General features: G+C 40.2%; 1 long non-coding RNA gene across 3 annotated transcripts; it reads left to right on the top strand.

The window, feature by feature from the left end:
- The first annotated feature begins 32,256 nt into the window (after positions 1 to 32,256).
- On the top strand, positions 32,257 to 85,706 carry LOC130456228 (uncharacterized). 3 transcript variants are annotated; one of them, XR_008914822.1, is made up of 3 exons: positions 32,257 to 32,295; positions 82,098 to 82,190; positions 85,496 to 85,706. It is a non-coding gene; the product is annotated as an uncharacterized LOC130456228 (long non-coding RNA). The 3 variants fall into 3 exon arrangements; XR_008914821.1 differs by lacking the exon at positions 32,257 to 32,295 and adding an exon at positions 79,828 to 80,445; XR_008914820.1 differs by lacking the exon at positions 32,257 to 32,295 and having other exon boundaries at positions 81,703 to 82,190.
- The last annotated feature ends 58,473 nt before the right edge of the window (positions 85,707 to 144,179 follow it).

A 144,179-nucleotide genomic window follows, 5' to 3' on the forward strand; every position in this document is an offset into this window, starting at 1 on the left:
ATCCACTCCTCTTCCCCCTCCCTCTATTGCTCTTTCCCTTCTTTTTGTGTCTTCCTCTTCCTCTCTATCCCCTCTCTACCTTACTTCTAGTCCCCATCTCCTTCTCTTTTGCTCTCCCCATGGACCCAGAGCCCAGAATGAGGGAAACTTCAAATACCTTCCCCATCAGCTTTTCCCTCTTCCCCCACCCCCTCCCCTTCCCCTTTCTCTCCCACTCATTCCCTTTCCCTCCCTTCTCTCTAGCCATATTTCTCTCTTCCTTCCCCCTCTCTACTTCTTCCTTCTCTACCCTTCCCAACTTTCATCCCCACTCTCTTCTCCACTTCTATCTCCGCCTTTCCTGGATATCTGGTCTAGGTTTCTTTTTACCTCTAGTCTTTTCCTCCCAGCTTGCTCACTCTCTCTCTCTCTGTCTCTCTCTCTCTGTCTCTCTCTCTGTCTCTCTCTCTCTCTGTCTCTCTCTCTGTCTCTCTCTCTGTCTCTCTCTCTCTCTCTCTCTCTCTCTCTCTCTCTAAGTATCTTTCCATGATTTTTTCTCCCTCTCCCTTCTCCATCCCTTTCTCATTGTCTCCTCTTTCTCCCCTCCTGTCCCCTCCCTGTCCTTGCTCCATCCTCTTGCCATCCCCTGACTCTTCCCCTGGCCTCTTCACCTTTCCCGCTTTTCCCCAACTCCATCCTCCCCTGAGACTCTTCCCCCCGCCCCCACTTTCCTGACTTTTCCATTACCTACTCTCTCATACCTTCCCCTCTTTCGTTGCCACACCCACTCCCCTCCCCTTCCCTTCCTTCTTTCCCTCTGCATCCCCCCTCTCTTCTCCCCTCCCCTCTTTATCTTCTTTCCCAGGTCTATCTCTTTTTTTATTCACGCTTCTCAACCTGTTTTTCTACTTCCCTTTTTACTGGGGCGTCTACGGAGGACTCCGGCACTGCATTTACACTCTTGGAGGGCAACAGCAATCGCACATCCAGGATCAGCCAAAGGAAAGAAATCCCTGGCTTCTCCTTGGACAGGGAAATGCGGGAAACAGCCTCGCAATGGACAGGCTTGCTTGAAACAACAAAGGACCTCCGCCTTCACCCTGGAGTTTGCTCACCGGAGCAAACACGAGTCCATACAGAGACATTCTCCAGAACACAAAAGGGTCTTCCAACCTCACTTACCAAAGGGATCAGGCAGAAATTAGGGCAAAAGCCATGAAAGGGTTCAAGTCAACAAAATCGAGTGCGTGCCGCGCAAGAAAAGCAGCACAGGAGGCGCCGGAGGCTCAGAGCTCACAAAAGACCGATAGTGAAAAAAGACAGGGTCCTTTTCCAAGGGGCTGAAAGGTTTACCACGGAAGTTGGAGCAAAAGCAGGTCAACTTTTCTCCCAGGAAAACCCGGAGAAACTGAAAGGAACCGCCCACCCAGCAATGGCCAAGCAAAGATTCTGATTGGACGACGGACAGGTGAGTAAGATTCCAACTTCCCTAGCCGCAGAGGGGCGTGTGTGGGAGGGACCACAAGCCGAGGGGGGGGGGGGGCTGCTGGTCCCAGATACCAACACCACACTTGCACCCGGGGAAACGCAGGACCAAATGGAGAAACTTGCTGGCCCTTAGCGAGTGCCCAGGTGGCGGGCAACCTCGCATGCCTTCCTGACACGTTTTCCCCCTCGCCAGACTCCCCTGCCCAGTAAATACTTTGTTCTTTTCTTAATACAATGCCTCTCTGAAAGGGCTCATCCCATGGAACTTATGGCAAAATTTAATCGACATACTATTTTCCCTTGAGTTTTTGATTATTGTAATTATAATATTATATTTCCTTGAAGAATTCATTTCTCAGTCAAAACAATAAATTGCTCCCTCTAATATCCAACAAATTTTAGAACAAAATACTCAGCAGGAGCTTATAGAGGAACTTATGGAGGGACGTCATGGGGAGATTGTAACTTTTATGAGAAGTATTAAATGAGAGTTAAGAACATTATCAGAAACTCTGGACACAGCTCCCCTGCCCCCTTTGCCTCAGAAAATCCTAATTCTAACCAACCAACTCTAAGTTCACACCCCACCCACACTTCCAACCCTACATAATTGACTCGAAGTTCATACCCTAACCATACTTCTGATCTTAATCCCTCTACTTCACACCTGATTCCTCCAATCCAAATACCTCTGTATCCTTTCATACTTCTTCCTTGGCTCCTCCTTCCCACCCTACACAATCCACTTTAAGTTCACATTCCAACTTAAATTCACACCCTACCTCTGATTTTTCTGGCACTATGGGACAACAACAAACCCTTTCTCTCAGTGTGCCCAACTCTTCTATTTCTCATACTTACTCCACTGAGAATGGAGCAACAATCCTAGAAACAGGAATACCAAATAATTCAGATAGCTTATTTCCTTTAAGGGAAGTACCCACTTTTAATAAAAATGGAAACTTGGTATCTGTAAGACATCATACACCTTTTAGCCCTGAGGATTTAAAAAAATTGAAGGAAGATATGCCATCATTTGAGGACGAACCAATATTAATTATAAAAAATTAGAGAACATATTCAGAACATTTGACCCCACTTGGTTGGATGTTGAGAATTTATTAGAATCATTATTAACAAAGAGAGAGAAAAATAACATCGTCTCTCTGGCTAATGAAAAGCGAGGTAGAAGAGGACATTATTGGCCAACTGAAGATCCACATTGGAACCCAAATGTTGAACTAGATCACACAAAACTAAACCAGGCCAGAGAAGCATTATTGACAGCCATGAGAGCTTGCTCTGATAGACCTGAAAAATGGTCAAAATTTGAAAATGCCCGACAACATATTGATGAAACACCCTCCCAGTTTATGGACAGACTTATTGATGTAGGGAATACACATATGGACCTTGATTTATCCAGAGAAAGAGACATTAGACAAATACGTAGGCAATTTGTTAAGAATTGTTGTTCAGTGGTAAAAGACTACTTTAGAACTAGCTGTCCTAATTGGGACTCTATGGACCTCGAAGAAATGAGGAGAGTAGCAACCTATGTTTATAAAGGTCGTGTAAAAAGACCTGAGGAAGACGATACATCAGTGGAAGATTTAAAGAAAGAAATTGAAATGTTAAAGAGAAAATTGAAAAATAAAGGAGAGACTATAGCCCCTTTGTGGGAATTCACAAATAAATCAGTAACTTGCCATTTCTGTGAGAAGAAGGGCCACAAAATGAAGGAATGTAGAACCTTTCTTAAGATGATCGGAAGAAATACACAGTTCAATAACAGCTTTAGAAATAATAACTATAGAAATGATGATAATGGTCATAGAAACCAGAACAATTATAGAAATGATAATGGTCATAGAAACCAGAATTTTAGAAATTTAGAAATTATTATAATGATTATGGAAATAACTATAATGAATATAGAAAGAAGAACTTTAGAAACCAGAATTATAGAAATAGGAATTTGAAAAATAATGACAATGCTCCAAATGAAGAAAATTATAATGACCAACAATAATATATGAGAAATGGAGCTCATCCAATGCTAATACTCGAGGTGCTAATGACCCTCAGAGAGGTGCCCTTCAGGAGGGTGCCCAAGGAGCTTCCCAAATATATTGAAGGTGGTTCTTCTTGGACTCTATTGATTTTGTTGATATTAATTAACCATTTTCCGTTTTTCTCCACTCCAAATAGTAGGAAAGGATGAACCAGAACTTAAAACTATGATTGGAACATTATGCACTGAGACACATTTAAAATGGCCTGAAATTCTACCTCTGGCCCTATTTTATCTTAGAAGCAAGCCTAGAGGAGACTTACACATCTCACCATTTGAGATGCTTTTTGGACATTCTCCTATACAGGCTAAACCTTTTCCCCCTGCATATACCTCACTATTAGGGGGAGATACTACTATTGCTTCCTATATACAGGAGTTACAGCACAAACTATGTGAACTTCATGAATCCGGAGCTGCAGTACAAGCCAGACCACTAGATTTTTCTCTGCATGACCTGAACCCAGGAGACAAAGTTTATATTAAGAATTTCAAGGAACTGGAGCAACTCAGCCTTCCTGGGAAGGACCATTCCAAATATTGTTAACTACTCCAACATCTATAAAGGTTGGAGAGAAGGACTCTTGGATTCATTGCTTACATGTGAAGAAAGCATCTTCTGCCGAGACCAATTGACTGACTGTACCCTATCATATGCATTGGAGATAATAATCCATAGACAAATGGATGATGTTTTTTGAGAACACATTGAATTACTGATTTTTTCCTTATTTTTAATTATTGCTTTTCTTTTTTTGATTAGAATATTTGATTTTTTCTCATTTCTTGTACTAAAGGTACATATAATTAATATTAATATTTTTTCTGCAGTAATACAAGTTAATACATATTCCTGCTATAATTTCAATGCATAACCAAAAGCTTTAAACTATGGGAACCTGCCATTTATTGATAAAATATTATGGGATGGTGATTAATGTATCTGATTCCAGAAAAAGGGATGAAAAACAAGGAGCACAGACTTAACCTGAAAAGTTCCAAAAAGAGGAGGAAATACTAATGTGAGACTCAAGGTTGCGACGCTTGACATATGTTAAGTCGTAGGACTTCCTTGTATCTACACTCTTTGTGAAGTACTCATACAAGTACAAAATTTGACTATCATGTTGGCTCCCTATATCCCTGAGATTGACAAAAAATTAGTTGTAGATAAGAGAGTGGGAGCCATAAAATGTGATAATTAAAATGTTTGGGAGCAAGGGAAATATATAACAATTATGACCGCTGAAATATGTTTTCTACTGTGTCTTGGTTTTATATAAATATAAGATGGTTGCCAGGGAATATATTCCCAATTTATGAATATGCCCAAGCCAACTGGGTTTTATAGAGAAATTTAATTTATAATATACTGATTAATCAATAGGAAAAGAGAGAAAGGAAGAAAGGAATAAGAATGAAGGGCCTGAAGCCAATAAGGCCTAGACCTCAGTCCTAAGAGATAAATCAGTCAGTTAGTTTTATCACTCACCCAAGATCTCTCTAGGTAAGGCTTCTCATGCCAACCTCAGGCTCCAACTTCAAGAGAGCCTCCTTTTCAAGAAATGTTTCCAGAGAATTCTCCTCCTGAGTTCTCCTTCCACAGCCTCCTTCAAGACTTCTCCAGGAGCTCTCCCTCCAGGACCTCTCTCCTCTCAGACCTCCTCCAGAGCATCAACTTCCTTCAGTCCTCAGACCCCACTATCTTTGAGCAAAAAATCTAAGTTCCCTCCCCTCAGTTCTCATATCTACCAATCACTGTTGATCTCTCCCCTGTGCCAATGGTGGCTCTAGCTTAACCCAGCACCACCCAGAGGTCTGCCCCTTTGCACATGTCTGTTGAAGGTCATATTCTCAAATAATTAAATCTTGATCTTTGCTGCAGCCCTTCCTAAATCCTGTTCCTCTGAGTAGGGTGGAGATTGTAGTTTCCAAGACCTGATTCTGTCATTCCAAGTGTCTCTATTGTATCAATTCTAAAATCAATCATGACTCAAAGAACTTCCTGTTCTATGCTTAATCATAGGTCAAATAATCTTAAGTAGGGAGGAAAAGGATCCTCCCCTGCCAAGGAGTTTCATATTCCAATAGAGTTCTTACTATCAGTAGGAGATTTTTTCAAGTATGAAATTTCCCAATAGGGGAAATTTCCAACATACATAAGTCTAAGAAATTTTAAGGTTTACAATACCCATCAAAACTGACTATATTCTTACAGGGGAAAGTATGGTCATTTAACACAACAGAAGAGTTCCAAGCATTCATAAATAAAAGACCAGACCTGAACAGAAAATTTGAAGTCCAACCACAGAACTCAAGAGAATCATCAAAAGGTAATTTAAAAAAAGGAGAAAAACAACAACAACAAAAATTTTTTTATGAGACTCAATAAGTTAAAATGATATGTATCCCTATAAAAAAAGAGGTCATTGGCAACTCTAAAAAACTGTTGCTATCACCTAAGCAGCTAGAAGAACTACACTCAGAGGATACAGTGACAAACTGTATAGGAAGAAAGGATAAGAAATAAATAGGTATATAGATATATGCATGCATAAATACATATACATGTGTATGTATATATATATATATATACACATGACTAAAGCTAAAAAAAGAAAAGAAGTTATGACTAAAAGAAATGGGAAAAGAAACAAATGGGGGTAAATTTATATGTCACAAAGAAGCTCATGGTGGGAGTGGGGAGAACATCGACACACTGGAATGGTAAAGAGGTGGGAGATAGGAAATACTCACCTCTTATGTACTTTGAAACTGACCCAAAGAGGGAAGAACATCCAATCCATTGGGGAAGAGAATAGATTTGTACCCTATAGTGGAGTAGAAGGGTAAAAAAAAAGACAGAGCAGGAAAAGTTAGAGAGGGAGAAAGAGGAGAGGAGTATGACTAGAGGACTCTGTTAAGAGAGTATGGATAGCCCCTGGTATAACTACCATAGCCTCTAAAGTGTGTTCATCCTGCCCTACCTGCCAGGCATATAACCAACATGCCTTTCGTGGTAAAGCCTTTGGTGGACGTCCTCTGGCTTACACACCTTTTGAGCACCTGCAGATAGATTTTATAACGATGCCAAAGGCTGGACAATATAAATTTTGTTTGGTCATAGTAGACCAACTGACCAGATGGCCAGAAGCATTTCCTACAGCCCGAGCCACAGCAGCTTTTGTTGCTAAGGTGCTTTTAAAAGAAATTATTCCTCGCTTTGGCCTACCAGCACGTATTGATTCCGATAGGGGGAGTCATTTTACTGATTCTGTTTTAAACCAGATATATTCTTGCTTGGGGATAACTCCAAAATTCCATGTTCCATATCATCCCCAGAGCTCAGGCCAAGTTGAGAGGATGAACAAAGAACTTAAAACTATGATTGGAAAATTATGCACTGAGACACATTTAAAATGGCCTGAAATTCTCCCTCTGGCCCTATTTTATCTTAGAAGCAGGCCTAGAGGAGACACATATTTCACCATTTGAGATGCTTTTTGGACATCCGCCTATACAGGCTAAGCCTTTCTCCCCGGCTTATACATCGCTATTAGGGGGAGATATTACTATTGCTTCCTATATACAGGAATTACAGCATAAACTGCGTGAGCTACATGAATCCGGAGCTGCAGTACAAGCTGGACCATTAGACTTTTCTCTGCATGACCTGAACCCAGGAGATAAAGTTTATATTAAGAATTTCAAGCGTACAGGAGCAACCCAGCCTTCCTGGGAAGGACCATTCCAAATATTGTTAACTACTCCAACATCTATAAAGGTTGGAGAAAAGGACTCTTGGATTCACTGTTCTCATGTAAAGAGAGCATCTTCTGTTGAGACTCATTGACTGTATCTTATACATGCATTGGAGAAAACTACCCATTGACAAGTGAAACTGTTTTATTCTGCTTTTGACACATTGAATTCCTAAATTTAATTTTTTTCCTTTTTTCCTTTTTTCCTTCTTTTATTATTATTATTTTTACATTATTTTATTTTTTCCCTTTTTCTCATTTCTATGTACTTAAGGTACATATGATCAATATTAATTTTATTCTACAATATTAGTTTAAATATATATACTTGCTGTTATTATTAACACGCACCCAAACAGCTTTAGACTATGGGAACCTGCCATTTATTGATAATTGTTGTGGGACTATGATTAATGTTTGTGTCTGATTCTAGGAACGAGATCAAACAAGGAGCACAGAGATAACCTGGATAATGCCAAAAGAGCTCACAGGTCTAAAAATCAAAAGACCAATCCAGGTAGGATTAATGCATTTCTAAGCCAATACTAAGGACTTGAACCTAGTGTGAGACTCAGGGTTGCGACACTTGACAGACGTTAAGATGTAGGCCTTCCCTGTATCCACACTCTTCGTGAAAATACCTACAGACAAGTACCTAAGGTTGGCTACCATCCTGGCTCCATCCATCCCTGAGAACGAAGGTAAAATCAGACGAGGGAATAACACTTCCCTAGATATAAAATAAAAATCTGGTCCTCTTTTTTCTCTCCTATAGTATGGCAACTTCCTGTAGCCTTGGCTGCAAATGGGGAAGTAAAATATACTGCATTCTGTCCTACAGACTTGTGGGATTAGAAATTACTTAACTGGACCCTAATACAGGGGCCTGTGGAAAAATTAAAAAAAAAAATTTTTTTTATTCTTGCTTTCTCAAATTTTGTATACATAGATTTTTTGATTTTGATACTGATTTTGAATTCTTCATTAATATAAATATGCATATATAAAGGGTCTATATTTTTCCCTTAATTTTTTCCCTTTTTCTTCTTTTAATTTTGAATTTTTATTTTATTTTCATTTTGTTTTGTTTTCTTTTGGATTAACTCACACACTCCCACAACAAAAACTTGAATCCTCAGCTGGACTCAGTGTTTATTCAACACTTTCTTCAGGAGGGATTGTATTTCATCAAATCCAAAATTTAAATTTTGTTCGAGAGAGAAATCTTCAGAGAAGAAGCTTGCTAACTAACTGAATCCAGAGAATGAACTGTTTGCAGAAAGATATCTAAAGCTTTTCACTACAGGAAGATCCAGAATGAACCTTGGGGTGTGGTTGATTGAACATTTTTGAATGTACACTCTTATGCCAAAGGGGACTGCCCCCTAATTGGCTTTTGTCAATGCGCCCAGCAAAACATTGGTTTGCTGTCCTTCTCTCTCCTCTATTTCCCCATATTTACAACTATTACAATTTTCCTCTTAGTGGAAAAAATTTTTGTATACACTTATAGTTAGAAATTTTTGGGGTGCAGTATGCTTATGTTTAGTGATCAATTGGGGAGACTAGTCTCCCAATCATCATCAGGGGGGATTGTGAATTTTAAAAGTCTCCATCTTGGTCTAGCACCGAAAAATTGTGCACACCCACACTACACGGGCATGCGCTAGTCAATGACAAATCAGAAATAACTAACTGCCCACCTGGGCTGTCCTAAGCCAAGCTAAAACCAACCATTGGATTTTGTGAGACACAGGAAGTGAGGTAGGGAACAGCCTCTGGAATTCGCGGACTTCCTGTGGAGAGAGCTAGACGGGGTTGGTGTTAGGAGCTTGGAGAGAGAGGACGCCCGCAGACAGCTTTCCTTCAGATCGGTCACGTGAGTTAAGGACTGATTCTTTCCACCTGGGCCTTTAGGCCTAAAACTCCCTCTGCCTTGGTCAGAGGTTGAGTAGCCTCTTTTCCCTTTTCTCTTTTCTCCTTCTCTCCCTCTCCTTTTCCCTACTCCCGTTGTGATTAAACCTCCATAAACTCCATTCTAACTTGAGTGTTCATTTTAGGAATTTCATAAGTAAATTCCTTGGCGGCCATTGTTCAATATTACAGAAATCTTGTAGCCACATTTTAGCCATTACAATATTATAACCCTCTCCCAGAGGCCTAAAATTTCCACCATTCCACCACTAAACGTAAATAGGTTTTTAAACCATAAATACGTTTCTGACATTAAATCTAACTATAACCCTAACTCTAATGCTAACCCTAACATTAACCCTAACTCTAACATTAACCCAAACCATAAATACGTTTCTAACCCTTACCAGAATTGTGTTTCTATCCCTAATCCTAATATTAAATACTTTTCTAACCCTAACCCTAACCCTAAATCTACCCCTAACACTAACCCTAACCGTAACCCTAATCCTACACCTAAAACTAAATATGGTTTTAACCCTAACGCTAACCCTAACCTTAACCATAACCATAAATATGTGCCGATTTATCCCGATTTCTGTCCTTCCTAACATTAACCCTAAGCCAAACTCTAACCCTAACTCTAAATATGTTTGTGAACCTAACTATAACCCTAACCATAACTATAACCCTATCCCTAAGCCCTAAACCTAAACCTAAATACATTTCTAACCGTACCCGTAACCCTAACCTTATCCCTAACCCAAACCGTAAATACTGCAAACCCTAAACTTATCCCTAACCCTATATACGTTTTTAAAATGTAAATATGTTTCTAACCCTAACTCTAACCATAAACCTAACTCTAACACTAAACTTAACCCTAACCCTAACCCTAACCCTAACCCTAAACCCTAATGCTGACCCTAACCCTAACCCTAAATACTCTCAAACCCTAAACTTATCCCTAACCCTAAATAGATTTTTAAAATATAAATATGTTTCTAACCCTAACTCTAACCATAAACCTAACTCTAACACTAACCTTAACCCTAACCCTAACCCTAAATACATTTTAACCCTACCCCTACCCCTAACTCTAACACTAACCCCTAACCCTAACCCGAAACCAAACCCTAACCCTTACCTTACCCAAACCCTAACTCTAACCCTAACCCTAAATATGTGCCAATTTCTGTCCTACCCTAACCCTAACCCTAACTCGAACCCTAACCATAACCATGAACCTAACCCTAACCATAACCCTAACCCTAACCGTAAATTCGTTACTAACCCTAACCCTCACTTTAACTCTAACCCTAACCATAACCATAACCCTAATCCCTAACTCTAATCCTAACCCTAACCCTAAATACCCTAACCCTAACACTAACACTAAAGCTAATCCTAACCCTAACCATGAACATAAACCTAACCCTAAATCTAACCCTAACCCTAACCCTAACCCTAAATATGTGCTGATTTCTGTCCTACCCTAACCCTAACCCTAACCCTAATGATAACCCTAACACTAACCCTAACCCTAAATACTGTCAAACCCTAAACTTATCCCTAACCCTAAATACGTTTTTAAAACATAAATGTTTCTAACCCTAACTCTAACCATAAACCTAACTCTAACACTAACCTTAACCCTAACCCTAACTCTAACCCAAACCCTAACCCTAAACCTAACCCTAACCCTTAATACCCTAACCCTTACCCTAACCCTAACCCTAACACTAAACCTAAACATGTGCAGATTTCTGCCAATTTCTGTCCTACCGATTCCTGCCGATTTTTGCCAATTTCTGTCCTGTACTGTCAAACCATAAACCTACCACTAAACCTAAATAGGTTTTTAAACCATAAATACGTTTCTAACCCTAAATCTAACCATAACCCTAACTCTAACGCTAACCCTAACACTAACCCTTGTGACATGGAAATCACTTTAAAAGACTGATATATATTAATTTAAGGTCGCCAAGGAATTCAGCTATGTAATTCCTAAATGAAAACTCAAGTCAGCCGTCAACCTTTTATAGAGTTTAATTACAAACAGGAAGAAGAAAGGAATTGAGAGACAGAGACAGAGACAGAGAGAGACAGAGAGAGAGAGAGAGACAGAGACAGAGAGAGACAGAGAGAGAGAGAGAGAGACAGAGACAGAGAGAGACAGAGAGAGAGAGAGAGAGAGAGGGGAGAGAAGTGAATAGGGCTTAAATACCTCCTCTGTTTAGGCTGGGCCAAAAGGCCCAAGCCCTTATATAGCTTGGGCAAAGAAAGGAGATCAGTCCCTATTACTCACGTGACCAAAATGGAGAAACAGTCTCCCGGGCCTCCACCTCCAGCTTCCTTCAGAGCAAGCTTCTCAGAGCACCTCTCCAACCACTCAGAGCCAAAACTCTCCAACCAACCCCCTCAGTCCTCAGACCCCTCTATCTTTAAGGAAACTATCCAAGTTCCCTCCCCTCTGTTCTCACATCTACCAATCACTGTCCATTTTCCCTGTGCCAATGGTGGCTCTAGGTCAACCCAGGACCGCCCAGAGGTCTGTGGCTTTGTACATGTCTGTTGGAGGTCATATTCTCAAATAATTAAATTTTGAACAATTAACTCGATATTATTATACAGGAGATTATAAAAGAAAATTGCCCTCACGTTTTGGAGCAAGGGGGCAAAATAGAAATAGAAAGGATTCATAGAACACCTTCTATACTAAATCCCCAAAAGACAACCCCTAGGAATGTAATTGCCAAATTCAAGAGCTTCCAACTAAAGGAGAAAATCCTACAAGAAGCCAAGAAGAAGAGCTTCAGCTATAAGGGGGCTCCCATAAGGATCACACACGACTTAGCGGCTAACACACTAAGAGACCGCAAAGCATGGAACACGATATTTAGAAAGGCAAGAGAGCTGGGTCTCCAACCAAGAATCAACTACCCAGCAAAACTGACTATATACTTCCAGGGGAAAGTATGGGCATTCAACAAAATAGAAGATTTCCAACCATATGCTAAGAAAAGACCAGAGCTCTGTGGAAACTTCGATACCCAAGCACAGAAAGCAAGAGAAATATGAAAAGGTAAATATTCAAGAAAGGGAAAAGGAGATAAATCTTATCTTTTTCTTTAAGTCAAACTCTATTCTATAAGGACTACATTTACATCAAATTATATATATTAATATGTGGGGAAAATGTTTTGTGTAACTCTCATAAATTGTATCATCATAAGGGTAGTTAGAAGAAACATGCATAGGGAAAGATTGGGGCATTAAGAAGATTTGGGGAAAGTTGGGACAAAGAAAGGAAAAGGGAGGGGGGAACCGCGATAATACTAAGATTAACTTCAAGAAATACGGGGGGGGGATCAATAGAATAATCTTTCCCATATAAAGATCAGGGGGGGAAGCGGTACACAGAGGGGAGAAAGCAAAGGAAGGAAAAGGCCGTGAGAGAGTATCAAAAAAAGTGCATTGAAAGAGGAGAACCATCAGGAAATGGGGGGCGCTGTAGTGTGGAGTTGGGAAAGAGAGTTCAGGACAGGGTAGGCTAAGGGGAAGGAGTGAGGAGGGTGACAAAGTGATGGATCAGGGGACAAGAGTGGAGAAAGAAGAGAGAATCAGAAGAGGGTGAAATGAAAGAATGGAAAGACAGTTGAAGAAAAGAGAGACGGGGAGGAGAAGAGTAGAGGGATGAAGAGGTCGAGACAGCACACAGAGTAGGAAAAGGATAGGAGTTGTAGTCAAAAGGGGAGAGGGGTAGGATGGATCAGAGAAAGGTTGGATGTAGAAGAAGAGGAGAGGGGATAAACCTTGGAAAGGACAGAGCAGGGAAAGGTAGAGGGGGAAAGAGGTATTGAAGATGGCTAGAGGGAAGAAAAGAGAGTGGGAGAGAAAAGGGCATAAAATATGTGGGATAGTGAACCAAATATGTTCTCTTACCAGTCACCAGAATGTTGAAAATATATAAGTACTCAAAGATCTTTTTGCCTCTGGTCTGAGCAATATAACAACTGAAATCTCTGCCACACTTTGACCTGGACTCTAAAACAGAAATAGCTTTGGAGAAGTACACAGAAAATTCTATTTCAGAACTTTGAACACTGAGTATTCCACTACATAATAGCTGCAATTGTTCAACAAAGTAGATTCTCTCTGTAGTCAGTAGTTACCCAAGAAGTACAGTTTTAATACAGGGCTAGAAATCGACTAGAAATTGAATATAGAAGTCAGAGAAAATGTCCCCATAAAACTAAGGTAAATTCACCAATTTCTCCTGCGTTGTCAAATATAGTAGTTGTTGGCTCTGGGTAACCGAGGATGACGATTTTCTCTGTGCGTTTTCGTTTATGGTGTGAGATTTAAAATGGTTGAGGTCTTAAACTGTAGTGATTAAAATCGTGGAAGATATAAATGATGATAGATATAAGAGAGGGTGAGTAAAATTTGACCTCAGAAATATGTTTCACTACAGTATCTTGGGTACAAAATCAAATATAAGGTGGTCCGCAGGGAAATATTCCCAATTATTCAAATACCCATGTCAATTGGGTTTTATAGAGATTTTAATTAACAATACAATGAGTAATCAAAGAAAGAGATAGAGAGTAAGAAAGGAATAAGTATGAAGGGCTTCAAAGCCAATATGGCCTAGACCTGAGTCTTAAAAGAGAAATCAGACAGTTTTTTATAACTCATCATAATATCTGTTTAAGTAAGGATTTTTTTTTAAACCCTTACCTTCTGTCTTGGAGTCAATAGTGTGTATTGGCTCCAAGGCAGAAGAGTGGTAAGGGCTAGGCAATGGGGGTCAAGTGACTTGCCCAGGGTCACAAAGCTAGGAAGTGGCTGAGGCCAGATTTGAACCTAGGACCTCCCATCTCTAGGCCTGGCTCTCAATCCACTGAGCTACCCAGCTGCCCCCTAAGTAAGGATTTCTAATGACACCAGGCCAGCAGCATCTCAGCTGCTTTCACCAGCTCCCTCCTCCATCTGAATGTTTCAGAAGCAGCCTCCTCAGAATGAGTCTCTCCAATCTGAATGTTTCAGAATGACTTTCCAGCTCTTCCCTGAGCTCTTCTTTTTAAGGGCAAAATCTTCTCTGTCACCTCCCCTAAGTCCTTACATCTACCAATCACTATAGATGTTTTCTAAAGGACCGTCCATTTTGAATTCACAGCTGAGTAGTTTTAATCTCTTTAGTAAGTCAGGGAAAAAATGCTGCTGTGTCGACAAATTTCATTAGAAAGAACCTCTGAATAAGTTATCACCCTTGTAGTTTTAAGTAGTTTACACGTTGCCCCACCTTTATAGGTAATGTTCAAGCCCCACGTACCTTTGCCTCCGTGGGGTACTGGGGAGTCCTTCTGTTCCTCCAAAGGTGATTTTATGCTCCTTTGATGTAGTCTATTTCATTTGGGGCCGGGGAGAGGAAGCGTGTGGCGTCTAGATTGTAACCATGATTACCCAGAAGTCCGGGGGCATACCTTTTGATTTGAGTCCAGAAGGAGGGTTCCCCACCTGTGTCCTATTGTGAAGTCTGAATTCCAGTCCCCTAGCAGCATTCAGTTTGTGATCAGTAAGGAAGGGTTTTCAGAGGTCTGAACTTCGGCTGCTTCTAAACCCCCATCTTGACTCCAACTCCTTCCAATAAGAATTTTTCATAGAATAAGAGCAAGGTGTAGATACAGAAGGGGAGAGGGAATGTACAGAAAAAACATACAAATTCCAAAAGAAAAATATGCAATGGACACAGTGTCCAGAACAGCTGAAAATAACTTCAAAAACAAATTGAGAGAGGTAGTGGAAAAGTTAGGAACAAAAAAAGAAAAGAATGCAAGAAGAAATGGGCCAATTGGGAAAGGGGAATCAAAAACTGACAGAAGGAAATAAGGCCTTAAAATGAGAACTGACTATCGAGAAACTAATATCATCTTGAGAAGTCAAGAAAAAATGAAGGAAATTCAAAGGAATGATAATGAAAAACTTCAAATATCTTATTTTTAAAATTAATTTATTTAGCCAATTTAGAACATTATTCCTTGATTACGGGGGTTTGTGGGGTGCTCAGGGACGAGTAGTATCTCTGGTATGGAGGGCTTGTCATGCCCTCTTAGGGCAGCTATCCAACCTCTGACCCTCACCTGACACCCAGCTCTCACTTGTAGCTCCTAGTAGCTGCTAGCATGCGGCAGCAGCCACACCCTGGCCAAAGGCTTCGACAGGCCGGCTAAACCTTGTGAGGGTAGCCATCGGGTCGTAGACCCCTGGTGAACTAAGGGTTTGCTCCCCCAGCATGTGAAGACTGCTTTGTCCAACCAGACGGAAGAAACCAATAAGAAGGTTCAGTGTCTGAGAGGGCGACGCAGCAAAGCACTGTGGAGTGTTTAGGGCATGTTGGAGCACAAAAGACAACCAGACCATTCAATCCCGCTGAGGAAGTCTCCAGGTATAACGATTTTTCATGCCAATGGACCCAGGCTTCCAACACTGAGACAGCGGGACTGTCTCTCTGCATCGACTTTTCCTCTTAAATCTCCTTCACGCACAAGTGTTTTTGTGCACACCTCTACAACACAGATGAAAGGGCACAAAGACATTCCTCATTCTCACTTACCGAGAGACTACTACTACACTGGTTACAATAATCACAATATTTCCCGCCCTCGCCTCCACCCACCCTTCACGAAGCCAACACAAAATTTCATTGGGTATTACTTGTGTCCTTGACCAGAACCTATTTCTATGCTATTTATGTTTGCACTACGATGTTCATTTAGAGTCTACATCACCAACCATATCCCTTCAACGCATGCAATCAAGGAGTTGGTTTTTTTCAGTGTTATTACTCCCACAATGTTTCCTCTGAATGCGGAGAGTTGTTTTTCTCGTGGATTCCCCCATGTTCTTCAGGATCCCTTCATTGCCAATAGTGAAGCAGGCCATTATGATCGATTTTACCACAGAGTATCAGTCTCTATGGACAATGTTCATATCCCTTCCCCATTTATCAAGTGGAGAATGGCTTGAATTTTTGTACAATCGTAGCTCTTTATTAATTGGAGTAAAGACCTTTGTCAGAGGTTTTTGTAATGAAGATTGTTTCCCAAGTTGTTGCTTCCCTTCTAATTTTGGATGAATGAGTTTTGTTTGTACAAAACCTTTTTAATTTTATGTAATCAAAATTGTTGATTATACATTTTGTGATTTTTTCTACCTCTTGCTTTGTTTTAAAGTCTTTCGCAAAGATCTGACAGGTATACTATTCTGTGTTCACCTAATTTGCTTATAGTTTCCTTCTTTTTAAAAAAATTTTATAATATTTTATTTGATCATATCCAAGCATTATGCATTAAAGACAAAGTCCATTTTTTCCTCCCCTCCAACCCCCCCTAGCCGACGCGTGACTCCATTGGGTATCACATGTGTTCTTGACTCGAACCCATTGTCATATTGTTAATGTTTCCTTTAGAGTGTTCGTTTAGAGTCTCTTCTCTGTCATGTCCCCTCAACCGCTATAGTCAGGCAGTTGCTTTTCCTCGGTGTTTCTACTCCCACAGCTTGTCCTCTGCTTATGAATAGTGTTTTTTCTCCCAGAAAATTATTCCTTTTAGCACAATAGTATTCCATCACCAACATATACCACAATTTGTTCAGCCATTCCCCAATTGATGGGCATCCACTCGTTTTCTAATTTTTGGCCACCACAAAGATTCAACTAGAGATTCAACCAAAAACTAATCTAAAAAATTAACAACTTTAACTAAGTTTCAGGATACAAAATAATCCCTCATAAGTAATCAGCATTTCTCTATATTTCTAACAAAGCTCAGCAGCAAGAACTACAAAGAGAAATCCCATTCAAAATTACCCTAGACAAAATAAAATACTTAGGAATCTATCTCGCGAGACAAACACAGGAACTATATGAACACAGCTACAAAACACTCTCCACACAACTAAAACTAAACTTGAGCAATTCAAAAAACATTAACTGCTCATGGATAGGACGAGCCAATATAATAAAAATGACCATCCCACCCAAACTTATTTGTCTATTTAGTGCCATACTCATTGAACTCCCAAAAAATTTCTTTACTGATTTAGTAAAAACCATAAGAAAGTTCATTTGGAATAATAAAAGATCAAGGATATCCAGGGAAATAATGAAAAAAAACCCACAAATAATGGTGGCCTTGCAGTCCCAGACCTTAAACTATATTACAAAGCAGCTGTCATCGAAACAATTTGCTACTGGCTAAGAGACAGAAAGGAGGATCAATGGAATACACTGGGGGCAAGCGACCTCAGCAAGACAGTATTCTATAAACCCAAAAATCCCAGCTTTTGGGACAGAAATCCACTATTCGATAAAAACTACTGGGAAATTTGGAAGACAGTGTGGGAGAGATTAGGAATTGATCAACACCTCACACCCTACACCAAGATAAATTCAAAATGGGTGAATGACTTAAACATAAAGAAGGAAACCATAAGTAAATTGGGTAAACACAGAATAGTATACATGTCAGACCTTTGGGAGGGGAAAGACTTTAAAACCAAGCAAGACATAGAAAGAATCACAAAACTTAAAATAAATAATGTTGACTACATCAAATTAAAAAGCTTTTAACAAACAAAACCAATGTAACTAAAATCAGAAGGGAAACAACAAATTGGGAAATAAATCTTCATAGAAACCTCTGACAAATGTATAATTACTCCAATTTATAAAGAACTAAATCAATTGTACAGAAAAATCAAGCCATTCTCTAATTGATAAATGGGCAAGGGACATGGATAGGCAGTTTTCAGATAATGAAATCAAAACTATTAATAAGCACAGGAAGAAGTGTTCTAAAACTCTTATAGTCAGTGAGATGCAAATCAAAATAACTCTGAGGGATCACCTCATGCCAAGCAGATTGGCTAACATGACAGCAAAGGAAAGTAATGAATGCTGGAGGGGAATGTGACAAAGTAGGGACATTAATTCATTGCTGGTGGAGTTGTGAACTGATTCAACCATTCTGGAGGGCAATTTGGATGCCCAAATGCCCAAAAGGCGACAAAAGAATGTCTACCCTTTAATCCAGTCATAGCATGGCTGGGTCTGTACCCCAAAGAGATAATGGAGATAAAGACTTGTACGAGAATATTCATAGCTGCGCTCTTTGTGGTGGCCAAAAATTAGAAAATGAGGGGATGCCCATCAATTGGGGTTAGCTCAAGAAATTGTGGTATATGTTGGTAATGGAATACTATTGTGCTATTGTACTATTGGCTCCCTCTCTTTCTCTTCAGCTCCTTTTAGAGGTATTTCTCAGCCTTCTGCCCACCCCACCCCAACACACCCCTCTTTCTATTCTGTCCTTCCCAACTTTCATCTCCTCTTTCTTCTCCTTTCCTATCCACCCTCTTTCTCTGCTCCTCCCTTCCTGCTCCCTTACCTCAGCCTCCTATAGTTTTTCGACTCTGTATCCAGTGTGGGTCTCTTCATCCCACTGCTCTCATCCTCTCCCCTCTCCGTCTCTTCCTTTAACTCTCTTTGCATTATTTTTTCCCCTCTCCCTTCTCTATCCCTTTTTCTCATTTCCTCTTTTCCCTCTCGCCTGCCTCTTTGGCGGACTCCCAACTTTCTCCCTGGTCTCGCCTGCTTCTGCTGCTCTCTCCTTCTTCTGCCTCCAGCCCCTGCCCTCCCATTTCTCTCCCTCTCTCTCTCTTCTTTCCATTTTCGACCCCTCATGTCCCCTCCCCCCTTCCTCTAGCCATACTCCTCTCCTCTTTCCCCCTCTCTACCTTTTCCTGCTCTGTCTTTCCCAACGTCCATCCCCTCGGCTCTTCTTTCCATCCAACCTTTCTCTGATCCACACTCCCCCTTCCCCCCTTCTTACCTCCACAATAATCCTCATCGTCTTTCTACTCGGTATGCTGTCCAGATCTCCTCAGTCCTCTAGTCTTCTCCTCCCGTTTTTTCTTTTCCTTTTCTGTTTTCTCCTCTCTCTTACCTTCCTCTTTCATTGCCAAACCCACCCCGCACCATTTCCCTTCTTTACGTCTGCATGCGCCTGTTCTCCCCTGCCCTCCTTAGCTTCTTTCCTCTGCCTGTCTCTTTTTTATTCACCCCTCTCAACCTCGTTTTCCAAAAGTCATGAGAGGATTCAAGTCAAATAAATCAAGTACATTACCGCTCAGGAAAAGAAACACAAGAGGCACTGAGGCTCAGAGATACAGCCTTCCACTAAGGAAGGCCCTCCCAGCTGGTAGATAATTCATTCTTTCTTATATAATAAATAATGGTTCCAGAATTGAATGTCTGGGTTTCTATACTAGCTTTATGAACTATTTTACATCACTGTTGATCATCAATTTTTCTGGAAGTCTCTTGACCAATTCCTATATAAAGTTGGTTCTTCTGAGAAGAGAAAAATGTAATTAAATAAGAGTAATTATATTCTGAAATCTGAACTCTTCGATCAGTTATTTTTCCCCCACCAAAAAAAGATCAAACCAAGAATCAAAAAATATAGATTCAGTTTTTTATCTCCATCTTCAACTTATATCAACCATGTACTGTGCCTATATTTATCCATGATAATTTATCCTTGCTTGATGAACACATTTTAGATATTTTGGTAGGAAAATTCCCTGTATCACTATAGTATTATATCTATGTATTTTATCTTATTTTGTCATCAATGGAACTTTTCCCACTTTTGTCGATTCTAAGCAAATAAATGAATGTATAATCTGTTCTTTCTAGTACGAGAACGGTGCACAGAACTTCATTTTATGTTCAAAAGGTGTCATAACAATTGTCTTTCCGCTGCAAATCTTAACACATACCAAACTAATTTATCTAAAATGAGAGGTAATAGCAGGATTTGCTAAAAGGTTTGCTGATAGTGGAATTATAAGAACTAAGTGGAGGAAAAATTAGAGTTTTAATTCATAGAAAGACTCCTAAATGTATTAGGAATGATCAAAATCATAAAAATTATTTTTAATTGCAAAATTAGATTTAGTACCTTAGTTTCTGTTTTGAAAATGATACATTTTTTAAAACCAATATTAAGCTTTGTTTGTAGACATAGCAACATGATTTATTTGACAACTCAGGAGAAACTGTTCAATTTACCTTAGTTATATGTGGACATTTTCTCTGTCTCCTATAATTATAGTCAATTTCCAGCCCATTATTAAAATTCTACTTCTTGTGTAATTTCTGACTGCATACAGAATCTTCGTTGCTTGAAAATTGCAGGTATTATAGAGTGGAATGCTCCGAGTTCAAAGTTCAGAAACAGAATTTTCTGGAAGCTTTCCCAAAGCTACTTCTGTTTCTGAGTCCAGATCCAAGTGTGGCAGATATTTCAGTTATGGTTTTTCTCAGAGCATACGCAAAAGTGAACACATTTGATTTACTATCCCACATATTTTATTTTCGATGGAGATATTATATCTAAATAGATTATATAGATTTTATTCATTGAATATTACATATGCAATATAGAAATTGTATTATGATGAAATTATGTTTCCTAGATTACATAGAAATATTTCAAAGAAGTCATATGATTCTGTAGAAAGTAAATTAATCTTTTAGGGTTATTACAGATTTAAGTCACTTAAATAGATTTTCATTTTCCAAAGTTTCATCAAGTAATTTGCTTCCTGTTTATCTTCACTTCAGTCATCCAGCAGTCACTTTATCTTTAATAAATGTCTTAGGCGGTTTTCAAAGTTCTAATTAAGTTGAAAGTGCTTTGTAATTTGCTTTTCCCTCTGGTGTTTGGAAAAAGGAAATCTGGGGATGACAAGTCTTTCCAATTGAAGCATACTTCCTGATACTGTATTTAATAATTCTTAGTTTAAACTACTTAAAGATGGCAGGATAGATAAAATCTTGATGAAATATCTGGGTCAGAATGTGACTGAAGAAATTACAGGTTTTCCGACTGACTCGAGGCACGATACTTAAACTCTGCCTTAATGTTCTCCTCCATAAGATGGACCTGAGGCTATAGAGCATGTCATGTAATTTCTAACCCTAGGAACACAAAACATAAACACAGATGTAAGCTTGGAAGAATGATAGTTATATTGTATATTGGATGGGAGGCCAGTCCAACAACAAAACCCTTCTCCTGTTCAAGACCAAGAGACCCTGAAAAGTATGAGAGACCTTATTTTCTACCCCTCAAATTAGAATTTTTAAAAATAATTCTTTCAACATCATTTTATTTTGTCATTTTCACACATTAGTCATTGGAAACAAAGATACTTTTCTATTCCTCCCCGCTGACGCAAGATTCCACTGGATATCACATGTCCTTGATTCGAACCTATTTTCATGTGGTTGGTATTTGCATTAGGTTGTTCATTTAGAGTCTCTCCTCATTCATGTCCCCTCAACCCCTGTAGTCAAGCAGTTGTTTTTCTCAATTTGTCCTCTGCTTGTGGCTACTGTTTTTTCTTCTAGTTCCCTCCAGAAAGTTCAGGGACTATGTATTGACACTAATTGAGAAGTCCATTTCGCTCGGTTGTACCACAGTGTTTCAGTCTCTGTGTACGATGTTTCCCTAGTTCTAATTCCTTTCACTCTGCATCACTTCCTGGAGGTTGTTCCAGAGTCCCATGGAATTCCTCCGCTTTATTATTCCTTTTAGTACAGTAGTATTCCATCACCAACATATACCAGAATTTGTTCAGCCATTCCCCAATTGAAGGGCATCCCCTCATTTTCCAATTTTTGGCCACCACAAAGAGTGCAGCTATAAACATTCTTGTACAAGTCTTTTTCCTAGATCAAAGAACACACTGTCTTGCCCTCCAGAATGGTTGGATCAATTTACAACTCCACCAGCAATGAATTAATGTCCCTACTTTGCCACATCCCCTCTAGCATTCATTACTTTCCTTTGCTGTTATCTTAGTCAATCTGCTAGGTGTGAGGTGATACCTCAGAGTTGTTGTATTTGCATCTCTCTGATTATTTTCCCCTTGAAACATTTTATTTGGTCATTTCCAAACATTATTCATTGGAAACAAAGATCGTGTTCTTTTCCGCCCCCCAAACCCCACCACCTCTCCCATAGCCGACGCACGATTCCACTGGGTATCACATGTGTTTTGGGTTTGAACCCATTTCCATGTTGTTGGTATTTGCATTAGAGTGTTCATATAGAGTCTCTCCTCAGACGTATCCCCTGCCCCCCCCCCCCCCCCCCGTAGTCAAGCAGTTGCTTTTCCTCGGTGTTTCTCCTCCCATAGTTTATCCTCTGCTCATAGATAGTTTTTTAGATCCCTGCAAATTGTTCAGGGACATTGCATTGATACTAAAGGAGAAGTCCATGGCCTTCGATTATACCACAAGGTATTAGTCTCTGTGTACAATGTTCTCCTGGTTCTGCTCCTCTCGTTCTGCATCGCTTCCTGGAGGTCTTTCCAGTCTCCATGGCAGTGCTATAGCTGGAGCAAAGGGCAGACAGTCTTTCATCACCCTTTGGGCATAGTTACAAATTGCCCTCCAGAATGGTTGGATCAATTCACAACTCCACCAGCAATGAATTAATGTCCCTACATTGCCACATCCCCTCCAGCATTCATTACTTTCCTTTGCTGTCATGTTAGCCGATCTGCTAGGTGTGAAGTGATACCTCAGGGTTATTTTGATTTGCACCTCTCTGATCATAAGAGATGTAGAGCACTTTTTCATGTGCTTATTAAGAATTTTGATTTCTTTGGCTGAGAACTGCCTGTTCCTGTCCCTTGCCCATTTACCAATTGGAGAATGTCTTGATTTTTGGTACAATTGATTTAGCTCTTTGTAAATGTGAGTAATTAAACCTTTGTCAGAGGTTTTTATGAAGACTGTTTCCCAATGTGTTGCTTCCCCTCTGATATTAGTTACATTGGTTTTGTTGGTACAAAAACTTTTTAATTTGCTGTAGTCCAGATTATTTATTTTGCATTTTGTGACTCTTTCTAATTCTTGCTTGGTTTTAAAACCTCTCCCTTCCCAAAGGACTGACGTGTATACTATTCTGTGTTTGCCTCATTTTCTTATAGTTTCCTTCTTTATGTTCAAGTCATTCACACATTTTGAATTTATCTTGATGTAGGGTCTGAGGTGTTGATCTAAATCCAATCTTTCCCACACTGTCCTCCAACTTTCCCAGCAGTATTTATGAAATAGTGGATTTTTGTCCCCAAAGCTGGGGTCTTTGGGTTTGTCATATACTGTCTTGCTGAGGTCACTTACCCCGAGTCTATTCCACTGATCCTCCTTTCTGTCTCTTAGCCAGTACCAAATTATTTTGATGACCACATATCATTTATTAGCTCAATGGTTCTATCACTTTCGATTTTATTAATTTCTCCCTTAATTTTTAGGATCTCTAGATTTGTTTTCTTCTGACAAGTGTCAGTAGAAGTAGGGAAATATGGGGTCTGAACCTGAGAAATAGCTCAACTCTCCACATTTTGTACAGTATTCTGCCCAGATTCCATGTGATCTGAATTGCTGGTAATATTCTGTTTTCTTTTTTACTTTGTTTCATAGCTTGCCCTATGAAATGCCATTCTTCTTTAGTAAATACTCCTCGTTCTGAAATGTTAGGACGACATTTCAATATAACTTTAAGTAAGGCCTTGAGCTAACCTTCTGAAATCTTAATTCCTACTTTTAAGGACTTAACAGTCCTTAAGCCAGCAGGAATCCTCCTTTGGGGCAGCCCTAGCACCTAGCACTGCAGTCAGTAAATGGGGATCCTTTGCTTGCTTGCATTGTCTCGGGGTCTCCATTCTTGGCGGATTTTCCTGAACCCCACACCCTTCGTTTATTGTGTCTCTCTCCCTCTCCATTTCTCTCTCCCTCCCTCCCATCTGTGTCTTTTTCTCACTGTCACTTGTCCTCTCTGCCTCATCATCTCTGTGTCTATCTTCTATCTCCATTTTTAATACATCTCATTCTGTTTCAGTCTCTCCCAATCACTGTCTGTCTCTGTTTCTCTGTATCTCACCCTCTGTTTTTTCTGATTCTTTTCCCTTCTATCCACTCCTCTCTCCTCTCCCTTTATTGCTCTTTCCTTGCTTTTGGTATCTTCCTCTTCCTCTCTAAGCCCTCCCTGCCTTACTTCTAATCTCTGTCTCCGTCTCTTTTGCTCTCCCTAAGGACCCTGGGCCCAGAATGGGATCTTGAAGTCTATCTTGTCCTACAGGGTAAGGAAGAAGTGCAAACTAAGGGGGGTAGGGAGGAGGGAGTGAAAAAAGGGAGGGAAGGAGAGGGGGGAGGGAACTTAGCAGACCCTAAAGAAACAAGAAGGGAACAAAAAAAGAGGGCCAGAAAGGGAAGCATGTGAACGGAGGGGAATAGGGGGCTTGACTAAAAGTAAATGACGAGGTTAAAAGGATAAAGCAAAAGATAAAGGACAGAAGTAGGGAAGGATTTCGAAATGCTAGGAAATTCAAAAGTGACAATCATAACTTTGAACGAGAATGGGATGAACTCACCCATAAAATGTAGAAGAAGAAGAGAGTGGATTAGAATTCAGAATCCTACCATATGTTATCTACGAGAAACACACCTGAGGGGGATATAGACTCACAAGTGTCAGAATTAATGGTTGGGGTAAGACCTATTGGGCCTCACCTGATAGAAAGAAGGCAGGAGTTGCAGTCACGGTATTTGACAAAGGCAAAATAGACCTGGTTAAAAGGGACAGGGAAGGTAAATACATCCTGAGGAAAGGGATGATCGATAATGAGGAAAAAACACTCATCAACCAGTATGCTCTGTGAATCTTAAAATTTCTCAGAGTCTACCTTAGAACATTTGCTTAGGGCTATTCCCCATTTTAAACAATGAAGGTACTTAAGCAGGAATGTATTGGGAACTTTAAAATTACTTCACCCATACTTAGGCATACTTTAGGGGAAGGTAAAGTTGTAAAACTCCTTACTGAACAATGAAAAATTACTTAACTCATACTTCGAGTGAGGCAAAAGCCCTTAAGTTTGCTATATTTTTAGATCTAATACAAAAGGGTAAATAAAGTGGAACAGGAAGTACATAAAGGAGATTAATTTATTTCTTCATGCTTTAGGGCACTGACAGAGTCCCTCCAGGATCCCAAGCTGCTCATGCAGGAGGTAGGATAGAATCCAATTAAACTAAGCCTGAGAAAGGAAGATCAGGGAACAAAGGAAGATCAGGACAAACAAAGAGATCACAATGGAATGCAAAGTAACACATTACTAACTATGGATAACTAATTAGGTATCTGTAAAAGTCAATAACCCCTGAGTTTTATCCACTTATCCCTGACCACACACAACTGTGCATGACCTATGTGTTATCCACTTATCACTTACCACAGACATGTATTTATGATAAGCTTGCTTGGTTGAAAAATAAGGACCTGTATGGGAAAGGAAATAACCTGGATGCTCGTAACTTATATAAACTGTCTCGTAATGCCAGTTGGATACCATTTCCTCTAGGGTAGACTGTTCCGGTTTGTAGGTATTTTATTCTCTCTCAAACAATAAATAACAATTACAAGAAATGAATTTCTGGTTGTCTGACTTAGCTTTAGGGTGTATCCCACATCACTCTGATGATCAGCAATTTTTCTGGAAGTCTCATGATCAATTGCTATATAAAGTCAGCTATTCTGAGGAGAGAAAAATAATCATCAGTAAGAGTAATTATATTCTGAAATCTGAACTCTTTTATTCCCACAAAAAATTAAACCAAGAAACCCCCAAAAATGCACATTCAGCTTTTTCTCCCTAGCTTCAATTTATATCAACCTTGTCCTGTGTCTACATTCATCTGTGATAACTTGCCTTTCCTTATGAACTGATTTCAGATATTTTGGTAGGAAAATTGCCTGTATAACTATAGCTATGTGGTTTCTCTGGCTGGCAATTAGGGAGTGCCCTGGTGGAGGGCAACCTGACATGCCTTCAGGACTCCTTTCCTCCCCTGGCAAAACTCCCCCGCCAGCTCCAACAATCTCAGTGGGCTGGCCCAATTACCCTCCAACATTTCCCTTTTGGCTCCCTCTCATTCTCTTCACCTCCTTTTAGTGGTATTTCTCTGCCTTCCGCCCACCCCACCCCCCCACACACCCCTCTTTCTATTCTGTCCTTCGCAACTTTCATCTCCTCTCTCTTCTCCTTTTCTATCCACCCTCTTTCTCTGCTCCTCCCTTCCTGCTCTTTTCCTTCAGCCTCCTATACTTGTTCGACTAGGTATCCAGTGTGGGTCTCTTCATCCCACTGCTCTCATCCTCTCCCCTCTCTGCTGTGTCGACAAATTTCATTAGAAAAAACCTCTGAATAAGTTATCACCCTTTTAGGTTTAAGTAGTTTACACGTTGCCCCACCTTTATAGGTACTCAGAATCTCGTTGTATCAATTCTAAAACAGTCATGACTCAAAAAACTTCCTGTCCCTTCCATAAGCATGGATCAAAGTACTTTTCATTGTTCTCAAGGAGCTCTCTGTCCTAAAGCAGGCCTAAGTAGGGTGTTGTAGGGATATTCCCAAGGCAAGGAGCCCCCACACTCAAGTAGAGTTCTCACCATCTGCTAGGGAATTTTTTTTAAGTAGAAGATTCCCCAATGGGGGAAACCCCTAGCATTCATAAGTCTGAGAAATTTTGAGGTTTACAATGGTGTTTAGATGAGTGTGCACAAAGACACTTGTGTGTGAAGGAGATTGAAGTGGAAAAGTCGATGCACAGAGACAGTCCCACTCTCTCGGCATTGGAACCGTGGGTCAAATATATCATGTTGCTCTATCTACAAACAAAGCTTAATATTGTTTTCCAAATTTTGTGTGATCTTCAAAACAGAAACTAAGGAATTAAATCTACTTTTACAATAAAAATAATTCCTATGATTTTGATCTTTAACATTTAGGATTCTTCCTATAAATTAAAATTTTATTTTTTCCTCCACTTAGTTCTTTCAATTCCACTATCAGCAAACAGAAAACTTTTTCATTCCTGCGTTTACCCCTCATTTTAGACAAATTAGTTCAGTATATGTTAATGTTTTCATAGTAAAGACAATTGTTATGACACCCATTGAGCATAAAATGATTTTTGTTCATTCTTCTGGTACGAGAAAGAACAGATGATGCATTCATTGATTTTCTTAGCATCAAACAAATGAAAACATTTCATTGCTGAGAAAATAAAAAGAGAAACCACATAGCTATAGTTATACAGGCAATTTTCCTACCAAAATATCTGAAATCAGTTCATAAGGAAAGGCAAGTTATCACAGATAAATGTAGACACAGGACAAGGTTGAAATAAATTGAAGCTAGGGATAAAAAGCTGAATGTGCATTTTTTGGGGTTTCTTGGTGTAATTTTTTACCTAATTAGTTATCCATAGTTAGCAATGTGTTACTTTGCATTCCATTGTGATCTCTTTGTTTGTCCTGATCTTCCTTTGTTTCCTGATCTTCCTTTCTCAGGCTTAGTTTAATTGGATTCTATCCTACCTCCTTCATGAGCAGTGTCACGGACCCCACAACTGTATCTGGGCGGGACCCGGATAGGGGGGAACCTCGATAATACTAAGATTAACTTCAAGAAATAGGGGGGGGATCAATAGAATAATCTTTCCCATATAAAGATACACATGGGAAGGGGAGGGGAAGAACTCTCATATGAGAAGGAGAGGAAGAGAGTGTGAAGTGGAATTACTTAAACCTTACTCTCAGTGAAATCAAATCTGAGAGGGAAGAACATCTAGATCCAGTGGGATCCTGAATTCTATCTTATCCATTAGGGCAAGAAAGAAAGGAAAATCAGGGAGGGGGAGAGAGGAGGGAGTAGAAAAAGGGAGGGAAGGAGGGGGGGAGAAGGGAAAATAAAGAGGGTGGGGCTACAAAGGGAAGCATCTCAAAGGAGGGGACTAGAGGGTCTGACCTAAAGTAAATCACTGGTTCAAAGGGAGAAAGCTAAAGAAGAAAGGTCAGAACTAGGGGAAGATATCAAAATGCCAGCGAATCCACAAATAACAATCATAACTTTGAACGTGAATGGGATGAACTCGCCCATAAAACGTAGACAAAGAGCAGATTGGATTAGAACCCAAAACCCTACCATATGTTGTATTCAAGAAACACATATGAGACGGGTTGACACTCACAAGGTTAGAATTAAAGGTTGGAGTAAAACCTTTTGGGCCTCAACTGATAGAAAGAAGGCAGGAGTTGCAATCATGATATCTGACAAAGCCAAAGCACAAATAGACCTGATCAAAAGAGATAGGGAAGGTAAATATATTCCGCTAAAAGGGAGTATAGACAATGAGGAAATATCACTAATCAACATGTATGCACCAAATGGTATAGCATCCAAATTTTTCATGGAGAAACTAGGAGAATTGAAGGAGGAAATAGACAGTAAAACCATATTAGTGGGAGACTTGAACCAACCACTATCAAATTTAGATAAATCAAACCAAAAAATAAACAAGAAAGAGGTAAAAGAGGTGAATGAAATCTTAGAAAAATTAGAGTAAATAGACATATGGAGAAAAATAAATAGGGACAAAAAAGAATACACCTTCTTTTCAGCGCCACATGGCACATTCACAAAAATAGATCATACACTAGGTCATAGAAACATGGCACCCAAATGCAGAAAAGCAGAAATATGAACTGCAGCCTTTTCAGATCACAAGGCAATTAAAATATTGATTGGCAAGGGTACATGGAGACCCAAATCAAAAATTAATTGGAAATTAAATAACATGATACTCCAAAATCGGATAGTTAGAGAAGAAATCATAGAAACAATTAACAATTTCGTTGAAGAAAATGACAATGGCGAAACATCCTTTCAAACCTTATGGGATGCAGCCAAGGCAGTACTTAGAGGAAAATTCATATCCCTGAGTGCATATATTAACAAATTAGGGAGGACAGAGACCAAGGAATTGGAAATGCAAATCAAAAAACTTGAGAATGAACAAATTAAAAACCCCCAGAAGAAAACCATACTAGAGATCCTAAAAATTAAGGGAGAAATTAATAAAACAGAAAGTGACAGAACTATTAAGCTAATAAACAAGACTAGAAGCTGGTACTTTGAAAAAACAGACAAAATAGACAAAGTACTTGTTAATTTAATTAAAAAAAGGAAAGAAGAAAGGCAAATTAACAGCATCAAGGATGAAAAGGGGGATCTCACCTGCACTGAAGAGGAAATTAAGGCAATCATTAAAAACTACTTTGCCCAACTATATGGCAATAAATATACCAACCTAGGTGATATGGATGAATATTTACAAAAATATGAATTGCCTAGACTAACAGAAGAAGAAATAGTTTTCTTAAATCATCCCATATCAGAAAAAGAAATCCAACAGGCCATCAAAGAACTTCCTAAGAAAAAATCCCCAGGGCCTGATGGATTCACCAGCGAATTCTATCAAACATTCAGAGAACAGTTAATCCCAATACTATACAAACTATTTGACATAATAAGCAAAGAGGGAGTTCTACCAAACTCCTTTTATGACACAAGCATGGTACTGATTCCAAAACCAGGCAGGCCAAAAACAGAGAAAGAAAATTCTACACCAATCTCCCTAATGAATATAGATGCAAAAATCTTAAATAGGATGCTAGCAAAAATACTCCAGCAAGTGATTAGAAGGGTCATCCACCATGATCAAGTAGGATTTATACCAGGGATGCAGGGCTGGTACAACATTAGGAAAACTATCCACATAATTGACCACGTCAACAAGCAAACCAACAAGAACCACATGATTATCTCAATAGATACAGAAAAAGCCTTTGATAAAATACAACACCCATTCCTACTAAAAACACTAGAAAGCATAGGAACAGAAGGGTCATTCCTAAAAATAATAAACAGTATATATCTAAAACCATCAGCTAATATCATCTGCAATGGGGATAAACTAAATCCATTCCCATTAAGATCAGGAGTGAAACAAGGATGCCCATTATCACCTCTATTATTTGACATTGTATTAGAAACACTAGCAGTAGCAATTAGAGAAGAAAAAGAAATTGAAGGCATCAAAATAGGCAAGGAGGAGACCAAATTATCACTCTTTGCAGATGACATGATGGTCTACTTAAATCAACAACTTTAGCAAAGTTGCCGGATACAGAATAAACCGGCATAAGTCATCAGCATTTCTATATATTCCAAACACAGCTCAGCAGCAAGAACTAGAAAGAGAAATCCCATTCAAAATAACCTTAGACAAAATAAAATACTTAGGAATCTATCTCCGGAGACAAACACAGGAACTTTAAGAACACGACTACAAAGCACTCTCCACACAACTAAAACTAGACTCGAACACTTTGAAAAAACATTAACTGCTCATGGGTAGGACGAGCCAATATAATAAAAATGACCATCCTACCCAAACTTTCATCTAACTATTTAGTGACATACCCATGGAAGTTCCAAAAAATTTTTGTTACTGATCTAGAAAAAACCATCACAAATTTCTTTTGGAAGAACAAAGGATCAAGGATATCCAGGGAAATAATGAAAAAAAAATACAAAGGAAGGGAGCCTGGCAGTCCCAGATCTCAGACTATATTATAAAGCAGTGGTCCAGAGGAGATGAAAGTTGCGAAGGACAGAATAGAAAGAGGGGTGTGGGGGGTGGGGGTGGGGGTGGGGCTGAAGGCAGAGAAATACGGCTAAAAGGAGGTGAAGAGATAGAGAACCAAAAGGGAAATGTTGGAGGGTAATTGGGCCAGCCCATGGAGGTTGTTGGAGCGGGCGGGGGGAGTTTGGCGAGGGGAGGAAAAGAGTCCGGAAGACATGTCAGGTTGCCCTCCACCAGGGCACTCGCTAATTGCCAGCACGTTCCTCCTTTTGCTCCTCGGTTTCCCCGGGTAGAGGTGGGGTGTTGGGTATCTCTGGCCTGCAGCCAACCCAGGCTCGTGGCGCCTCTCACCTCCCCATTCCCCCGCCACCCCCGCTGCTTACGACGTTGGAATTGTCCACTCTAGGGTCACTGACGTGTCCCTTTTACAATCAGAATCTTCGCTTGGCATTGCTAGGTGGGCGGTTCCTTTCAGTTCTTTTCTCCCCATACTCCTGGGAGAAAATTGAACTCCCTCTGATCCAACTTCCGAGTTAAGCCTTTCAGTCCCTTGGAAAGCAACTCTGGCTTTGACACTATCGGTCTTTTGTGAGCTCGTCTCTCTGAGCCTCAACTGCCTTCCGAGGTTCTTTTCCTGAGCATCACATACTTGATTTTGCAGACCCGAACGCTTTCATGACTTTTGCGCTCATTAGCCCGGAATCCCTTTTGTAGAAGAGGCTTGAAGACCCTTTTCCCTTCTGGGGAATGTCTCTGCATGAAGTCGTGTTTGCTTCGGTGAGCAAAATCCTGGGTGAAGGCGGAGGTACTCAGCAGGGGGCCCACGGTGGTAGACTCGAGCGATGAAGAGAGCTAGACTGGATGAAGAGTATAAAAAGTATAAGAGTGAGGTCAGGCAGGAGATGAGAAAGAGGGTGGTTAGAAAAGGAGAGGAAGTTGGGAGGGACAGAATGGAAAGGGGGGGGGGGGGCGAAGGGCAGAGAAATCCGGCTAGAAGGAGGTGAAGAGAATGAGACGGAGCGAAAAGGAATTGTTGGAGGGTAATTGGGCCAGCCCACGGAGGCTGTTGGAGCGGGCTGGGGAGGTTGGCGAGGGGGAAAACGAGTCTGGAAGTCATGTCAGGTTGCCCGCCACCAGGGCACTCGCTAATTGCCAGCCCGTTTCTCCTGTTAAAACTCGGTTTCCCGGGGTGGAGGTGTAACGTTTTACATCTGGGGCCTGCAGCCACCATCTCCACCCCCGCCCCTTTGTGGCCCCTCCCAGGAACTCCGCCTTCCCTGCCCCCCACGGCTTTCGCCTTTGGAACAGTCCACTGTGCAGTTCACTGGCTTGTCCGTTGTCCAATCGGAATCTTTGTTTGGCGTTGCTACGGGGGCGGTTCCTTTTAGAGTCTCTGGGTTTTCCGAGGAGGAAATTTAACTCCCTTTGATACAACTTCTGAGGTAAGTCCTTCAGCCCCTTAGAAAATGATTCCGTCTTCTTCACTATGGGTCTTTTTTGAGCCTGTATCTCTGAGCCTCAGTGCCTCCTGTGGTTCTTTTCCTGAGCAGTAATGTACTTGATTTTGTTGACTTGAACCCTTTCATGACTTTTGCCCTAACTCCCCCCCTCATCCTTCCTGTAAATGAGGCTGGAAGACCCCTTTCTCTTCCGGAGAATGGGTCTGGATGGATTCGTGTTTGCTCCGGTGAGAAAATTCTGGGTGGAGTCGGTCGTCCTGTGCTGTTTCGAGCAACCCTGTCCATTGCGAGGCTGTTTCCCGCATTTCCCCTATCTACGGAGAAGCCATTGATTTCTGTCCCTTTGCTGATCATGGAGGTGTGATTGGTGTTGACCCCTGAGAGTGTCAATAAAATACCGGTTTCCCCCTTGGAATCTCCGGTCAAACGGGAAGTGGAAAAATAGGTTGAGAGGGGTGAATAGAAAAGACAGAGGAAGGAAGGTAAGGAGGGAGGGGGGAGCGGTACACAGAGGGGAGAAAGCAAAGGAAGGAAAAGGCCCTGAGAGAGTATCAAAAAAAAGTGCATTGAAAGAGGAGAACCATCAGGAAATGGGGGGGGGGCGATGTAGTGTGGAGTTGGGAAGGAAAGGTCAGGACAGGGTAGGCTTAGCCGAAGGAGTGAGAAGGGTGACAAAGTGACGGATCAGGGGACAAGAGTGGAGAAAGAAGAGAGAATCAGAAGAGGGTGAAATGAAAGAATGGAAAGACAGTTGAAGAAAAGAGAGAAGGGGAGGAGAAGAGTAGAGGGATGAAGAGATCGAGAAAGCACACAGAGTAGGAAAAGGATAGGAGTTGTAGTCAAAAGGGGAGAGGGGTAGGATGGATCAGAGAAAGGTTGGATGTAGAAGAAGAGGAGAGGGTCTGAACCTTGGAAAGGACAGAGCAGGGAAAGGTAGAGGGGGAAAGAGGAATTGAAGATGGCTAGAGGGAAGAAAAGAGAGTGGGAGAGAAAAGGGCATAAAATATGTGGGATAGTGAACCAAATATGTTCTCTTACCAGTCACCAGAATGTTGAAAATATATAAGTACTCAAAGATCTTTTTGCCTCTGGTCTCAGCAATATAATAACTGAAATCTCTGCCACACTTTGACCTGGCTCTGACACAGAAATAGCTTTGGAGAAGTACACAGAAAATTCTCTTTCAGAACTTTGAACACTGAGCATTCCACTTCATAATAGCTGCAATTGTTCAACAAAGTAGATTCTCTCTGTAGTCAGTAGTTACCCAAGAAGTACAGTTTTAATACAGGGCTAGAAATCGACAAGAAATTGAATATAGAAGTCAGAGAAAATGTCCCCATAAAACTAAGGTAAATTCACCAATTTCTCCTGCGTTGTCAAATATAGTAGTAGTCGTCTCTCGGTAACCGAGGATGACGATTTTCTCTGTGCGTTTTCGTTTATGGTGTGAGATTTAAAATGGTTGAGGTCTTAAACTGTAGTGATTAAAATCGTGGAAGATATAAATGATGATAGATAAAAGAGAGGGTGAGTAAAATTTGACCTCAGAAATATGTTTCACTACAGTATCTTGGGTACAAAATCAAATATAAGGTGGTCGGCAGGGAAATATTCCCAATTATTCAAATACCCATGTCTATTGGGTTTTATAGAGATTTTAATTAACAATACAATGAGTAATCAAAGAAAGAGATAGAGAGTAAGAAAGGAATAAGTATGAAGGGCCTCAAAGCCAGTATGGCCTAGACCTGAGTCTTAAAAGAGAAATCAGACAGTTTTTTATAACTCATCATAAGATCTGTCTAAGTAAGGATTTTTTTTTAAACCCTTACCTTCTGTCTTGGAGTCAATACTGTGTATTAGCTCCAAGGCAGAAGAGTGGTAAGGGCTAGGCAATGGGGTTCAAGTGACTTGCCCAGGGTCACAAGGCTAGGAAGTGGTTGAGGCCAGATTTGAACCTAGGACCTCCCATCTCTAGGCCTGGCTCTCAATCCACTGAGCTACCCAGCTGCCCCCTAAGTAAGGATTCCTAATGACACCAGGCCAAAAGCATCTCAGCTACTTTCACCAGCTCCCTCCTCCATCTGAATGTTTCAGAAGCAGTCTCCTCAGAATGAGTCTCAGGCTTAGTTTAATTGGATTCTATCCTACCTCCTGCATGAGCCTTGGTGTCCTGGAGGGATTCTGTCAGTGCCCTAAAGCATGAAGAAATGAATTAATCTCCTTTATGTACTTCCCATTCCACTTTATTTACCCTTTTGTATTAGATCTAAAAATAGAGCTAACTTAAGGGCTTTTACCACACTCGATGTATGAGTTAAGTAATTTTTCATCGTTCAGTAAGGAGTTTTACAACTTTACCTTCCCCTAAAGTATGTCTACGTATGGGTGAAGTAATTTTAAAGTTTCCAATACATTCCTGCTTAAGTACCTTCATTGTTTAAAATGGGGAATAGCCCTAACCAAATGTCCTAAGGTAGACTCTGAGAAATTTTAAGATTCACAGTGCATACCGGTTGATGAGTGTTTTTTCCTCATTATCGATCATCCCTTTCCTCAGGATGTATTTACCTTCCCTGTCCCTTCTAACCAGGTCTATTTTGACTTTGTCAAATACCGTGACTGCAACTCCTGCCTTCTTTCTATCAGTTGAGGCCCAATAGGTCTTACCCCAACCTTTAATTCTGACACTTGTGAGTCTCTATCCCCCTCAGGTGTGTTTCTCGTAGATACCATATGGTAGGATTCTGAATTCTAATCCACTCTCTTCTTCTTCTACGTTTTATGGGTGAGTTCATCCCATGTACGTTCAAAGTTATGATTGTCACTTTTGAATTTCCTAGCATTTCGAAATCCTTCCCTACTTCTGTCCTTTATCTTTTGCTTTATCCTTTTAATCTCGTGATTTACTTTTAGTCAAGCTCCCTATTCCCCTCCCTTCATATGCTTCCCTTTCTGGCCCTCTTTTTTAATTCCCTTCTTGTTTCTTTAGGGTCTGCTAAGTTCCCTCCCCCCTCTCCTTCCCTCCCTTTTTCACTCCCTCCTCCCTATCTCCCTTAGTTTGCACTTCTTCCTTACCCTGTAGGAGAAGATAGACTTCAAGATCCCATTCTGGGCCCAGGGTCCTTAGGGAGAGCAAAAGAGACGGAGACAGAGACTAGAAATAAGGCAGGGAGGTCATAGAGAGGAAGAGGAAGGCACCAAAAGCAGGGAAAGAGCAATCAAGGGAGAGGAGAGAGGAGTGGATAGAAGGAAAAAGAATCAGAAAGAACAGAGGGTGAGATACAGAGAAAAGCTCACAGAGACAGACAGTGATTGGGAGGGACAGAAACAGAATGAGATGTATTAAAAATGGAGATAGAGGATAGACACAGAGATGATGAGGCAGAGAGGACAAGTGACAGTGAGAAAAAGACACAGATGGGAGGGAGGGAGAGAGAAATGGAGAGGGAGAGAGACACAGTAAACGAAGGGTGTAGGGTTCAGGAAAATCCGCCAAGAATCGAGACCCAGAGACAATGTAAGTAAGCAAAGTATCACCATTTACTGACTGCAGTACTAGGCGCTAGGGCTGCCCCAAAGGAGGATTCCTGCTGGCTTAAGGACTGTAAAATCCATAAAAGTAGGAATTAAGATTTCAGAAGGTTAGCTCAAGGCCTTACTTAAAGTTATATTGAAATGTCGTCCTAACATTTCAGAACGAGGTGTATTTACTAAAGAAGAATGGCATTGCATAGGGCAAGCTATGAAACAAAGTAAAAAGAAAACAGAATATTACCAGCAATTCGGATCACATGGAATCTGGGCAGAATACTGCACAAAATGTGGAGAGTTGAGCTGTTTCTCAGGTTTTGACCCCATATTTCCCTACTTCTACTGACACTTGTATATTACGATTACTCTTTCAACTTTTATGGCTTTAACTGATTCTATCAATTCTTTTCCTAACTTCTCACTGGAGACTGCTACAGAAGCTGTGAGGAAGTCTGACCCTCCCTCACCTTAGAAGGATTCTCTCCATCCTCTCTTCCTCCCACTCCTCCTAAATTACAACCTCCACCTCCACTAAAAACCTCATGCAGGATTGCAATCATCCTAAATCTAGAGAAGAAAGTAGGTACATCAGCTTCTCCAATAGAAATTAGGGATCAATCTGAGAATGCAGAAGAAATTTAGAACAGCACAATAATGTTGCCAGTGCCTAGTTCTGCAATTCATCAATTCATGTCAGAGGATAGTCCTGGAGAAGACCATATTTCAGGATATAGCATTAATTTAAAAGACACCCATTATATCTATCCTCTTTAGATCCTGCTCTAATTCCTGTCATTCTGTTCCTCCTCACCACTATTTCAAAAACTAGTGACCATTTTTTCCCTGAAAGAAGATACTCATTTTACTGGCTGCTGACTCTAGATTACAAACCAGTGCAAAGGAGCAGGAATAATCAGTGTAACCTTCTCAGATCACAATGCAATGAAAACAACAATGAGTAAGGTTACATGGAGAGGCCACTCCAAAATTTACTGGAAATTAAAGAATCTGATTCTCCAAAATTGGTTAAAGTACAAATCACAGAAACAATAATTTCTTTGAAGAAAATGACAATGATCAGACATCCTTTCAAAATCTATGGAATGCAGCCAAAGCAGTTCTCAGGGGGAAATTTATATCCTTGAGTTCATATATTCCCAAGGTAAAGAGGGAAGAGGTCAAGGAATTGGGCTTGCAAATTAAAAAAAAAAACAATACAAAATGAACAAATTAAAAATCCTCAGATGAAAAGTAAATTAGAGATCCTAAAAATCAAAAGAGAAATTAATAAAATTGAAAGTGAAAGTAATATTGATTTAAGAAACAAGACAAAATACTGCTCAACCTCATTAATAAAAGGAAAGAAGGAATCCAATTTGACAATATCCAAGATGAAAAGTGAGACCTCCCCTCTAATGAAGAGGAAAGTAAGGCAATCATTAAAAACCATAATGCCCAATTATATACCAATAAATATGGCAGTCTAGGTGATATGGATGAATATTTATAAAAATAGAACTTGCCTTGAATAACAGACGAAGAAATAGAATATCTAAACAACCCCATCTCAGAAAAATAAATTGAACAAGCCATCAAAGAACTCCCTAAGAAAAAATCCCCATGATCCGATGCATTGACAAATGAATTCTATCAAATATTCAAAGAACAATGAATCCCAATTTTATATAAACTATGTGACAGAATGAGCAAAGGACTTCTACCAAATTCCTATTATGACACAAATATGGTACTGATTCCAAAGTCAGGCAGGAAAAAACTGAAAAAAAAACCCCAACAACTATAGATCAATCTCCTTAATGAACATAGATGCAAAAATCTTAACAAGAATACTAGAGGAGACTTCCGGTTAAGATGGCGGCTTAGAGAAAACTAAAGTTCAGATCTCCGGAAAACCCTTCTCGACCGATCTCAAACTATAAGCTCCTAAGGCGCCGAAATTCAAAACGATCAACAGCACAGACCCTGGGAACCCTCTTCCTGGACCTGGACCCGGATCGAAAGGTACGGCTCCCCTCAAAAGCCAGAACCCGAGATCACTCGGACCTAAGGGGTAGGAGCGCAGAGTCCAAGGCTCCCGGAAGCCGCAGCCCGGCCTGACTCAGAGAGCAGGGTCCTCGGAACAACAACCCTCAGGGCCTTCTATCCAAGTCCCAGTGAAAGTCACTGCCTGGAGCAAGACAGCCTCAAGGGCTGGATCCTGCTATCCAAGTCTCAGTGAAAGTCCCTGCCCTCGGAGCTTGGGGAAGCTGCAGCCCATCCCCCCGCATGCCGACGAAACAGCCTCACGGCCAGCGATTCTGAAGGCAACTTCCGGAAAGCAACGTGGTCCGACCCTTCCATTCCAGTTCCAGTGAGGCATATTCAATTTAACCCAGGGAAAGCTTACAGAACCGACAATCTGCCCAGGACTAAAGCCTCTGAACACCAGACAGAGATAAGAAAAGCTAATCCTCCACTTTCAGAGATGGCAAACTCCACAGAAGCACAGAAGCCCCCAAATACCAAGAAAAATAAGAAGAAAGGGGCGACTTTGGACACATTCTATGGAGCCAAAATACAAAATACAGAGCAGATAGAAGATAATATACAAGAAAATGCTCCAAAACCTTCCAAAGGAAATGGAAACTCTCCACAAACCTATGAAGAATTTGAATCAGAAATGACCAAAAAGATGGAAGCCTTCTGGGAGGAAAAGTTGGAAATAATGCAAAAGAAATTCACGCATCTACAAAACCGGTATGATGAAACTGAAAAGGAAAACCAGGCTTTAAAGGCTAGAATCAGACAGCTGGAAGACAACGATCGTGTAAAAGAGCAAGAATTAATAAAGCAAAGCCAAAATACCAAGAAATTAGAAGAGAACATAAAATATCACACCGACAAGGTGATAGATCTGGAAAATAGAGGGAGAAGGGATAATTTAAGAATAATTGGACTCCCAGAAAAGCCAGAAATAAACACCAAACTGGACATGGTGATACAAGATATAATCAAAGAAAATTGCCCAGAGATTCTAGAACAAGGGGGCAATACAGCCACTGACAGAGTTCACAGAACACCTTCTACACTAAAACCCCAAAAGACAACTCCCAGGAATGTAATTGCCAAATTCCAAAGCTATCAAACAAAAGGAAAATCCTACAGGAAGCCAGAAAAAGACAATTTAGATATAAAGGAATGCCAATCAGGGTCACACAAGACCTTGCAAGTTCTACTCTGAATGATCGTAAGGCATGGAACATGATCTTCAGAAAGGCAAGAGAGCTGGGTCTCCAACCAAGAATCAGCTACCCAGCAAAACTGACTATATACTTCCAAGGGAAAGTATGGGCATTCAACAAAATAGAAGACTTCCAACTTTTTGCAAAGAAAAGACCAGAGCTCAGTGGAAAGTTCGATACTGAAAATCAAAGAGCAAGGAATACCTGAAAAGATAAATATTAAGGTAAGGGGAAAAATGTTATCTTCTTCTTTTACTCAAACTCTCTTCTATAAGGACTACATTTATATCAATCTATGTATACTAATATGTGGGGAAAATGTAATGTATAAATAGGGGGTAAAGAAAGACCAAATAGAATAATCTTTCTCACACAAAGATTCACATGGGAAGGGGAGGGGAAGAAAACTCCTATAAGGAGAGGAAGGGGGGGGTTACTTAAACCTCAATCTCAGGGAAATCAACTCTGAGAGGGAAAAACATCCAGATCCATTGGGATCCTGAATTCTATCTTACCCAACAAGGGTAAGGAGAAGGGAAAACCAAGGGGGGGAGGGGGAGAGGGAGAACAAAAAGGGAGGGAAAGAGAAGGGGGAGGAGAGGGAAGAAAAAGGGAGGGACTAAAAAGGGAAACATCAAGGGAGGGGACAAGGGGGACTGATTCAAAGTAAATCACTGGACTAAAAGGTAGAGCCGAAGAAGAAAAGGTTAGAATTAGGGAAGGCAATCAAAATGCCAGGGAGTCCACAAATGACAATCATAACTTTGAACGTGAATGGGATGAACTCACCCATAAAACGTAGACGAATAGCAGAATGGATTAGAATCCAAAACCCTACCATATGTTGTCTTCAAGAAACACACATGAGGCGGGTTGACACCCACAAGGTCAGAATTAAAGAATGGAGTAAGACCTTCTGGGCCTCAACTGATAGAAAGAAGGCAGGAGTGGCAATCATGATATCTGACAAAGCCAAATCACAAATACACCTGATCAAAAGGGATAGGGAAGGTAAATATATTCTGCTAAAAGGGAGTATAGACAATGAGGAAATATCACTAATCAACATGTATGCACCAAATAATATAGCACCCAAATTTCTAATGGAGAAACTAGGAGAATTGAAGGAAGATATAGACAATAAAACCATACTAGTAGGAGACTTAAACCAACCATTATCAAATTTAGATAAATCAAATAAAAAAATAAATAAGAAAGAGGTAAAAGAAGTGAATGAAATCTTAGAAAAATTAGAATTAATAGACATATGGAGAAAAATAAATAGGGATAAAAAGGAATACACCTTCTTCTCAGCACCACATGGCACATTCACAAAAATTGACCATACATTAGGTCACAGAAACATAGCACACAAATGCAAAAAAAACAGAAATAATGAAAGCAGCATTCTCAGATCACAAGGCAATAAAAATAATGATTAGTAATGGTACATGGAAAACCAAATCTAAAACCAATTGGAAATTAAACAGTATGACACTCCAAAACCGTTTACTTAAAGAAGAAATCATAGAAACAATTAATAATTTCATCGAGGAAAATGACAAAGGTGAAACATCCTTTCAAACCTTTTGGGATGCAGCCAAAGTGGTAATCAGAGGTAAATTCATATCCCTGAATGCTTATATTAACAAACAAGGGAGAGCAGAGATCAATCAATTGGAAATGCAAATGAAAAAACTCAAAAGCGATCAAATTAAAAACCCCCAGCAGAAAACCAAATTAGAAATCCTAAAAATTAAGGGAGAAATTAATAAAATAGAAAGTGATAGAACTATTGATTTAATAAATAAGACAAGAAGCTGGTACTTTGAAAAAACAAACAAAATAGACAAAGTACTGGTCAATCTAATTTAAAAAAGGAAGGAAGAAAAGCAAATTGACAGCATTAAAGATGAAAAGGGGGACAGCACCTCCGATGAAGATGAAATTAAGGCAATCATTAGAAATTACTTTGCCCAATTATATGGCAATAAATACACCAATTTAGGAGAAATGGATGAATATATACAAAAATACAAACTGCCTAGATTAACAGAAGAGGAAATAGAAATCTTAAATAATCCCATATCAGAAATTGAAATCCAACAAGCCATCAAAGAACTTCCTAAGAAAAAATCCCCAGGGCCTGATGGATTCACCAGCGAATTCTATCAAACATTCAGAGAACAGTGAATCCCAATACAAGACAAACTATTTGACATAATAAGCAAAGAGGGAGTTCTACCAAACTCCTTTTACGACACAAACATGGTACTGATTCCAAAACCAGGCAGGTCAAAAACAGAGAAAGAAAATTCTACACCAATCTCCCTAATGAATATAGATGCAAAAATCTTAAATAGGATACTAGCAAAAAGACTCCAGCAAGTGATCAGAAGGATCATTCACCATGATCAAGTAGGATTCATACCAGGGATGCAGGGCTGGTTCAACATTAGGAAAACCATCCACATCATTGACCACATCAACAAGCAAACCAACAAGAACCACATGATTATCTCAATAGACGCAGAAAAAGCCTTTGATAGAATACAACACCCATTCCTATTAAAAACACTAGAAAGCATAGGAATAGAAGGGTCATTCCTAAAAATAATAAACAGTATATATCTAAAACCAACAGCTAATATCATCTGCAATGGGGATAAACAGGATGCATTCCCAATAAGATCAGGAGTGAAACAAGGATGCCCATTATCACCTCTACTATTTGACATTGTACTAGAAACACTAGCAGTAGCAATTAGAGAAGATAAAGGAATTGAAGGCATCAAAATAGGCAAGGAGGAGACCAAGTTATCACTCTTTGCGGATGACATGATGGTCTTCTTAAAGAATCCGAGAAATTCAACCAAAAAGCTAATTGAAATAATCAACAACTTTAGCAAAGTTGCAGGATACAAAATAAACCCACATAAATCATCAGCTTTTCTATATATCTCCAACACAGCTCAGCAGCAAGAACTAGAAAGAGAAATCCCATTCAAAATCTCCTTAGACAAAATAAAATACCTAGGAATCTACCTCCCAAGACAAACACAGGAACTATATGAACACAACTACAAAACACTCGCCACACAACTAAAACTAGACTTGAACAAATGGAAAAACATTAATTGCTCATGGATAGGACGAGCCAATATAATAAAAATGACCATCCTACCCAAACTCATTTATCTATTTAGTGCCATACCCATGGAACTACCAAAATACTTCTTCACTGATTTAGAAAAAAACCATAACAAAGTTCATTTGGAAGAACAAAAGATCAAGGATATCCAGGGAAATAATGAAAAAAAAACACCCATATGATGGGGGCCTTGCAGTCCCTGACCTAAAACTATATTACAAAGCAGCAGTCATCAATACAATTTGGTACTGGCTAAGAAACAGAAAGGAAGATCAGTGGAATAGACTGGGGGAAAGCGACCTCAGCAAGACAGTATACGATAAACCCAAAGATCCCAGCTTTTGGGACAAAAATTCAGTATTCGATAAAAACTGCTGGGAAAATTGGAAGACAGTGTGGGAGAAACTAGGAATAGATCAACACCTCACACCCTACACCAAGATAAATTCAAAATGGGTGAGTGACTTAAACATAAAGAAGGAAACCATAAGTAAATTGGGTAAACACAGAATAGTATACATGTCAGACCTTTGGGAAGGGAAAGGGTTTAAAACCAAGCAAGATATAGAAAGAATCACAAAATGTAAAATAAATAATCTTGACTACATCAAACTAAAAAGCTTTTGTACAAACAAAACCAATAAAACTAAAATCAGAAGGGAAACAACAAATTGGGAAAAAATCTTCATAGAAACCTCTGACAAAGTTTAATTACTGATATTTGTAAGAGCTAAATCAATTGTACAAAAAATCAAGCCATTCTCCAATTGATAAATGGGCAAGGGAAATGGATAGGCAGTTCTCAGATAAAGAAATCAAAACTATTAATAAGCACATGAATAAGTGTTCTAAATCTCTTATAATCAGAGAGATGCAAATCAAAACAACTCTGAGGTATCACCTCACACCTAGCAGATTGGCTAACATAACAGCAAAGGAAAGTAATGAATGCTGGAGGGGATGTGGCAAAGTAGGGACATTAATTCATTGCTGGTGGAGCTGTGAACTAATCCAACCATTCTGGAGGGCAATTTGGAACTATGCCCAAAGGGCAACAAAAGAATATCTACCGTTTGACCCAGCCATAGCACTGCTGGGTCTGTACCCCAAAGAGATAATGGACAAAAAGACTTGTACAAAAATATTCATAGCTGCGCTCTTTGTGGTAGCCCAAAACTGGAAAACGAGGGGATGCCCATCAATTGGGGAATGGCTGAACAAACTGTGGTATATGTTGGTGATGGAATACTATTGTTCTAAAAGGAATAATAAAGTGGAGAAGTTCCATGGAGACTGGAACAACCTCCAGGAAGTGATGCAGAGCGAGAGGAGCAGAACTAGGAGAACATTGTACACAGAGACTAATACACTGTGGTATAATCGAACGTAATGGACTTCTCCTTTAGTGGTGGTGTAATGTCCCTGAACAACTTGCAGGGATCCAGGAGAAAAAAACACCATTCATAAGCAAAGGATAAACTATGGGAGTGGAAACACCGAGAAAAAGCAACTGCCTGAATACAGAGGTTGAGGGGACATGACAGAGGATAGACTCTAAATGAAAACTCTAATGCAAATACTATCAACAAAGCAAAGGGTTCAAATCAAGAAAACATCTAATGCCCAGTGGACTTACGCTTCGGCTATGGGGGGTGGGGGGAAGGAAAAGAAAATGATCTATGACTTTAATGAATAATGCTTGGAAATGATCAAATAAAATATATTTAAAAAAGAATACTAGCAAAAGGTGACCCTAGTTTATAAATCAAATCTTTTTCCTTCTTGAATAGCATATTCCAAGTCTTTGAATCCTTTAATGTAGAAGCTATTAGGTCCTGAGTGAACCTGATTGTAACTCCAGGGTCCTTGAGTGGTTTCCTTCTGGTCCTTGAAGTATTTTCCCTTGACTGGGTATCAATGTGATAAGGAATTACTTCCTAGTAGTTATCAGTTGGGAATTTAATTCTGAAGGCAATCTCTGAATGCTTTTCATTTCAATTTTGTTTTCTTGTTGAAGGATCTATTGGCAGGTATTTTAAATTTTTTTCATAATGAAATTAAAATACTAAATTTAAAAAATAATCTTTATTATGGCCTTCAGGTAATAAAATAATTCTGAGATTTTTTTTCTCATAGATCTATTTTCCAGGTCAGTTGATTTTTTAATATGATATTTGATTGGCCAGAGTCAAGATGGCACCGTCCAGGCAGTAAAAGATAAAAGGTAAGACCTCTGAAAACCCTTCCATACCAATAACAAACAAATGCTCCTAGGGGATTGAAAATCAAACTGAACAACAAGACAGAGCCAAGGAAACCCCCTGCTGGTCTCAATTCAAAAGGTACATCACCCAAAACCTGGAATTCAAGGACATTTGGGTTTATGGTGAAGGCAGAAGGAAGATCCCAGGACCCCCCACCCAGCACCAGAGCGCTAAGCCTCCAGAGGGAGCAGGAATATCTGTGCAGGCAAAGGCACTGGTTTTGAGGGAGTACCTATGGCAGGCTCAGAGCATCAAACTCAGGTGGTGAGGAAGGAGCTGCAGAGGGAGCACAGAGCAAGCACACTGGTCAGAATGGCAGAGACCCCACATATTGCTCCGGCGTTCCTGGAAGTTTTGGCCTCGGGACAGAGCTACTACAACCCAACTGAACTTAATGCCATCCAAAGTCTTCAGAGCTCAGTGAAGCTAAAGGTCCAACACCCCTCCATCACAGACTCCTTCACTTTAATCCAATCAAAAGCCTCCAGAGGTCAGGGCAGCTGAAACTAAAAGCTCAAATGGTAAAAAAATAAATGAGTACTGGCTAAGATACAGAAAAGAGGATTGGTGGGATAGACTTGGGGTAAATGACCTCAGCAAAACAGTCTATGATAAGCCCCAAATTCCCAGCTTTTGGGACCAAAACCCACTATTTGTTAAAACCTGCTGGGAAAATTGGAAGACAGTATGGGAGAGATTAGGTTTGGATCAACATCTCACACCCTACACCGAGATAAACTCAGAATGGGTGAATGACCTGAAAAGAAAGAAGGAAACTCTTTCGAATATTTTCCCACCTTGCTTCCTTAGCCGTCTAAGCAGCCTCCTGTGCACTTCGCGTAATGAATGATCATCTTGACTTCCTGTCAGGATGGCGGCTTAGAGAAAGCTAAAGTTCAGATCTCCAGAAACCCTTCCCTACCGAACTCAAACTATATGTTCCTAGGGCACAGAAATTCAAAAGGAACAAGAGCATAGACCCCGGGAATCCTCCTCTAGGATCTGGATCAAAAGGTCCGGCCCCCCAAAAGCCAGAACCCGAGATCACTCGGACCTAAGGGGTAGGCAGAAGGAAGGTCCCATGACCCATCCCCCCAACCCAGAGCTCTGAGTCCGAGGCAGCAGAGGGAACATCAGAGCCTCAGGGCTGGCTATTCTGAAGACTGCTTCCTGAAAACAACCTGACTCAGACTTCCTGAAAACAACCTGACTCAGACGAGTGGACACCCAACACAGACAGCAGGGAAACAGAGAGAGATGGGGCGTGGGGGGGGGGGTGGAGCTTCTAACCCCCTGGCTGGATCCTTCCATCCAAGTGTCAGGGAAGGTCCATGTCTCAGGGCATACTCAGTTCAACCCAGGGAAAGCTAATCCTCTCAAGAGCCCTCAGAGGTCCTGGAAGCTGCGGCCCCTCCCCCCCTCGGAGTGCTGGCTCTTCCGGCCGGCTAAGGCACAGAAACAAACACCCCGCAGAAAGGGCCAAGCCAGGCTCAGAGCCTGGAAGTAAGGCAACGGAGAAGCATCGATAGGGAACTGAGGAGGGCAGTGACTCGGAAACACCAGCAATTCCTGGCTTCCCCGGGAAGACAGAACAACAACTGCATAGAACAGACAATCAGCCTGGGGCGAAAACCTCTGAACACCAGACAGAGATAAGAAAAGCTAGCCCTCCCCACTCAGATAGAGATGGCAAACTCCACAGAAGCACAAAAGCCCCAAAATTCCAAGAAAAACAGCAAGAAGGGGGCAACTTTGGACACATTTTATGGAGAAGAAATACAAAATACAGAGGAGATAGAAGAGGAAACACAAGCAAATGCTCCGAACCCTTCCAAAGATAATATAAACTCTCCATACACCCATGAAGAATTTGATTCGGAAAGGATCAAACAGATGGAAGCCTTCTGGGAGGAAAAATGGGAAATAATGCAAAAGAAATTCACGCATCTACAAAACCAGTTTGACCAAAGTGAAAAGGAAAACCAGGCTTTAAAGGTCAGAATTAGGCAACTCGAAGACAACGAGCAAGAACTGATAAAGCAAAGCCAAAAGACCAAGAAATTAGAAGAGAACATAAAATATCTCACTGACCACATCATAGACTTGGAAAATAGAGGGAGAGGAGACAATTTAAGAATAATTGGACTACTAGAAAAGACAAATAAACAGCAAACTCGATATCATAATACAAGACATAATCAAAGAAAATTACCCAGAGATCCTAGAAGAAGAGGGCAATACAGGCAATGAAGGAGTTCACAGAACACCCTCTACACTAAATCCCCGAAAGACAACTCCCAGGAATGGAATGGCCAAATTCCAAAGTTTTCCTGCAAAAGAAAACTTATAGGAAGCCAGAAAAAGACAATTTAGATATAAAGGAATGCCAATCCCAGGGTCACTGAACAAGACCTTGCAAGTTCCACTCTGAATGAACTTAAGGCATGGAACATGATTTTCAGAAAGGCAAGAGAGCTGGGTTTTCAACCAAGAATCAGCTATCCATCAAAACTGACTATATACTTCCAAGGGAAAGTATGGGCATTCAACAAAATAGACGATTTCCAAGTTTTTGCAAAGAAAAGACCAGAGCTCTGTGGAAACTTCGATATCAAAAAGCAAAGAGCCTGGAATACCTTAAAAGGGAAATATGAAGGAAAGGGAAAAGGTGAAAAATATTATCTTTTTCTTTTACTCAAACTCTCTTCTATAAGGATTACATTTATATCAATCTATGTATACCAACATGTGGGGAAAATGTAATGTGTAAATTGGGGGAAAAGAAAGACCAAATAGAATAATCTTTCTCACACAAAGATTCACACGGGAAGGGGAGGGGAAGAAAACTCCTATGAGAAGGAGAGGAAGAGAGTTTTTACTTAAACCTTACACTCAGGGAAACCAACTCTAAGAGGGAAGAACATCCAGATCCATTGGGATCTTGAATTCTATGTTACCCAACAAGGGAAGGGAGAAGGGAAAACCAATGGGGTAGGGGGAAGGGAACACGAAACAGGGAGGGAAGAAGAAGGGGGAAGGGGAGGGAACAAAAAGGGAGGGACCAGATAGGGAAACATATCAAGGGAGGGGACAAGGGGGACTGATTTAAAGTAAATCACTGGACTAAAAGGTAGAGCTGAAGAAGAAAGGTTAGAATTAGGGAAGGATATCAATGTGGGGTTTTCCTTAATGGACCTCCCTGACCAGCAGGGTCCCACAAGGGAAGGGGCTCACGTTTGTGATGGGACCCGAGGAGAGGTAGGAACTGAGAACCTGGGTGGAAATGAAAGACAGGGACAAGTCAGTGGTTGGATAGGGCAGGCAATCCCTATGATACTCCCTTTGATAAGAGAGTATGAGTACAAAGGAACTGGGGTGGAGGAGATTAAGATAGGAAATGCAGGCCGAGATGGTTACAGCCTCGGGGAAGGAGAAGGTCAAGAGGAGAGAGAGACATAGTCATTGAGGAGCCCAGTGGAGCTCCATGGAAGGGAGAAAGGCCAAGAGACAAGAGGAAGTTCATGGGATTGCCTCTGGATTTTATTCCTGTCCTGCTTGGATGGTACTCCCAAGCACGTAGCAATCACATCACAAAGCATAGACAATCATGATTGGGAGGCAAGGTAGAGGGAACACCTTTGGGCGTGTAGATTGCAAACTGCGCTTTCCTGGGGAATTGAGTCCGAGCATGTTAATGAGTTTGTCTTAGCCAAGGGCCACATGGCCAGTTCAAGGTTACCTTCACAAGCCTCATTGGGATAACCTTATGCTTGGAGACACAGTCGCCATACAGTCATTTATATTTCATAGATGTGAATATGCTTGGGATGCTACAATCAAAATGCCAGGGAGTCCACAAGTGACAGTCATAACTTTGAACGTGAATGGGATGAACTCACCCATAAAATGTAGACGAATAGCAGAATGGATTACAATGCAAAACCCTACCATATGTTGTCTTCAAGAAACACACATGAGGCGGGTAGACACCCACAAGGTCAGAATTAAAGGATGGAGCAATAATTTGGTCTCCTCCTTGCCTATTTTGATGCCTTCAATTTCTTTATCTTCTCTAATTGTTACTGCTAGTGTTTCTAGTACAATGTCAAATACTTGAGGTGATAATGGGCATCCTTGTTTCACTCGTGATCTTATCTTATGCATCTAGTTTATCCCCATTGCAGATGATATTAGCTGTTGGTTTTAGATATATGCTGTTCATTATTTTTCGGAAGGACAGCTCTATTCCTATACTTCCTAGTGTTTTTAAGAGGAATGGGTGTTGTATTTTATCAAAGGCTTTTTCTGCGTCTATTGAGATAATCATGTGGTTCTTGTTGGTTTGCTTGTTGATGTGGTCAATGATGTGGATGGTTTTCCTAATACTGAACCAGCCCTGCATCCCTGGTATAAATCGTACTTGTTCATGGTGGATGACCCTTCTGATCACTTGCTGGAGTCTTTTTGCTAGTATCCTATTTAAGATTTTTGCATCTATATTCATTAGGGAGATTGGTCTATAATTTTGTTTCTCTGTTTTTGGCCTGCCTGGTTTTGGAATCAGTACCATGCTTGTGTCATAAAAGGAGTTTGGTAGAACTCCCTCTTTGCTTATTATGTCAAATAGTTTGTCTTGTATTGGGATTCACTGTTCTCTGAATGTTTGATAGAATTCGCTGGTGAATCCATCAGGCCCTGGGGATTTTTTCTTAGGAAGTTCTTTGATGGCCTGTTCGATTTCTTTTTCTGATATGGGATGATTTAAGAAAACTATTTCTTCTTCTGTTAGTCTAGGCAATTTATATTTTTGTAAATATTCATGAATATCACCTAGATTGGTATATTTATTGCCATATAGTTGGGCAAAGTAGTTTTTAATGATTGCCTTAATTTCCTCTTCAGTGCAGGTGAGATCCCCCTTTTCATCTTTGATGCTGTTAATTTGCCTTTCTTCTTTCCTTTTTTTAATTAAATTAACAAGTACTTTGTCTATTTTGTCTGTTTTTTCAAAGTACCCGTATCTAGTCTTGTTTATAAGCTTAATAGTTCTGTCACTTTCTATTTTATTAATTTCTCCCTTAATTTTTAGGATCTCTAGTATGGTTTTCTTCTGGAGGTTTTTAATTTGTTCATTCTCAAGTTTTTTGATTTGCATTTCCAATTCCTTGGTCTCTGTCCTCCCTAATTTGTTAATATATGCACTCAGGGATATGAATTTTCCTCTAAGTACTGCCTTGGCTGCATCCCATAAGGTTTGAAAGGATGTTTCGCCATTGTCATTTTCTTCAACGAAATTGTTAATTGTTTCTATGATTTCTTCTCTAACTATCCGATTTTGGAGTATCATGTTATTTAATTTCCAATTAATTTTTGATTTGGGTCTCCATGTACCCTTGCCGATCAATATTTTAATTGCCTTGTGATCTGAAAAGGCTGCAGTTCATAATTCTGCTTTTCTGCATTTGAGTGCCATGTTTCTAAGACCTAGTGTATTATCTATTTTTGTGAATGTGCCATGTGGTGCTGAAAAGAAGGTGTATTCCTTTTTGTCCCTATTTATTTTTCTCCATATGTCTATTAACTCTAATTTTTCTAAGATTTCCTTCACCTCTTTTACCTCTTAAAGTATATTTTTTGGTTTGATTTATCTAAATTTGATAGTGGTTGGTTCAAGTCTCCCACTAATATGGTTTTACTGTCTATTTCCTCCTTCAATTCTCCTAGTTTCTCCATTAAAAATTTGGATGCTATACCATTTGGTGTATACATGTTGATTAGTGATATTTCCTCATTGTCTATACTCCCTTTTAGCGGAATATATTTACCTTCCCTATCCCTTTTGATCAGGTCTATTTGTGTTTTGGCTTTGTCAGATATCATGATTGCAACTCCTGCCTTCTTTCTATCAGTTGAGGCCCAAAAGGTCTTACTCCAACCTTTAATTCTAATCTTGTGAGTGTCAACCTGTCTCATATGTGTTTCTTGAAGAGAACATATGGTACGGTTTTGGATTCTAATCCAATCTGCTATTTGTCTACGTTTTATGGGTGAGTTCATCCCTTTCACATTCAAAGTTTTGATTGTTATTTGTGGATTTGCTGGCATTTTGATATCTTCCCCCAGTTCTGACCTTTCTTCTTTAGCTTTCTCCTTTTGAACCAGTGATTTACTTTAGGTCAGTCCCCCTAATCCCCTCCCTTGAGATGCTTCCCTTTCTAGCCCCTCCCTTTTTATGCTCCCTTCCCCCCCCTCTCCTTCCCTCCCTTTTTGTACTCCCTCCTCCCTCCCCCTCCTTGATTTTCCTTTCTTTCTTGCCCTAATGGATAAGATAGAATTCAGGATCATACAAGATCTAGATGTTCTTCCCTCTCAGATTTGATTTCACTGAGAGTAAGGTTTAAGTAATTCCACTTCACGCTCTCTTCCTCTCCTTCTCATATGAGAGTTCTTCCCCTCCCTTCCAATGTGTATCTTTATATGGGAAAGATTATTCTATTGATTCCCCCCCTATTTCTTGAAGTTAATCTTAGTATTATCAAGGTTCCCCCCTCCCATTTCCTTTCTTTGCCCCAACTTTCCCCAAATCTTCTTAATGCCCCAATCTTTCCCTATGCATGTTTCTTCTAACTACTCTCATGATGATACAATTCATGAGAGTTACAGAAAACATTTTCCCCACATATTAATATATATAATTTGATGTAAATGTAGTCCTTATAGAACAGAGTTTGACTTAAAGAAAAAGATAAGATTTATCTCCTTTTCCCTTTCTTGAATATTTACTTTTTCATGTTTCTCTTGCTTTCTGTGCTTGGATATCGAATTTTCCACAGATCTCTGGTCTTTTCTTAGCAAATTCTTGGAAATCTTCTATTTTGTTGAATGCCCATACTTTCCCTGGAAGTATATAGTCAGTTTTGCTGGGTAGTTGATTCTTGGTTGGAGACCCAGCTCTCTTGCCTTTCTAAATATCGTGTTCCATGCTTTGCGGTCTCTTAGTGTGTTAGCCGCTAAGTCGTGTGTGATCCTTATGGGAGCCCCCTTATATCTGAAGCTCTTCTTCTTGGCTTCTTGTAGGATTTTCTCCTTTACTTGGAAGCTCTTGAATTTGGCAATTACATGCCTAGGGGTTGTCTTTTGGGGACTTAGTATAGAAGGTGTTCTATGAATCCTTTCTATTTCTATTTTGCCCCCTTGCTCCAGAACATGAGGGCAATTTTCTTTTATAATCACCTGTAGAATAATATGGAGTTTATTGTTTACCTCTGGTTTTTCTGGGAGACCGATAATTCGGATATTTTCTCATCTCCCTCTGTTTTCCAGATCTGTGACCTTCTCAGTGAGATATTTAATGTTTTCTTCTAATTCATTAATTTTTTGGGATTGCTTTATTGATTCTTGCTGTTTTATCATCTCGCTTTCTTCGAGGTGCTTAATTCTGGTCGTTAGGGACTGGTTTTGCTTTTCAGCCTTGTCTGCCCTTCTATTGGATGCTTCCAGTTCTTATTCTGAGCATTTTTATCTCTCAGACAGCTGATCTCTTTCTCCCATTTTTCTTTCCAGGTTTCCATCTTTTGGGTAAGTTCCAGTTTGAGATCTTTCAGAGCTTGTTGATAGTTTCCATTTTGGGAGGCGTGTTCTGAATTTTTTTGGATTTCCTCCTCATTCTCCTCTTTTCCTTGGGTACTTCCCCCATAAAAGTTTTCAATAGTCACTTTTTTCCCTTTCTTCGTGGAGGCTTGATTTTGGGCCATGTGAGCCATGCCTTTGGTGGTTATATTCCCCTTTCCTTTTTGGTCTGGGATCTGGGTTATATGGGTGGTTTTTCTGTGAATTTAGGTTGCTTCAGACTAGTTCTTCCCAGCCTCCGAGGTTTCTTAGAGTGCTGGGTCCCTGATCACAGCCACACTGCCCAGGTGTTCAGCTCCTCCCAGATAATCAAGGCGTGGTCCACCCCTGTTGTTTAGCTCCATGGAGATGTTCAGCGCAGCCGCCCCAAGTACAGCTCCGCTGAAGATCTGGATTCTCCAGTGAAACCGCCCTGAGATGTTTTTTCCTGGCAGTCCCCAGATCCCAAGGACCCTGGAGTGCCCCCCCCCAGACAGATACGTTCCCCACTCACTCGCTGTCCCGGTGAGCACTCAGGTAGCTCACTCTGGTTTAGTGGGGGAGGTGTGGTGGGGGAAGGGTGGCTCAGTTCACTTTTCTGTGCAAGCTTTTCCTTCTTATTTTAGTGTGGAAATGTTCAAGCCCCACGTACCTTTGCCTCTGTGGGGTACTGGGGAGTCCTTCTGTTCCTCCAAAGGTGATTTTATGCTCCTTTGATGTAGACTATTTCGTTCGGTGCCTGGGAGAGGAAGCTTTTGGCGTCTAGATTGCAACAATGATTACCCAGAAGTCCGGGGGCATACCTTTTGATTTGAGTCCAGAAGGAGGGTTCCCCACCTGTGTCCTATTGTGAAGTGTGAATTCCAGTCCCCTAGCAGCATTCAGTTTGTGATCAGTAAGGAAGGGTTTTCAGAGGTCTGAACTTCGGCTGCTTCTAAGCCCCCATCTTGACTCCACCCCCTTCCAATAAGAATTTTTTATAGAATAAGAGCAAGGTGTAGATACAGAAGGGGACAGGGAATGTACAGAAAAAACATACAAATTCCAAAAGAAAAACATGCAATGGACACAGAGTCCAGAACAGCTGAAAATGACTTCAAAAACAAATTGAGAGAGGTAGTGGAAAAGTTAGGAACAAAAAAAGAAAAGAATGCAAGAAGAAATGGGCCAATTGGGAAAGGGGAATCAAAAACTGACAGAAGGAAATAAGGCCTTAAAATGAGAACTGACTATCGAGAAACTAATATCATCTTGAGAAGTCAAGAAAAAATGAAGGAAATTCAAAGGAATGATAATGAAAAACATCAAATATCTTATTTTTAAAATTAATTTATTTAGCCAATTTAGAACATTATTCCTTGATTACAGGGGTGTGGGAGGTGCTCAGGGAGGAGTAGTATCTCTGGTATGGAGGGCTTGTCGTGCCCTCTTAGGGCAGCTATCCAACCTCTGACCCTCACCTGACACCCAGCTCTCACTTGTAGCTCCTAGTAGCTGCTAGCATGTGGCAGCAGCCACACCCCGGGCAAAGCCTTCGACAGGCCGGCTAAACCTTGTGAGAGTAGCCATTGAGTCGTAGACCCCTGGTGTACTACGGCTTTGCTCCCCCAGCATGTGAAGACTGCTTTGTCCAAACAGACGGAAGAAACCAATAAGAAGGTTCCGTGGCTGAGAGGGCGATGCAGCAAAGCATTGTGGAGTGTTTAGGGCATGTTGGAGCACAAAAGACAACCCGGCCATTCAATCCCGCTGAGGAAGTCTCCATGTGTAATGATTTTTCATGCCAATGGACTCAGGCTTCCAACACTGAGACAGTGGGACTATCTCTCTGCATCGACTTTTCCTCTTAAATCTCCTTCACGCACAAGTGTTTTTGTGCACACCTCTACAACCCAGATGAAAGGGCACAAAGACATTCCTCATCCTCGCTTACCGAGAGACTACTACTACACTGGTTACAATAATCACAATATTTCCCGCCCTCGCCTCCACCCACCCTTCACGAAGCCAACACACAATTTCATTGGGTATTACTTGTGTCCTTGACCAGAACCTATTTCTCTGCTGTTTATGTTTGCACTATGATGTTCATTAGAGTCTACATCACCAACCATATCCCTTCAAGGCATGCAGTCAAGGAGTTGGTTTTCTTCAGTGTTATTACTCCCACAATGTTTCCTCTGAATGCGGAGAGTTGTTTTTCTCGTGGATTCCCCCATATTCTTCAGTATCCCTTCATGGCCAATAATGAAGCAGGCCATTATGATCGATTTTACCACAGAGTATCAGTCTCTGTGGACAATGTTCATATCCCTTGCCCATTTATCAAGTGGAGAATGGCTTGAATTTTTGTACAATCGTAGCTCTTTATTAATTGGAGTAATTAGACCTTTGTCAGAGGTTTTTGTAATGAAGATTGTTTCCCAAGTTGTTGCTTCCCTTCTAATTTTGGATGAATGAGTTTTGTTTGTACAAAACCTTTTTAGTTTTATGTAATCAAAATTGTTGATTATACATTTTGTGATTTTTTTCTACCTTTTGCATGGTTTTAAAGTCTTTCGCAAAGATCTGACAGGTATACTATTCTGTGTTCACCTAATTTGCTTATAGTTTCCTTTTTTTTAAAAAATTTTATAATATTTTATTTGATCATATCCAAGAATTATTCATTAAAGACAAAGATCATTTTTTACTCCCAGCCAACCACCCCTAGCCGACGCGTGACTCCACTGGGTATCACATGTGTTCTTGATTCGAACCCATTGTCATGTTGTTAATGTTTGCATTAGAGTGTTCGTTTAGAGTCTCTTCTCTGTCATGTCCCCTCAACCGCTATAGTCAGGCAGTTGCTTTTCCTCGGTGTTTCTACTCCCACAGCTTGTCCTCTGCTTATAAATAGTGTTTTTTCTCCCAGAAAATTATTCCTTTTAGCACAATAGTATTCCATCACCAACATATACCACAATTTGTTCAGCCATTCCCCAATTGATGGGCATCCACTCATTTTCTAATTTTTGGCCACCACAAACAGCGCAGCTATGAATATTCTCGTACAAGTCTTTTTCTCCATTATCTCTTTGGGGTACAGACCCAGCAGTGCTATGATTGGATTAAAGGGTAGACATTCTTTGTCGACTTTTGGGCATTTGGGCATCCAAATTGCCCTCCAGAATGGTTGGATCCGTCCACAACTCCACCAGCAATGAATTAATATCCGTACTTTGCCACATTCCCCTCCAGCATTCATTACTTTCCTTTGTTGTCGTGTTAGCCAATCTGCTAGGCATGAGGTGATACCTCAGAGTTGTTTTGATTTGCATCTCACTGACTATAAGAGTTTAAGAACACTTCTTCATGTGCTTATTAATACTTTTGATTTCTTTATCTGAGAACTGCCTATCCATTTCCCTTGCCCATTTATCAATTGGAGAATGGCTTGATTTTTTGTACAATTGATTTAGCTCTTACAAATATGAGTAATTAAACTTTGTCAGAGGTTTCTATGAAGATTTTTTTCCCAATTTGTTGTTTCCCTTCTGATTTTAGGTTCATTGGTTTTGTTTGTTAAAAGCTTTTTAATTTGATGTAGTCAACATTATTTATTTTAAGTTTTGTGATTCTTTCTATGTCTTGCTTGGTTTTAAAGTCTTTCCCCTCCCAAAGGTCTGACATGTATACTATTCTGTGTTTACCCAATTTACTTATGGTTTCCTTCTTTATGTTTAAGTCATTCACACATTTTGAATTTATCTTGGTGTAGGCTGTGAGGTGTTGATCAAATCCTAATCTCTACCACACTGTCTTCCAAATTTCCCAATAGTTTTTATCGAATAGTGGATTTCTGTCCCAAAAGCTGGGATTTTTGGGTTTATCGAATACTGTCTTGCTGAGGTCGCTTGCCCCCAGTCTATTCCATTGATCCTCCTTTCTGTCTCTTAGCCAGCAGCAAATTGTTTCGATGACAGCTGCTTTGTAATATAGTTTAAAGTCTGGGACTGCAAGGCCCCCATCATTTGTGGTTTTTTTTTTTTCATTATTTCCCTAGATATCCTTGATCTTTTGTTATTCCAAAACCTTAAACCTAACCCTAACCCTAACCCTAACAATAAATACATTTCTAACCCTAACCCTAAAACTAACCCTAACCGTCACACTAAACCTAACCCTAACCCTAAACCATAAATACGTTTCTATATCTAACCCTAACACTAAATACATTTCTTATCCAAATACTAACAATAAATACATTTCTAACCCTAACCTTAACCCAAAAACTAACCCTTATCCTAAACCTAACACTAACCCTAACCCTAACTCTAACCCTAACCCTAACTCTAACCCTAACCTTAAACCTAACCCTAACCCTAACAATAAATACATTTCTAACCCTAAACCTAACCCTAAAACTAACCCTAACCGTAACACTAAACCTAACTCTAAACGTAAACCATAAATACGTTTCTATATCTAACCCTAACACTAAATACATTTCTAATCCAAACACTAACCCTAACAATAAATACATTTCTAACCGTAACCTTAACCCTAACCCTAACCCTAACCCTAACCCTAATGCTAACCCTAACCATAACGCTAACCCTAACCCTAAACCTTAATGCTAACCCTAACACTAGACCTAACCCTAACCCTAACCCTAATGCTAACCCTAAATACTGTGAAACTCTGAACTTATCCCTAACCCTAAATACGATTTTAAAACATAAATATGTTTCTAACCCTAACACTAACCATAAACCTATCTCTAACACTAACCTTAACCCTAACCCTAACTCTAAACCTAACAATAACCAAAACACTAGCCTTAAATCTAACCCTAATCCGAACCCTAAATACCCTAACCCTAACCTAACACTAAAGCTAACACTAAACCTAACCCTAATCCTAACCCTAAATACTGTCGAACCCTAAACTTATCCCTAACCCTAAATTCGTTATTAAAACATAAATATGTTTCTAACCCTAACTCTCACCGTAAACCAAACTCTAACATTAACTTTAACCCTAACCCTAACCCTAACCCTAACCCCTATCCCAAAACCTAACCCTAATCCTAACCCAAACCCTAACCCTAAATAAGTACCGATTTCTGCCAATTTCTGTCCTACCGATTCCTGCCGATTTCTGCTGATTTCTATCCTGTACTGTCCAACCCTAAACCTATACCTAGAGCTAAATAGGTTTTGAAACCATAAATATATTTCTAACCCTAACCCTAACCCTAAAAATAAACCCTAACCCTAACCCTAACCCTAAACCATGAATACGTTTCTATAACTAACCTTAACACTAAATACATTTCTAATACTAACGCTAACCCTAACAATAAATACATTTTTAACCCTAAACCTAAGCCTAAACCTAACTCTAACACTAACCCTAAATACGTGCCGATTTCTGCCCTTACACTAAACCTAACCCTAACCTTAACCAGAACCCTAACCCTAACCCTAACCCTAAATACTAATGCTAACCCTAAATACTAACGCTAACCCTAACAATAAATACATTTCTAACCCTAAACCTAAGCCTAAACCTAACCCTAAATACGTGCCGATTTCTGCCCTAACCCTAAACCTAACCCTAACCTTAACCTTAACCAGAACCCTAACCCTAACCCTATACCTAACCCTAACCCTATCCCTAACACATCCCTAACCCAAAACCTAACCCTAACCCTAAATACATGCCGATTTCTGCCGATTTTTGTCCTGTGCCGATTTCTGTCCTGCCGATTTCTGCCCTAACACTAACCCTAACAGTAAATACTGTCAAACCCTAAACTTATCCCTAACCCTAAATAGGTTTTTAAAATGTAAATATGTTTCTAACCCTAACTCTAACCATAAACCAAACTCTAACACTAACCTTAACCCTAACCCTAATCCTAAACCTAACCCTAACAATACATACATTTCGAACCCAAACCCTAATCCTAAAACTAACCCTCACTCTAATCCTAAACCAAACCGTAACCCTAAACCATAAATACGTTTCTATAACTAACCTTAACACTAAATAGATTTCTAATCCTAACGCTAACTCTAACAATAAATACATTTCTAAAATTAACCCTAACCCTAACCCTAACCCTAACCCTATCCCTAAATACTGTCAAAACCTAAAATTATCCCTAACCCTAACTCGGTTTTTAAAACATAAATATGTTTCTAACCCTAACTCTAACCATAAACCTAACTCTAACACTAACCTTAACCCTAACCCTAACTCTAACCCTAACCCTAAACCTAACCCTAACTCTAACCATAACCCAAATTCTAAATAGGTTTTTAAAGCATAAATACATTTCTAATCCTAACCCAACCAACTCAGCAAGACAGTATTCAATAAACCCAAAGATCCCAGCTTTTGGGACAGAAATCCACTATTCGATAAAAAATATTGGGAAATTTGGAAGACAGTGTGGGAGAGATTAGGAATTGATCAACACCTCACACCCTACACCAAGATAAATTCAAAATGGGTGAGTGACTTAAACATAAAGAAGGAAACCATAAGTAAATTGGGAAAACACAGAATAGTATACCGATGCACGATTCCACTGGGTATCACATGTGTTTTGGGTTTGAATCCATTTCCATGTTGTTGGTATTTGCATTAGAGTGTTCATTTAGAGTCTCTCCTCAGTCCTATCCCCTGTCCCCCTGTAGTCAAGCAGTTGCTTTTCCTCAGTGTTTTTCCTCCCATAGTTTATCCTCTGCTCGTAGATAGTGTTTCTTAGATCCCTGCAGATTGTCCAGGGACATTGCATTGATACTAATGGAGAAGTCCATGGCCTTCGATTATACCACAAGGTATTAGTCACTGTGTACAATGTTCTCCTGGTTCTGCTCCTCTCGTTCTGCTTCGCTTCCTGGAGGTCGTTCCAGTCTCCATGGCAGTGCTATAGCTGGATCAAAGGGCAGACAGTCTTTTATCACCCTTTGGGCATAGTTACAAATTGCCCTCCAAAACGGATGGATCAATTCACAACTCCACCAGCAATGAATTAATATCCCTACTTTGCCACATCCCCTCCAGCATTCATTACTTTCCTTTGCTGTCATGTTAGCCCATCTGCTAGGTGTGAGGTGATACCTCAGGGTTGTTTTGATTTGCAGCTCTCTGATCATAAGACATGTAGAACACTTTTTCATGTACTTATTAAGAATTTTGATTTCTTTGGCTGAGAACTGCCTGTTCCTGTCCCTTGCCCATTTTCCAATTGGAGAATGGCTTGATTTTTGGTACAAATGATTTAGCTCTTTGTAAATTTGAGTAATTAAACATTTGTCAGAGGTTTTTATGAAGACTGTTTCCCAATGTGTTGCTTCCCCTCTGATATTAGTTACATTGGTTTTGTTGGTACAAAAACTTTTTAATTTGCTGTAGTCCAGATTATTTATTTTGCATTTTGTGACTCTTTCTAAGTCTTGCTTGGTTTTAAAGCCTCTCCCTTCCTAAAGGTCTGACGTGTATACTATTTTGTGTTTGCCTCATTTTCTTATAGTTTCCTTCTTTATGTTCAAGTCATTCATACATTTTGAATTCATCTTCGTGTAGGGTGTGAGGTGTTAATCTAAATCCAATCTTTCCCACACTGTCCTCCAACTTTCCCAGCAGTATTTATGAAATAGTGGATTTTTGTCCGCAAAGCTGGGGTCTTTGGGTTTGTCATATACTGTCTTGCTGAGGTCACTTACCCCGAATCTATTCCACTGATCCTCCTTTCTGTCTCTTAGCCAGTACCAAATTGTTTCGATGACAGCTGCTTTGTAATATAGTTTAAGGTCTGGACTGCAAGGCGCCCATCATTTGTGGGTTTTTTTTTTCATTATTTCCCTGGATATCCTTGATCTTTTGTTATTCAAAATGAACTTTGTTATGGTTTTTACTAAATCAGTAAAGAAATTTTTTGGGAGTTCAATGAGTATGGCACTAAATAGATAAATAAGTTTGGGTGGGAGGGTCATTTTTATTATATTGGCTCGTCCTATCCACGAACAGTTAATGTTTTCCCAATTGTTCAAGTTTAGTTTAGTTGTGTGGAGAGTGTTTTGTAGCTGTGTTCATATAGTTCCTGTGTTTAGCTCCGGAGATAGATTCCTAGGTATTTTATTTTGTCTCAGGTGATTTTGAATGGGATTTCTCATTCTAGTTTTTGCTGCTGAGCTGTGTTGGAGATATATAGAAATGCTGATGACTTATGCGGGTTTATTTTGTATCCTGCAACTTTCCTAAATTTGTTGATTATTTCCATTAGCTTTTTGGTTGAATCTCTAGGATACTTTAAGTAGACCATCATGTCATCTGCAAAGAGTGATAACTTGGTCTCCTCCTTGCCTATTTTGATGCCTTCAATTTCTTTTTCTTCTCTAATTGTTACTGCTAGTGTTTCTAGTACAATGTCAAATAGTAGAGGTGATAATGGGCATCCTTGTTTCACTCGTGATCTTATCTTATGCATCTAGTTGATCCCCATTGCAGATGATATTAGCTGATGGTTTTAGATATATACTGTTCATTATTTTTCGGAACGACAGCTCTATTCCTATACTTCCTTGTGTTTTTAAGAGGAATGGGTGTTGTATTTTATCAAAGGCTTTTTCTGCGTCTATTGAGATAATCATGTGGTTCTTGTTGGTTTGCTTGTTGATGTGGTCAATGATGTGGATGGTTTTCCTAATACTGAACCAGCCCTGCATCCCTGGTATAAATCGTACTTGTTCATGGTGGATGACCCTTCTGATCACTTGCTGGAGTCTTTTTGCTAGTATCCTATTTAAGATTTTTGCATCTATATTCATTAGGGAGATTGGTCTATAATTTTGTTTCTCTGTTTTTGGCCTGCCTGGTTTTGGAATCAGTACCATGCTTGTGTCATAAAAGGAGTTTGGTAGAACTCCCTCTTTGCTTATTATGTCAAATAGTTTGTCTTGTATTGGGATTCACTGTTCTCTGAATGTTTGATAGAATTCGCTGGTGAATCCATCAGGCCCTGGGGATTTTTTCTTAGGAAGTTCTTTGATGGCCTGTTCGATTTCTTTTTCTGATATGGGATGATTTAAGAAAACTATTTCTTCTTCTGTTAGTCTAGGCAATTTATATTTTTGTAAATATTCATGAATATCACCTAGATTGGTATATTTATTGCCATATAGTTGGGCAAAGTAGTTTTTAATGATTGCCTTAATTTCCTCTTCAGTGCAGGTGAGATCCCCCTTTTCATCTTTGATGCTGTTAATTTGCCTTTCTTCTTTCCTTTTTTTAATTAAATTAACAAGTACTTTGTCTATTTTGTCTGTTTTTTCAAAGTACCCGTATCTAGTCTTGTTTATAAGCTTAATAGTTCTGTCACTTTCTATTTTATTAATTTCTCCCTTAATTTTTAGGATCTCTAGTATGGTTTTCTTCTGGAGGTTTTTAATTTGTTCATTCTCAAGTTTTTTGATTTGCATTTCCAATTCCTTGGTCTCTGTCCTCCCTAATTTGTTAATATATGCACTCAGGGATATGAATTTTCCTCTAAGTACTGCCTTGGCTGCATCCCATAAGGTTTGAAAGGATGTTTCGCCATTGTCATTTTCTTCAACGAAATTGTTAATTGTTTCTATGATTTCTTCTCTAACTATCCGATTTTGGAGTATCATGTTATTTAATTTCCAATTAATTTTTGATTTGGGTCTCCATGTACCCTTGCCGATCAATATTTTAATTGCCTTGTGATCTGAAAAGGCTGCAGTTCATAATTCTGCTTTTCTGCATTTGAGTGCCATGTTTCTAAGACCTAGTGTATTATCTATTTTTGTGAATGTGCCATGTGGTGCTGAAAAGAAGGTGTATTCCTTTTTGTCCCTATTTATTTTTCTCCATATGTCTATTAACTCTAATTTTTCTAAGATTTCCTTCACCTCTTTTACCTCTTAAAGTATATTTTTTGGTTTGATTTATCTAAATTTGATAGTGGTTGGTTCAAGTCTCCCACTAATATGGTTTTACTGTCTATTTCCTCCTTCAATTCTCCTAGTTTCTCCATTAAAAATTTGGATGCTATACCATTTGGTGTATACATGTTGATTAGTGATATTTCCTCATTGTCTATACTCCCTTTTAGCGGAATATATTTACCTTCCCTATCCCTTTTGATCAGGTCTATTTGTGTTTTGGCTTTGTCAGATATCATGATTGCAACTCCTGCCTTCTTTCTATCAGTTGAGGCCCAAAAGGTCTTACTCCAACCTTTAATTCTAATCTTGTGAGTGTCAACCTGTCTCATATGTGTTTCTTGAAGAGAACATATGGTACGGTTTTGGATTCTAATCCAATCTGCTATTTGTCTACGTTTTATGGGTGAGTTCATCCCTTTCACATTCAAAGTTTTGATTGTTATTTGTGGATTTGCTGGCATTTTGATATCTTCCCCCAGTTCTGACCTTTCTTCTTTAGCTTTCTCCTTTTGAACCAGTGATTTACTTTAGGTCAGTCCCCCTAATCCCCTCCCTTGAGATGCTTCCCTTTCTAGCCCCTCCCTTTTTATGCTCCCTTCCCCCCCCTCTCCTTCCCTCCCTTTTTGTACTCCCTCCTCCCTCCCCCTCCTTGATTTTCCTTTCTTTCTTGCCCTAATGGATAAGATAGAATTCAGGATCATACAAGATCTAGATGTTCTTCCCTCTCAGATTTGATTTCACTGAGAGTAAGGTTTAAGTAATTCCACTTCACGCTCTCTTCCTCTCCTTCTCATATGAGAGTTCTTCCCCTCCCTTCCAATGTGTATCTTTATATGGGAAAGATTATTCTATTGATTCCCCCCCTATTTCTTGAAGTTAATCTTAGTATTATCAAGGTTCCCCCCTCCCATTTCCTTTCTTTGCCCCAACTTTCCCCAAATCTTCTTAATGCCCCAATCTTTCCCTATGCATGTTTCTTCTAACTACTCTCATGATGATACAATTCATGAGAGTTACAGAAAACATTTTCCCCACATATTAATATATATAATTTGATGTAAATGTAGTCCTTATAGAACAGAGTTTGACTTAAAGAAAAAGATAAGATTTATCTCCTTTTCCCTTTCTTGAATATTTACTTTTTCATGTTTCTCTTGCTTTCTGTGCTTGGATATCGAATTTTCCACAGATCTCTGGTCTTTTCTTAGCAAATTCTTGGAAATCTTCTATTTTGTTGAATGCCCATACTTTCCCTGGAAGTATATAGTCAGTTTTGCTGGGTAGTTGATTCTTGGTTGGAGACCCAGCTCTCTTGCCTTTCTAAATATCGTGTTCCATGCTTTGCGGTCTCTTAGTGTGTTAGCCGCTAAGTCGTGTGTGATCCTTATGGGAGCCCCCTTATATCTGAAGCTCTTCTTCTTGGCTTCTTGTAGGATTTTCTCCTTTACTTGGAAGCTCTTGAATTTGGCAATTACATGCCTAGGGGTTGTCTTTTGGGGACTTAGTATAGAAGGTGTTCTATGAATCCTTTCTATTTCTATTTTGCCCCCTTGCTCCAGAACATGAGGGCAATTTTCTTTTATAATCACCTGTAGAATAATATGGAGTTTATTGTTTACCTCTGGTTTTTCTGGGAGACCGATAATTCGGATATTTTCTCATCTCCCTCTGTTTTCCAGATCTGTGACCTTCTCAGTGAGATATTTAATGTTTTCTTCTAATTCATTAATTTTTTGGGATTGCTTTATTGATTCTTGCTGTTTTATCATCTCGCTTTCTTCGAGGTGCTTAATTCTGGTCGTTAGGGACTGGTTTTGCTTTTCAGCCTTGTCTGCCCTTCTATTGGATGCTTCCAGTTCTTATTCTGAGCATTTTTATCTCTCAGACAGCTGATCTCTTTCTCCCATTTTTCTTTCCAGGTTTCCATCTTTTGGGTAAGTTCCAGTTTGAGATCTTTCAGAGCTTGTTGATAGTTTCCATTTTGGGAGGCGTGTTCTGAATTTTTTTGGATTTCCTCCTCATTCTCCTCTTTTCCTTGGGTACTTCCCCCATAAAAGTTTTCAATAGTCACTTTTTTCCCTTTCTTCGTGGAGGCTTGATTTTGGGCCATGTGAGCCATGCCTTTGGTGGTTATATTCCCCTTTCCTTTTTGGTCTGGGATCTGGGTTATATGGGTGGTTTTTCTGTGAATTTAGGTTGCTTCAGACTAGTTCTTCCCAGCCTCCGAGGTTTCTTAGAGTGCTGGGTCCCTGATCACAGCCACACTGCCCAGGTGTTCAGCTCCTCCCAGATAATCAAGGCGTGGTCCACCCCTGTTGTTTAGCTCCATGGAGATGTTCAGCGCAGCCGCCCCAAGTACAGCTCCGCTGAAGATCTGGATTCTCCAGTGAAACCGCCCTGAGATGTTTTTTCCTGGCAGTCCCCAGATCCCAAGGACCCTGGAGTGCCCCCCCCCAGACAGATACGTTCCCCACTCACTCGCTGTCCCGGTGAGCACTCAGGTAGCTCACTCTGGTTTAGTGGGGGAGGTGTGGTGGGGGAAGGGTGGCTCAGTTCACTTTTCTGTGCAAGCTTTTCCTTCTTATTTTAGTGTGGAAATGTTCAAGCCCCACGTACCTTTGCCTCTGTGGGGTACTGGGGAGTCCTTCTGTTCCTCCAAAGGTGATTTTATGCTCCTTTGATGTAGACTATTTCGTTCGGTGCCTGGGAGAGGAAGCTTTTGGCGTCTAGATTGCAACAATGATTACCCAGAAGTCCGGGGGCATACCTTTTGATTTGAGTCCAGAAGGAGGGTTCCCCACCTGTGTCCTATTGTGAAGTGTGAATTCCAGTCCCCTAGCAGCATTCAGTTTGTGATCAGTAAGGAAGGGTTTTCAGAGGTCTGAACTTCGGCTGCTTCTAAGCCCCCATCTTGACTCCACCCCCTTCCAATAAGAATTTTTTATAGAATAAGAGCAAGGTGTAGATACAGAAGGGGACAGGGAATGTACAGAAAAAACATACAAATTCCAAAAGAAAAACATGCAATGGACACAGAGTCCAGAACAGCTGAAAATGACTTCAAAAACAAATTGAGAGAGGTAGTGGAAAAGTTAGGAACAAAAAAAGAAAAGAATGCAAGAAGAAATGGGCCAATTGGGAAAGGGGAATCAAAAACTGACAGAAGGAAATAAGGCCTTAAAATGAGAACTGACTATCGAGAAACTAATATCATCTTGAGAAGTCAAGAAAAAATGAAGGAAATTCAAAGGAATGATAATGAAAAACATCAAATATCTTATTTTTAAAATTAATTTATTTAGCCAATTTAGAACATTATTCCTTGATTACAGGGGTGTGGGAGGTGCTCAGGGAGGAGTAGTATCTCTGGTATGGAGGGCTTGTCGTGCCCTCTTAGGGCAGCTATCCAACCTCTGACCCTCACCTGACACCCAGCTCTCACTTGTAGCTCCTAGTAGCTGCTAGCATGTGGCAGCAGCCACACCCCGGGCAAAGCCTTCGACAGGCCGGCTAAACCTTGTGAGAGTAGCCATTGAGTCGTAGACCCCTGGTGTACTACGGCTTTGCTCCCCCAGCATGTGAAGACTGCTTTGTCCAAACAGACGGAAGAAACCAATAAGAAGGTTCCGTGGCTGAGAGGGCGATGCAGCAAAGCATTGTGGAGTGTTTAGGGCATGTTGGAGCACAAAAGACAACCCGGCCATTCAATCCCGCTGAGGAAGTCTCCATGTGTAATGATTTTTCATGCCAATGGACTCAGGCTTCCAACACTGAGACAGTGGGACTATCTCTCTGCATCGACTTTTCCTCTTAAATCTCCTTCACGCACAAGTGTTTTTGTGCACACCTCTACAACCCAGATGAAAGGGCACAAAGACATTCCTCATCCTCGCTTACCGAGAGACTACTACTACACTGGTTACAATAATCACAATATTTCCCGCCCTCGCCTCCACCCACCCTTCACGAAGCCAACACACAATTTCATTGGGTATTACTTGTGTCCTTGACCAGAACCTATTTCTCTGCTGTTTATGTTTGCACTATGATGTTCATTAGAGTCTACATCACCAACCATATCCCTTCAAGGCATGCAGTCAAGGAGTTGGTTTTCTTCAGTGTTATTACTCCCACAATGTTTCCTCTGAATGCGGAGAGTTGTTTTTCTCGTGGATTCCCCCATATTCTTCAGTATCCCTTCATGGCCAATAATGAAGCAGGCCATTATGATCGATTTTACCACAGAGTATCAGTCTCTGTGGACAATGTTCATATCCCTTGCCCATTTATCAAGTGGAGAATGGCTTGAATTTTTGTACAATCGTAGCTCTTTATTAATTGGAGTAATTAGACCTTTGTCAGAGGTTTTTGTAATGAAGATTGTTTCCCAAGTTGTTGCTTCCCTTCTAATTTTGGATGAATGAGTTTTGTTTGTACAAAACCTTTTTAGTTTTATGTAATCAAAATTGTTGATTATACATTTTGTGATTTTTTTCTACCTTTTGCATGGTTTTAAAGTCTTTCGCAAAGATCTGACAGGTATACTATTCTGTGTTCACCTAATTTGCTTATAGTTTCCTTTTTTTTAAAAAATTTTATAATATTTTATTTGATCATATCCAAGAATTATTCATTAAAGACAAAGATCATTTTTTACTCCCAGCCAACCACCCCTAGCCGACGCGTGACTCCACTGGGTATCACATGTGTTCTTGATTCGAACCCATTGTCATGTTGTTAATGTTTGCATTAGAGTGTTCGTTTAGAGTCTCTTCTCTGTCATGTCCCCTCAACCGCTATAGTCAGGCAGTTGCTTTTCCTCGGTGTTTCTACTCCCACAGCTTGTCCTCTGCTTATAAATAGTGTTTTTTCTCCCAGAAAATTATTCCTTTTAGCACAATAGTATTCCATCACCAACATATACCACAATTTGTTCAGCCATTCCCCAATTGATGGGCATCCACTCATTTTCTAATTTTTGGCCACCACAAACAGCGCAGCTATGAATATTCTCGTACAAGTCTTTTTCTCCATTATCTCTTTGGGGTACAGACCCAGCAGTGCTATGATTGGATTAAAGGGTAGACATTCTTTGTCGACTTTTGGGCATTTGGGCATCCAAATTGCCCTCCAGAATGGTTGGATCCGTCCACAACTCCACCAGCAATGAATTAATATCCGTACTTTGCCACATTCCCCTCCAGCATTCATTACTTTCCTTTGTTGTCGTGTTAGCCAATCTGCTAGGCATGAGGTGATACCTCAGAGTTGTTTTGATTTGCATCTCACTGACTATAAGAGTTTAAGAACACTTCTTCATGTGCTTATTAATACTTTTGATTTCTTTATCTGAGAACTGCCTATCCATTTCCCTTGCCCATTTATCAATTGGAGAATGGCTTGATTTTTTGTACAATTGATTTAGCTCTTACAAATATGAGTAATTAAACTTTGTCAGAGGTTTCTATGAAGATTTTTTTCCCAATTTGTTGTTTCCCTTCTGATTTTAGGTTCATTGGTTTTGTTTGTTAAAAGCTTTTTAATTTGATGTAGTCAACATTATTTATTTTAAGTTTTGTGATTCTTTCTATGTCTTGCTTGGTTTTAAAGTCTTTCCCCTCCCAAAGGTCTGACATGTATACTATTCTGTGTTTACCCAATTTACTTATGGTTTCCTTCTTTATGTTTAAGTCATTCACACATTTTGAATTTATCTTGGTGTAGGCTGTGAGGTGTTGATCAAATCCTAATCTCTACCACACTGTCTTCCAAATTTCCCAATAGTTTTTATCGAATAGTGGATTTCTGTCCCAAAAGCTGGGATTTTTGGGTTTATCGAATACTGTCTTGCTGAGGTCGCTTGCCCCCAGTCTATTCCATTGATCCTCCTTTCTGTCTCTTAGCCAGCAGCAAATTGTTTCGATGACAGCTGCTTTGTAATATAGTTTAAAGTCTGGGACTGCAAGGCCCCCATCATTTGTGGTTTTTTTTTTTTCATTATTTCCCTAGATATCCTTGATCTTTTGTTATTCCAAAACCTTAAACCTAACCCTAACCCTAACCCTAACAATAAATACATTTCTAACCCTAACCCTAAAACTAACCCTAACCGTCACACTAAACCTAACCCTAACCCTAAACCATAAATACGTTTCTATATCTAACCCTAACACTAAATACATTTCTTATCCAAATACTAACAATAAATACATTTCTAACCCTAACCTTAACCCAAAAACTAACCCTTATCCTAAACCTAACACTAACCCTAACCCTAACTCTAACCCTAACCCTAACTCTAACCCTAACCTTAAACCTAACCCTAACCCTAACAATAAATACATTTCTAACCCTAAACCTAACCCTAAAACTAACCCTAACCGTAACACTAAACCTAACTCTAAACGTAAACCATAAATACGTTTCTATATCTAACCCTAACACTAAATACATTTCTAATCCAAACACTAACCCTAACAATAAATACATTTCTAACCGTAACCTTAACCCTAACCCTAACCCTAACCCTAACCCTAATGCTAACCCTAACCATAACGCTAACCCTAACCCTAAACCTTAATGCTAACCCTAACACTAGACCTAACCCTAACCCTAACCCTAATGCTAACCCTAAATACTGTGAAACTCTGAACTTATCCCTAACCCTAAATACGATTTTAAAACATAAATATGTTTCTAACCCTAACACTAACCATAAACCTATCTCTAACACTAACCTTAACCCTAACCCTAACTCTAAACCTAACAATAACCAAAACACTAGCCTTAAATCTAACCCTAATCCGAACCCTAAATACCCTAACCCTAACCTAACACTAAAGCTAACACTAAACCTAACCCTAATCCTAACCCTAAATACTGTCGAACCCTAAACTTATCCCTAACCCTAAATTCGTTATTAAAACATAAATATGTTTCTAACCCTAACTCTCACCGTAAACCAAACTCTAACATTAACTTTAACCCTAACCCTAACCCTAACCCTAACCCCTATCCCAAAACCTAACCCTAATCCTAACCCAAACCCTAACCCTAAATAAGTACCGATTTCTGCCAATTTCTGTCCTACCGATTCCTGCCGATTTCTGCTGATTTCTATCCTGTACTGTCCAACCCTAAACCTATACCTAGAGCTAAATAGGTTTTGAAACCATAAATATATTTCTAACCCTAACCCTAACCCTAAAAATAAACCCTAACCCTAACCCTAACCCTAAACCATGAATACGTTTCTATAACTAACCTTAACACTAAATACATTTCTAATACTAACGCTAACCCTAACAATAAATACATTTTTAACCCTAAACCTAAGCCTAAACCTAACTCTAACACTAACCCTAAATACGTGCCGATTTCTGCCCTTACACTAAACCTAACCCTAACCTTAACCAGAACCCTAACCCTAACCCTAACCCTAAATACTAATGCTAACCCTAAATACTAACGCTAACCCTAACAATAAATACATTTCTAACCCTAAACCTAAGCCTAAACCTAACCCTAAATACATGCCGATTTCTGCCCTAACCCTAAACCTAACCCTAACCTTAACCTTAACCAGAACCCTAACCCTAACCCTATACCTAACCCTAACCCTATCCCTAACACATCCCTAACCCAAAACCTAACCCTAACCCTAAATACATGCCGATTTCTGCCGATTTTTGTCCTGTGCCGATTTCTGTCCTGCCGATTTCTGCCCTAACACTAACCCTAACAGTAAATACTGTCAAACCCTAAACTTATCCCTAACCCTAAATAGGTTTTTAAAATGTAAATATGTTTCTAACCCTAACTCTAACCATAAACCAAACTCTAACACTAACCTTAACCCTAACCCTAATCCTAAACCTAACCCTAACAATACATACATTTCGAACCCAAACCCTAATCCTAAAACTAACCCTCACTCTAATCCTAAACCAAACCGTAACCCTAAACCATAAATACGTTTCTATAACTAACCTTAACACTAAATAGATTTCTAATCCTAACGCTAACTCTAACAATAAATACATTTCTAAAATTAACCCTAACCCTAACCCTAACCCTAACCCTATCCCTAAATACTGTCAAAACCTAAAATTATCCCTAACCCTAACTCGGTTTTTAAAACATAAATATGTTTCTAACCCTAACTCTAACCATAAACCTAACTCTAACACTAACCTTAACCCTAACCCTAACTCTAACCCTAACCCTAAACCTAACCCTAACTCTAACCATAACCCAAATTCTAAATAGGTTTTTAAAGCATAAATACATTTCTAATCCTAACCCAACCAACTCAGCAAGACAGTATTCAATAAACCCAAAGATCCCAGCTTTTGGGACAGAAATCCACTATTCGATAAAAAATATTGGGAAATTTGGAAGACAGTGTGGGAGAGATTAGGAATTGATCAACACCTCACACCCTACACCAAGATAAATTCAAAATGGGTGAGTGACTTAAACATAAAGAAGGAAACCATAAGTAAATTGGGAAAACACAGAATAGTATACCGATGCACGATTCCACTGGGTATCACATGTGTTTTGGGTTTGAATCCATTTCCATGTTGTTGGTATTTGCATTAGAGTGTTCATTTAGAGTCTCTCCTCAGTCCTATCCCCTGTCCCCCTGTAGTCAAGCAGTTGCTTTTCCTCAGTGTTTTTCCTCCCATAGTTTATCCTCTGCTCGTAGATAGTGTTTCTTAGATCCCTGCAGATTGTCCAGGGACATTGCATTGATACTAATGGAGAAGTCCATGGCCTTCGATTATACCACAAGGTATTAGTCACTGTGTACAATGTTCTCCTGGTTCTGCTCCTCTCGTTCTGCTTCGCTTCCTGGAGGTCGTTCCAGTCTCCATGGCAGTGCTATAGCTGGATCAAAGGGCAGACAGTCTTTTATCACCCTTTGGGCATAGTTACAAATTGCCCTCCAAAACGGATGGATCAATTCACAACTCCACCAGCAATGAATTAATATCCCTACTTTGCCACATCCCCTCCAGCATTCATTACTTTCCTTTGCTGTCATGTTAGCCCATCTGCTAGGTGTGAGGTGATACCTCAGGGTTGTTTTGATTTGCAGCTCTCTGATCATAAGACATGTAGAACACTTTTTCATGTACTTATTAAGAATTTTGATTTCTTTGGCTGAGAACTGCCTGTTCCTGTCCCTTGCCCATTTTCCAATTGGAGAATGGCTTGATTTTTGGTACAAATGATTTAGCTCTTTGTAAATTTGAGTAATTAAACATTTGTCAGAGGTTTTTATGAAGACTGTTTCCCAATGTGTTGCTTCCCCTCTGATATTAGTTACATTGGTTTTGTTGGTACAAAAACTTTTTAATTTGCTGTAGTCCAGATTATTTATTTTGCATTTTGTGACTCTTTCTAAGTCTTGCTTGGTTTTAAAGCCTCTCCCTTCCTAAAGGTCTGACGTGTATACTATTTTGTGTTTGCCTCATTTTCTTATAGTTTCCTTCTTTATGTTCAAGTCATTCATACATTTTGAATTCATCTTCGTGTAGGGTGTGAGGTGTTAATCTAAATCCAATCTTTCCCACACTGTCCTCCAACTTTCCCAGCAGTATTTATGAAATAGTGGATTTTTGTCCGCAAAGCTGGGGTCTTTGGGTTTGTCATATACTGTCTTGCTGAGGTCACTTACCCCGAATCTATTCCACTGATCCTCCTTTCTGTCTCTTAGCCAGTACCAAATTGTTTCGATGACAGCTGCTTTGTAATATAGTTTAAGGTCTGGACTGCAAGGCGCCCATCATTTGTGGGTTTTTTTTTTCATTATTTCCCTGGATATCCTTGATCTTTTGTTATTCAAAATGAACTTTGTTATGGTTTTTACTAAATCAGTAAAGAAATTTTTTGGGAGTTCAATGAGTATGGCACTAAATAGATAAATAAGTTTGGGTGGGAGGGTCATTTTTATTATATTGGCTCGTCCTATCCACGAACAGTTAATGTTTTCCCAATTGTTCAAGTTTAGTTTAGTTGTGTGGAGAGTGTTTTGTAGCTGTGTTCATATAGTTCCTGTGTTTAGCTCCGGAGATAGATTCCTAGGTATTTTATTTTGTCTCAGGTGATTTTGAATGGGATTTCTCATTCTAGTTTTTGCTGCTGAGCTGTGTTGGAGATATATAGAAATGCTGATGACTTATGCGGGTTTATTTTGTATCCTGCAACTTTCCTAAATTTGTTGATTATTTCCATTAGCTTTTTGGTTGAATCTCTAGGATACTTTAAGTAGACCATCATGTCATCTGCAAAGAGTGATAACTTGGTCTCCTCCTTGCCTATTTTGATGCCTTCAATTTCTTTTTCTTCTCTAATTGTTACTGCTAGTGTTTCTAGTACAATGTCAAATAGTAGAGGTGATAATGGGCATCCTTGTTTCACTCGTGATCTTATCTTATGCATCTAGTTGATCCCCATTGCAGATGATATTAGCTGATGGTTTTAGATATATACTGTTCATTATTTTTCGGAACGACAGCTCTATTCCTATACTTCCTTGTGTTTTTAAGAGGAATGGGTGTTGTATTTTATCAAAGGCTTTTTCTGCGTCTATTGAGATAATCATGTGGTTCTTGTTGGTTTGCTTGTTGATGTGGTCAATTATGTGGATAGTTTTCCTAATGTTGTACCAGCCCTGCATCCCTGGTATAAATCCTACTTGATCATGGTGGATGACCCTTCTGATCACTTGATGGAGTCTTTTTGCTAGTATCCTATTTAAGATTTTTGCATCTATATTCATTAGGGAGATTGGTGTATAGTGTTCTTTCTCCGTTTTTGACCTGCCTGGTTTTGGAATCAGTATCATGTTTGTGTCATGAAAGGAGTTTGGTAGAACTCCCTCTTTGCTCATTATGTCAAATAGTTTGTCTTGTATTGGGATTCACTCTTCTCTGAATGTTTGATAGAATTCACTGGTGAATCCACGAGGCCCTCGGGATTTTTTCTTAGGAAGTTCTTTGATGGCTTGTTGGATTTCATTTTCTGATATGGCATTATTTAAGAATTCTATTTCTTCTTCTGTTAGTCTGGGCAGTTTGTGTTTTTGTATATATTTATCCCTATTACCTAAATTGGTGTATTTATTGCCATGTAAGTGGGCAAAGTAATTTTAAATGAATGCCTTAATTTCTTCTTCATCCGAGGTGATGTCCCCCTTTTCATCTTTGATGCTGTTAATTTGCTTTTCTTCCTTCCTTTTTAAAATTAGACTGACCGGTACTTTGTCTATTTTGTTTGTTTGTTTTTTTTTCAAAGTACCAGCTTCTTGTCTTGTTTATTAGCTCAATGGTTCTATCACTTTCGATTTTATTGATTTCTCCCTTAATTTTTAGGATTTCTAGTTTGGTTTTCTGCTGGGGGGTTTTAATTTGATCGCTTTCAAGTTTTTTTTATTTCCATTTCCAATTGATTGATCTCTGCTCTCCCTAATGTGTTAATATATATATGCACTCAGGGAAATGAATTTACCTCTGACTACTGCTTTGGCTGCCTCCCAAAAGGTTTGAAAGGATGCCTCGTCATTGTCATTTTCCTCGATGAAATTATTAATTGTTTCTATGATTTCTTCTCTAACTAAATGATTTTGCAGTATCATGTTTTTTAATTTCCAATTAGTTTCTGATTTGGTTTTCCATGTACCATTACTGATCATCGATCATTATTTTTATTGCCTTGTGATCTGAAAAGGCTGCATTTATTATTTCTCCTTTTCTGCATTTGTGTGCCATGTTTCTGTGACCTAATGTATGGTCAATCTTTGTGAATGTGACATGTGGTGCTGAGAAAAGGTGTATTCCTTTTTATCCCTATTTATTTTTCTCCACATGTCTCTTAATTCTAATTTTTCTAAGATTTCACTAACTTCTTTTACCTCTTTCTTATTTATTTTTTGATTTATCTAAATTTGATAATGGCTGGTTTAAGTCTCGCACTAATACGGTTTTATTGTCTATTTCTTCCTTCAATTCTCCTAATTTTTCCATTAGAAATTTGGGTGCTACCCAATGAACGATGAAAAATTATTTAACTAATACTTCGAGTAAGGCAAAAGCCCTTAAGTTAGCTCTATTTTTAGATCTATTACAAAAGGGTAAATAAAGTGGAAGGGGAAGTACATAAAGGAGATTAATTCATTTCTTCATGCTTTAGGACACTGACAAAGTCCCTCCAGGACACCAAGCTGCTCATGCAGGAGGTAGGATAGAATCTAATTAAACTAAGCCTGAGACTCATTCTGAGGAGACTGCTTCTGAAACATTCAGATGGAGGAGGGAGCTGGTGAAAGCAGCTGAGATGCTGCTGACCTGGGGTCATTAGGAATCCTTACTTAGGGGGCAGCTGGGTAGCTCAGTGGATTGAGAGCCAGGCCTAGAGATGGGAGGTCCTAGGTTAAAATCTGGCCTCAGCCACTTCCTAGCCTTGTGACCCTGGACAAGTCACTTGACCCCCATTGCCTAGCCCTTACCACTCTTCTGCCTTGGAGCCAATACACACTATTGACTCCAAGACAGAAGGTAAGGGTTTAAAAAAAAAATCCTTACTTAAACAGATCTTATGATGAGTTATAAAAAACTGTCTGATTTCTCTTTTAAGACTCAGGTCTAGGCCATATTGGCTTTGAGGCCCTTCATACTTATTCCTTTCTTACTCTCTATCTCTTTCTTTGATTACTCATTGTATTGTTAATTAAAATCTCTATAAAACCCAATTGACTTGGGTATTTGAAAAATTGGGAATATTTCCCTGCCAACCACCTTATATTTGATTTTAAACCCAAGACACTGTAGTGAAACATATTTCTGAGGTCAAATTTTACTCACCCTCTCTTATATCTATCATCATTTATATCTTCCACGATTTTAATCACTACAGTTTAAGACCTCAACCATTTTAAATCTCACACCATAGACGAAAACGCACAGAGAAAATCGTCATCCTCCGTTACCTAGAGATGACTACTATTATATTTGACAACGCAGGAGAAATTGGTGAATTTACCTTAGTTTTATGGGGACATTTTCTCTGACTTCTATATTCAATTTCTAGTCCATTTCTACCCCTGTATTAAAACTGTACTTCTTGGGTAACTACTGACTACAGAGAGAATCTTCTTTGTTGAACAATTGCAGCTATTATGAAGTGGAATGCTCAGTGTTCAAAGTTCAAAAAGAGAATTTTCTGTGTACTTCTCCAAAGCTATTTCTGTTTCAGAGCCAGGTCAAAGTGTGGCAGAGATTTCAGTTGTTATATTGCTCAGACCAGAGGCAAAAAGATCTTTGAGTACTTATATATTTTCAACATTCTGGTGACTGGTAAGAGAACATATTTGGTTCACTAACCCACATCTTTTATGCCCTTTTCTCTCCCACTCTCTTTTCTTCCCTCTAGCCATCTTCAATTCCTTTTTCCCCCTCTACCTTTCCCTGCTCTGTCCTTTCGAAGGTTTATCCCCTCTCCTCTTCTTCTACATACAACCTTTCTGTGATCCATCCTACCCCTCTCCCCTTTTGACTACAACTCCTATCCTTTTCCTACTCTGTGTGCTGTCTCGACCTCTTCATCCCTCTACTCTTCTCCTCCACTTCTCTCTTTTCTTCAACTGTCTTTCCATTCTTTCATTTCACCCTCTTCTGATCCTCTCTTCTTTCTCCACTCTTGTCCCCTGATCCATCATTTTGTCACCCTCCTCACTCCTTCCCCTAAGCCTACCCTGTCCTGACCTCTCTTTCCCAACTCCACACTACAGCGCCCGGCATTTCCTGATGGTTCTCTTTCAATGCACTTTTTTTTGATACTCTCTCATGGTCTTTTCCTTCCTTTGCTTTCTCCCCTCTGTGTACCGCTTCCCCCCCACCCCCCTCCTTACCTTCCTTCCTCTGTCTTTTCTATTCACCCCTCTCAACCTATTTTTCCACTTCCCATTTGACCGGAGATTCCAAGGGGGAAACCGGTATTTTATTGACACTCTCAGGGGGGAACAGCAATCACACCTCCATGATCAGCAAAGGGACAGCAATCACTGGCTTCTCCGTGGATCCGAGAAATGCGGGAAACAGCCTCGCAATGGACAGGGTTGCTCGAAACAGCACAGGACGACCGACTCCACCCAGAATTTTCTCACCTGAGCAAACACAAATTCATCCAGACCCATTCTCCGGAAGAGAAAGGGGTCTTCCAGCCTCATTTACAGGAAGCAAGGGGGGATAGGGGGGTGGGGTTATGGCAAAAGTCATGAAATGGTTCAAGTCAACAAAATCAAGTACATTACTGCTCAGGAAAAGAACCACAGGAGGCACTGAGGCTCAGAGATACAGGCTCAAAAAAGACCCATAGTGAAGAAGACGGAATCATTTTCTAAGGGACTGAAGGACTTACCTCAGAAGTTGTATCAAAGGGAGTTACATTTCCTCCTCGGAAAACCCAGAGACTCTAAAAGGAACCGCCCCCATAGCAACGCCAAACAAAGATTCCGATTGGACAACGGACACGCCCATGAACTGCACAGTGGACTGTTCCAAAGGCGAAAGCCGTGGGGGGCAGGGAATGGGGAGTTCGTGGGAGGGGCCACAAAGGGGCGGGGGTGGAGACAGTGGCTGCAGGCCCCAGATGTAAAACGTTACACCTCCACCCGGGGAAACCGAGGATTAACAGGAGAAACGGGCTGGCAATTAGCGAGTGCCCTGGTGGCGGGCAACCTGACATGACTTCCAGACTCGTTTTCCCCCTCGCCAACCTCCCCAGCCCGCTCCAACAACCTCCGTGGGCTGGCCCAATTACCCTCCAACAATTCCTTTTCGCTCCGTCTCATTCTCTTCACCTCCTTCTAGCCGGATTTCTCTGCCCTTCGCCCCCCCCCCCCTTTCCATTCTGTCCCTCCCAACTTTCTCTCCTTTTCTAACCACCCTCTTTCTCATCTCCTCCCTGACCTCACTCTTATACTTTTTATACTCTTCATCCAGTCTAGGTCTCTTCATCGCTCGAGTCTACCACCGTGGGCCCCCTGCTGAGTACCTCCGTCTTCACCCAGGATTTTGCTCACCGAAGCAAACACGACTTCATCCAGAGACATTCTCCAGAAGGGAAAAGGGTCTTCAAGCCTCTTCTGCAAAAGGGATTCGGGGCTAATGAGCGCAAAAGTCATGAAAGCGTTCGGGTCTGCAAAATCAAGTACGTGATGCTCAGGAAAAGAACCACGGAAGGCAGTTGAGGCTCAGAGAGACGAGCTCACAAAAAACCGATAGTGTCAAAGCCAGAGTTGCTTTCCAAGGGACTGAAAGGCTTAACTCGGAAGTTGGATCAGAGGGAGTTCAATTTCTCCCAGGACTACCGGGAGAAAAGAACTGAAAGGAACCGCCCACCTAGCTAAGATTCTGATTGGACGAGGGACACGCCCAAGAACAGCACAGTGCACTGTTCCAAAGGCGAAAGCTGTGGGGGGCGGGGAGGTGAGAGGTCGTGGGAGGGACCACAAAGGGACGGGGGTGGAGATGGTGGCTGCAGGCCCCAGATATAAAAGGTACACCTCCACCCCCGGAAACGGAAGACTAACAGGAGGAACATGCTGGCAATTAGCGAGTGCCCTGGTGGCGGGCAACCTGACTTGTCTTCCGGACTCGTTTCCTCCCCTCGCCAAATTCCCCCGCCCGCTCCAACAACCTCCATGGGCTGGCCCAATTACCCTCCAACATTTCCCTTTTGGGTCCCTCTCTATCTCTTCACCTCCTTTTAGCCGTATTTCTCTGCCTTCAGCCCCCCACCCCCCCCCACCCCTCTTTGTATTCTGTCCTTCGCAACTTTCATCTCCTCTGGACCACTGCTTTATAATATAGTCTGAGATCTGGGACTGCCAGGCTCCCTTCCTTTGTATTTTTTTTTTCATTATTTCCCTGGATATCCTTGATCCTTTGTTCTTCCAAAAGAAATTTGTGATGGTTTTTTCTTGATCAGTAACAAAAATTTTTTGGAAGTTCCATAGGTATGTCACTAAATAGATAGATGAAAGTTTGGGTAGGATGGTCATTTTTATTATATTGGCTGGTCCTACCCATGAGCAGTTAATGTTTTTTCAAAGTGTTCGAGTCTAGTTTTAGTTGTGTGGAGAGAGCTTTGTAGTCGTGTTCTTAAAGTTCCTGTGTTTGTCTCCGGAGATAGATTCCTAAGTATTTTATTTTGTCTAAGGTTATTTTGAATGGGATTTCTCTTTCTAGTTCTTGCTGCTGAGCTGTGTTTGGAATATATAGAAATGCTGATAACTTATGCCGGTTTATTCTGTATCCGGCAACTTTGCTAAAGTTGTTGATTTAAGTAGACTATCATGTCATCTGCAAAGAGTGATAATTTGGTCTCCTCCTTGCCTATTTTGATGCCTTCAATTTCTTTTTCTTCTCTAATTGCTACTGCTAGTGTTTCTAATATAATGTCAAATAATAGAGGTGATAATGGGCATCCTTGTTTCACTCCTGATCTTAATGGGAATGGATTTAGTTTATCCCCATTGCAGATGATATTAGCTGATGGTTTTAGATATATACTGTTTATTATTTTTAGGAATGACCCTTCTGTTCCTATGCTTTCTAGTGTTTTTAAGAGGAATGGGTGTTGTATTTTATCAAAGGCTTTTTCTGTATCTATTGAGATAATCATGTGGTTCTTGTTGGTTTGCTTGTTGACGTGGTCAATTATGTGGATAGTTTTCCTAATGTTGTACCAGCCCTGCATCCCTGGTATAAATCATACTTGATCATGGTGGATGACCCTTCTAATCACTTGCTGGAGTCTTTTTGCTACTATCCTATTTAAGATTTTTGCATCTATATTCATTAGGGAGATTGGGGTAGAATTTTCTTTCTCTGTTTTTGGCCTGCCTGGTTTTGGAATCAGTACCATGCTTATGTCATAAAAGGAGTTTGGTAGAACTCCCTCTTTGCTTATTATGTCAAATAGTTTGTATAGTATTGGGATTAACTGTTCTCTGAATGTTTGATAGAATTCGCTGGTGAATCCATCAGGCCCTGGGGATTTTTTCTTAGAAAGTTCTTTGATGGCCTGTTGGATTTCTTTTTCTGATATGGGATGATTTAAGAAAACTATTTCTTCTTCTGTTAGTCTAGGCAATTTATATTTTTTAAATATTCATCCATATCACCTAGGTTGGCATATTTATTGCCATACAGTTGGGCAAAGTAGTTTTTAATAATTGCCTTTATTTCCTCTTCATCGGAGGTGAGGTCCCCCTTTTCATCCTTGATGCTGTTAATTTGCCTTTCTTCTTTCCTTTTTTAAATTAGATTAACCAGTACTTTTTCTATTTTGTCTGTTTTTTTCAAAGTACCAGCTTCTAGTCTTGTTTATTAACTCAATGGTTCTATCAGTTTTGATTTTATTAATTTCTCCCTTAATTTTTAGGATCTCTAGTTTGGTTTTCTTCTGGGGGTTTTTAATTTGTTCATTCTCAAGTTTTTTGATTTGCATTTCCAATTCATTGATCTCTGCCCGCCCTAATTTGTTAATATATGCACTCATGGGTATGAATTTTCCTCTAAGTACAGCTTTGGCTGCATTCCATAAGGTTTAAAAGGATGTCTCACCATTGTCATTTTCCTCAATGAAATTATTAATTGTTTCTATGATTTCTTCTCTCACTAACCGATTTTGGAGTATGATATTATTTAATTTCCAATTAATTTTTGATTTGGCTTTCCATGTACCCATACTGATCAATATTTTCATTGCTTTATGATCTGAAAAGGTTGCATTTATTATTTCTGCTTTTCTGCATTTGAGTGCCATGTTTCTGTGACCTAGTGTATGATCTATTTTTGTGAATGTGCCGTGTGGTGCTGAGAGGAAGGTTTATTCCTTTGTGTCCCTATTTATTTTTCTCCATATATCTATTAACTCTAATTTTTCTAAGACTTCATTCACCTCTTTTACTTCTTTCTTATTTATTTTTTGATTTGATTTTATCTAAATTTGAGAGTGGTTGGTTCAAGTCTCCCACTAATATGGTTTTACTGTCTATTTCCTCCTTCAATTCTCCTAGTTTCTCCATTAAAAATTTGCATGCTATACCATTTGGTGCATACATGTTGATTAGTGATATTTCCTCATTGTCTATACACCCTTTTAAGAGAATCTATTTACCTCCCCTATCCCTTTTGATCAGGTCTATTTGTACTTTGGCTTTGTCAGATATCATGATTGCAACTCCTGCCTTCTTTCGATCAGTTGAAGCCCAAAAGGTCTTACTTCATCCTTTAATTCTAACCTTGAGAGTATCAACCCGCCTCATATGTGTTTCTTGAAGACAACAAATGGTAGGGTTTTGGGTTCTAATCCAATCTGCTATTTGTCTACATTTTATGGGTAAGTTCATCCCATTCATGTTCAAAGTTATGATTTTCACTTGTGGATTCCCTGGCATTTTGATATCTTCCCCTAGTTCTGACCTTTCTTCTGTAGCTATATCCTTTTAAACCAGTGATTTACTTTAGGTCAACCCCCCTAGTCCCCTCCCTTGATATGCTTCCCTTTTTAGCCCTTCCCTTTTTATGGTCCCTTAGCACCACCACCATCACACTCCCCCCAGGGTGTATGGGATGCTCAGGGAGGAGTAATATCTTCGTTATGGAGGGTTTGTCGTGCCCTCATGATATATACTGTTTATTATTTTTAGGAATGACCCTCCTGTTCCTATGCTCTCTAGTGTTTTCAATAGGAATGGATGTTGTATTTTATCAAAGGCTTTTTCTGCATCTATTGAAATAATCATGTTATATTTGTTGGTTTGCTTGTTTATATGGTCGATTATGTGGATGTTTTTCCTAATATTGAACCAGCCCTGCATCCCTGGTATAAATCCTACTTGATCATGGTGGATGAGCCTTCTGATCACTTGCTGGAGTCTTTTTGCTAATATCCTATTTAAGATTTTTGCATCTATATTCATTAGGGAGATTGGTCCCCGCCTCTCTCCTGTTCTTAAGTTTGAATTTCAGTCCCCGAGGAGCATTCAGTTTGTCGGTAAGGAAGGGTTTTCAGCGGTCTGAAATTTTGCTGCTTCTAAGCCACCATCTTGACTCTGCCTCTCTCCAATTAGAATTTGGTAGACAAAAAGATTACAGAAAACACACACAAATTCCAAAAGAAGAATATGCAAAGGACACAGAGTGTGTAATACCTCAAAAATGACTTCAAAAACAAATTGAGAGAGGTAGTAATAAAGGCAGAAACAAAAAAAGAAAAGCATGCAAGAAGAAATGAAAATGATGCAAGAAGAAATGGGCCAATTGGGAAAGGAGAATCAAAAACTGACAGAAGGATATAAGTTCTTAAAAATGAGAATCGACCATCAAGAAACTAATATCTTGAGAAATCAAGAAACAATAAAGGAAATTCAAAGGAATGATAATGAAAAACATCAAATATCTTATTTTTAAAATTAATTATTTAGTCAATTTAGAATATTGTTCCTTGGTTACAATAATTACAATATTTCCCACCCTCGCTTCCACCCACCCTTAACCCAGCTGACACACAATTTCATTGGGTATGTTCCTTGATCAGAACCTCTTTCTATGCTGTTGATGTTTGCACTATGATGTTCATTTAGAGTCTACATCCCCAACCATATCCCTTCACCCCATGTAATCAAGCAGTTGGTTTTCTTCAGTGTTATTACTCCCACAGTGTTTGCTGTGAATGTATTTAGTTGTTTTTCTCCTGGATTATGGTGTTAATTTTGGACTACTGGATGGTTTTTTCCTTTGAGATTTCCAGTAGCTGGAGTTGTGCTGTGGGCTCCATTAAAATCAACCCATCTTGGTTTCTGACTCAATTCTGCCATCTCCCGGCTCCGTCTCGCCCCTCGTGGAATTTAAACTACTATCCTTTCTCTCTTCTTGAGATATTCGCAGGTGGTGTCTCATATGGTGCCACATGTGGGCTCTTAACCTTTTATTTCACACAGCCTTGGCAGGAGTTGTCCCATCACACGAGGGAACTGACAAAGGATGGTCGGGGCAGAGTCTGAGGAGGCTTACTTCTCTTGTGGCCAAAGAAGGTAAGGCTCTCTCTACCAGAGATGGGGCAATCTGTTTCCTCTCAAACCTGTTAGGTTCGACTCTTAATGTCCTTGATTGAAAAGGGAGGAAGTAAGGTCTCTAAAGCTAAACTCAAAGCTTTGTTAAAGTGATTCAGACAGCTTATCCAGAATTCCTGCCAATGGGGGTTTTAGAGGTTAAGCAATGGGACCTGATAGGACAAAAGACTGAAAGAATATAAGAATGAGGGAAAACAGGTCAGGCAAACAATATTTAACATGTGGTCATGAGAATGATCTTGGCTGATTTTCCTTTCCAAACTTCTAGTTCTGGGGAGAAAGGACCTTTGCAAACTCAGGAATCAAAACAGCAGGCTTTGAAACCGGGCACTCCTGAGGCATCAGAGAATGCTGAAGTAGAGGAAGAGGAGGAGAGTCGCCCATTCTCTAGGGAGCCTCCAATGGTTCCGGGGCCACAACTCAGAAGGGAGTGACACAAAAGAGTCATTTACAACTCCAAAGCTTTACCCTCCCTTAGACAATGGGGCATGCCACTATGCTCCCCCTCCTCCAGACTATCTTTCCCTTTCACTAACCTCTCTCTTGGCCACCCCTCCCCCCAACTTCATGGAGTTCTCTTCCCTTCTGCAGTAAAAGAGGAAGCAGGATATTTAGCTTTCCCTGTATTAGCAAGGGAAAATAAAAATGTCACATCTACAATAGAAGTAAAAGGCAGGTAAAAAATACTTCTCCAACAGGAATTAAGATTTAATTTGGAAGTTGCAAAGGTTAATTCACTAAGGCCTAAGAAAGAGGCATTGAAATCCAGCCTTCTAAACAAATGCAAATCAGACTATATGTTAATCAGGTTCTTGTCACTTCAGTTTACTGAGTTAGGCAAAGACAGCTATTTACATAGCCAGATTATTCATCTCAAGCAAATCTAAGTTTATTGCAAAAAAAATTTCTTTATTTAAAAAATTACTTCCTTCTAAATTCATGCAAGGATCAAACTAAAAATCATAAGGAAATTCATATGCCAAATCAGAAGGTAAGCAGGTAAACTGTGAAGGCTTAACAGGCCATTGTTATGAGGAATTTAAATGCAATTCACCTGAGTAGGAAGATACTTTAATTATCAGAATCAATTTGCAACAGAGATAATTTCTAAACACCTTTGCTAATAAAACCACAGGTCTAAGCAAAATTAATAACTTAATGAAACAATTCTGAGACACTTTAAAAATTCAGAAAAGCCTAGTTTGAAAAGATATTTTGCGATTCTGTAGTCAAACAGTAAAAGATTTTTTTTTTTTTATCAGCAAACCTCTACACTCTTTTAGCATTGAAAAAGGGATCTAGGAAGTCCTTTGGTTGAGGTGCTGCCAGGTAAAGGAAGGAGGAAAAATCTGACTTTACAAAGATAATTACAACAGGATGAAATCACAGTGAAATAAAATTTAAGAATTTAAATTGTTCTAATTTAGGTTGGACATGGCAAAATTATAAAGGAATGTCTGATTATATTTCGTGATAGAGAAAGTTAGAAGAGTTAAAAATCTTTCTCTGACTTTTGTGATATCCTACAGAATATTGGGACAAGAGATGTTTTATTTACAATGAAATTTTGGTATAAATGACAATGTAGTTAAGGTGCAAACAGGAATTTTTAAGGTTTGGGCTTAGATATGAAGCTGCATGGATTTTTTTCTCTCAGCCATGTGACTTAACTTTAAACATAAGGTGACCTAGCAACCTAGAGGGTAGCATCCCTGCCACTGACGTTACAAGTTTTTAACTATGGAGGAATTATTAAAATTTTTTAAAACAGGACATAAGAGCAGCAAAGATAAAAAAAATTTAGTAGAGATTATTTAAAGAACCTGAATGAAGTTCAAAAACGTTATATAAAGTACATATTACTGCAACTTTATCCAAAAAGCAAATGATTTATAACTAGTATAGTTTCAATTATAAAAATAAGACACATTCTCAGCAGAGTGGAAGCATGGTTGGAAGGATTCAATCTGTTAACCAGTAGTTAATTATTAAGGTTATCCAGTAATTTGTTAATTAGTCCAGTGACTTATTAATGATTTAAAATGGACAATACTGCCACTTACTCAAATTACAGATATTGAAGCTGATCATGATAGTAAGATGAGACCTATGATAATAATGCAAATTTAAATGTTACTTGCACAATGTGATCTATTTTTGCAGTAAAATTTTGCAAAGTTGATATATAAAACTAATAATTCTAGACACAGTATCGAGATATTTTCAGTTATGAAGCTAACTGTTATAGTTTAGAAATAATAACACCTGTACAACCACTTGATAATGCTGCATATACTTTTACAGCATAAGACCCAACTGTAATATTAATGATTGCACAATATGAATTTTTTTTAAACCCTTACCTTCTGTCTTGGAGTCAATACTGTGTATTGGCTCCAAGGCAGAAGAGTGGTAAGGGCTAGGCAATGGGAGTTAAGTGACTTGCCCAGGGTCACACAGCTGGGAAGTGTCTGAGGCCAGATTTTAACCTAGGACCTCCCATCTCTAAGCCTGGCTCTCAATCCACTGAACTACCCGGCTGCCCCGATAATATGAATTTTGGAAAAAGCAAAAATTGTATACAGATAGACAAATACTTAAGATCACAGCACAAATGGGTAAAATCATACGTGATTTATGGTATGATGGTTTTATGATTATTGGTTTAAAAAAGCAAATGTTGATGCATCCATGCATTCTGTTTTGCAAAGTCAAACAAAACTAGCTGTGAAACTGCTTGCTTTGAGCAGATGGCTGCTAGCATTCTCTGCTATAACAGAGGGCCTCATCTATTGTACATCTATATCCTGTAGAAGCAAATGATATTCCTTGCCAATGCAAAATGTTGTGGATTATTTTCAGCTCTGAAAGGTATCCACTGCAGATTTTGGAACAAAGGATGCATTCCAACATGCTCCTGAAATAAAAAAGGTTAATCATGGCAAGGTGATGGGAGATACTTACTCTCCTGGTTTATGGATTTAAGCTCAAAATGAAGAAGTGAGCAAAAGTGATTACAGAACTTGTAAAGAACTGTGCACAGTTGCCTATTACAAACATCTTGGGATAGCAGTGCTTTTAACAGCAATAGATGGGCTGAATCGAATAGCTCATGGCTTAAATGCAAGCTATGGCAAAAAGAGCTCCAAGGAATTTATAAGCCCTAAGGTTCAAAACTGAAGGTATATATGTTCAGTTACTTTCTAACTTTATAAGACCCAATGAGGCTTTCATTTAGGGTCGAGATTTTCTGTTTATTTTCTCAGATACGTGAAGTCTATGGAGGATGACCCAAAGCATCTGATGGCAAGAAAATCTGCTCAGAAAAAGGACAGACTGCAGAGGTGTCTGGCACAGGACACCAGAAAAACAGCACATGCACTGTAAAGGCAACAACACAGCCTCATAGGCAGGTCTAACACACTATCCACAGAAATGTACTTATATGAAAAACAATTTAACTACAGAAGAATATCATTGAGTCACTGACAGATATTCTGTTCTATGAATATATGAGTATTTGTTATAAGATCTAACTTTATCACATGACTGAAAAATTTGAATGATATTGGTACAATATGTAACTTGCAATCCTTTTATTGGAATTGTTCCATGTTATACGAATTTGATCGAATACTGAATGGTACAATTGGGAAGGTTATGACAGTACAATAAATACTGTCCAACTGCAGCACAAATTGTTGCTATCATCCATAACATATATATGATTATTGTCTAAAAGGGTCCATTATCTTTGCAAACAACGTGTCTTTATTAGAATGAGACTTATCTAAAAGTCAATTTTGTTAAGCTATGGCATTCCAACTTTCATAAGAAAAAAAGGTGGATATGGTATCACTAACCACCTATCTCTTCTACACCCCAGAAGGAATATAAGTTAAAGCTATGCAATAACAAATGGAATGTCATGATAAAGATTACATTGTATGATATACCTGATTTGGGTTGAATATCAACAAGAGATTAAGACTGTATAAGGGACCCAAGGGGATGATAACATTGGGTCGAGGTCTTGTTTGTATGTTCACAGACAGTGAAAACATCTGGTCACCCACAAAGCATTTCATGCCAGCTGACACAGACCAGGAAGAGAAGCAGATGAACGCTGTTGACATCAGCTAACTACATGCCAGCCACAGTCCAGGCACGCTGGAAGGACACTTCACTGGTGACTAATATCACTCCAGAAGAATGACATTACACTATTAGTGACATTTGCTATTAGGCTACTGTGGGACACTTGTCATGCTGACACCCACTGACATATTTTACCCAAAACGATATCAAGTATGTTAACTCATATGGACTAAAACACACTCATGTCTGTCTAAGACACCAGATATATCCCACACTCCAAAGACTTTACTATGGCATCGACACGAAATAGCTACAATTGTTTAGCTACTAATGTATACCTTGCATTTTGTATATCTATGATACTGTCAAAAGAAATTTAATTTGTATGCATTGTAAAACTACCACTTGTATTGTAAGAAATGCTACTATCAACAAGGGTATAGACGTTGGTATGACTCTCCAAAGAGTAGGAGACAGAAAACTTTCATTCATAGCATAGATCTGATACCTCTGACAACAAAAATGAGGTGCTAAGCAGAAGATGCTGCACAGGAATGTTTAATGGACAGATAAGCCTGATGTTTATGAGCGAGCAGGCAAAATGCACTCTGAAAATCTTTAATCAGGAATCTAAGTTATTGAAAAAGATCATTTATATCCAGGCAAAGATTATGTTCCTGACAATACCTAGGTGGACGTTATGTGCCGACCACCATGGGTGTAGTTAAGTGTTAATACCATTGTTAACCATTACTCCTGAAACGCTGTCTTTTTGGGTAATATCTTTATGGAAACAGTTTCTTGCTCTCTCCCAACAGTCCCAGAATTCAGGCAGGCCTCTGGATTCGGGGTCTATTGGCTTTCATATACTGGAAGATGTTCTGGTATATGAAAGTAAGACCTCAGTAGCAAACTGAGGACTCTAGGTTTGACAATTTCTGTGGATGCGCAGTCAATGTCTCTCCTAGGTGGAACAAGCAGTTCATGTTTTTCCAATTGCTCAAGTCTAGTTTTAGTTGTTTGGAGAGTGTTTTGTAGTTGTGTTCACATAGTTCCTGTGTTTGTCTCCGGAGATAGATTCCTAGATATTTTATTTTGTCTAAGGTGATTTTGAATGGGATTTCTCTTTCTAGTTTTTGCTGCTGAGCTGTGTTGGAGATATATAGAAATGCTGATGACTTATGCGGGTTTATTTTGTATCCTGCAACTTTGCTAAAGTTGTTGATTATTTCAATTAGCTTTTTGGTTGAATCTCTAGGATTCTTTAAGTAGACCATCATGTCATCCACAAAGAGTAATAACTTGGTCTCCTCTTTGCGTATTTTGATGCCTTCAATTTCTTTTTCTTTTCTAATTGCTACTGCTCGTGTTTCTAGTACAATGTCAAATAGTAGACGTGATAATGGGTATCCTTGTTTCACTCCTGATCTTATTAGGAATGCATTTAGTTTATCCCCATTGCAGATGATATTAGCTGATGGTTTTAGATATATACTGTTTATTATTTTTGGAAGCGACCCTTCTATTCCTATGCTTTCTAGTGTTTTTTAATAGGAATGGGTGTTGTATTTTATCAAAGCCTTTTTCTGCATCTATTGAGATAATCATGTGGTTCTTGTTGGTTTGCTTGTTGATGTGGTCAATTATGTGGATAGTTTTCCTAATATTGAACTGGCCCTGCATCCCTGGTATAAATCCTACTTGATCATGGTGGATGACCCTTCTGATCACTTGCTGGAGTCTTTTTGCTAGTATCCTATTTAAGATTTTTACATCTATAGTCATTAGGGAGATTGGTCTATAGTTTTCTTTCTCTGTTTTTGACCTGCCTGGTTTTGGAATCAGTATCATGTTTGTGTCATGAAAGGAGTTTGGTAGAACTCCCTCATTGCTTATTATGTCAAATAGTTTATATAGAATTGGAATTAACTGTTCTCTGAATGTTTGATAGAATTCACTGGTGAATCCATCAGGCCCTGGGGATTTTTTTCTTCGGAAGTTCTTTGATGGCTTGTTGGACTTCATTTTCTGATATGGTATTATTTAAGAATTCTATTTCTTCTTCTGTTAGTCTAGGCAGTTTTTATTTTTGTATATATTCATCCATATCACCTAAATTGGTGTATTTATTGCCATGTAATTGGGCAAAGTAATTTTTAATGATTGCCTTAATTTCCTCTTCATCAGAGGTGATGTCCCCCTTTTCATCTTTGATGCTATTAATTTGCTTTTCTTCCTTCCTTTTTTAAATTAGACTGACCAGTACTTTGTCTATTTTGTTTGTTTGTTTTTTTCAAAGTACCAGCTTCTTGTATTGTGTATTAGCTCAAAGGTTCTATCACTTTCGATTTTTTTAATTTCTCCCTTAATTTTTAGGATTTCTAGTTTGGTTTTCTGCTGGGGGTTTTAATTTGATCGCTTTCAAGTTTTTTTATTTCCATTTCCAATTGATCGATCTCTGCTCTCCATAGTTTGTTAATATATGCACTCAGGGATATGAATTTACCTCTGATTACCGCTTTGGCTGCATCCCAAAGGGTTTGAAAGGATGTCTCGCCATTGTCATTTTCCTCGATGAAATTATTAATGGTTTCTATGATTTCTTCTCTAACTAAACGATTTTAGAGTATCATATTGTTTAATTTCCAATTCGTTTCTGATTTTGTTTTCCATGTACCATTACTGATCATTATTTTTATTGCCTTATGGTCTGAAAAGGCTGCATTTATTATTTCTGCTTTTCTGCATTTGTGTGCCATGTTTTTGTGACCTAATGTATGGTCAATCTTTGTGAATGTGCCATGTGGTGCTGAAAAGAAGCTGTATTCCTTTTTATCCCTATTTATTTTTCCCTATGTCTATTAATTCTAATTTTTCTAAAATTTTATTCACTTCTTTTACCTCTTTCTTATTTATTTTTTGATTTGATTTATCTAAATTTGACAATGGTTGGTTCAAGTCTCCCACCAATATGGTTTTACTGTCTATTTCTTCCTTCAATTTTCCTAGTTTCTCCATTAGAAATTTGGGTACTATATTATTTGGTGCATACATGTTGATTAGTGATATTTCCTCATTATCTAATGTCCCTTTTAACAAACGATAATTACCTTCCCTATCCCTTTTGATCAGGTCTATTTTTGCTTTGGCTTTATCACATATCATGAGTGCCACTCCTGCCTTCTTTCTGTCAGTTGAGCCTCAGAAGGTCTTACTCCATCCTTTAATTCTGACCTTGTGGGTGTCTACCCGCCTCATGTGTGTTTCTTGGAGACAACACATGGTAGGGTTTTGCATTCTAATCCATTCTGCTATTCGTCTACGTCTTATGGGTGAGTTCATCCCATTCATGTTCAAAGTTATGACTGTCACTTGTGGACTCCCTGGTATTTTGATATCCTTCCCTAATTCTAACCTTTCTTCTTCAGCTCTAACTTTTAGTCCAGTGATTTACTTTAAATCAGTCCCCATTGTACTTCCCTTTCTACCCCCTCCCTTCTTATTCCCTCCCTTATTTTCCCCTGTAGTCTTTTTAAAATCCCCCCCACCCTCTCTCTCCCTTGTACTGCTTCCCTCCCCACCAGTCTGTTTTTTACCCTTCTACTCCCCTATAGGGTGCAAATCTATTCTCTTCCCCAATGGATTGGATTGTTCTTCCCTCTTTGGGTCAGTTTCAAAGTACATAAGAGTTGAGTATTTCCTATCTCCAACCTCTTTACCCTTCCAGTGTATCGATGTTCTCCCCCCACCCGCCATGAGCTTCTTTGTGACATATAAATTTACCCCCATTTGTTTCTTTTCCCATTTCTTTTAGTCATAACCTCTTTTCTTTTTTAGCTTTGGTCATATATATGCTATATACATACATACACATGTATATGTATTTATGCATGCATATATCTATATACCTGTTTATGTCTTGTCCTTTCATCCTATACAGTTTGTCACTGTTCCCTCTGAGTGTAGTTCTTCTAGCTGCTCAGGTGATAGCAACAGTTTTTAAGAGTTGCCAATGACCTCTTTTCTTATATAGATACATATCATTTTAACTTATTGAGTCTCGTACAATTTTTTTGTTGTTGTGGTTGTTGTTTTTTTCCACTCTTTTTTAATTACATTTTGATAATTCTCTTGAGTTCTGTGGTTGGACTTCAAATTTTCTCTTCAGGTCTGGTCTTATATTTATGAATGCTTGGAACTCTTCTGTTGTGTTAAATGACCATACTTTCCCCTGTAAGAATATAGTCAGTTTTGATGGGTATTTTATTCTTGGCTGTAGGCCTAGTTCCCTTCCTTTCCGGAATATCCTATTCCATGCCTTTGGGTCCTTCAGTGTGGATGCAGACAGATCCTGTGTTATCGTCACTGAGTTTCCATGGTATCTGAATGGCTTCTTCTTGGCAGCTTGTAATATCTGTTCTTTCATCTGATTGTTTTTGAATTTGGCTATAACATTTCTTGGTGTTGTCAGTTGGGGATTAAATACAGGGGGTGATCTGTGGATTCTTTCAATCTCCACTTTCCCCTCTTGTTCTAGGATCTCGGGACAGTTTTCCTGGATAATTTCCTCTAGTATTATGTCCAGGCTTTTTCTTTTGTCGTGGTCTTCTGGTAGTCCAATTATTCTTAAATTGTCTCGTCTTGAACGATTTTCTAAATCATCTGTTTTGTGAATGAGATGCTTCACATTTTCCTCAATTTTTTTCATTCTTTTTGTTTTGTTTTATAGTGTCCTGCTGCCTTGTGAGGACACTTGATTCTAGTTGTTTTACTCTGGTTCTTAAAGATTGGATTTCATCTCTGGCTTTTTGGTCGTCTTTTTCCTTCTGGTCTGATTTTCTTTGAAGATCATCTTTCATCTTCTTTACCTCGTCTTTCATCTCCTTTGCCTCACTTTCCAACTGGATGATTTTGGCTTTCAGGACACTATTTTCTTGGTTTAGTTCAAGTGCCTCTGTTTCCAGATGACTTATCTTAATTTTTAAGTTCTTTTCCCAATTGTCTTCAGCCTCTCTTAGTTGTGTTTTGAGTTCTTCCTCAGCTTATATCCAATTTGCTGGGATTTCTGATTTATCGTTTGCTGATCTCTCCCCCTCTGTTCCATTTGGTGAGTAGTAGCTGTCTATTGTAGTTTCTTTCTTCTGTTTCGGTTGTTTGTTCAAATTCACCCCTTCTTTCCTCCCCATATTTGTCTGTGCTCTTGTTCCTCTCATTTTTTTTTTTTGCTTTTTGGGGACTTCTATTGGTCTTCGCTCTTGGAGCTTTAACAGAAGATCTCGTGGTGTTATCTCTGGGGGAGGGTTTTTGGGGGTTTGAGCTTTCTTGTCCTCTGGAGGCTTTTGATTGGCTTAAAGTCCAGCAGTCAATGAGGATGGATGGGGAGCCTGGGCTTCCTTGCGTTCTGGAGACTTTTGGTGGGATTGAGTTCAGCTTAGTTGGGCTGGGTTTACTCTGAGTTTTAAACTTCCTGGACGGCTGGAGCAGATATGGAGGATCTCCAAAGCTCTGGCCAGGCTGCCAGGTCTATGCTCCTTCTAGGCTGCCATCTTGACTTTGCCTCTAGGTTTCTGTTTTTTCAGAAGACCCTGCTCTCTAAGGGGTGAGGTGCATGGCCTCCCTGGGCTCTGAGTGCTCCTGATGGGATTAGGTTCACTTGGTTTGGGCCAGATGAGCCCTCATGCAAAAAACCTCCTCACAATCTGTGTTGAAGCCTGGAGACTGGCCCGGTTGTTTTCAAGGTAAGCCCTTTACAGGCCCTGAGGTTTTTGTTCTTTCAGAAGCTCTGAGGGCTCCTGATGGGATTAGGTTCAAGTGGTGTGGGCGGAATGATCCCAGAGCCAAAAAAAGGAAGAAAAAAAAACCCTCCTCCTCCACAGTCTGAGTTGAATGCCCGGAGACTTGCCCAGGTTCCTTTCAAGGTAAGCTTTTCAGAGCAACCCCTTTGCCAGCCCTGAGTTTTCTGTCCTTTCAGTAGCTCTGAGGGCTCCTGATGCGATTGGGTTCAGCTGGTGCCCTAAAGCTGGGATCTTCCTTGAGACTCAGGTGGAAGGTCCTAGCCAGGGGGTTACGGGCATCCCCCTTCTCTCTATGTTTCCCTGCCGTCTGTGTTGGGCGCCCGGGAGACTAGCTCAGGTTGCTTTCAAGGTGAGTTCTCAGAGCCCTGACGTTCTCGCTGCTGCCATGGGCTCAGCACTCTGGGTTGGGGGGATGGGTCCTGGGACCTTCCTTAGATCCAAGTGATCTAGGATTCTGGCTTTTGGGGTGTGGTACCTTTTGATCCAGGTCCAGGAGGAGATTTCCCCAGGTCTATCCTGTTGTTTAGCTTGAATTTCGGTGTCCTGGGAGCACTCTGTTTGTAATCAGTAAGGAAGGGTTTCCAAGGTCTGAACTTTTGCTGCTTCTACGCTGCCATGTTGACTGGAAGTGATGGGTTTATTTAGACAAGCACAGATTTAAATAAGGTTGAGATAAGAAATATGCAGTCAGAACTTGAAATGTCACTTCATTATCCTCATCCGGGTTATTTAAACTACAAATCAGAATGTAATGTGTATGGGAATATTGGTATTTGTTTAAAAAGTTCACAATAATTGTTGTATTAATGTTTTTGCAAGGCCTTTATTGGTGCAAAATTATGTTCATGTACAAGGTGAATTTTGGTCAATTTAGATTAGGAATTAGAAATCATTGGGATTGTAAATTCTGATATTACATATTGGTTCAGCTTCAAACATACCACAGAAACAGTGAGCCAAGAGTCTAAAATTGTGTATTAATTTTTGGGATCATGTTCCCAGGATCATTTTGTATGTTATACACATGATCCTCCAAGATTGCTCAGAGAGGATGTTTTTCTTTAAAGGGATCTCTCCCAACAATAACAACAAAAAAAGTAAAAAGAAAAAAGGGAGAAGAATCTTAAAGATGTCAGTATTTTCATATTATAGAACACTTTTGCTTCACTTTAAACTATTTAACTTTGATTTTTCTTTTGCAGAACTGCTGCCAAAATTTTTAGTACATGGAAAGTACTGTTAACACTGTTCCTGGGCTATGAAGGTGCAAGTATTTTACTATTGCAGACACCCGAAAGTCTGCAACCATGAGAACATGGCAGCATTTGTTAATTTTCAGATGACTATTCTGGAGAGTGATGTCTGACTGCATGAAAGGGGAACCATAATGAATATATCATTATGGACGAGACAGCCATAGCCACCCACCGATGCAAATTCCATATGAAATGGATGTTTAAAGTTCGGGATGCAGAGACATGGTATACTGACGCTCTCAGTCACTGGTTGTCCTGGCATTAAACTTCCAACCGTTTTCCTATGTGGCAGGCATCTGGAAGTGAGCACAAATAGATCCCTAAGATGCAGTATCAGTACAAGAGAAAGGAAGGACTCATCCTTCATCTCCAGAGATAGTCTTTTTGATAACTGTTGAAAAGGCTGACAGCTTCTGATAGTCCTGACTATGAAAGGTGGCATGTCTGATTATTGCCCCTGTCTTGTGAGCCAAAAAACTTCTATCTCATCGAACCAGGATCGCTAGAGTGAAAAATATTTTCTTAATAGTTTATATTTACTAAGACTGTTACATTTATTTTGATAAGCAGATAGGTAGATAGGGAGTTCAATTTTAAATTTGTTAGATTTATCACTGAATCAGTTTATGCTGATGATCACACTTGATTTTTATATTTAGGTTTTACAATCTGGTTTGGTTTTTCACCTTTGAATTATGTTATGATTATGCACCAGTATGTTTGTATTTGTTAAGGTGTGTTTTGTCACATTTTGATATTGCACTACTTATTTTTATGTCACACAAAAAGGGGGAGATATCTCGGATGTCACACATTGCCTTACACTGTCTCTTCTCTACTTCTCTTCTCTCTCTCTCACCTGGGACCTGGCCTTTGGCCAGGGACTTTCCTTTTCCAATGCTAATACCTAGCTCTTTCTAATTCATCCTATTATCTACACCCTATTCTCTCAGCCCTAGGGTTCCTGCTTGGCAACTAGTCTGAGGAACCTACTCTAATCTCTGAGCTAAACTCTATCATTTCTCTGACCTGAGTGGTGTTAATTTTGGACTACTGGATGGTTCTTTCCTTTGAGATTTCCAGTATCCGGAGTTGTGCTGTGTCTCCCGGCTCCGTCTTGCCCCTCGTGGAATTTAAACTACTATCCTTTCTCTCTTCTTGAGATATTCACAGGTGAGTGTCTCAGAAATAAAGCATATACCTATAGTCAGGATGAACCCCAAATATTCTACTTTAGGGAGGAAACACTGAACCGTATCCTTCAACATCTTATGCCCTCTTTTGTGTAATTCCAAAAGGAGGTGTTTGCTATTTAACATAGTAATAGAAAGACTAGTAGTAGCAATTTGTGACAAAAAAGTAATTGAACGTATTAAAATAGACAATGAAGAGACGAAACTATCATTCTTTGCAAGTGATATAAAAGATATCATTCTGCATGAAAGACAAACCATCTATATAAAGTAGAATGTCAGGATTGTCTAATTGTGTATCTTTCAAATGCAGCCTTACTTGTTCTATTAATTGGACTGCTTCAGTTTACTCACGTAATGACTCTACATTTGTACACAAATCAGGTCATAGTGTGGCTGGATGTAAAACATTACAACTTTTCATTTGTATGTTTTCATTCCCATGAAGAACTATATCATATTTGGCTTTACATTGGTCAGCAAAAGCCTGAGTGTGATATTATGACATCATGGTGTCAAACTGGTTTGAACAAATTACTGTCATTTGGTACCTGAGGACTAAACCAGTTGACTTCTGAATTAACAATACATCAGCAATCACTCCACTCAAATATGCTTCACAAGCGATATCAAACTCTGTCTCCCACTGAATGCCCTTATGAGGATATGGTCTCATGAGGATGATTCCTCATACATAGTAGAAGTGTGGAATCAAGGAGGTCAGAACAACGTCCCTCTGGGGGCCAGGAGTAAACTTTTACACAAGACAGCATAACTGTTCCAGCAGCTAAGCAGACACTCCCTGTATTGTGAACCCCTCGGCTAGCTGCAACTGCCAAATCACCACATCCTACTGTTCAACATTTCATCCTAACCCCCTATACTATAAAAGGTGTTCCCCTAGCCAAGCCAACAGGACTTCTCTTTGGGCAGACCTAGTGCCTAGTGGGCTAGGAAATAAAAGGTGATCCTTTGCTTACTTGCATTCCTACCTCCAACCCTACACCCTTTGTTTACTGTGTCTCTCTCCCTCTCCATTTCTCTCTCCCTCCCTCCCACCCATCTGTGTCACTTTCTCCCACTGTCACTTGTCCTCTCTGCCTCACTCTCTCTGTGTCTATCCTCTGTCTCCATTTTTATACATCTCATTCTGTTTATCTCTCTCCCAATCACTGTGTTATTCTACCTTTATCAGTATCTCTGGGTGCTTCTCTCTGTATCTCACCCTGTGTTTTCTCAGATTTTTTTCCTTCTATCCACTCTTCTCCCTCTTCTCAGACTCTATTTCAGAAGATTTGGTTAAGCTAAACCCATTTTAAAACAATGAATGGACTTTGTTCAGGAAGGTGGGAACTCTAACATTACTCCACCCACACTTAAGCATACTTGAGAGGAAGATAAAGTTGTAAACTCCTTACTGAACAATGAAAAGTACTTAACCCATACTTAAAATGAAACCCAAACCCTTAAGCTAGGTCTACTTTTATATCTAATGCAAAAAGGTGCTAAGTAGGTATGAAGGTCAAATTAATCACTAAAAGGTCAGGCAACATGCAAGCTTGCAAGGGAGAAGTTTAACAAATGAGGTGTGAAGTTTTAGTCTACTCAGGTGGGAATTACTCAAAAGTTTTAGTCTACTCAGGTGTGAATTAAGAATGGTCCGTCCTGTGAAAACTTCTACTGTGATTGGTAGATGTGAAAACTTAGGGGAGGTGACATAGGAGAAAATGTTCTTTGAAAGGCCTCTGAAAAAGTTCAGTTTGCCAAAGCTGAATTGGAAGGTTCGGTGGCTGAACATAGTGGAGCTGAGGAGCTAAACTGGAGGGTCTCTCTGAACACCAGAATTCTTCCTTGGGACAAATCTTCTGGTGAGTGGATAAAAGACTGACTGGTCTCTCATACATTATTTCCTCTTACTCTCTCTCCCGTTCCTTGATTGCTTAATTGTACTAATTAACTTCTCCATAAAAACCGAGCTGACTGGGGTATTTCATATTTCAGAATTTTTCCCATGCCGACCACTTTATTTTTAATAAAAAATCAAGACACAAAAACTTATCTTGACAGTTTTGGCAATCACAATTTAAGGCAACCACTCTTTCAACTGTTACACCACGTCCCTTTTCTCTCCCACTCTCTTTTCTTCCCTCTAGCCATGTTCAATTCCTCTTTCTGCCTCTACCTTTTCCTGCTGTTCTTCCCAACGTTCATCCCCTCTCCTCTTCTTCTAAATCCAACCTTTCTCTGATTCATCCTACCTCTCTCCCCTTTTTACCACAACTCTTATCTTTTCCTACTGTGTGCTGTCCTGATCTCTTCATCCCTTTACTCTTCTCCTCCCCTTCTCTCTTTTCTTCAACTGTCTTTCCATTCTTTCATTTCACCCTCTTCTGATTCTCTCTTCTTTCTCCCGTCTTGTCCCCTGATCCGTCACTTTGTCAACCTCCTCACTCCTTCCCCTAAGCCTACCCTCTCCTGACCTCTCTTTCCCAAATCCACACTACGCGCCCCCCATTTCCTGATTGTTCTCCTCTTTCAATCCACTTCTTTTTTTGATACTCTCTCAGGGCCTTTTCCTTCCTTTGCTTTCTCCCCTCTGTGTACCGCTTCCCCCTTCCTCTGTCTTTTCTATTCACCCCTCTCAACCTATTTTTCCACTTCCCATTTGACCGGAGATTCCAAGGGGGAATCCGGTATTTTATTGACACTCTCAGGGGGGAACAGCAATCACACCTCCATGATCAGCAAAGGGACAGACATCACTGGCTTCTATGTGGATAGGGGAAATGCGGGAAACAGCCTCGCAATGGACAGGGTTGCTCGAAACAGCACAGGACGACCGCCTCCACCGAGAATTTTCTCACCAGAGCAAACACGAATCCATCCAGACCCATTCTCCGGAAGAGAAAGGGGTCTTCCAGCCTCATTTACAGGAAGGATGGGGGGGGAGTTAGGGCAAAAGTCATGAAAGGGTTCAAGTCAACAAAATCAAGTACATTACTGCTCAGGAAAAGAACCACAAGAGGCACTGAGGCTCAGAGATACAGGCTCACAAAAGACCGATAGTTAAGAAGACGGAGTCATTTTCTAAGGGGCTGAAGGACCTCGGAAGTTGTATCAAAGGGAGTTACATTTCCTCCTGGGAAAACCCAGAGTACCTAAAAGGAACCGCCCCCCTAGCAACGCCAAACAAAGATTCCGATTGGACAACGGACACGCCCATGAACTGCACAGCCGACCCTTCCAATGGCGAAAGCAGTGGGGGAGGCCGGGGGAGGCCGTGGGAGGGACCACAAGGTGGGGTGAGGTGGCTGCAGGCCCCAGATGCACAACGCCACACCTCGACCCCGGGAAACCGAGGACTAACAGGAGAAACGTGCTGGCAATTAGCGAGTGCCCTGGTGGAGGGCAACCTGACATGCCTTCCAGACTTGTTTTCCCCCTCGCCAACCTCCCCAGCCCGCTCCAACAACCTCCCTGGGCTGGCCCAATTACCCTCCAACATTTCCCTTTTGGCTCCCTCTCATTCTCTTCACGTCCTTTTAGCGGTATTTCTCTGCCTTCTGCCCACCCCACCCCCACACACACCCCTCTTTCTATTCTGTCCCTTGCAACTTTCATCTCCTCTCTCTTCTTTTCTATCCACCCTTTTTCTCTGCTCCTGCCTTCCTGCTGCCTTACGTCAGCCTCCTATACTTGTTCGACTCTATCTCCAGTGTGGGTCTCTTCATCCCTCTGCTCTCATCCTCTCCCCTCTCCCCGTCTCTTCCTTTAACTCTCTTTGCATTATTTTTTCCCCTCTCCCTTCTCTATCCCTTTTTCTCATTTCCTATTTTCCCTCTCGTCTGCCTCTTTGGCGGACTCCCAACTTTCTCCCTGGTCTCGCCCGCTTCTGCTGCTCTCTCCTTCTTCTGCCTGCAGCCCCCGCCCTCCCATTTCTCTCCCACTCTCTCTCTTCTTTCCATTTTCGACCCCTTATGTCCCCTCCCCCGTTCCTCTAGCCATACTCCTCTCTTTCCCCCTCTCTACCTTTTCCTGCTCTGTCTTTCCCAGCGTCCATCCCCTCGGCTCTTCTTTTCCATCCAACCTTTCTCTGATCCACACTCACCCTTCCCCCTTCTTACCTCCACAATAATCCTCATCGTCTTTCTACTCGGTATGCTGTCTAGATCTCCTCAGTCCTCTAGTCTTCTCCTCCCGTTTTTTCTTTTCCTTTTCTGTTTTCTCCTCTCTTGTACCTTCCTCTTTCATTGCCAAACCAACTGCCAACCCTTTCCCTTCTTTACCTCCGCATCCCCCTGTTCTCCCCTGCCCTCCTTAGCTTCTTTCCTCTGCCTCTTTTTTTTTTCTTTTTAAACATTATTTTATTTGGTCATTTTCAAACATCATTCCGTGGAAAGAAAGATCGTTTTCTTTTTCTCCCCCCTCCCTCCCACCACCTCTTTCATGGCCGACTTGCGATTGCACTGGGTATAATATATGTCATTGATTCGAACCCATTTCCATGTTGTTGGTATTTGCATTAGGTTGTTCATTTAAAGTCTCTCCTCAGTCATGTCACCTCAACCCCTGTAGTCAAGCAGTACCTTTTCCTCAGTATTTTTCCTCCGACAATGTGTTCTCTGCTAGGGGATAGTGTTTTTTCCCTTGATCCCTACAGAATGTTCAGGGACTTTGTATAGACACAAATGGAGAAGTCCATTAGATTCGATTGTACTACAATGTTTCAGACTCCGTGTACAATGTTTTCCCAATTCTCCTCCTTGCACTCTGCACCACTTCCCACAGGTCTGACATGTATACTATTCTGTGCCCACATAATTTACTTATTGTTTCCTTCTTTATGTTCAAGTCGTTCACCCATTCTGAGTTTATCTTGGTGTATGTGAGGTGCTGATCCAAACCTAATCTCTCCCACACTGTCTTTCATTGTTCCAAGCACTTTTTTTTGAAATACTGGGTTTTTGTCCCAGAAGCTGGGATCTTGGCCTTTGTCATAGACTATCTTGCTGAGGTCACATACCCCAAGTTAATTCCACTGATCCTCCTTTCTGTCTCTTAGCCAGTACCAAATGGTTTTAATGTCCACTGCTTTATAATATAGTCTGAGATCTGGGATTGCAAGGCTGCCTTCCTTATTTTTTTTTTCATTATTCCCCTATATGTCCTTGATCTGCTCTTCTTCCAAATGAACTTTGTTATGGTTTTTTCTAATTCTGTAAAGAAATTTTTTTGGAAGTTCGATGGGTATGGCACTAAATAAAGATAAGTTTTGGTAGGATGGTCATATTTATTATGTTAGCTCGTCCTATTGATGAGCAGTTAATGTTTTTCCAATTGCTCAGATCTAGTTTTTGTTGTGTGGAGAGTGTTTTGTAATTGTGTTCATATAGTTCCTGTTTGTCTGGGCAAATAGATTCCTAAGTGTTTTATATTGTCTAAGGTGATTTTGAATGGGATTTCTCTTTCTATTTCCTGTTTCTGAGATGTGTTGGAGATATATAGAAATACTGATGACTTCTGTGGGTTTATTTTGGGTCCTTCTACTTGCTAACATTGTTGATTATTTCCACTAGCTTTTTAATCTATTCTCTAGGATTTTTTAAATAGACCATCCTATCATCCGCAAAGAGTGATAGCTTGGTCTCCTTATTGCTAATTTTAAGACTTTCCATTTGTTTTTCTTCTCTAATTGCTACTACTAGTATTTCTAGTACAATGTTAAATAATAGAGGTGATAATGGGCATCCTTGTTTCACTCCTGGTCTTATTGGGAATGCATGTAGTTTATCCCCATTGCAGATGGTGTTGACAGAAGGATTTAAAAAAGATACTGTTTATTATTTTTAGGAAAGACCCTTTTATTTCTATATTTTCTACTGTTTTCAATAGGAATGGGTGTTGTATTTTGTCAAAGGCTTTTTTTGAGACTAGTGAGATAATCATGTTATTTTTGTTGGTTTGCTTCTTGACATGGTCAGTTATGTGGGTGGTTTTCCGAATTCTGAACCCTCCTTGTATTCCTGGTTATAAATCCTACCTGATCATAATGAATAAGCCCACTGATCATTTGCTGCCGTCTTTTTACTAGTCTCTTATTTAAGATTTTTGCATCTAGGTTCATTAGGGAGATTGGACTGTAGTTTTCTTTCTCCATTTTTGACCTGCCTGGCTTTGGAATCAGAACCGTATTTGTGTCATAAAAGGAATTTGGTAGAATTCCCTCTTTGCTTATTATGTCAAATACTTTGTATACTATTGGGATTAGCTGTTCTTTGAATGTTTGATAGAATTCACTTGTGAATCCATCTGGCCCTGGGGAATTTTTTTCTTAGGGAGTTCTTTCAGTACCTGTTTGATTTCTTTTTCTGATGTGGGATTATTTAAGAATTCAATTTGTTCTTCTGTTAATCGAGGCAATTTATGTTTTTGTAAATATGCATCCATATCTCCTAGATTGACATATTTATTTCCATATAATTGTGCAAAATCGTTTTTAATGATTGCCTTAATATCCTCTTCATTGGAGGTGAGTCCTCCCTTTCCATCCATGATACTGTTAATTTGGTTTTCTTCTTTCCTCTTTTTTATTAGATTGACGAATACTTTCTCTATTTTGTTTGGATTTTTTTTAAAGTGCCGCTTCGTCACTTTGGATTTTATTAATTTCTCCCTTTATTTTTAGGATCTCGAATTTGGTTTTCTTCTGGGGGTGTTTAATTTGTTTGTTTTCAAGTTTTTTGATTTGCATATCCAATTCATTGAACTCTGCCCTCCCTAATTTGTTAGCATATGAACTCAAGTATATAAATTTTCACCTGAGTACTGTTTTGGCTGCATCCCATAGAGGTTGAAAGGATTCCTCATCATTGTCATTTTCTTCAATGAAATTATTAATTATTTCTAGGACTTGTTCTCTAACTAGCCAATTTTGAAGAATCATATTATTTAATTTCCAATTAATTTTTGATTTGACTGTCCATGTGCCCCTATTGATCATTATTTTCATTGCCTTGTGATCTGAGAAGGTTGCATTTAATTTTTCTGGTTTTCTGAATTTGTATGCCATGTTTTTATGACCTATTTTGAGGTCAATCTTTGTGAATGAACCATTTGCTGCTGAAAAGAAGGTGTGTTCCTCTTTATTTTTCTCCATATATCTATGAACTCTATTTTTTCTAGGATTTCTTTAACCTCTTTTACCTTATTCTTATTTATTTTTCATTTGATTTATCTAAATCTGATAGTGATTGATTCAGATCTCTCACTAGTATAGTTTTACCATATATTTCCTCCTTCAATTCTCCTAGTTTCTCCATTACAAATTTGGATTCAATGCCATTTGGCCATACATGTTGATTAGTGTTATTTCCTGATTATCAATACTCACTTTTATCAGGATGTATTTACCTTCCCTATCCCTTAAATTTTTTTTTTTATTTGAGCATTTCCAAACATTATTCACTTGAAACAAAGATCATTTCTTTTCCTCCCACCCCAGAACTCTCCCATAGCTGATGCAGGATTCCATTGGGTATTACATGTGTTCTTGAATCGAACCCATTTCCATGTTGTTGGTATTTACATTAGAGTGTTCATTTAGAGTCTCTCCTCAGACATCTCCCCTCAAACACTGCAGTCAAGCAGTTGCTTATCCTCAGTGTTTTTACTCCCACAGTTTGTCCTCTACTTGTGGATGTTTTTCTCCTAGATCCCTGCAGATTTTCAGGGACATTGCATTGCCACCCCACCCCTCTTTCTCTGGTCCTCCCTCCCCCTCCACACTCTTATACTTTTCCTACTCCGTAGCCAATGTAGGGGTCTTCAGCCCTCTCGTCTTCTCCTCTCCCCCCCTCTCTTTCACTTCCTTCTTTTTTCTCCCTCTGTCCTCTCCATTCCTTTCTCATTCTCTCCTTTTTCTCCCTTCTTGTCCTCCTCTCTCTCTCTCTCACACACACACACACAGACACACACACACACACAGACACACAGACACACAGACACGTTTCCTCTAGTCTTCCCCTGACTCTTCCCCTGGCTTCTACACCTTTCCCTCTTTTTCTCCAACTCCATCCTCTCCTGACTCACCCACACACACACCTTTCCTGACTTTTCTTTCATCTTCCTTTCCAGTTCCTTTCTTTTTCCTACTCTCACCACCTCCTATCTTCTTTCACTGCTAAACCCACTCTTCTCCACCTCCCTTTCTCTTCTTTCCCTTTGTTCCCTCCCTTCTGTCCTCCTCCTTCCCCCAGTCTTCTTTTTTTCCTCTGTCTCTTTTTTATTGTCCCCTCGCACTCCCATTCCCCTCTTTTACTTTCTCTCATTTTCTTCCCCCTATCCTTATTTTTCTCCATGGGATTTGTGTGAGATGAAATTATCCCAGCATGCTCGTATTAGTAACTTCCTGTAGAAAAAATGTGGTTAGGAACCCTCCACTAAGAGAGATCAATATTTCTCCTTTTGAAGAGTAGAAGAAACCCCCCACCCACCCACCTCTTAGTATAGGCCTTTGATAGTCTTCTCAAATGTGGCAAAAGAGCCCCCCCCCCCTTCCTCGTTCCCATGGGAAGAGGTTTGGTGTCCTAATTCCTATGAGAGAAGCCTCAAAACTTACACGTTAGAAAAGTTAAAATACATGATTACTAAAACCCAAGAACTGTTATATAATGCTGCAAAAATCCTTCCACAGCCCTACAAACTACAAACCTAATGAGTAACACCTATAAGCTTGAAAGACTTGAGAAAGATTAAGGAGGATAGAGAATGGAGGATTGAAAAGATACTCCATGATGGGAAAATGGACATGGGGCACTTTGATGGATCTCCATAAAATCTGAGTAAATCTGGGTACCTCTCTGCCCTCTCAGACTCTGGAGCCTCCCTTCCTCTCTCCCCCCCCACCCCCAACCATCTCCCCCTTCTCTCTCCCTTCATCTGGCTCCCCTCCCTGTAGTGTTCCCTCACTCCATGCACCCCCACCCAGCCTCTGAATAAAGCTATATGAATTCTGCCAGCCTCAAATCTCCCATGTGCTCATTAGAATGATTCCTGGGGAGATGAGCCCATTTCCCCCCCAACCCCATTCCGCTCCACAGAAGTGTTACCAAAACAGGTATTCTATACAAACAGGATTCTAAAAAAACCTCATGTTTGCTTGCAATGAAAGTAACAAAGATAATACCACCATCGCGAATTAGGCTAGTGTTGACTCTCTTCCATGTCACTGAGCAGCCATAGTTAATCAAGAAAGTGGAAAGTTAGCTCCCTGCAAAATTGTTTACCCTTTTCCGGTAGGAATTGGAAGAACTGCCAAATAGTTGAAGCATTTTCAGGGAGTACTGAAACCTAGAAAAGACTGGAAATTCATTGCAAAGAAAAAATTGGTGTTCCTGACTGGTAAAATCAAATCTTTTCATGTGCGTGTATACATGCGCACGCGCACGCACAGACACACACACACACACACACACACACACGTTGCTGAAATTTGCCCTTTGGGTATCAGGGTGTTTCGGGTTTTTTTTGAGTTTTTCATTCTTACCTGAAGTCTATATTCCTTCCCCTCCCTTTTATCCTTGCAAAGCAAATTTCTGAAATCAAAGCAAAGTGAAATAATCAAAGCCCCAGGAATTTAAATCTTGTGTACAGCAATCAAATATGTTGCCCTTGTGATGCCCGGGCATAGGCTACAGAACCCCTCCCAAAATGAGTGGGGGGTGGGGAGGCTCTTTAGTCATCTTTGAGAATAGGAAAAAGCCTATAGTGCTATCTAATATAACTGCTATCATAACTGAGGGGAGAGGAGGTTCTTCTCAACAGAAAATTGCCAATACTGATCAATAGATGTGGGGGAATAATGCACAGTTTCATCCCACATACTTCCTCCTCTCTTTTCTCTCCTTCCCTTATTTGTCTGTCCTTTTCCTCTCTCTACCTCTCCTCCTTTGTTCTCTGTCCTTATTTGCCCCCAGTACTTCTTACTGTCTCTTTCCCTTTCTCACTTTCATCCCCTTGCTCTTCTTTCTTTTGTCTCTCTTTGATTCTGTAATTCCCTCTCTGACTACTTTGGAATCTTCTCTACCCTGGCCCCCACCCCACCCCACCCCCTTCCTCTTTTCCTACTCTGTATGTCCACTAGGTCTCTCTTCTTCTACTTTCTATCTGTCCTCTCCATTTCTCCCTTGTCTGTCCTTCGCCCTTTCTCAAGCCCCTACCCCTTTTCCCTCTTGTTCTCCTGGACTCCTCATCAGCCTCTCTGTCACTCTCTTTACTTCCTTTGCTCCTGCCCTTTCTCTCTCCCTTTCACTGTCATGTCTCTCATTCCGTCTAAATTTGTCTCAGGGTGTCTCTGTGTCCTCTCTGGCTATCTCAGTCTCTATCCTCTTCCTCAATCCCTCTCTCTCCCCTACTCTTTTTCACTGTCAATCTACGACAACCTCGGTCTGCCAGACCTTTGCCCTCTTGCCCCCCCCTCCCCCGCACCACCCTTTCCTCTCTCTTGTGCACTATCTTCTTGCCTCTCTATATCTTTCTTTCCCCAACCTCTGTCTCTCCCTTCCCAGTTATTCCCTTTTCTTCTCTGTCATTCTCTAGCTCCTTCTCTCTCACTGCCCCCCTCTCTCTCCCATATCTATGTCTCCCTCTGTGGTTTACTTTTTTGGTTGTATGTCTCTCTTGCTTTACAGACTCTGTCTCCTCAGTCTCTCCATCTCTGTGTCTATCTGGCACATTCCAGGCTCTAGCTCTCTCTGCATCTGTTTCTTCCTGTTTTTCACCCTGTGTCTCCTGAGGGCTCCCCAATCACTGTCCCCATCTTTCTCTCCCCCCTCCCTTTCAAATCCTCTCTGCCACTTCCCCTTCATCCCAGTGCCTCACATCCCAGTGTCTTTCTCTCTCATCCCTTCTCTATTTCTCTCCCTCATCTATTCATTCATTTCTTTGGTACTCTCTGACCTCAGACCCTTCTGTCTGTCTGTCTCTCTCTCTGTTGTTTCCCCACCTAATCTCTCTCCCTCTATTTCTTTCCCTCTCTTGCTTTCTGTCTCTCTTGACTTTCTATCACACAGTATCTCGCTCTCTCTTTCCCCTTTAATTCTTTACTGTGTCTCTCTCCCTCCCTCCCTCCCATCTCTCTTCTCTTTCTCCCACTATCACTTGTCCTCTCTCTCTGTGTCTATCCTCCGTCTCCATTTTTAGACATCTCAGGCCCAGTCTCTCTCCCAGTCGCTGTCTGTCTCTTGTGTGATTCTCCCTTTATTTTACTTTGTCTCTGGGTGCTTCTCTCTGGATCTCACCCTCTTTCCTCTCTGATTCTTTTTCCATCTATCCACTCCTCTTCCCCCTCCCTTTATTGCTCTTTCCCTTCTTTTTGTGTCTTCCCCTTCCTCTCTATCCCTTCTCTACCTTACTTCTAGTCTCTGTCTCCTTCTCTTTTGCTCTCCCCATGGACCCAGAGCCCAGAATGAGGGAAACTTCAAATACCTTCCCCATCAGGTTTTCCCTCTTCTCCCACCCCCTCCCCCTTCCCCTTTCTCTCCCACTCATTCCCTTTCCCTCCCTTCTCTCTCTAGCCATATTTCTCTTCTCCTTCCCCCTCTCTACTTCTTCCTTCTCTACCCTTCCCAACTTTCATCACCACTCTCTTCTCCACTTCTATCCCCGCCTTTCCTGGGTTCTCCCCTCCCCCTACACCTCATTTACCATTTACTTACTGGATATCTGGTCTAGGTTTCTTTTTACCTCTAGTCTTTTCCTCCCAGCTTGCTCTCTCTCTCTCTGTCTCTCTCTCTCTGTCTCTCTCTCTCTCTCTCTCTCTCTCTCTCTCTCTCTCTCTCTCTCTCTGTCTCTGTCTCTCTCTCACTTTAAGTATCATTCCATGATTTTTTCTCCCTCTCCCTTCTCCATCCCTTTCTCATTGTCTCCTCTTTCTTCCCTCCTGTCCCCTCCCTGTCCTTGCTCCGTCCTCTTGCCATCCCCTGACTCTTCCCCTGGCCTCTTTACCTTTCCCGCTTTTCCCCAACTCCATCCTCCCCTGAGACTCTTCCCCCCGCCCCCACTTTCCTGACTTTTCCATTACCTACTCTCTCATACCTTCCCCTCTTTTGTTGCCACACCCACTCCCCTCCCTTTCCCTTCCTTCCTTCCCTCTGCATCTCCCCTCTCTTCTCCCCTCCCCTCTTTATCTTCTTTCCCAGGTCTATCTCTTTTTTTATTCACGCCTCTCAACCTGTTTTTCTACTTCCGTTTTTACTGGAGCGTCTACGGAGGACTCCGGCACTTCATTTACACTCTTGGAGGGCAACAGCAATCACACATCTAGAATCAGCCAAAGGAAAGAAATCCCTGGCTTCTCCTTGGACAGGGGAAATGCGGGAAAGAGCCTCGCAATGGACAGGATTGCTTGAAACAACAAAGGACCTCCGCCTTCACCCAGGAGTTTGCTCACCGGAGCAAACACGAGTCCATACAGAGACATTCTCCAGAACACAAAAGGGTCTTCCAACCTCACTTACCAAAGGGATCAGGCAGAAATTAGGGCAAAAGCCATGAAAGGGTTCAAGTCAACAAAATCGAGTGCGTGCCGCGCAAGAAAAGCAGCACAGGAGGCGCCGAGGCTCAGAGGTCACAAAAGACCGATAGTGAAAAAAAAGACAGGGTCCTTTTCCAAGGGGCTGAAAGGTTTACCTCGGAAGTTGGAGCAAAAGCAGTTCAACTTCTCTCCCAAGAAAACCAGGAGAAACTGAAAGGAACCGCCCACCCAGCAATGGCCACGCAAGGATTCTGATTGGACGACGGACATGTCAGTGAAAGGCCCAGGGGAAGATTCCAACTTCCCTAGCCACAGAGGGGTGTGTGTGGGAGGGACCACAAGCCGGGGGTGGCTGCTGGCCCCAGATACCAACACCCCACTTCCACCCGGGGAAAGGCAGGACCAAAGGGAGAAACTTGCTGGCCCTTAGCGAGTGCCCAGGTGGCGGGCAACCTCACATGCCTTCCTGACACGTTTTCCCCCTCGCCAAACTCCCCCGCCCGCTCCAACTTTCTCCCTCGGCTGGCCCTCTTCTCCCTCCAACACTTCCCTTTTCTCTCCCTTTCATTCTCCTTTCCCTCCTTCTAGCCATATGACTCTCCTCTTTGCCCCTCTCTCGACCTCTTTCTAGTCTGTCCTTCGCAACTGTCATCCCCTCTCTCTTCTCCTTTTCTATGCCCCCCTCTTTCTCTTGCTCCTCTCCTCCCTCTTTCATTGCCACACCCACTCCCCACCCTTTCCCTTCTTTCCCTCTGCATCACCTCTCTCTTCTCCCCTCCCCTCCTTACCTTCTTTCCCAGGTCTCTCTCTTTTTTTTATTCACCCCTCTCAACCTGTTTTCCCACTTCCCAGGTCACAAGAGACTCCAAGGAGGAATCCTGTACGCGATATACACTCTGAGAGGGCAGCAACAACCGCACATCCAGGATCTACAGTGGGAGCAAAGAAATTCCTGGCTACTCACTCCTTGGATGGGGGAAATGGTGAAAAAAGACCCCCGAGGTACAGGGAGCCCTGAACCAGCTTTGGCCCGCTGCTGATACCACCGCCTTCACCCAGGATAGTTTGCTCCCCGGGGCAAACACCACTTCACCCAGAGACATTCTCCGGAGCAGAAAAGGGTCTTCACGCCTCATTTACAAAAGGGATCAGGGAGAAATCAGGGCAAAAGTCCTTAAGGGGTTCACGTCCACAAAACCTTGGACAATTTAATGCTCAGGAAAAGAACCACCCAGGCCGCTGAGGCTCACAGAAGATTGATGGTGGAAATGACAGTCATTTCTCAAGGGGCAGCAAGATTTACCTCCCAAGTTAGAGCCCGGGGAGTTCCATTTTCTCCCAGGAAAACACGGAAAACTAACAAGAACCGCCCACCTAGCAACTCCCAGCGAAGATTCTGGTTGGACAACCGTCAAGTCACTTCTGCAGCGCGGACAATTCCAATGTGCCAGGGTCGGGGGAGCGGCTGGGAGGGGGGAGGAACACCTGACAGGGACGACCCGTCACGGCGTGGCCACAGGTCCCAGAAACCCAACAGCCCACCTCCACCCGGGGAAACCAAGCACCCAAAACGAAAACTTGCTGACAATTGGCGAATGCCCAGGTTGCGGGCAACCTCGAATACCTTCCTCACACGTTTTCCCCCTGGCCAACCTCCCCCGCCCGCTCTAACTTTCTCCCTCCCTCCCCCTTCCCCTTTGCTCTCCCTCCAGTCCTATTTCTCCCCTCTTTACCCCTTCCCCTTCGCCTTTTCTACGCCCCACCCCTCTTTCTCTGGTCCTCCCTCCCCCTCCACACTCTTATACTTTTCCTACTCCGTAGCCAGTCTAGGGGTCTTCAGCCCTCTCGTCTTCTCCTCCCTCCCCCCCCCCCTTTCCATTCTTTCTTTTTTCTCCCTCTGTCCTCTCCATTCCTTTCTCATTCTCTCCTTTTTCTCCCTTCTTGTCCTCCTCTCTCTCTGTCTCTCTCTCTCTGTCTCTCTCTCTGCCTCTCTCTGTCTCTGTCTCTCTCTCTCTAATTCCTCATTTGTATTAATTAAAATCTCTATAAAACCCAGTTGACAGGGTATATTTAATATTTGGGAATTTTTTCCCTGGCGATCACCTTATATTTGATTTAAAACAAGACACTCTCTTGAAACCATTTTTTCTGAGGTCACAATTTAAGCCAACCACTCTTGTCTGCCACAGTTTATAACTGCCACTATTTTAATCATGACAATAGGAAGCAATGGTAGTATCTTCCCCTAATACTGATGTAAATGCAGGGGGAAAAGGTTTAGCCTGTATAGGCTATAGCATCTCAAATGGTGAGATGAGTAGCTCTCCTCTAGGCCTGCTTCTCAGATAAAATAGGGCCAGAGGGAGAATTTCAGGCCATTTTGAATGTGTCTCTGTGCATCATTTTCCAGGCATCATCTTAAGTTCTTTGTTCATCCTTTCCACTTAGCCTGAGCTCTGAGGATCATATGGAACATGGAATTTGGGAGTTTTTCCCAGTCAAGAATATATATGGTTTAGGAGAGAATCACTAAAATGACTTCCTGTATCTGAATCAATACGTGCTGGCAGTCCAAAGCAAAGAATAATTTCTTTTCAAAGTACCTTAGCAACAAAATGCACTGTGGCTTGGGACACAGGAAATGCTTCCAGCCATCTGGTTAGTTGCTCTACAATAACTAGACCAAATCTATAATATCCAGCCTTTGGCATGGTTATGAAATCTATCAGTAATTGTTCTTGTAAGGCAATAATAAGCTTTGTTTGTAGATATAGCAACATGATATATTTGACAACTCAGGAGAAATTGGTGAATTAGTTTTATGGGGACATTTTCTCTAACTCCTATATTCAATTTCTATCCAAGTATTAAAATTGTACTTCTTGGGTAACTACTGACAAAGTAGAGAGAATCTACTTTGCTTAACAATTGCAGCTATTATGAAGTGGAATGCTCAGTGTTCAAAGTTCTGAAAGAGAATTTTCTGTGTACTTCTCCAAAACTACTTCCGTTTCAGAGTCCAGATCAAAGTGTGGCAGATATTTCAGTTGTGATATTACTCAGACCAGAGGCAAAAAGAATCTTTGAGTATTTATATATTTTCAACATTCTGGTGACTGGTAAGAGAACCTATTTGGTTCACTATCCCACATATTTGATTTTCCATGGAGAATATTATATCTAAATAGATTATATAGAATTAGTTATTTAGTATTATATATGTAATATAAAAACTATATTATGAGGAAATTATGTTAATTAGATTACATTAAAATATTACATAGAAAGTTAATGTTACTCTGTACAAAGTAAATCCATACTCTTAACATTATTACAAATTTAAGTTACTTAAATAAATTTTCACTTACCACATTGTGTCAAATAATTTTCTCCTCGTTAATCTTCACTAAAGTCATCCAGCATTCACTTTATCTTTAATAAGTGTCTTTAGCAGTTTTTAAAGCTCTAACTAAATTGAAAGTGCGTTGTCGTTTGCTTTTCCTTCTGGTATTTGGAAAAAGGAAATCTGGAAATGATATCTTTCTAGTTTAAGCATTCTTCCTGATATTGTGCTTAGTAATTCTTATTTTTAAGTGACTTAATAATGGCAAGATAGATAACATTTTGGTGAAATATCTGAGTAAGAATGTGACTGAATATAATATAGGTTTTGTGATTCCAGGCACAATACTTAAACTCTGCCATAGTGTTCTCCTGAATAAGATGGAAATAAGTCTATACATAAGGTGACAGCCATGAGAGCTTGCTCTGATAGACCTGAAAAATGGTCAAAATTTGAAAATGCCCGACAACATATTGATGAAACACCCTCCCAGTTTATGGACAGACTTCTTGATGTAGGGAATACACATATGGACCTTGATTTATCCAGAGAAAGAGACATTAGACAAATACGTAGGCAATTTGTTAAGAATTGTTGTTCAGTAGTAAAAGACTACTTTAGAACTAGCTGTCCTAATTGGGACTCTATGGACCTCGAAGAAATGAGGAGAGTAGCAACCTATGTTTATAAAGGTCGTGTAAAAAGACCTGAGGAAGACGATACATCAGTGGAAGATTTAAAGAAAGAAATTGAAATGTTAAAGAGACAATTGAAAAATAAAGGAGAGACTATAGCCCCTTTGTGGGAATTCACAAATAAATCAGTAACTTGCCATTTCTGTGAGAAGAAGGGCCACAAAATGATGGAATGTAGAACCTTTCTTAAGATGATCGGAAGAAATACACAGTTCAATAACAGCTTTAGAAATAATAACTATAGAAATGATGATAATGGTCATAGAAACCAGAACAACTATAGAAATGATAATGGTCATAGAAACCAGAATTTTAGAAATTTAGAAATTATAATAATGATTATGGAAATAACTATAATGAATATAGAAAGAAGAACTTTAGAAACCAGAATTATAGAAATAGGAATTTGGAAAATAATGACAATGCTCCAAATGAAGAAAATTATAATGACCAACAATAATATATGAGAAATGGAGCTCATCCAATGCTAATACTCGAGGTGCTAATGACCCTCAGAGAGGTGCCCTTCAGGAGGGTGCCCAAGGAGCTTCCCAAATATATTGAAGGTGGTTCTTCTTGGACTCTATTGATTTTGTTGATATTAATTAACCTTTTTCCGTTTTTTCTCCACTCCAAATAGGATGAAAGGAGGAACCATAACTTAAAACTATGATTGGAACATTATGCACTGAGACACATTTAAAATGGCCTGAAATTCTACCTCTGGCCCTATTTTATCTTAGAAGCAGGCCTAGAGGAGACTTACACATCTCACCATTTGAGATGCTTTTTGGACATCCTCCTATACAGGCTAAACCTTTTCCCCCTGCTGTAGTCTCTCTCAGAGGGGAGAGAAGCCACAAGGTAGGAAGATGGAGACAGGATAGAAGTTTAGAGTCAAATTAGAGATATGAGGTGGTCAGAATGAGTCTTTATTAATTATCAATGAGCCACAGCCAAACTCTGATCAAAGGACTATTCCAAAGGCTTTTGCCAGTACAATACAGGTCAGAGAGATGAATAGAGAAAGATTAAAGATGGAGCTTGGCCAGAGGCCAAGGACAGCCATCAGCTAGCCTGAAAGAGAAGAGAGGGGAGAGAGCGGGGCGAGGCGGAGCTTGCTGGGCCATAAATACCATTTGCTACGTAGTACATAGGGATGACCCTCATTGGTCAATGACAAGGCATAGGTGTGGTTTCTCTTAACCAAGTGAGAACAAAGAAACTTGTTTTCCCGCCTAACCTGGGAGAAGCTGGGGTCAAGGGTCAGAGGCCTTCCCAGCCATGAGCAATACTGAGCATGCTCAAGACTGAGCATGTTCTCTTTAAAGGCAATCTGACTGCTACAATTCCCCCTTTTTGTTTTACACACAAATGAATAGTGTAATATCAAAATGTAACAACATTACAGCCTTAACAAATACAAACACTCTGGTGCATAATCATATTCTGATACAGAGATGAAAAACCCACCCTGATTGTATAACTTAGATATACCAATCAAGAGTGAACATCAGCATAAACTGATTCAGTGATCAATCTTAAAAAATTCCAAACTGATCTTTCTATCTGTCTGCATTTCAGGATCTATGCAACAGTCTTAGTAGATATAAAAATGTTAAGAAAATAATTTCCACGCTACTGATCCTGGTCTAATGAGGTAGAATTCTATGGCTCACATGACAGGTGCAATAATAAAGTTGGGGAACAGAGGAGGCCCACAAACACTGCACTCTCTCTGTTCGATTCTTCTGCCCATCCGAGCTGCAGTCTCGGGGCAAAAGCTGTTAACTCTTCGTCATCCTAAGACCAGCAAAGGAATCGGGGTTACGAATGAAAGTCCCTGTCCGGGCAGTACAAGACTCAATCACAGGGTCGGCTAGTCCTGTGACATCCTGTTTGGGGTAACGAAAAATGAAGAGTAACAAAAGAAGAGATGGACACTATATGCAGAAGTTGTCCGTCTTTTCAACAGTTAGCAAAATACTATCTCTGGAGATGAAGGATAAGTCCTTCCTTTCTCTCGTACTGATACTGCATCTTGGGGATCTTTCCGTGCTCACTGCCAGATGCCTGCCACATAGGAAACTGGTTGGTATCTTGATACCAAGGACATTCAGCGACTGAGGGTGTCAGTACGCCACGTCTCTGCATCTCCCAACCTCAAACATCCATTTCATATGGAAAGTGTATAATCGTGGCTGAGGCTGTCTGGTCCATAATGAAAGATTCATTATGATTCCCCTTACATGCAATCAGACATCACTCTCCAGTATGGTCATCTGAAAATTAACAATTGCTGTCATGTTCTCATGTTCACCGACTGTTAGGTGACTGTAATTCTAGAAATCTTTGCACCTTCATAATTCTGGATCAGAGCATTAACAGTACTTTCCTCGTACTTAAAAATTCTGGCCTTAATAGTGTAAAAGAAAAAAAATCAAGGTTGATCAATCAAGAGTGACTTTAAAAGTTTCCTCTAAAAATATAAATACTGATCTCTATAAGATTCCTCTCCCTTTTCTTTTTGTTTGTGTGTTGGGAGAGATCCTTTCAAAGAAAAACATCCTCTCTGAACAATTCTGGAGGATCATGTTATCACATGTCAAATGATCTTAGAAAATTGATCCTGGGAACCTGATCCCAAAATTAATACAAGATTCTAGACTTTTGGCTCACTGTCTATGTGGTATCTTTGAAACTGAGCCAATGTAAAATATCAGAACTTATATTCCCAATGATTCCTAATTCCTGATCTAAATAGATCAAAATTCGCCTTGTATATGAACATAATTTTGCACCATTACAGGCTTTGCAAAAAGCATTAATACAATAATCACAGTGCAATTTTTAACAAATACCAATATTCCCATACATTTTACATTCTCAATTGTAACTTAAATAACCATGATGGTGATAATGAAGTAATATTTCAAGTTTTGACTGCATATCCCTTATGTCTTCCTTATTTAAATCTCTGCTTGTATAAATAAACCCATCAATATGATAACCAAACCTATACCATTACCACTATTTGCAAAATTCTTTCCACCAAACCAATGTTTGGGTAAATAGAAGCTTAAGTTGTTTTCCATGTAAAAACAATTTCTACAGTTTCTTGTACCTATGGAATTTGACATAGCTTTTTCATTCCTAATTGTCAGTGAATAATATTCAATGTGCTTTTTCTACACGCTTATCTGTGCCTATTGTGTCATGTTTTTAATCCATACTCCAAAACAGTAAAACTTAGATTATACTTTGCCCTTGCTCCATGTTTTTGTGCAATAATAATTTTTTCCACCTAGGAGAGACAATGACTGCGCGTCCACAGAAATTGTCACACCTAGAGTCCTCAGTGTTTTCCTGAGGTCTTACTTCCATATACCAGAACGTCTTCCAGTATATGAAAGGGAAGCCAATAGATCCCGAATCCAGTGGCCATCTGAATTCTGGGATTGTTGGAGGAGAGCAAGACATTTTTCCTATTAAAATATTACCCACAAAGACAGGGTATCAGGAGTAATGATTAACAATGGTATTAACACTTAACTACATCTCTGGTAGTCAGCCCTTAATGTCCATCCTGGTATTGTCAGGAACATAATCTTTGCCTGGATGTCAATGATTTCTTACAATAACTCAGGTTCCTGATTAAAGATTTCCTAGTGTCTTTTCCCTGATCTCTCATCCTTTCTCGAGAGTAACATCAGTGTCATCTGTCCATTAACCTTGTCTGTGCATCATTTCCTGCTTAGCACCTCATTTTTGTTGTCAGAGGTATCAGATCTATGCTATGAATGAAAGTTTTCTATCTCCTACTTCTTTGGAGAATCATACCAAGGTCTATACCCTTGTTGATAACAGCATTTCTTACAATACAAGTGGTAGCTTTACAATGCATACAATATACATTTCTTTTGACAGTATCATATACAAAATACAGGGTATACATTAGCAGCTAGACAATTTGTAGCTAATTCATCTCAATCCCATAGCAAAGTCTTTGGAGTGTGGGACATATTTGGTGTCTTGTACAGACACAAGTGTGATTTAGTCCTTCTGAGTTAGCATACTTGATGTTGCTCTGGGTACCCCATCTCAATGGATGTCAGCATGACAAGTGTCCATCAGTGGCCTAATAGCAAATGTCTCTAATAGTGTAATGTCATTGTTCTGGAGTGATATTAGTCACCAAAGAAGTGTCCCTCCAGCGTGCCTGGATTGTGGCTGGCATGTAGATAGCTGATGCCATCACCTTCCGTCTGCTTCTCTTCCTGGTCTGTATCAGCTGGCATGAAGCATGACGTGGGAGACCAGATGTTTTCATTATCTGTGAACATATAAACAAGACCTCGACCCAACGTTATCATCCCCTTGGGTCCCTTACAGTCTTAATATCTTGATGATATTTAACCCACTTCAGGTATCTCACACAATGTGATCTTTATCATTACATTCAATACTGATTATTACAAAGCTTTAACTTATATTCCTTTTGGGGTGTAGAAGAGATAGATGATTAGTGATACCATATCCACCTCTTTTTTCTTATGAAAGTGGAAATGTCACAGCTTAACAAAATTGACTTCTAGATAAGTCTGATTCTAATAAAGACATGTTGTTTGCAAATATAATGTACCCTTTAAGACAATATTCATCATTACATTTTGGATAGCAATACCCTTTTTGTGCTGCAAGTGGACAGCATTCATTATACTGTCATAACATTCCCAATTATGCCCTTTTGATATTTGATCAAATTTGGCTAACATGGAACAATTCCAATAAAATGATTTCAAGTTATACATTGTACCAGTACCATTCAAAATTTTCAGGCATGTAATAAAGTCAGATCTTTTACCAAATACCCATATATTCCCAGAACAGAATATCTGTTAGTGACTCAATGATACTCTTCTGTAGTCAAATTGTTTCACATACAATTACATGTGTGTGTGGATAGTGTGTTAAACCTGCCTATAGGGCAATCATAGGCTTTACAATCCATGTGCTGCATTTCTGGTGTCCTGTGCCAGACACCTCTGCCATCTGTCCTTCTTCTGGGCAGATTGTCTTGCCATCAGATGCTCTTGATCATCTTCCATGGACTTCATGTATCTGAGAAAATAAAACAGAAAACCTCGACCCCAAATGAAAGCCTCATTGGGTCTTAGAGAGTTAGAAAGTGACAGAACATATATACTTTCAGTTTTTTGAACCTTGGGGCTCATGAATTCCCTTGAGCTCTTTTCACCATAGCTTGCATGTAAGCCATGAGCTATGCATTTCAGCCCTTGCATTGCTGTTAAAAGCCCTGCTATTCCAAGCTGTTTGGAATAGACAGTTGTGCACAGATATTTATGGAATCTGTAATCACTTTGCTTACTTCTTCATTTGAGCTTGAACCCTAAACCAGGAGAGTAAGTATCTCCCATCACTTTTCACAGTTCAACCTTTGTGCCAGGAGCATGCTGAAATGCATCTTTGCTCCAAAATATACATGGATATCCCTCAGGGGTGAAATTAATCCACAACAGTTTGCATTGATAAGCAATATCACCTGCTTGTTCAGGATATAGATGTACAATAGACTTTGCAAAGCAGCATGTATAGATGCTTAAATATTTGCTTTTTCAAACCCATAATCATAAAAATATCATACTATAAATCACTTATGATTTGACCCATGTGTGCTGGGATCTTAATCCCTTGTTTGCCTGCACCCAATTTTTTCTTTTTGAAAAAATTCACATTGTGCAGTTATTAAAATTATAGCATTGTCTTATGCTGTACAGTATGCACAGAATTATCAAACAGTTGCACAGAAGTTGTTATTTGTGAACTACTGCAATTAACTTCATAACTGAAAAGATCTTAATACTGTCACTAAAATCATTACTTTCATCTGCTAATTCTGCAAATCTTCACTGCAGAAATAAATCAAATTATGCCAGTAACCTTTGAATTTGCCTTATTATCATAGGTCTCTTTTCAATATCATGATCAGCTTCAATATCTGCAATTTGAATACATGATAGTAGTGCCTCTTTCAAATCCTTAATAAATCACTGTACTGAGTAACAGATTCCTTGATAACTTTAATAATTAACCACTGGTAAACAGATTGAATCCTCCTAACCATGCTTTTACCCTGCTGAGCATGTGTCTTAATTTTCCATATTAAAAGCTATTCTAGTTATAAATCATTTGCTTTCTGGATACAGGTATAGTAATATGCCCAGTAAAAAGTTTCTGAACTGCATACAGGCTGTTTGAATAAGCTCTGCTCAAGATTCATCCTGTTGCTTTATGTCCTGCTTAGAAAAGTGTTAATAATTCCTCCATGGTTAAAATTAGAAAGTCATAAATTCCTTTAAATCATAGTCCAATTCATGCTTATTATATCTTAGGATTAAATTTTTCTTCTAGCCAAATACAGCGTTTGTAATAAAAAAACTTGGAACCTCAGTTGCTCTGATGCCATCTTCCACGTGGCTCAAGCCATGTGGCCAGTAGAGAAAAAAATTCAAGCTGCTTCAGATTTAAACCCAAACCTTAAAAGTTTTCTGTTTGCACTTTAATTACCTTGTGATTTATACCAAAATTTCTCTACAGATAAAACATTTCTAGTCCTGATATTCTGTGGCATATAACAAAAGTCAGAGAAAGATATTTTAATTCTCTTTTTTAACTTCCTTTATCAAAAAATATAAGCAGACATTCCTTTATAATTTTGCCTATATCCAACCTAAATTAAAACGATTCAAATTCCCAGATCTCACTTCTCTGTGCTTTTTATCATTTGCAATCACCCAGGTAAAGCCTGCCTTTACCTGGCGGGACCTCAAACAAAAGAGTTCCTAGGACCTTTTTCAAATGCTAAATGAGTGTAGAGGCTTTCCTTTTTTTTTTTTTTAAAATCTTCTGCCTTTGGTTACAGGATGGCAATATCTTTTTACAACTTAGGCTGTTCTGAATTTAACCTAATTCAGGACTATTACCTTGATTCATTAATTTTGCTGAGACCTGTGGTTTTATTAGATCCCTTTTTCCAAGTAATTCTGACCCTTTAAGTGCCCTGCTTGAGTCAAAGCAATTACTTCTTGATAAGCCTTTTAAAAGCATCCCAGGAATGTGCCTGTGAAGATTAGCTTGCTCCTTGCTTCTGGTCTGCTAGCCTTTCCCACTGGGTGAATAGCAGCCTGGCTCTCTGAGCTTTTGTTTTAGGAGGCCAAAAATTTGACTTTGGACTTTCCTGATGAAATCTTAACTCCTGGTTTTTCTTTTCCCAGTTGCTCCTTTCGAAATCCACTATGCTCTAGCAACTGTTTGTTTCAGACTGAGATTTCTCAAGTTCTCAATGGCCCCTAGTGAGGGTTTTGCTAGGTCAAATTTTCTTTTTCCTTCCCCTCCCCCTCAGACCGCTCCTCAGGTGTTTCTTAACCTCCGGAGATCCAGGTCCGGGGATTGTGCTAGCAGGCCCAGGTGGGGGAGGGAAACAGCACTTCCCCCCACAGAGATAGTTTAAGAATCATGCTCTGAGGGACCGTGTGCTTTCCTCATCCTGATATATTTTCCAATACTTCCCTTCCTCCCCCGTCAACAACGACATTAAGAGTCGAGCAGGGTTCAGAGGAGTGACCCACCTCGAGCAGAGGAAGACTTACCGTTCTTGGCCAGAGGATCAGCAGAATTCCCCGAACTCCGGCACCCGCCTACTGTTTTCCCTCGGCTGTGTGAAATAAAAGGGTTGAATGCCACGAGAAAGTGCCAGGTGCAGGGTCCCTGTTCACGTTGGGCACCATTTGTAGTCTCTCTCAGAGGGGAGAGAAGCCACAAGGTAGGAAGATGGAGACAGGATAGAAGTTTAGAGTCAAATTAGAGATATGAGGTGGTCAGAATGAGTCTTTATTAATTATCAATGAGCCACAGCCAAACTCTGATCAAAGGACTATTCCAAAGGCTTTTACCAGTACAATACAGGTCAGAGAGATGAATAGAGAAAGATTAAAGATGGAGCATGGCCAGAGGCCAAGCTCCTGCAAGGACAGTCATCAGCTAGCCTGAAAGAGAAGAGAGGGGAGAGAGCGGGGCGAGGCGGAGCTTGCTGGGCCATAAATACCATTTGCTACGTAGTACATAGGGATGACCCTCATTGGTCAATGACAAGGCATAGGTGTGGTTTCTCTTAACCAAGTGAGAACAAAGAAACTTGTTTTCCCGCCTAACCTGGGAGAAGCTGGGGTCAAGGGTCAGAGGCCTTCCCAGCCATGAGCAATACTGAGCATGCTCAAGACTGAGCATGTTCTCTTTAAAGGCAATCTGACTGCTACACCTGCATATACCTCACTATTAGGGGGAGATACTACTATTGCTTCCTATATACAGGAGTTACAGCACAAGCTATGTGAACTTCATGAATCCAGAGCTGCAGTACAAGCCGGACCACTAGATTTTTCTCTGCATGACCTGAACCCAGGAGACAAAGTTTATAGTAAGAATTTCAAGGAACTGGAGCAACTCAGCCTTCATGGGAAGGACCATTCCAAATATTGTTAACTACTCCAACATCTATAAAGGTTGGAGAGAAGGACTCTTGGATTCATTGCTCACATGTGAAGAAAGCATCTTCTGCCGAGACCAATTGACTGACTGTACCCTATCATATGCATTGGAGATAATAATCCATAGACAAATGGATGATGTTTTTTGAGAACACATTGAATTACTGATTTTTTCCTTATTTTTAATTATTGCTTTTCTTTTTTTGATTAGAATATTTGATTTTTTCTCATTTCTTGTACTAAAGGTATATATAATTAATATTAATATTTTTTCTGCAGTAATACAAGTTAATACATATTCCTGCTATAATTTCAATGCATAACCAAAAGCTTTAAACTATGGGAACCTGCCATTTATTGATAAAATATTATGGGATGGTGATTAATGTATCTGATTCCAGAAAAAGGGATGAAAAACAAGGAGCACAGACTTAACTTGAAAAGTTCCAAAAAGAGGAGGAAATACTAATGTGAGACTCAAGGTTGCGACGCTTGACATATGTTAAGTCGTAGGACTTCCTTGTATCTACACTCTTTGTGAAGTACTCATACAAGTACAAAATTTGACTATCATGTTGGCTCCCTATATCCCTGAGATTGACAAAAAATTAGTTGTAGATAAGAGAGTGGGAGCCATAAAATGTGATAATTAAAATGTTTGGGAGCAAGGGAAATATATAACAATTATGACCGCTGAAATATGTTTTCTACTGTGTCTTGGTTTTATATAAATATAAGATGGTTGCCAGGGAATATATTCCCAATTTATGAATATGCCCAAGCCAACTGGGTTTTATAGAGAAATTTAATTTATAATATACTGATTAATCAATAGGAAAAGAGAGAAAGGAAGAAAGGAATAAGAATGAAGGGCCTGAAGCCAATAAGGCCTAGACCTCAGTCCTAAGAGATAAATCAGTCAGTTAGTTTTATCACTCACCCAAGATCTCTCTAGGTAAGGCTTCTCATGCCAACCTCAGGCTCCAACTTCAAGAGAGCCTCCTTTTCAAGAAATGTTTCCAGAGAATTCTCCTCCTGAGTTCTCCTTCCACAGCCTCCTTCAAGACTTCTCCAGGAGCTCTCCCTCCAGGACCTCTCTCCTCTCAGACCTCCTCCAGAGCATCAACTTCCTTCAGTCCTCAGACCCCACTATCTTTGAGCAAAAAATCTAAGTTCCCTCCCCTCAATTCTCACATCTAGCAATCACTGTTGATCTCTCCCCTGTGCCAATGGTGGCTCTAGCTTAACCCAGCACCACCCAGAGGTCTGCCCCTTTGCACATGTCTGTTGAAGGTCATATTCTCAAATAATTAAATCTTGATCTTTGCTGCAGCCCTTCCTAAATCCTGTTCCTCTGAGTAGGGTGGAGATTGTAGTTTCCAAGACCTGATTCTGTCATTCCAAGTATCTCTATTGTATCAATTCTAAAATCAATCATGACTCAAAGAACTTCCTGTTCTATGCTTAATCATAGGTCAAATAATCTTAAGTAGGGAGGAAAAGGATCCTCCCCTGCCAAGGAGTTTCATATTCCAATAGAGTTCTTACTATCAGTAGGAGATTTTTTCAAGTATGAAATTTCCCAATGGGGAAATTTCCAACATACATAAGTCTAAGAAATTTTAAGGTTTACAATACCCATCAAAACTGACTATATTCTTACAGGGGAAAGTATGGTCATTTAACACAACAGAAGAGTTCCAAGCATTCATGAATAAAAGACCAGACCTGAACAGAAAATTTGAAGTCCAACCACAGAACTCAAGAGAATCACCAAAAGGTAATTTTAAAAAAGGAGAAAAACAACAACAACAACAAAAAATTTTTTATGAGACTCAATAAGTTAAAATGATATGTATCCCTATAAGAAAAGAGGTCATTGGCAACTCTTAAAAACTGTTCCTATCACCTAAGGAGCTAGAAGAACTACACTCAGAGGATACAGTGACAAACTGTATAGGAAGAAAGGACAAGAAATAAATAGGTATATAGATATATGCATGCATAAATACATATACATGTGTATGTATATATATACATATATATACATGACTAAAGCTAAAAAACAAAAGAAGTTATAACTAAAAGAAATGGGAAAAGAAACAAATGGGGGTAAATTTATATGTCACAAAGAAGCTCATGGTGGGAGTGGGGAGAACATCGACACACTGGAAGGGTAAAGAGGTTGGAGATAGGAAATACTCACCTCTTATGTACTTTGAAACTGACCCAAAGAGGGAAGAACAATCCAATCCATTGGGGAAGAGAATAGATTTGTACCCTATAGGAGAGTAGAAGGGTAAAAAAAAAGACAGAGCAGGAAAAGGTAGAGAGGGGGAAAGAGGAGAGGAGTATGGCTAGAGGAAGGAGGGAGGGGACATGAGGGGTCGAAAATGGAAAGAAGAGAGAGAGAGGGAGAGAAATGGGAGGGCGGGGGCTGGAGGCAGGAGAAGGAGAGAGCAGCAGAAGCGGGCGAGACCAGGGAGAAAGTTGGGAGTCCGCCAAAGAGGCAGACGAGAGGGAAAAGAGAAAATGAGAAAAAGGGATAGATAAGGGAGGGGGGAAAATAATGCAAAGAGAGTTAAAGGAAGAGACGGGGAGAGTGGAGAGGATGAGAGCAGTGGGATGAAGAGACCCACACTGGATACAGAGTCGAACAAGTATAGGAGGCAGAGGTAAGGGAGCAGGAAGGGAGGAGCAGAGAAAGAGTGTGGATAGAAAAGGAGAAGAGAGAGGAGATGAAAGATGCGAAGGACAGAATAGAAAGAGGGGTGTGTGGGGGTGGGGTGGGCTGAAGGCAGAGAAATACCTCTAAAAGGAGGTGAAGAGATTGAGAGGAAGCCAAAAGGGAAATGTAGGAAGGTAATTGGGCCAGCCCAGGGAGGTTGTTGGAGCGGGCGGGGGAGGTTGGCGAGGGGAGGAAACGAGTCCGGAAGACATGTCAGGTTGCCCTCCACCAGGGCACTCGCTAATTGCAAGCACGTTCCTCCTTTTGCTCCTCGGTTTCCCCGGGTAGAGGTGGGGTGTAGGGGATCTCTGGCCTGCAGCCAACCCAGGCTCGTGGCGCCTCTCACCTCCCCATTCCCCCGTAACCCCCGCTGCTTACGACGTTGGAATTGTCCACTCTAGGGTCACTGACATGTCCCTTGTCCAATCAGAATCTTCGCTTGGCATTGCTAGGTGGGCGGTTCCTTTCAGTTCTTTTCTCCCCGTAGTCCTGGGAGAAAATTGAACTCCCTCTGATCCAACTTCCAATGTAAGCCTTTCAGCCCCTTGGAAAGCAACTCTGGCTTTGACACTATCGGTCTTTTGTGAGCACGTCTCCCTGAGCCTCAACTGCCTTCCATGGTTCTTTTCCTGAGCATCACGTACTTGATTTTGCAGACCCGAACCCTTTCATGACTTTTGCGCTCATTTGCCCCGAATCCCTTTTGTAGAAGAGGCTCGAAGACCCTTTTCCCTTCTGGAGAATGTCTCTGGATGAAGTCGTGTTTGCTTCTGGGTGAAGGCGGGGGTACTCAGCAGGGGGCCCATGGTGGTAGACTCGAGCGATGAAGAGACCTAGCTGGATGAAGAGTATAAAAAGTATAAGAGTGAGGTCAGGGAGGAGCAGAGAAAGAGGGTGGTTAGAAAAGGAGAGAAAGTTGGGAGGGACAGAATGGAAAGAGGGAGGGGTGGGGGAAGGGCAGAGAAATCCAGCTAGAAGGAGGTGAAGAGAATAAGAGGGAGCGAAACGGAAATGTTGGAGGGTAATTGGGCCAGCCCACAGAGGTTGTTAGAACGGGCTTGGGAGGTTGGAGAGGGGGAAAACGAGTCTGGAAGGCATGTCAGGTTGCCCGCCACCAGGGCACTCGCTAATTGCCAGCACGTTTCTCCTGTTAATCCTCGGTTTCCTAGGGTGGAGGTGTAGCGTTTTACATCTGGGGCCTGCAGCCACCTTCCCCACCCCCGCCCCTTTGTGGTCTCTCCCACGACCTCCCACCTCCCCGCCCCCCACAGCTTTCGCCTTTGGAAGACTCCTCTGTGCAGTTCATGGGCGTGTCTGTTGTCCAATCGGAATCTTTGTTTGGCGTTGCTATGGGGGCGGTTCCTTTTAGGTTCTCTGGGTTTTCAGAGGAGGAAATGTAACTCCCTTTGATCCAACTTCCAAGGTAAGTCCTTCAGCCCCTTAGAAAATGACTCCGTCTTCTTCACTATAGGTCTTTTGTGAGCCTGTATCTCTGAGCCTCAGTCCCTCTTGTGGTTCTTTTCCTGAGCAGTAATGTACTTGATTTTGTTGACTTGAACCCTTTCATGACTTTTGCCCTAACTCCACCCCACTCACCCCCCCACCCCCGGTCCTTCCTGTAAATGAGGCTGGAAGACCCCTTTCTCTTCCGGAGAATGGGTCTGGATGAATTTGTGTTTGCTCAGGTGAGAGAATTCTGGGTGGAGTCGGTCGTCCTGTGCTGTTTCGAGCAACCCTGTCCATTGCGAGGCTGTTTCCCGCATTTCTCCCATCCACGGAGAAGCCAGTGATTGCTGTCCCTTTGCTGATCATGGAGGTGTGATTGCTGTTCCCCCCTGAGAGTGTCAATAAAATACCGGCTCCGGTCAAATGGGAAGTGGAAAAATAGGTTGAGAGGGGTGAATAGAAAAGACAGAGGAAGGAAGGTAAGGAGGGGGATGGGGGGGGGAAGTGGTACACAGAGGGGAGAAAGGAAAGGAAGGAAAAGGCCGTGAGAGAGTATCAAAAAAAAGTGCATTGAAAGAGGAGAACCATCAGGAAATGGATGATAGATATAAGAGAGGGTGAGTAAAATTTGACCTCAGAAATGTTTCACTACAGTGTCTTGGGTTTAAAATCAAATATAAGGTGGTTGCCAGGGAAATATTCCCAATTATTCAAATACCCATGTCAATTGGGTTTTATAGAGATTTTAATTAACAATACAATGAGTAATCAAAGAAAGAGATAGAGAGTAAGAAAGGAATAAGTATGAAGGGCCTCAAAGCCAATATGGCATAGACCTGAGTCTTAAAAGAGAAATCAGACAGTTTTTTATAACTCATCATAATATCTGTCTAAGTAAGGATTTTTTTTAAACCCTTACCTTCTGTCTTGGAGTCAATACTGTGTATTGGCTCCAAGGCAGAAGAGTGGTAAGGGCTAGGCAATGGGGGTCAAGTGACTTGTCCAGGGTCACAAGGCTAGGAAGTGGCTGAGGCCAGATTTGAACCTAGGACCTCCCATCTCTAGGCCTGGCTCTCAATCCACTGAGCTACCCAGCTGCCCCCTAAGTAAGGATTCCTAATGACACCAGGCCAGCAGCATCTCAGCTGCTTTCACCAGCTCCCTCCTCCATCTGAATGTTTCAGAAGCACTCTCCTCAGAATGAGTCTCAGGCTTAGTTTAATTGGATTCTATCCTCCCTCCTGCATGAGTGGCTTGGTGTCCTGGAGGGACTCTGTCAGTGCCCTAAAGCATGAAGAAATGAATTAATCTCCTTTATATACTTCCCGTTCCACTTTATTTACCCTTTTGTATTAGATCTAAAAATAGAGCTAACTTAAGGGCTTTTGCCCTAAGTTTATTGCCAAATAGCCCCATATCAGAAAAATATATTGAACAAGCCATCAAAGAACTCCCTAAGAAATAATCCCCGTGACAGGATGAATTGATAAATGAATTCTATCAAATATTCAAAGAACCATGAATCCCAATTTTATATAATCTATTTGACAGAATGAGCAAAGAAGGACTTCTGCCAAATTCCTATTATGACACAAATATGGTCCTGATTCCAAAGTCAGGCAGGAAAAAACTGAAAAAAAAAACAACCAACAACTATAGATCAATCTCCTGAATGAACATAGATGCAAAAATCTTAACAAGAATACTAGCAAAAGGTGACCCTAGTTTATAAATCAAATCTTTTTCCTTCTTGAATAGCATATTCCAAGTCTTTGAATCCCTTAATGTAGAAGCTATTAGGTCCTGAGTGAACCTGATTGTAACTCCAGGGTCCTTGAGTGGTTTCCTCCTGGTCCTTGAAGTACTTTTCCTTGACTGGGTATCAATGTGATGAGGAATTACTTCCTAGTAGTTATCAGCTGGGAATTTAATTCTGAAGGCAATCTCTGAATGCTTTTCATTTCAATTTTGTTTTCTTGTTGAAGGATCTATTGGCAGGTATTTTAAATTTTTTTCATAATGAAATTAAAATACTAAATTTAAAAAATAATCTTTATTATGTCCTTCAGGTAATAAAATAATTCTGAGATTTTTTTTTCGCATAGATCTATTTTCCAGGTCAGTTGATTTTTTTAATATGATATTTGATTGGCCAGAGTCAAGATGGCACCGTCCAGGCAGTAAAAGATAAAAGGAAAGACCTCTGAAAACCCTTCCATACCAATAACAAACAAATGCTCCTATGGGATTGAAAATCAAACTGAAAGACAACACAGAGCCAAGGAAACCCCCTGCTGGTCTCAATTCAAAAGATATATCACCCAAAAGCTGGAATTCAAGGACATTTGGGTTTATGGTGAAGGCAGAAGGAAGATCCCAGGACCCCCCCACCCAGCACCAGAGCGCTAAGCCTCCAGAGGGAGCAGGAATGTCTGTGCAGGCAAAAGCACTGGCCTTGAGGGTGTACCTTGCAGGCAGGGCTATGGCATGCTCAGAGCATCAAACTCAGGTGGTGAGGAAGGAGCTGCAGAGGGAGCACAGAGCATGCGGACTCGTCAGAACGGCAGAGACCCCACATATTGCTCCGGCGTTCCTGGAAGTTTTGGCCTCGGGACAGAGCTACTACAACCCAACTGAACTTAATGCCATCAAAAGTCTTCAGAGCTCAGTGAAGCTAAAGCTCCAATACCCCTCCATCACAGACTCTTTGACTTTAATCCTATCAAAAGCCTCCGGAGGTCAGGGCAGCTGAAACTCAAAGCTCAAGTGTAAAAAAATAAATGAGTACTGGCTATGATACAGAAAAGAGGATCAGTGGGATAGATTTGGGGTAAATGACCTCAGCAAAACAGTCTATGATAAGCCCCAAATTCCCAGCTTTTGGGACCAAAACCCAGTATTTGATAAAACCTGCTGGGAAAATTGGAAGACAGTATGGGAGAGATTAGGCTTGGGTCAACATCTCACACCCTACACCAAGATAAACAGAATGGGTGAATGACCTGAAAAGAAAGAAGGAAACTCTTTCGAATATTTTCCTGCCTTGCTTCCTTAGCCATCTAAGCAGCCTCCTGTGTAACTTCGTGTAATGAATGATCATCTTGACTTCCTTTCAGGATGGCGGCTTAGAGAAAGCTAAAGTTCAGATCTCCAGAAACCCTTCCCTACCGAACTCAAACTATATGCTCCTAGGGCACAGATATTCAAAAGGAACAACAGCATAGACCCCGGGAATCCTCCTCCTGGAACTGGATCAAAAGGTCTGGCCCCCCAAAAGCCAGAACCCGAGATCACTCGGACCTAAGGGGTAGGCAGAAGAAAGGTCCCAGGACCCATCCCCCCCAACCCAGAGCTCTGAGTCCCAGGCAGCAGAGGGAACCTCAGAGCCTCAGGGCCGGCTATTCTGAAGACTGCTTCCTGAAAACAACCTGACTCAGACGAGAGGGCATCCAACACAGACAGCAGGGAAATAGAGAGAGAGGGGAATGGGGGGAAGCTTTAACCCCCTGGCTGGGTCCTTCCATCCAAGTGTCAGGGAAGGTCCCTGCCTCAGGGCATACTCAGTTCAACCCAGGGAAAGCTAATCCTCTCAAGAGCCCTCAGAGCTCCTGGAAGCTGCGGCCCCTCCCCCCTCAGAGTGCTGGCTCTTCTGGCCGGCTAAGGCACAGAAACAAACACCCTGCGGAAAGGGCCAAGCCAGGCTCAGAGCCTGGAAGTAAGGCAACTGAGAAGCATCGGGAGGTAACTGCAGAGGGCAGTAACTTGGAAACACCAGAAATTCCTGGCTTCCCTGGGAAGACAGAACAACAACTGCATAGAACAGACAATCAGCCTGAGGCGAAAACCTCTGAACACCAGACAGAGATAAGAAAAGCTAGCCCTCCCCACTCAGATAGAGATGGCAAACTCCACAGAAGCACAAAAGCCCCAAAATTCCAATCAAAACAACAAAAAGGGGGCGACTTTGGACACATTTTATGGAGAAAAAATACAAAATATAGAAGTGGAAACACAAGCAAATGCTCTGAAACCTTCCAAAGAAAATAGAAACTCGCCACACACCCATGAAGAATTTGATTCGGAAAGGATCAAACAGATGGAAGCCTTCTGGGAGGAAAAGTGGGAAATAATGCAAAAGAAATTCACGCATCTACAAAACCAGTTTGACCAAAGTGAAAAGGAAAACCAGGCTTTAAAGGTCAGAATTAGGCAACTCGAAGACAACGAGCAAGAACTGATAAAGCAAAGCCAAAAGACCAAGAAATTAGAAGAGAACATAAAATATCTCACTGACAACATCATAGACTTGGAAAATAGAGGGAGAGGAGACAATTTAAGAATAATTGGACTACCAGAAATGACAGAAATAAACAGCAAACTCGATATCGTAATACAAGATATAATCAAAGAAAATTACCCAGAGATCCTAGAAGAAGAGGGCAATACAGGCAATGAAAGAGTTCACAGAACACCCTCTACACTAAATCCCCCAAAGACAACTCCCAGGAATGGAATGGCCAAGTTCCAATGTTTTCCAGCAAAAGAAAACTTATAGGAAGCCAGAAAAAGACAATTTAGATATAAAGGAATGCCAATCCCAGGGTCACTGAACAAGACCTTGCAAGTTCCACTCTGAATGAACTTAAGGCATGGAACATGATTTTCAGAAAGGCAAGAGAGCTGGGCCTTCAACCAAGAATCAGCTATCCATCAAAACTGACTATATACTTCCAAGGGAAAGTACGGGCATTCAACAAAATAGATGATTTCCAAGTTTTTGCAAAGAAAAGACCAGAGCTCTGTGGAAACTTCGATATCAAAAAGCAAAGAGCCTGGAATACCTTAAAAGGGAAATATGAAGGAAAGGGAAAAGGTGAAAAATATTATCTTTTTCTTTTACTCAAACTCTCTTCTATAAGGATTACATTTATATCAATCTATGTATACCAACATGTGGGGAAAATGTAAATTGGGGGAAAAGAAAGACCAAATAGAATAATCTTTCTCACACAAAGATTCACACGGGAGGGGAGGGGAAGAAAACTCCTATGAGAAGGAGAGGAAGAGAGTTTTTACTTAAACCTTACACTCAGGGAAACCAACTCTGAGAGGGAAGAACATCCAGATCCACTGGGATCTTGAATTCTATGTTACACAACAAGGGAAGGGAGAAGGGAAAACCAATGGGGTAGGGGGAAGGGAACAGGAAACAGGGAGGGAAGAATAAGGGGGAAGGGGAGGGAACAAAAAGGGAGGGACTAGATAGGGAAACATATCAAGGGAGGGGACAAGGGGGACTGATTTAAAGTAAATCACTGGACTAAAAGGTAGAGCTGAAGAAGAAAGGTTAGAATTAGGGAAGAATATCAAAATACCAGGGAGTCCACAAGTGACAGTCATAACATAATATTTTCAAATAATTAAATCTTTGCTCCTTTGCTACAGCCCTTTCTAAATCCTGTTAACCTGAGTAGGGTAGAGATTGGAATAATTAAATTTTGTTCTAGGCTGGGGCCCTTACTCAATCCTGTTAGGACTGAATAGGGTGGAGATTGATTCCAAGTATCTCCATTGTATCAATTCTAAAATCAATCATGACTCAAAGAAATTCCTGTTCTATGCTTAAGCATAGGTCAAAGTCCTTTCCATTGTTCAGCAAAGGGTTTCTGTCCTAAAGTAATCTTAAGAAGGGAAGGAGAAGGAACCTCCCATGCCAATGGGATTCACATTCCAATAGTCAAGACCCACTATCAATAGGAAATTGTTCAAGTATGAAATTTCCCAATGGTGAAATTTCCAACATTTATAAGTCTAAGAAATTTTGAGGTTTACAGTCCCCCCGATGATCATTGGGAGACTAGTCTCCCCATTGATCATTTAACATAATCATTTTGTAGTTCTAAATTCACTTCTATCTAAAGATATACACAATATTCAATTTTCTAGGAGAAATTAGAATAGTGAGAGAGGAAATAGAAAAGAAAAGAAAGCAAAACCAATGTTTGCTAGGCGCATTGACTGAAAGCCAAATTAGGGGCAGTCCCTTTTGGCATAAATGTGTACAGTTACAATAAATGTTCAATCAAAAGTTCAGTCCAATCAATCACATCCAAAGTTCATTCTTGATCTTCTTGATGAAGTGTAGGTTTTCGGCATCTTTCTGCAACAGTTCATTCTCTGGATATAAGTTTCAAGCTTCTTTCTTGAAGATCTTTTCTTGAACAAAATCAAAATCTTTGAATTTTTTTTATATAAAAGTAAAATCTTAAACAAAATTCTTGGATTTTTATAAAAATACAATCTCATACAAAAAAATTCAAAAATTCTTAGATTTTAAATTAAAATACAATCCCCCCTGAAGTAAGTATTTTAAAAAAATATATCAAGTTTTAGCTCAGAATGCAATGTTCAGTTATGGGGGTGTATGTGTCAATTATCAAAAAAATAGAAAAATAATCTAAAACATAAGAAAAATTCAAAATAGACCTTGTATAAGTCCAGTTTAAAGTAATTTCTATCCCAGAAGTATGTAGGACAGAATGCAGTAATATTTCACTTAGCCATTTGTAGCCAAGACAACAGGAAGTTGCCATAATATAAGAAGGAAAGAATTAGAATTCTATTTTGATGGGGAAATGTCATTCCCTTGTCTGATTTTTTCCTCAGTGATATAGGGAGCCAGCATGATAGTCAAGCTTTGTACTTGTTTAAGTACTTCGAAAAGAGTGTAGATACAAGGAAGTCCTACGACTTAAACATAAGTTAAGCATCGCAACCTCGAGTCTCACTTTAATATTTCTTGTGTGTTCTATTGGCACTATTCAGGTTTAGTCTGTGCTCCTTGTTTTTTTTTTAAATTTTATAGTATTTTATTTGATCATTTCCATGCATTTTTCATGAAAATCAAAGATCATTTTCTTTTCCTCCCTCCCACCCCCTGTGGCCGACGTGTGATTCCACTGGTATCATATGTGTTCTTGACTTGAACCCATTGCCATGTTGTTAGTATTTGCATCAGAGTGTTCGCTCCAAGTCTTTCCTCTGTCATGTCCCCTCAGCCATTGTAGTCAGGCAGTTGCTTTTCCTTGGTGTTTCTATTCCCTCAGTTTGTCCTCTGCATTTGGATAGTGTTTTTTTCTCCTTGATCCCTGCAGATTGTGCAGGGACATTACACCACCACTAATGGAGAAGTCCATTACCTTCTATGATACCACAGTGTGTTTGTCTCTGTGTACAATGTTCTCCTGGTTCTGCTCCTCTCGCTCTGCATCACTTCCTGGAGGTTGTTCCAGTCTCCATGGAACTCCTCCACTTTATTATTCCTTTTTGCACAATAGTATTCCATCACCAACATATACCACAATTTGTTCAGCCATTCCCCAATTGATGGGCATCCCCTCATTTTCCAATTTTTGGCCACCACAAAGAGCGCAGCTATGAATATTTTTGTACAAGTCTTTTTGTCCATTATTTCTTTGGGGTACAAACCCAGCAGTGCTATGGCTGGATCAAAGGGTAGACATTCTTTTATCACCCTTTGTGCATAGTTCCAAATTGCCCTCCAGAATGGCTGGATCAGTTCACAACTCCACCAGCAATGAATTAATGTCCCTACTTTACCACATCCCCTCCAGCATTCATTACTTTCCATAACTGTCATGTTAGCCAATCTGCTAGGTGTGAGGTGATACCTCAGAGTTGTTTTGATTTGCATCTCTCTGATTATAAGAGATGTGGATGTGCTCCTTGTTTTTATCCCTTTTCCTGGAATCAGACACAAACATTAATCACAGTCCTATAATATTTTATCAATAAATGGCAGGTTCCCATAGTTTAAAGCTTTTAGGCATATATTGATATTATAGCAAGAGTATATATATTAACTTGTATTACTGCAGGGAAAAATAATATTAGTATTAATTATGTGTACCTTCAGTACAAAAAATGAGAAAAAAATCAAATATTCTGATCAAAAAATAAAAGAAAAGAAATAAGAAAAAATCAGTAATTCAATATATTCTTGAAAAAAAACAGCCTCCATTTGTCTATGGATTATTATCTCCAATTCATATGATAAGATAGAGTCACAATTCATATGATAGGATAGAGTCAATCAGTCTCAGCAGAAGATGCTTTCATCACAGGTGAGCAGTGAATCCAAGAGTCTCTTTCTCCAATCTTTATAGATGTTGGAGTAGTTAATAATATTTGGAATGGTCCTTCCCATGAAGGTTGAGTTGCTCCAGTTCACTTGAAATTCTTGATATAAACTTTATCTCCTGGGTTCAGGTCATGCAGAGAAAAGTCTAATGGTCCGGCTTGTACTGCAGCTCCGGATTCATGAAGTTCACGTAGTTTGTGCTGTAACTCCTGTTTATAGGAAGCAATAGTAATATCTCCCCCTAATAGTGATGTATAAGCCGGGGAGAAAGGCTTAGCCTGTATAGGCGGATGTCCAAAAAGCATCACAAATGGTGAAATATGTAAGTCTCCTCTAGGCCTGCTTCTAAGATAAAATAGGGCCAGAGGGAGAATTTCAGGCCATTTTAAATGGGTCTCAGTGCATAATTTGCAATCATAGTCTTAAGTTCTTTATTCATCCTCTCCACTTGGCCTGAGCTCTGGGGGTGATATGGAACATGGAATTTTGGAGTTATCCCCAAGCAAGAATATATTTGATTTAAGACAGAATCGGTAAAATGACTCCCTCTATCGGAGTCAATACGTGCTGGTAGGCCAAAACGAGGAATAATTTCTTTTAAAAGTATCTTTGCAACAAAATCTGCTGTGGCTCGGGGCGTAGGAAATGCTTCCGGCCATCTGGTTAGTTGATCTACAATTACTAGACAAAATTTATAACGTCCAGCCTTTGGCATTGTTATGAAATCTATCTGTAGATGTTCGAAAGGTGTGTAAGCCAGAGGACGTCCCCCAAAGGCTTTTCCACGATATGCATGTTGGTTATATGCCTGGCAAATAGGGCAGGCTGAACATACTTTAGAGGCTACAGTAGTTATACCAGGGGCTATCCATACTCTCTTGACAGAGTCCATGATGCCCTGGGTGCCAAAATGACCATTTTTATGAATAGATTGTGGCAAATTTGGTTATAGAAACTTCAAGGGAGCAGGGGTTTTCCTTCAGATGACACCCATACTCCATTAATTTGTTTTGCTTTAAATTTTTGTTTCCATTTTTCCACTTCCTTTTCATAATAGGAAAGTGATAAATTTAAATTATCAGTGGTTGTTAATGTTAAAATTAATCCAGGTCCTTCTATGGCTGCTAGTTTTGCAGCAGCATCTGCTCGGTCATTTCCTCTAGAGACAGGGTCAGAGCCAACTGTATGGGCAGAGCAGTGAACTACAGCTAGGGCTTTAGGCAGTTTGAGAGCAGAAAGAACTTCATTAATAATTTCTGCATTAGCTATGGATTTTCCAGCTGAGGTTAAAAATCCTCTTTGGAGCCATAACATCCCAACTGAGTGACAAATGCCGAAAGCATATCTAGAATCCGTATAAATTGTTGCCTTTTTATCCTTGGCAATTATACAAGCTTGTTTTAGAGCTATGAGTTCTGCTCCTTGAGCGCTAATGTTAGAAGGTAGTGAAGCTGACCATTCAGTGGCAAATTCTGAGACTACGGCAGCTCCAGTGTAACGTATGCCATCCCTCATAAAAGAGGAACCATCGGTAAATAAAATCAGATCTGCATTGTCTAAGGGAGTGTCCAAGAGATTGTCTCGAGGCTTTTCTGCCATGGACACTAATGTTTCACAGTTATGTAATGGTTCTCCTGAAGTAGGTAAATCTGGAAGCAAGGTGGCAGGGTTAAGAGTTGAACAGCGTTTCAAGGTAATATTTTCACTATTTAATAAGGTTATTTCATACCTTGTAATTCTCTGATCCGAGAATGCCTGTGTTCTATGTTTTATCAACAATGCTTCAATCTCATGTGGGCACATTATTGTTAATGGACATCCCAATACTAAATCAATGGTTTTTGTTACTAGTAAGGCTGTAGCAGCTACTCCTCTAAGGCATGGTGGTGCTCCTGCTGCTACTGGGTCTAGTTGGGCAGAATAATAAGCAACTGGACGCTGAGAACGTCCCAAAGTCTGAGTTAACACACCAGAGGCTACTCCTCTTCGCTCATGCACATATAAAGTAAATGGCTTGTTGTAATCTGGGATGCCTAGAGCAGGGGCAGACATGATAGCCTTTTTGAGATCTGATAGAGCTGACAAGTGTTCAGGCTCTAATTTGAGGGGTTCAGGAACCGAATCCTTTGTTAATGCTATAAGGGGTTTAGTGATTTCCCCATAGCAAGGAATCCATTGTCTACAAAACCCTGTTGCTCCTAAAATTGCTCTCAGCTGTTTCTTAGTGGTAGGAGCACTCAATTTTTGAAAGTTCTCAATTCGTTTTGGAGAAATATAACGAGGACCCGCAGTCAAGATGAGTCCCAAATATTCTACTTTTTGGAGACACCATTGAACTTTATCCTTAGAGATTTTATGTCTTCTTTTGTGCAATTCCAAAAGAAGGTGTTTGCTATCTTCTTGACATGTTTTTGCATCTGTTGAAGCCAAGAGTAGGTCATCTACATATTTGATTAATTTGCTATTTTTAAATGTTATATTGTCTGTGTCTTGGCTCAAAATTTGCTCAAATGAGCTCGGACTTTTGACATAACCCTGTGGCAGCCGACACCAGGTATATTGTGATCCCTTCCAGGTGAAAGCAAAAATATGCCTGGAGTTTTCATGTATTGGTATGGAAAAGAAAGCTGAACACAAGTCTACTACTGTAAAGTATGTAGCTGTGCTAGGAATCGATGAAATAATAGTATGTATGTTAGAAACTACAGAATGTCTCTTTATAACGTGATTATTCACTGCCCTTAGATCCTGTACAAATCTATAGATGTGCTTGCCATCGGGCCCTTTTTTTGGTTTTTTAATTGGCAGGATGGGCGTGTTGTATTCAGATTTGCAAGGGATTATTATTCCCTGTTCTATTAATGAGTTAATAACTGGTGTAATACCCTCAATTGCCTCCTTTGAGAGGGGATACTGAGGGATAGAAGGAGGTGGGCTAGATTTAGTTTTTATCTGCACAGGAACAGCAGATTTAAGTAAGCCTACATCGGAAGAAGATGTGGCCCAAAGAGACTCAGGTATATCTTTAGGTATTTCAAAAATGGAAGGCTCTTTTGCCTCCTGGTTTTCCGAGAGAAGTACAGAGAGTAAATTTAAAGATTCCTCTGGTACTTCTAATTATAATGAGCCATCTGGGGAGCAGGTTATTGTGGCTCTGAGTTTGCATAGAAGGTCCCTCCCCAGCAAATTTAAAGGGGAGTCAGGCATCAAAAGGAAGGAGTGTTGTACCTCTAGGGGTCCTACAGACACCATTCTAGGAGGAAGTCTTTTAACTCTTTGGGTTATTCCTGATACTCCCATTACATTCTCTGAGCCAATAGAATAACATTGTAAATCAGGTGTTCTCTTTAATACAGACCAGGAAGCTCCGGTGTCTAATAGACAATCATAATAGGTGTTACCCACCTTTAAGGTAACATGGGGTTCATTAGTATGGGGAGGGCAGTGGATAGGGACAACGGGTAGTAGGACATCAGGGTCCGGGAAATCAAAGGTTATATCCTCTGATTCCTGTGCCCCAGCCCCCCCCCCGACACCATCATTGTGTTTGGGATATTCCTTGGGCACCCCCCTGAAGGGCACCTCTCTGAGGGTCATTAGTACCTCGAGTATTTTTTGGACGAGCTCCATTTCTCATATATTGTTGTTGTTCATTATCATTATAATTTTCTTTAATTGGAACATTGTCATTAATTTCCCAATTCCTATTTCTATAATTCTGGTTTCTAAAGTTCTTATTTCTATATTCATTATAGTTATTTCCATAGTCATTATTATTATTTCTAGAATTCTGGTTTCTATAACCATTATCATCATTTCTATAGTTATTATTTCTAAAACTATTATTAAACTGTGTATTCCTTCCAAACATCTTAAGAAAGGTTCTACAATCCATCATATTGTGGCCCTTCTTCCCACAGAAGTGGCAAGTAATGGATTGATAATTGGATTTCTGGAGAGGGGCAATTGTCGTTGGTTCATTATCATGCCCACTTTCTAATTTAGTTATCCTATCTATTAAATATCTTATTTTTTTCTTCATTTCCTCCATGTCATCATTATTTTCTTCCTCCTTTTCTTTGTTTCCCTTTAAAACATATATAGCTGTTTTTCGCAATTCTTCAAGGTCCATATCTGACCATCTTGGGCATTGTGTTCTAAAATAATTCTTAATTGCTTTGCAAGAATTGTTTACAAAGATTCTTCTAACTTGTCTTAAACTACTCTCTTTAGTTAAGTCCCAATCTAAGTATCTGTCCCCAAACTCGATAATTCTGTCCATAAATCTGGAGGGTGTTTCGTCTTCCTTTTGCTTAATTTTTTCCAGTTCCATCCACTTATCTGTACTGTCTGCACATTCCTTCATGGCCGTGAGGATGGCCTCTATACAACGGTATAGTTGTAGATAATCCTCAGGATTGTTATAGTCCCATTCGGGATCCTGAGATGGCCAATGTGCTGCATTACACCCCCGGGTTTTGTTGACATGAGCAATTATTTTATTTTTTTCACGTTCACTTAAAAAAGCCTGTAGTAAGCTCTCAACGTCCTTGTAAGATGGATTATACTGAAAAAATATGTCTCCCATCTTTTTTGTTACTAGAAAAGGATCTTGTTCATATGTGGGGATATTTCGTGTAAATTCATTTATTTCTTGGGGAGTAAACGGTATCCTATGTCTTAAAGTCACCACATCCCCATTCCGTCCTATTTCAGGTACTTCTCTTAGAGGAAACAGGCCTCTAGTTGAATTTTGCACCTGTGGGTCAGTTTGACAAGGACAGGTTTCTCTAGGAGGACAAGATCTCCCTTGCATTGGAATTTGGTTTTCTGTAGGAGAAGGAACATGAGAAGCTGGGATTCTGCATCTGACTCCAACAATCCTTTCTCTGAAAGTGAATGAAATTTTTTGTCATAAATCCTTCAGAATTATCCTAGATTTTGTGTTGCTAGAGTCTTTCACAAAGTTGGTCATCCCATAATATTGCTCTTGCTGTGTACAACGTTCTCTTGTTCTGCTTGTTTCACTTGCGTCTGTTCATATAGATCTTTACTACTTTTTAAAAAATCATCCTCTGCATCATTTCTTATTGTGCAATAGTATTCCATCACCAACGTGTAGCATAATTTGTGCTCCCCTTTTGACATCCTTTAAATTTTCTATTCTTTGCCACCACAAAATGGGCCAATATAAATATTTTCATATGTAAAGATGAATTTAGATTTGTGACTTTAAATCTAGATTTAAATGGTCGCCAAATAAAATTCCCAAGTCAGTCTGGAAATTTATGGTAATTTAATTAAGATAGAGGAAAAGAATTTAAGGAGAAGAGAGAGGGAGAGGAAAAAGAGTTAATTTAAACTGCTCCAGCTCAGGCTGAACAAGGCAGGAGTTAAATGCCTTGACCAAAGGGGCCTCCCTGAGCCCAAGGGAAAAGGAAGTCAGTCTTATCATTCACCAGGAGACCGTCTCAAGGAAGCTGTCTGAGTGAGCTCCTCCAGGCTGAGTTCCGGGATAGAACTGGCACCCAGGTTGCTCACAGGAAGTGATCAGCCAGATTCAACTTTCTGGGGAAAGAGGTTTTGAGAGACAAAAAAATCCCAAATATATATATACTTTTCACCCTTGTGTCTCCACCTCTAAATTTTCACATCTACTAATCACATCAAAGGCTTTCTCCAGGACTACCCATACTTTTAGTTCTCACCTTCTTTGATTAGTTTATATCTTTTGAGATACTTCACACTTCTTTGTTAAGTTCACCTTTTATTAGTTACTTGACCTTTTTGTGGTTAATTTCGCCTTTATAGTTACTTAACACCTTTTTGTATTAAGGTCTAAAAATAGACTTAGCGTAAAGTTCTAGCTTCACTATAATGTGAGAACTAAGTACCTTCATTGTTCAATTAGGAGATTACAACTTTATCTTCTCCTAAAGTATATCTAAGTAGGTTGGAGTAATGTAAAGTACTACAAGACATTCCTGATTCTGTTAAAGAGAGTGTCTTCATTGTTACAATCAGGAGATGGCTAAATCAAATCTTCTAAAGTACAGTCTGAGTAGGGTGGAGAAGTTTTAAAATTCACAGTCCAAGAAGGTCCTTTCCCCTTTTTTATGATCTCTTTGGGATAAAGACCCAGTAATGATATTACTGGGTCAAAGGTTAGGCCCAGTTTTATAGTTCTTTAAGCATAGTTCTAAATTATTCCCCAGAATTGTTGGATCATTTTACAAGTTCACCACAATGCAATGGTGTCCTAGTTTTGCCAACATTTATCTACTATTTCTCATGTCTTTTACTACTTCAGATATGTTCTTAAATTATCTCTTGTTAATTATAAAGAAATTCTGACCCTTCATCAGGAATGTCACTGCAATCTATTAATTAAGAGAGAATAGTAGCAAAATAGGAGAAGCTAGATCACCCTAAAATAGACCAAAAGCTCCTTAGTCTGTAAAGTGAATATGTTTCTGAAAGAGCAAGATCTGATCATCTTTGTTACAGAGAACTCTTCTGAAGTTTGAGATTCTTATCAGGATTTTACAAATGTACTTGCCAGGATGGCCAGGAGAGGTGGGGGTCTGGGCTGGACATTTTGGCATATCTGGACCAGATCCTTTTTACAGCAACACCAGATGCTATGTGGAAAATGCCCAGACATTTTAGGATTAGCTTGTCATCTCCAGATGTCCAGGTATTGTTCAAGGAATATGTCATTAGAAATGTGTAATAGAAGCTCAGAAAGCAAATGCAAGTTCTCCTTTTCCTTTCCACATTCTTAAATCTATTTCCAGGTTAGATATTTTTCCTAAGATAGTTCACATTTTTAGGCTTTTCACCCAGTCTTTTGGCTTTGAGGGTTTTTTCCCTGGAGAAAACTGAATAATTTATTCCAAAATGAGATAGAAATTTGGTTTTAAATTCTTCAGAAAATGCAGTTCTAACACCGTGAGTATACATATTTCTTCAGAACACAATCTCATGGAAATTAGCAAAACTATCTATTCATCTTGCTATAGGAGTCTTAAATAATGTGGCAAGTGGTGAAGGAAGGAGAGGAATTCTTCAAGTTCTGACACATAATGGGGAAGAGAAAAAGAATGTCATTAAAATTAAATTTTTCTGCTTCAGAAGAGACCACATGCTTTGGGTGAATTTGGCACATCCTGTGGTTAAAGAAGGCACAAAATTTGGCAGTAGAATGTAATAGAAGAAAATACTGAACTTAAAAACAAGGTGAAAATTCAAATATATTCAATGTATTTTCAAATATATATTTGAAGTTTAAGTCTTTAAAGCACCTGGTATTCCTTGTATTAAGAGGTACTTTGATACATAAAAGATTGCTTTAATGACAGAGAATTGCTGATGTCATCATCTTCTTTGGTATTTGTTTTTTTGGTACCTAATTTTTTTTTTAAATTATAGCTGGATAAAAGAAAGGTTTGAGTTCAACCATAATAGTAGTGGGTACAAAGAGACAATAGTAAGTAGTAAAGGATATGAGCATGGGTGATAACACCTTTTTGGGATCTTTGATGATGTTTAAGCAGGAGAAAACCACACCAATAATCCCCCAGAACACTTGTCATAATGATACGGTCTGGGTATGTATGTCATGGCTGCAACTGTCTGTCCTTCCCTACCCAAGCTCCATCCACTACACTTACTGTAGACCAAATAAGAAGTGTCTTGTTTTATCATGGAGTTATTATTTCACATTTGCACATTTCTTTTTTTTTAATTATATAGTATTGTATTTTATCATTTCCATGCATATTTCATTAAAGTCAAAGATCATTTTCTTTTCCTCCCTCCCACCCCCCCCCCCCCCCGTGGCCGACTAGTGATTACACTGGTATCATATGTGTTCTTGACTCGAACCCATTGCCATGTTGTTAGTATTTGCATCAGAGTGTTCGCTCAGAGTCTTTCCTCTGTCATGTCCCCTCAGCCATTGTAGTCAGGCAGTTGCTTTTCCTCGGTGTTTCTACATCCTCAGTTTGTCCTCTGCTTATGGATAGTGTTTTTTTCTCCTTGATCCCTGCAGATTGTGCAGGGGCATTACACTGCCACCAATGGCAGTGTAATGGTTTATCGTATACTATCGTATACTATCTTTCTCATATAAAGATACACATTGGAAGGGGAGGGGAAGAACTCTCATATGAGAAGGAGAGGAAGAGAGCGTGAAGTGGAATTACTTAAACCTTACTCTCAGTGAAATCAAATCTGAGAGGGAAGAACATCTAGATCCAGTGGGATCCTGAATTCTATCTTATCCATTAGGGCAAGAAAGAAAGGAAAATCAGGGAGGGGGAGGGAGGAGGGAGTAGAAAAAGGGAGGGAAGGAGGGGGGGAGAAGGGAATATAAAGAGGGAAGGGCTACAAAGGGAAGCATCTCAAAGGAGGGGACTAGGGGGACTGACCTAAAGTAAATCACTGGTTCAAAAGGAGAAAGCTAAAGAAGAAAGGTCAGAACTAGGGGAAGATATCAAAATGCCAGCGAATCCACAAATAACAATCATAACTTTGAACGTGAATGGGATGAACTCGCCCATAAAACGTAGACAAAGAGCAGATTGGATTAGAACCCAAAACCCTACCATATGTTGTCTTCAAGAAACACATATGAGACGGGTTGACACTCACAAGGTTAGAATTAAAGGTTGGAGTAAAATTGGTTGGATACAGAATAAACCGGCATAAGGTGTTACGTTTTACATCTGGGGCCTGCAGCCACCGTCTCCACCCCCGCCCCTTTGTGGCCCCTCCCAGGAACTCCCCCTTCCCTGCCCCCCACGGCTTTCGCCTTTGGAACAGTCCACTGTGCAGTTCATGGGCGTGTCCGTTGTCCAATCGGAATCTTTGTTTGGCGTTGCTACGGGGGCGGTTCCTTTTAGAGTCTCTGGGTTTTCCGAGGAGGAAATGTAACTCCCTTTGATACAACTTCTGAGGTAAGTCCTTCAGCCCCTTAGAAATTGATTCCGTCTTCTTCACTATGGGTCTTTTTTGAGCCTGTATCTCTGAGCCTCAGTGCCTCCTGTGGTTCTTTTCCTGGGCAGTAATGTACTTGATTTTGTTGACTAGAACCATTTCATGACTTTTGCCCTAACTCCACCCCACTCACCCCCCCACCCCCCGTCCTTCCTGTAAATGAGGCTGGAAGACCCCTTTCTCTTCCGGAGAATGGGTCTGGATGAATTTGTGTTTGCTCAGGTGAGAGAATTCTGGGTGGAGTCGGTCGTCCTGTGCTGTTTCGAGCAACCCTGTCCATTGCGAGGCTGTTTCCCGCATTTCTCCCATCCACGGAGAAGCCAGTGATTGCTGTCCCTTTGCTGATCATGGAGGTGTGATTGCTGTTCCCCCCTGAGAGTGTCAATAAAATACCGGATTCCCCCTTGGAATCTCCGGTCAAATGGGAAGTGGAAAAATAGGTTGAGAGGGGTGAATAGAAAAGACAGAGGAAGGAAGGTAAGGAGGGGTGTGGGGGGGAAGCGGTACACAGAGGGGAGAAAGCAAAGGAAGGAAAAGGTCGTGAGAGAGTATCAAAAAAAAAGTGCATTGAAAGAGGAGAACCATCAGGAAATTGGGGGCGCTGTAGTGTGGAGTTGGGAAAGAGAGTTCAGGACAGGGTAGGCTTAGGGGAAGGAGTGAGGAGGGTGGCAAAGTGATGGATCAGGGGACAAGAGTGGAGAAAGAAGAGAGAATCAGAAGAGGGTGAAATGAAAGAATGGAAAGACAGTTGAAGAAAAGAGAGACGGGGAGGAGAAGAGTAGAGGGATGAAGAGGTCGAGACAGCACACAGAGTAGGAAAAGGATAGGAGTTGTAGTCAAAACGGGAGAGGGGTAGGATGGATCAGAGAAAGGTTGGATGTAGAAGAAGAGGAGAGGGGATAAACCTTGGAAAGGACAGAGCAGGGAAAGGTAGAGTGGGAAAGAGGAATTGAAGATGGCTAGAGGGAAGAAAAGAGAGTGGGAGAGAAAAGGGCATAAAATATGTGGGATAGTGAACCAAATATGTTCTCTTACCAGTCACCAGAATGTTGAAAATATATAAGTACTCAAAGATCTTTTTGCCTCTGGTCTGAGCAATATAACAACTGAAATCTCTGCCACACTTTGACCTGGACTCTAAAACAGAAATAGCTTTGGAGAAGTACACAGAAAATTCTCTTTCAGAACTTTGAACACTGAGTATTCCACTACATAATAGCTGCAATTGTTCAACAAAGTAGATTCTCTCTGTAGTCAGTAGTTACCCAAGAAGTACAGTTTTAATACAGGGCTAGAAATCGACTAGAAATTGAATATAGAAGTCAGAGAAAATGTCCCCATAAAACTAAGGTAAATTCACCAATTTCTCCTGCGTTGTCAAATATAGTAGTTGTTGGCTCTGGGTAACCGAGGATGACGATTTTCTCTGTGCGTTTTCGTTTATGATGTGAGATTTAAAATGGTTGAGGTCTTAAACTGTAGTGATTAAAATCGTGGAAGATATAAATGATGATAGATATAAGAGAGGGTGAGTAAAATTTGACCTCAGAAATATGTTTCACTACAGTATCTTGGGAACAAAATCAAATATAAGGTGGTCGGCAGGGAAATATTCCCAATTATTCAAATACCCATGTCAATTGGGTTTTATAGAGATTTTAATTAACAATACAATGAGTAATCAAAGAAAGAGATAGAGAGTAAGAAAGGAATAAGTATGAATGGCTTCAAGCCAATATGGCCTAGACCTGAGTCTTAAAAGAGAAATCAGACAGTTTTTTATAACTCATCATAATATCTGTCTAAGTAAGGATTTTTTTTTAAACCCTTACCTTCTGTCTTGGAGTCAATAGTGTGTGTTGGCTCCAAGGCAGAAGAGTGGTAAGGGCTAGGCAATGGGGGTCAAGTGACTTGCCCAGGGTCACAAGGCTAGGAAGTGGCTGAGGCCAGATTTGAACCTAGGACCTCCCATCTCTAGGCCTGGCTCTCAATCCACTGAGCTACCCAGCTGCCCCCTAAGTAACGATTTCTAATGACACCAGGCCAGCAGCATCTCAGCTGCTTTCACCAGCTCCCTCCTCCATCTGAATGTTTCAGAAGCAGCCTCCTCAGAATGAGTCTCTCCAATCTGAATGTTTCAGAATGACTTTCCAGCTCTTCCCTGAGCTCTTCTTTTTAAGGGCAAAATCTTCTCTGTCACCTCCCCTAAGTCCTTACATCTACCAATCACTATAGATGTTTTCTAAAGGACCGTCCATTTTGAATTCACAGCTGAGTAGTTTTAATCTCTTTAGTAAGTCAGGGAAAAAATGCTGCTGTGTCGACAAATTTCATTAGAAAAAACCTCTGAATAAGTTATCAGCCTTTTAGGTTTAAGTAGTTTACACGTTGCCCCACCTTTATAGGTACTCAGAATCTCATTGTATCAATTCTAAAACAGTCATGACTCAAAAAACTTCCTGTCCCTTCCATAAGCATGGATCAAAGTACTTTTCATTGTTCTCAAGGAGCTCTCTGTCCTAAAGCAGGCCTAAGTAGGGTGTTGTAGGGATATTCCCAAGGCAAGGAGCCCCCACACTCAAGTAGAGTTCTCACCATCTGCTAGGGAATTTTTTTTAAGTAGAAGATTCCCCAATGGGGGAAACCCCTAACATTCATAAGTCTGAGAAATTTTGAGGTTTACAATGGTGTTTAGATGAGTGTGCACAAAGACACTTGTGTGTGAAGGAGATTGAAGTGGAAAAGTCGATGCACAGAGACAGTCCCACTCTCTCGGCATTGGAAGCGTGGGTCAAATATATCATGTTGCTCTATCTACAAACAAAGCTTAATATTGTTTTCCAAATTTTGTGTGATCTTCAAAACAGAAACTAAGGAATTAAATCTACTTTTACAATAAAAATAATTCCTATGATTTTGATCTTTAACATTTAGGATTCTTCCTATGAATTAAAATTTTATTTTTTCCTCCACTTAGTTCTTTCAATTCCACTATCAGCAAACAGAAAACTTTTTAATTCCTGCTATTACCCTTCATTTTAGACAAATTAGTTCAGTATATGTTAATGTTTTCATAGTAAAGACAATTGTTATGACACCCATTGAGCATAAAATGATTTTTGTTCATTCTTCTGGT

The sequence above is a fragment of the Monodelphis domestica genome, chromosome Y, assembly GCF_027887165.1.
Source record: "Monodelphis domestica isolate mMonDom1 chromosome Y, mMonDom1.pri, whole genome shotgun sequence".
NCBI classification, from domain to species: Eukaryota; Metazoa; Chordata; class Mammalia; order Didelphimorphia; family Didelphidae; genus Monodelphis; species Monodelphis domestica.